The sequence below is a fragment of the Hypanus sabinus genome, chromosome 29, assembly GCF_030144855.1.
Source record: "Hypanus sabinus isolate sHypSab1 chromosome 29, sHypSab1.hap1, whole genome shotgun sequence".
NCBI lineage: Eukaryota > Metazoa > Chordata > Chondrichthyes > Myliobatiformes > Dasyatidae > Hypanus > Hypanus sabinus.
The window spans coordinates 30754974-30866830 of NC_082734.1; the positions used below are offsets into that span (position 1 = coordinate 30754974).

At 45.0% G+C, this 111857-nt stretch overlaps 7 protein-coding genes across 7 annotated transcripts; 4 read left to right on the forward strand and 3 right to left on the reverse strand.

Annotated features, from left to right (window-relative positions):
• The first annotated feature begins 7447 nt into the window (after positions 1-7447).
• On the forward strand, positions 7448-8830 carry LOC132383204 (histone H2B 7-like). The gene has a single exon (XM_059954093.1). It carries the CDS (start codon positions 7499-7501, stop codon positions 7859-7861), a length of 363 nt encoding a protein of 120 aa, XP_059810076.1. The 5' UTR covers positions 7448-7498; the 3' UTR covers positions 7862-8830.
• A 147-nt stretch (positions 8831-8977) lies between these two features.
• LOC132383199 (late histone H2A.2.2-like) lies at positions 8978-9962 on the reverse strand. Its single transcript, XM_059954087.1, has one exon. It carries the CDS (start codon positions 9953-9955, stop codon positions 9563-9565), a length of 393 nt encoding a protein of 130 aa, XP_059810070.1. The 5' UTR covers positions 9956-9962; the 3' UTR covers positions 8978-9562.
• Positions 9963-13847: 3885 nt separating this feature from the next.
• On the forward strand, positions 13848-15028 carry LOC132383203 (histone H2B 5-like). The gene has a single exon (XM_059954092.1). The coding sequence runs from the start codon at positions 13902-13904 to the stop codon at positions 14262-14264; it is 363 nt and encodes a 120-aa protein (XP_059810075.1). The 5' UTR covers positions 13848-13901; the 3' UTR covers positions 14265-15028.
• A 126-nt stretch (positions 15029-15154) lies between these two features.
• On the reverse strand, positions 15155-16321 carry LOC132383196 (late histone H2A.2.2-like). Its single transcript, XM_059954085.1, has one exon. The coding sequence runs from the start codon at positions 15908-15910 to the stop codon at positions 15518-15520; it is 393 nt and encodes a 130-aa protein (XP_059810068.1). The 5' UTR covers positions 15911-16321; the 3' UTR covers positions 15155-15517.
• A 20263-nt stretch (positions 16322-36584) lies between these two features.
• LOC132383191 (histone H1-like) lies at positions 36585-37900 on the forward strand. Its single transcript, XM_059954079.1, has one exon. It carries the CDS (start codon positions 36637-36639, stop codon positions 37258-37260), a length of 624 nt encoding a protein of 207 aa, XP_059810062.1. The 5' UTR covers positions 36585-36636; the 3' UTR covers positions 37261-37900.
• Positions 37901-38038: 138 nt separating this feature from the next.
• On the forward strand, positions 38039-41250 carry LOC132383193 (histone H3). The gene has a single exon (XM_059954081.1). It carries the CDS (start codon positions 38728-38730, stop codon positions 39136-39138), a length of 411 nt encoding a protein of 136 aa, XP_059810064.1. The 5' UTR covers positions 38039-38727; the 3' UTR covers positions 39139-41250.
• A 1251-nt stretch (positions 41251-42501) lies between these two features.
• Positions 42502-103951, reverse strand: LOC132383207 (zinc finger protein 420-like). Its single transcript, XM_059954097.1, has 5 exons — positions 103259-103951; positions 101482-102390; positions 101346-101398; positions 86946-86963; positions 42502-52815 (listed from the first exon to the last, which is right to left on the reverse strand). Exons 2-5 carry the CDS (start codon positions 101965-101967, stop codon positions 51663-51665), a joined length of 1710 nt encoding a protein of 569 aa, XP_059810080.1. The 5' UTR covers positions 101968-102390; positions 103259-103951; the 3' UTR covers positions 42502-51662.
• Positions 103952-111857: the final 7906 nt, after the last annotated feature.

Genomic DNA, 111857 nt, shown 5'->3' on the forward strand with positions numbered 1-111857 from the left:
TAAGGAGTGGTGTGTTGTATTGGTCTGTGTCCTCACTGGCCGGTCCTGTGTTATGGCAGCTCAGTGTACTTGGAATACAGTGCCAGTGTCTTAACAGCAGTGTGTCCTTACTTAACAAACTAAGATTGTCCATTCTGAACTCTAAACGTGGGTGGGATGTGATACGAGGGAATATATGGCCACAAGAGACCATTTGAATCACCCAGTAGGTGCTATCACTTTGTACAACACACTCATCAGTCCTGTGCCCCACTCACTCCTAACCACTCTGCAGGTCGTTTCCCCTGAAAGACCCCTGCAGACAGTGTCCCACATGAGAACCACACTCAGAGGAATTCAAGACAACAGGAGCAGGAGTACCCACCTGGCACCTCACCCCTTTCCCACTACCCAATGTGATCATGGATCTGTCCCAGGCCTCAGCTCCTCTTCTATACCAGTTGCACATACCCTCAAATCCCTGGTCTTTCCAAATTGTATCACCCTCCTCTTTAATTTCCTCCAGTGAACCATCCTCCAAGTTTTCCTCACCCTTTGCAAGACTTTCCTGCACTTCAACTTTAAATGACCACTCCCTCACCTGTGTCCCACCATTCCAGCTTCAGCCACTGCTAGAAACATCACAACATCTCCCTGTCAACACCTCTTAGGGACCTTGTGAGGTTCAAGAAAGTCACTCCTCATCTTTCTAAACCCTGAAGGTCTTGGATCTGATTTCTTTGGAATTTTGTAATAAAACAACTCTGTCATCCCTGGAATTGTCCTGTTGAATCCATTGAGTGATCTGTTCTTCAGTGAGGGGACCAGAACTGTCCCCAGCCCTCCAGTGTGACCTCAACAACTCCCTGTGAAACGAAAACATAATTCCCTATTTCTAATTTCCAACCCACCTTTAATAAAGACCAATGTACTATTTCCCTCTCACTAGACAAGATTAAATTCCATCTGCCATTCCTCTGCCTGGATATCCAGATGATGAAGACCATGTCATGTCTAAGACAATCCTCCTCACTATCTTCACATCAGCAGATTTTTTGTATCGTGCTGATCTCACCAACTACATTAACATCCAAGTTGTTGATGTCTACCAGAAACAGAAAGGATCCTAGCCCCAATCGACGTGACACACCACACCACTGGTCACCAACGTAGAGTGAGAACAACAACTCTCCACCACTACCCTGTGCCTCCCATAAGCCAAGCTGCTTTTAGACCTAGTTTGCACTTCACTTTGTATCTCGTGGGTTCTGATCGTTTGGATCAGACTCGCATGCCTGAAATGCAAAGGCCTCAGATAAGTCTATGTAAACAACGCTGCCCTCATCAGCATACTGTACTTACTTTCAACTTCTAAACATTTAGTGTGTGGGGGCCCAAAGGCAGTCGGCACCACAGCAGACTACCTACGTTGGATTAAACGGTTAGTCCATTGTTGTCAGTACTGGCCTGATGTGAAAACCCATCAAGATCAAGTAGGCGCAGAGTAAACTGCTAATTTTTCAGAGCAAAGTGAGATTTTTAACACTGGGGTAAAAGAGGGGCGAGACTGCGCAGGCGCATGACATCAGCCAGTAAAGCACGAAAGTTTTTAAATGAAGATCGCTGTATGCAGCGGACAACGGAGTGAGAGGCAGCAGAGTGGTAGGGCTTTGGCTCAATGGGCTTAGGCGGTAATGGGACAAGGCAAGGTAGGAAGCATGTGTGCGAGGCCAGTTTTCTGTGCGCGGTGTCAGATGTGGGGGATCCTGGAGTCTCCCAGCTTCCCGGACGGCCATGTCCGCACCAGGTGTGTTGAGCTGCAGCTCCTGAGGGAACCGAGTTGGGGAACTGGATATGCAGGTCGATGACCTTCGCCTGGTCAGGGAAGCAAGGAGGTGATAGAGAGGAGTTATAGGCCGGTGGTCACACCGGGGTCACAGGAGACAGACAAGTCGGTTACGTTCCGGAGGGGGAAGGTAAATATTCAGGTACTACAGATTATCCCTGTGTCTGAACCCCTTGACAAGAAGTACTCCTGTTTTACTGTAGGGGGGACAGCCTACCTAGGGGAATCGGCAGTGGCCATGCCTCTGGCACGGAGTCTGACCCTGTGGCTAAGAAGGGCAGGGAAGGGAAGAGGAAGGCAGTAGTGACAGGGGACTCTATAGTTAAGGGGTTTGACAGGCGATTCTGTGGATGCAGGAACGAAACTCGGGTGGCAGTTTGCCTCCCAGGTGCCAGGGTCCGGGATTTTCGGATCGCATCCAAAATATCCTGCCGTGGGAAGGTGAACAGCCAGAGGTCGTGGTACAAATTGGTACCGGTTACGTAGGTAGGAAAAGGGAAGAGGTCCTGAAGAAAGACTACAGGAAGGTTGGAAGGAAGTTGAAAAGCTGGACGGTAAATGTAGTCATCTCGGTATTACTGACTGTGCCACGCGGCAGTGAGAATAGGAATACAATGAGGTGGAGGATAACTGTGTGGCTGGTGGATTTGAGCAGGCGGCAGGGCTTCAGATTTCTGGATGATTGGGAGCTCTTTTGGAGCAGGTGTGACCTGTACAAAAAGGATGGGTTGTACTTTCGCAGGGAGACCAATATCCTGGCAGGGAGGTTTGCTAAGGCTAATTGGGACAGTTTAAACTAGAATTGTTGAGGGTTGGGAACAGAACTGAAGAGACTGAGGAAGAAGAGGTTAGCTCACAAATAGAGAAAGCTCATAGACAGTGCGAGAAGGAGGATAGGCAGGTGATAGAGATAGATAATCTCAGACTAGAGTCTTGAGATGTGTCTATTTTAATGCAAGGAGTGTTGTGAACAAAGCGAATGAGCTTAGAGCGTGGATCAGTACTTGGAGATATGATGTGGTGGCCATTTCAGAGACTTGGAGGCCTCAGGGACAGGATTGGTTACTTCAAGTGCCGGGTTTTGGATGTTTCATAAAGGACAGGGAGGGAAGCAAAAGATGTAGGGACGGGGCACTGCTGATCAGAGATAGTGTCATGGCTGCAGAAAATATGGACGCCATGGAAGGATTGTATACGGTCTCTGTGGGTGGAGCTTTGGAACAGGAAGGGGTCAATAACTTTACTGTGTGCTTTTTGTAGGCTGCCCAATAGCAACTGAGGTATTGAGGAGCAGATAAGGAAACAGTTCCTGGGAAGGTGTAATAACAACTGAGTTGTCATGATGGGAGATTTTAATTTCCCAAATATCAATTGGCATCTCCCTGAGCAATGGGTTTAAATGGGGTGGAGTTTGTTAGGTGTGTTCAGGAAGGTGTCTTGACACAGTATGTAGATATGCCTACAAGAGGAGAGGCGGTACTTGATTTGGTATTGGGAAATGAACCTGGTCAGATGTCAGATCTCTCGGTGGGAGAGCATTTTGGAGATAGTGCTCATAATTCCATCTCCTTTATAACAGCACTGGAGAGAGACAGTAACAGACAAGTTAGAAAAGCGTTTAATTTGAGTACGGGGAATTATGAGGCTATCAGGCTGGAAATTGGAGGCTTACATTGGAAACAGATGTTCTCAAAGAAAAGTACGTAAGAATTGTGGCAAATATTCAGAGGATATCTGTGTACAGTTCTGTATAGGTACTTTCCAATGAGACAGGGAAGTTATTGTAGGGTACAGGAACCGTGGTGTACAAAAGCTGTAATAGATATAATCAAGAAGAAATGAAAAGCTTACAAAAGGTTCAGGGAGCCAGTTAATGTTATTGATCTAGAAGATTATAAGGCTACTAGAACTGAGCTGCAAAAGGAAATTAGGCGAGCCAGAAGGGGCCATGAGTTGGCCTTGGCGGGCAGGATTAAGGAAAGCCCCAGTGCATTCTACAAGTATGTGAAGAGCAGGAGGATAAGACGTGAAAAAATAGGACCTATCAAGTGTGACAGTGCGAAAGTGTGTATGGAACCGACGGAAATAGAAGTGGTACTGAATGAATACTTTGCTTCAGTATTCACTATGGAAAAGGATCTTAGTGATGACTTGCAGCAGACTGAAAAGCTTGAGCATGTATATATTAAGAAAGAGGATGTGCTGGAGCATTTGGAAAGCATCAAGTTGGATAAGTTGCTGGGACCGGACGAAATGTACCCGAGACTACGGTGGGAGGCGAGGGAGGAGATTGCTGAGCCTCTGGTGATGATCTTTGCGTCATCAGTGGGGACAGTTGAGGTTCCAGAGGATTGGAGGGTGGTGAATGTCGTTCCTTTGTTCAAGTAATGGAATAGAGATAGCCCAGGAAATTATAGAACAGTGAGTCTTACCTCAGTGGTTGGTAACTGATGGAGAAGTTCCTGAGAGGCAGGATTTATGAACATCTGGAGAGGTCTAATTGTCATGGTCCAGTCCGTGAAGACCGCGTTCTGGTTCATGGTCCGGTCCATTAAGTCCAGACTCGGGGTCTTCTAGCTTTCCGTTGTTTCATTCGGGCTTAATCATAGGCACCTGATTCTCATATTGGGACCTGGAATATAAGTGGCCCTGGGTTCGAGTGCAGGTGTTGGTTTGTCTTGTAGGTATCCTGTCCTTGCCCCTGTGGGGTAAGTCAGGCTGGTCTTGCTGTCAACCTATGGTGGGATCTGTCCCTTCCTCTCCTTGCCTCCGGTGGGTAAGTCAGCTGTCCTTGCCGTTACCTTGAGGCTGGGCTGGGCACTTCCTTCCCTCTGAAGCCTTGCCGGTTACCTCACCTGCGTCCTTGCGTGTATTGCCGTCAAGTTCAGCAGCCGGAGTGAGACCGGAGCCTTGCCATGCCAACAGAAGGAACTATATATCGTTAAGCATGGAACTGTCTCTTTGTGTCCCTGTGTTTAGTGTCCATGTATGAGTGCCGGTCCTATGTCCTATCCCCAGGAGGGGATCTGACTCTGTATAAAGCCCCGGCCCTACGTCCTGTTCCCAAAAAAGGATCCTGGCTCTGTGTTCTGTGTTATTGTGCTCTAGTCCTAGTCTGAGTGTTCCTGTGCTCAAGTCCAAGGTTTTGAGGAGGTTTCATTCCATGTCCAAGGCTCCAAGGAGGTTCCAGTCCATGACCAAGTCCAAGTCGTAGCCCAGGCCCTGATTCCTGGTCCCGTCCGGGGCTAGTGTCCATGTCCAGCTATGCCTCTCCACACTTCTGCTTTGCTGTCCCTCGACCTAGGCTCTGTGTTCCTGCTCTCCGTCGATCAAGACCAAGTCTGAGCTTCATGTCCTCGTCCAGGTCTGAGCTTCATGTCTTTGTCCAGCCCTGGAGTCCCGCATCCTGCCCCACGTCCAGTCCTGTTGCCTTGCCACGTCCAGTCCTCACCTGGATCCGGTGTCTGAGCCCGAGTCAAGACCCAGGTTCCGGGTCCCTGTCCCATCTCTGGCTCGGAGTCCTTGCCCAGGTTCCCAGTTCCTAGTTCCTCGTCAAGGCCCCACTTTCCTGTCCATGTCAGGTCCTAGCCCATGCCCTGACTCCGAGTCTTGTCCATTGCCTGTGTCTTGTCCAGTGTCGTTTCTTCGCCACTTCCCTTGCTTTCTTTATACACCTAGTCCTCTCCCTAGTACTTCAGAGTCTGTGTCTTGCATTTGGGTCCATTCCCAACGCCCTCCTTATGACAATAATATGACTAGGAGTAGCAAACACGGATTGGTCAAGGGCAGGTTGTGCCTTACGAGCCTGATTGAATTTTTTCAGGATGTGACTAAACACATTGAAGAAGGAAGAGCAGTAGATGTAGTGTATATGGATTTCAGCAAGGCATTTGATAAGGTACCCCTCGCAAAGCTTATTAAGGAAGTAAGGAGGCATGGGATCCAAGTGGACATTGCTTTGTGGATCCAGAACTGGCTTGCCCACAGAAGGCAAAGAGTGTTTGTAGATGTGTCATATACTGCCTGGAGTTTGGTCACCAGTGGAGTGAATCAGGGATCTGTTCTGGGACCCTTACTCTTTGTGATCTTTATAAATGACCTGGACGAGGAAGTGGAGGGATGGGGTAGTAGGATTGCTGATGACACAAAGGTTGGAGGTGTTGTGGACAGTGTGGAGGGCTGTCAAAGGTATAGCGGGACATGAATAAGATGCAAAACTGGGCTGACAATTGGCAGATGGCGCGCAACCCAGATATGTTTGAAGTGGTTCATTTCGGTTGGTCAAATATGATGACAGAATATAGTATTAATGGTAAGGCTCTTGACAGTGTGGAGGATCGGATGTCTTGGGATCTGAGTCCATAGGACGCTCAAAGCAGTTGAGCAGATTGACTCTTTGGTTAAGAAGCCATACGGTTTATTGGCCTTCATCAATCGTGGGATTGAGTTTAGGAGCCGAGAGGTAATGCTGCATCTATATAGGACCCTGGTCAGACCCCACTTGGAGTACTGAGTTCAGTTCTGGTCGCCTCACTGCAGGAAGGAGGTGGAAGCCATAGCGAGGGTGCAGAGGAGATTTCCAAGGATGTTGCCTGGATTGGGGAGCATGCCTTGTGAGAACAGCTTGAGTGAACTTGGCCTTTTCTCCTTGGAGTGAAGGAGGATGAGAGGTGACCTGATAGAGGTGTACTGGATGATGAGAGGCATTGATCGTGTGGATAGTCAGAGGCTTTTTCCCAGGGCTGAAATGGTTGCTGCCACAAGAGGACACTGGTTTAAGGGGCTGGGGAGTAGGTACAGAGGAGACGTCGGGGCAAGTTTTTTACTCACAGTGGTGAGTGCGTGGAATGGGCTGCCGGTAACTGTGATGAGGCGGATACGTTAGGGTCTTTTAAGAGGCTTTTAGATAGGTAAATGGAGCTTCGTAAAATAGAGGTCTATATGTTAGCCTAGTAATTTCCGAGGTAGGGACATATTCGACACAACTTTGTAGGCCGAAGGGCCTGTATTGTGCTGTACGTTTTCTATGTTTCTAATACCCTTTAGGGGAGGAAATCTGCCGACCTTTCGACAGCCTCTGTGCAACTCCAGGCACAGTGGTGTGACAGACCACTGCCCTCTGAAATTGGTTAGAAAGTCACTCCAGAAGGACTGGGGATTGGGAGACATTGCTGGCAATACCCACACCTCTTGAAAGAATTAAACCAATCCCAAAAAAGTCTGGCAGAGATTAAGGCCTTTCAGCCCACACGAGATAACACAGGTTGTTCAGATAATCGACTAACACCCACGTAGGTTCAGACTTGCCGTGAGCGGATCAGAATTTTCACAATTTAGTTGTAATTAACTCTGTCTGAGATCTACAATTCCAAGATCCCCAGTTCCAAGTAGAAATTAAATGATTCTCAGCGGCAGCTTATTTCGCCTTCGCTTCCACCAGCGGTGCCGGAGTCTGGGCGGGTTGAGATTGGCATCAGCCAGCCACCGTAATTGCTCCCTTCATTCTTCTATTCAAAACATTAGATAAATATAATAATTTTCATACGTCCAAACAAACCAATGACAATCTTGTTATCCTGAATCCTTCATTAGCATAGGGTGGAGCCACATTGCCGATTTAATCCGCACTCCGAGTGAGTTCCGCATTTTCTGGGTCGGTAACTGACTGAAGAAATGCCTGAAACCAAAGCTCCGAAGAAAGGCGCCAAGAAAGCCGTGTCCAAGGCCAAGGGCACCAAGAGGCGCAGGAGGTCGAGGAGGGAGAGTTACTCCATCTACGTCTACAAGGTGATGAAGCAGGTTCACCCCGACACCGGCATCTCCTCCAAGGCCATGAGCGTCATGAACTCGTTCGTGAACGATATTTTCGAGCGCATCGCGCGCGAGGCTTCCCGCCTGGCCCATTACAACAAGCGGTCGACCATCTCCTCTCGGGAGATCCAGACCGCCGTGCGCCTGCTGCTGCCCGGGGAGCTGGCCAAGCACGCCGTGTCGGAAGGGACAAAGGCGGTCACCAAGTACACCAGCTCCAAGTGAAGCTCCATCAACTAAACAAACCGAAAACTTCGGCTCTTTTAAGAGCCACTCACTCCATCGCTGAAAGAGTTGCTCCAGTATTTCAGCAGTGATTAATAACTAACCTTTCCTTGCAGATTTTCAGTTTAGAAATAATTATTGTTTATTGCAATCCGTATGTCCGTTTTAACCCCGGACTCGCTCTCACTACCCTGTGTCCTGTCACGGAGCATTTTCCCCTTTTGTTATCGACTTGTTTCCGACTTCAGACATGCACACACACAACTATATACAAAGTGCATCGTTGTGAGGCAGATACTTGCTGTTACTGATTCGCTTTATCACCAACAGTTCCCTGTGCTGGAACTGTCCTGCGTCTTATTTGTACTTGTGATTCAGTATAGATTCACCGTTTTTTCACATTGCAGTCTCGGCCTCCATCGTGAACTGCGAACCGTCCATAGCCGGATGCGTTTCAAATTAAAACAAAATCCTGTCGTGTTCTGATTCCGTATTTGTACCGATCGATGATTAAAATGAAAATTTAATTCACAGTCACTCATATCGGAATACTAACTTTCGGTGACACTGCTGGTGAATGTAATTGTAATTAATGTGAATTAATTGCTTGTTTGTGGGTTCTTTTAGGGGGTTATTAACCCGATTTATCGTCTTTTGCGCATTGGTTGTGGTCAGTCTTTATTGGGTGGTTTATGAGCTTTTTTGTGGGTTCCTGAAAGAAGAATTTCAAGACTGTGTATAGTGTACAAAATTTGGTCATTTTACTTTGAAACATTACTGTGCTCTCAGGAAAGTGAAGTTCCGGCTTGAAAGTGGTGACACGGGTGTACTCTGATTATAAATTTTACTTTGAACTGTAAACTAAATTCACACAGTATAAGTGGATCAGGATCATGGTGTCTTTCTCACAGGCATATGTACATAAAAGTTTATGTTTGGACTGTTAAATAAAGTTATTTTTCTCCTGGCTGACTTCACAAATTTCAATTTTATTTGTTTTTGTAATTATTTGTGCCATTTTCCTCTTGCACATTGGTTGGTCGTCGGTCTTTGCTAAGCGTGTTTTATTCCTGGATTCAATTGTCTTTGTTTTGCGGGTTTCTGCAAAAAGAATTTCACGGCTGCACATTCTCTACACAGTTTGATAATTTTACTTTGAACATTAGACTTAATTCGCGCAGTTTATTAAAAACGGATCAGGATCATGTGGCCCCATTCACAAACATAATATAAATACACACACAAACTTTCGGACGGTTCTATAAAATTATCTTTCTCTTCGCGGACGTTACAGCTTTCACAATTTTAGTGGTCTGGCCGTTAGTTTTGGCGCTTCTCCTATTGCCTGTTCATTGGCGAATAAGGACGCTCTCCAATCGGGCATTTCCTCTCAGAACTGGGAAATCCCTAATGAGATTAGGCAATTTACCGCCAATCAAGCACCGCTCTGCAGTCATCCAAGAGGTAGAAAAACATTAATTCTCGGTAAAATACGGGACTAGAACGGAGGCCAGGTTCAGAGAGAGCGCTGTATGCAGAATAATACTATTTTCAGGGAAGGAAACGCGCTTCAGAGTTTAATACGCTACGAATGGAGCGCAGATCGAAAAAAGCTGGAGTCACCCCCATCACCCCTTTCCGCAGACAATATGGGTGGCTCTGAAAAGAGCCTTTGGGTCTTTTAACTGACGTTTCACTTGTTTATTTGCCCTTGGGGTTGGCGGGTCCGCCGGATTTCTTGGGCAAAAGCACGGCCTGGATATTGGGCAGTACCCCGCCCTGAGCGATGGTCACCCCTCCCAGCAGCTTGTTGAGCTCCTCGTCGTTGCGGACGGCCAGCTGCAGGTGTCTGGGGATGATGCGGGTCTTCTTGTTGTCTCGGGCCGCGTTGCCGGCCAACTCGAGGATTTCAGCCGTCAGGTACTCGAGTACAGCAGCCAGGTAGACTGGGGCTCCGGCACCCACCCGCTCAGCATAATTACCCTTTCTCAGGTGCCTGTGAACACGGCCCACCGGGAACTGCAGTCCGGCCCGAGACGAGCGAGACTTGGGCTTGCTCTTAGCCTTACCACCGGTTTTCCCTCGTCCACTCATTTTCACAGACTCCTAATCAGAGAATGAGAAAATTGTTCCGCATTCGCCTTTTTTATAGCTTTTGGTGGATTGCGGAAGGGCACTTATGATTGGTGCTGCAGCACTTACTCCATTTGGTGATTTGGAATTACCCAATCAGCGAGCTGTCTAATTCTCCAATGATCAGACGGCAGCAAGAGAAGCGCGAAAAATAACCGTCACTATCCAAAAGGACCTCAAATTTGAAAAGCCCGCCAAGGAAAAATATTGTCCAAAAAAATGCAATCGGCAACTTCTGTATGAGCATAGACTGCCCACATAGAACATAGAAAACCTACAGCACAGTACAGGCCCTTCGGCCCACAAAGCTGTGCCAAACATTTCCTTACCTTAGAACTACCTAGGATTACCCATAGCCCTCTATTTTCCTAAACTCCATGTACCTATCCAGGAGTCTTTTCAAAGACACAATCGATTCCACCTCCAACACCGTCGTCAGCTGCCCATTCCATACAGTCACCACTCCCTGCTTAAAAAAAAACACTTACCCCAGATATCTCCTCTGTACCTACTTCCAAGCACCTTAAAACCGTGCTATCTTGTGTTAGCCATTTCAGCCCTGGGGTGTTCCCTGATCTTGCTGTCCCAATGCATCTAGCAGGGTGAACTTTAACCATCAAATAATTGTTTCCAAATAATTCAGATCAGGCTTTATATGAAATACTTTATAACATGGCTTTATTTAGCTAAGGGCAGCTAATGGAACATAATCACTTCACAAAGGGAGAGGCAGAAGCTGAAAGGGGAAAATGGACAGAGGGGGAGCAGTTACTATAAGTTTGAGTCTACAGAGCAAAATGGACAGTTGTTATTTTGGATTGAGGGTCCCCTGACCAGCTGTGTTTCTCTAGTGCTTTTGTGAGTTGCTTCAAATTTCCAGCATCTGGGGTCTCTTGGCCAGTCATTTACTGTCTGCACGGAATGTGAATTAATTCTGTCATAACTATGTCTGGTCCCTCTTTGTGAAAACATCATGGAAGGGTCACTTCACAAACTGTGGTGGAAGCAGTATTGTGAGTTAATTTATTCTCATGCAGATTCAGGGCACTTCGGAAGCAGTACAGTGGAGTAATTGAGAGGCATTACTTCGTAACTTGAACTGGAACAAAAGCAAGCACACAGAAAATCCTACTCAACCATCCATTGTCAATGGAAGGTTCAGTGAAACAAGGGTTTGAAGATGATGACAAACTAATGGGGAATGAGAAGGGGAAGTTCCATGTTAGTGCGGTGTACAGGCACACTAAAATTTCAGCAGGCAGGGGGACAGCTAATTGTCATCAACATATCCTGATAAATATTATCTCCTAAAACAGAAAATTGAAGCAGTTGCGAAAAATATCGTTGAAATATTAGGACAAATCTTTCTTGAAAACTTGAAAACGAAGGGGAAAGACACTAAAATAACAAGGTGGGGGTAGGGGAAGGAGGACTAGTTAGAAGGTGATAAGATGGCATTTCAGTTTGTTTAGTCAGCATCCTGTAGAAATCCACTTGAAGCTGATGTACTTGGTCTCCAACTTTGTCCCTTCAAACGCAATGTGTCTGGCAAGTTCCCCGAGGAGCAGCATCAGGCATGTGGCAGTCTGGTTCTCCCAGGATATAACAATGAACCACTTCTTGTAATGGTCCAGTTTGGAAGCCTTACAACTGCTGTGCTCAAAAATCTCTTTCACAAATTAGTTCATGATGCTGATAACCCAGAGGACATGGCAGACTCTCCAAAGCCCAAACATCTTTCCTAAAATGGTGGGACCAGAACTGTATGCAGTACTCCAGATACAGTTTTATAAAGATGCAACATAACTTCCTGATATTTGAACTCATTGCCTCAGCTAATGAGGGCAAGCATGCCCTATGCCTTCTTAACCGCCCTATCAACCTGTTCAGCCACTTTCAGGGAACTGTGAACTTCAACTCCCAAGGTCCATCTATTTATGAATACCATTAAGGGTTTTGCTCTTAACAGTGCGCTGTCTGTTTACATTTGATCTACCAAGGTGAAACACCTCACATTTTGCTGGGTTAAACTCCATCTGCTATTTCTCTACCCTATCTGCAAATAATCTGTATCTCATTGTATTCCCTGCCAGTCTTCTATGCTATCCACAACACCACCAATCTTCACATCATCTGCAAACTCACTACCCCAACCATCTACATTTTCAGAGCAACACACACACATACACATAACTGGAGGAAGTCAAAACATCAGGCAGCATCTATGCAGGGGAAGGAACAGTCAGCATTTTGGGTTGAGAAACTTCTTCAAGACTGGAAAGGAAGGGTGAAGACACCAGAATAAAAAGGTGTGGGGTGGAGAGGAAGGAGGTACTAGCTAGAAGGTGAAGCCAGATGGGTGGGTGCAGAAGGAATCTGATAGGAGAGGAGAGTGGACCATGTGAGAAAGAAGGAAGGGCAGCTGCATGAGTTGATGTAGGTGGAGAGAAGAGAATAGAGGCCAGAGTAGGGAATAGAGAGAGAGGAAAGGGAGAAAGAAAACTTTTTTTTTTACTGGAAATTGATGTTCATGCCGAAACTATAGAAAGGGTACAGAGGAGATGTACAAGGATGTTGCTTGGATTGGGGAGCATGCCTTATCAGAATAGGTTAAGTGAACTCGGCCTTTCTTCCTTGGAGCAACTGAGGATGAGAGGTGACCTGATAGAGGTATGTACGATGGTGAGAGTCATTGATCATGTGGATAGTCAGAGGATTTTTCCCAGGGCTAAAATGGCTAACAAAATTTTAAGGTGCTTGGAAGTAGGTACTGAGGAGATGTCAGAGGTAAGGTTTTTTTCTTTACGCAGACAGTGGTGAGTGTGTGGAATGGGCTGCCCTCCACAGTGGTGAAGGCAGATGCTATAGGGTCTGTTAAGAGACTCCTGGAGCTCAGAAAAATAGTGGGCAATGGGTAATTTCTAAGGTAAGGCCATGTTTGGCACCGCTTAGTGGGCCGAAGGGCCTATATTGTGCTGTAGGTTTTCTATGTTTCTACCTTGGTTGGCAATCAGTGGTAAGTGGTGTGCCAAGGGGTTGGTGCTGGGTTCACAACTGTTCATGATGTACATCAACGACCTGGAAGAGGGGACTGAGTGCAGTGTATCTAAGATTGCTGATTACACTAAATTGAGTGGAAAAGCAAATTGTGCAGAAGATATGGAGAGTCTGCAGAGAGATATAGACAGGTTAAGTAAGTGGGCAAATGGAGTGTAATGTTGGTAAATGTGAGGTCATCCACTTTGGAAGAAAAAATGGAAGAGCAGATTTACCATTATTTAAATGATAGCAGCATGCTGCTGTTAAAGAACTTGCGACTCCAAGTCGCCGTGTGTAACGGACTCTTCTCAGCTAGAAAGTAAATCCAGAAGGACTGGGGATTGGGAAACATTGCTATACCTGCTGGCGATGCCCACACACAGGAAAAGATTAAAACCATTCCCGGCAATGTCTGGAACAGAGTAAGAATATTCAGCCCACACGGGACAACACCGGTTGTTCAAACCATCCCCTTCGTCGGCTCACAACCATGTATGTTCAGACTTCCGAGTGTGGATCGTAATATGATCGTTTTCACATTCCTATTGTAAATAACACTGTCAGATCTAACATCTGCAGCAAGAACAGAAGCAAAGATTCTCAGCGGCAGTTCCTTCTGCCGCAGCTTCCACCAGCGGTACCAGTCTCTGGGCGGGTTGTGATTGCCTACAACCAGGTACAAAGATTGGTCATTTAATACTTACATTCCAATAGTTAGAATGACGTAATAAATTCCATCCTTCCAAACTAACCAATGACAAACTTGTTATCCTGAATCCTTCATTAGCATAGGGTGGAGCCACATTGCCGATTTAATCCGCACTCCGAGTGAGTTCCGCATTTTCTGGGTCGGTAACTGACTGAAGAAATGCCTGAAACCAAAGCTCCGAAGAAAGGCGCCAAGAAAGCCGTGTCCAAGGCCAAGGGCACCAAGAGGCGCAGGAGGTCGAGGAGGGAGAGTTACTCCATCTACGTCTACAAGGTGATGAAGCAGGTTCACCCCGACACCGGCATCTCCTCCAAGGCCATGGGCGTCATGAACTCGTTCGTGAACGATATTTTCGAGCGCATCGCGCGCGAGGCTTCCCGCCTGGCCCATTACAACAAGCGGTCGACCATCACCTCTCGGGAGATCCAGACCGCCGTGCGCCTGTTGCTGCCCGGGGAGCTGGCCAAGCACGCCGTGTCGGAAGGGACAAAGGCGGTCACCAAGTACACCAGCTCCAAGTGAAGCTCTATCAACTAAACAAACCGAAAACAACGGCTCTTTTAAGAGCCACTCACACTTTCCATGGAAGAGTTGCTCCAGTATTTCAGCAGTGATTAATAACTAACCTTTCCTTACAGATTTTCAGTCTAGGAATAATTATTGTTTATTGCGATCCGTATGTCCGTTTTAATCCCGGACTCGCTCTTACTACCCTATGTACCGTCACGGAGCATTTTCCCCTTTTGTTATCGGCTTGTTTCCGTCTTCAGTCATGCACACACACAACTATATACAAAGTGCATCGTTGTGAGGCAGATACTTGCTGTTACTGATTCACTTTATCACCAACAGTTCCCTGTGCTGGAACTGTCCTGCGTCTTATTTGTACTTGTGATTTAGTATATGTTCACGGTTTTTTGACATTGCAGTGTCGGCCTCGATCGTAACTTATGAACTGCGAACCGTCCATAACCGGATGCGTTTCAAATTAAAACAAAATCCTGTCATGTTCTGATTCCGTATTTGTACCGATCGATGATTAAAATGAAAATTTAATTCACAGTCACTCCCATATCGGAATGTAACTAGTTTAAGGTGACTTTGCGGGTTGTGATCTATTAATTATTTGCGTCATTTGTCCTCTTGAATCGGTCTTTGTTAAGCGTGGTTTGTCGTGGATTCAATTGACTGTTTTGTGGGTTTCTGCAAGAAGAATTTCAAGGCTGTATATTTGTCTACAGTTTGATAATTTTACTTTGAACATTAAATTTAATTCACGCAGTCTATTATAAATGGATCAGGATATCTGACCCCATTCACAAACCGTATAATATAAATACACACACACTGTTTCGGAATGTTCTATAAAATTATCTTTCTCTTGACGGACTTTACAAATTTCACAGTTCTTGTGGTTTGGTCGTTAGTTTTGGCGCTTACCCTGTTGCCTGGTCGTTGGTGAATAAGGACGCTCTCTGATCGGGCATTTCCTCTGAGAATTATGAAACCCCTAATGAGATTAGGCAATTTACCGCCAATGAAGCTCCACTCTCCAGTCATCCAAAAGATAGCAGAAAATAAAATTACTGATTTTCGGTAAAATTGGGTACTGCGCAAATAAATGTAGTTATTTTCTGGGGGAGGAAAAGCACTTTAGCCTGAGACTTTAATACGGAAACACCCGGAGTCACCCCAGTCTGTATCAGCCCTTTTCTTAGACAATATGGGTGGCTCTGAAAAGAGCCTTTGGGTCTTTTAACTGACGTTTCACTTGTTTATTTGCCCTTGGGGTTGGTGGATCCGCCGGATTTCTTGGGCAAAAGCACGGCCTGGATATTGGGCAGTACCCCGCCCTGAGCGATGGTCACCCCTCCCAGCAGCTTGTTGAGCTCCTCGTCGTTGCGGACGGCCAGCTGCAGGTGTCTGGGGATGATGCGGGTCTTCTTGTTGTCTCGGGCCGCGTTGCCGGCCAACTCGAGGATTTCAGCCGTCAGGTACTCGAGTACAGCAGCCAGGTAGACTGGGGCTCCGGCACCCACCCGATCGGCGTAATTACCCTTTCTCAGGTGCCTGTGAACACGGCCCACCGGGAACTGCAGTCCGGCCCGAGACGAGCGAGACTTGGGCTTGCTCTTAGCCTTACCACCGGTTTTCCCTCGTCCACTCATTTCCACACACTCCTAAACAGAGAATGAGAAAACTGTTCCGCATTCGGCCTTTTAATAGCTTCCGGTGGATTGCGGAAGGGCACTTACGATTGGTGGTACAGCAAGCTCTCCAATTGGTGATTTGAAAAAACCCAATCAGCGAGCTGTCTAATTCTCCAATGATCAGACGGCAGGAAGAGAAGCGCGGAAAATAACCGTCACTATCCAAAAGGACCTGACATTTGAAAAGCCCGCCAAGGAAAACATAATATTAAACAACTACTACTTCTTTTTGCGCCCTTAACTCCTAGTGGAGTCGTCGGGGTGTCGTCATGACAAGCTTTGCACCTTGCTTTTAGTGTGCTCATCACGCGGCGTGTCTCATCCAAAACAAAAGCAATTAACAATATCTGTGTGAACACAGACTGCCCGATGGCCAGTCAGTTTCTGTTTATACCGAATGTGAATTAAATATTCTTGATAAAAACACATCACATCATGGAAGAGTCTCTTCACAAATTGTGATGAAAGTACATAAACAACAATGTGAGAGTTAATTTATTCTCGTATAGATGCAGGGCACTTAGGAAACAGTATAGTGGAGTAATTGAGAGGCATTTTCTTCATAACTCAAACATGTACAACAGCAAGCTCACAAAGATCCTGTTCAACTTCATCCATTGTCAGTAGAAGGATTAGTGGGAGATTTGTTTGAAGGTGCAGGAAAATTAACTGGGAAGTGGAAGGGGAAGTTCTGTGTTAGTGCAGTGTGCAGGAACATTAGAATTTCATCAGGCAGGGGAATGGCTAATTGTTATCAACATAATCCTTGTAAATAGGTCTTCTAAATATACTATAACAGATATCAACAAACTCAGCGGATCAAATTATAATAATGTTTATTACTTGCAAAGGAAGTCTACCTCCATATGTTAAGTCATAGGTAGGTAGTTTCAATCTTGCAACTCAAAACAGATTTTTATACCTTTACAGAATCCTGTAATTCATCAACTTCATGTGTTTGAGGTCATTCCATCCCTTATTTGCATTCCTGCCCTATCTCATCTCTGTTTGTCAGTCTGGGATCATACAGGTGCCATTTTGTCACATTTACATTACAAAATTATAATTTCATAAAGACTTCAGGGTAACAGATAAAATTCAACAACAGATCTTTACAGCAGTCAGCTCTGTACTGGAAGGGCACAGAATTTCACAACAGCCAGCACCATACTGTAATGAAACACAGATGGCACTCTATAGTAAGGACACAGACTTCTACGACAGCACCGTACTGCAAGGACACATACATATACAACCAGTTGTACAAAAAAGTGAAAATCTAAAATTAAATATGCAGACACTACAAGACAGGATGGTGGCGAATGTTGTATTCTTATCTAAGAGCTGCATCTACAAGGCTGGGAACTACAGGCCAGTGAATCTAACAACAGTGTTACAAAATATTCTTGCTGGAAGGAGAAAGAGGGTGGTAGTGGAAGCTTGTTATTCAGAATGGAACTAGTGGGTCATGGGGATCGGTGTCATCTGCATTATCAATTTGTCTGACAATGTTGCTATCATGGTTAGTGAGTTTGACAATGACAGCAACAGTGGTGAAGTGCTCAGTGAATATTATTTAAGTTTACAATGGGAGTGAGATGAACTAGGGGATTAGACCAAAGGATGGCAGATGGATGTTAACGTGGACAAGTATGAGGTGTTGCGTGATGACAAGTTCAAACAGGGGAGGACTATGGAGAGTGATGCAGAACAGAAAAACCAAGGTGCATTGTTAACTGAAAGTGATGGCCCTGGTTATCAGAATGGTAAAGGCAGAGTTCTGACCTGCTGCCTTCATTGGTGAAGGCATTGATTATGGTAGTTGGGACATCCTGTCGTAACTGTACAAGTTGAGGTGATACCGCAATATATTGTGCACAGCTCCAGTCACCCAGCTGCAGGAAGAATGTCATTAATTTGCAAAGGATGCAGAGAAGATACACAGAGATGTTATTGGCACTGGAGGGTTTGAATTATCAGCAGAAGCTTGGCCAGGCTGGGACACCTTTATTAACCCTAGAGAGTAGGAAGTATAGAGGTATATATGAGGTGAATAGATTACATGGATGGTCACAGACTTTTTCCCAGAGTAGGGAATCTAAAACAACTTTAAGGTGAAGGGAAAAGATTTATAAGCAATGTTTTCACACAGAGGCTAAAGATATATGCAACAAGGATGTTGTCAATAAGAGTACAATTATAACGTTTAAAAGATATTCGGCTTTCCTCAGGCACAACAAGTGATAGGAAAGAATGTAAAATAGTGGTGGGGGTGTGTTATACTGTTGTTTAAGGTGATAATTGTACTTTCATTGACAACATCCTTGTTGCACATATCTTTAGCTTCTGTGTTTAAGGAAACCATCACAGCAGTAATGAGGTGGGACTTTATGAGGTCATGTAGTAGGGCTTAGAAATCAAACAAGGGACAATGATTTTGTTGGGATTATACTGCAGGACTTCCAACATTTGGTGGGAGATTGAGGAGCATGTATGTTGGTAAATCACATAGAGGTATAATGGGAACAGAGTTGCATTGGTTACACATTTCAACTTCCACAATATTAACCAAATTGTTTCCAACTGTTGCAAAGGTCTGTGTCCTTACAGTTTGGTGCTGGCTGATTATTTATATTAATTTGGCAATACAGCTCAGTTACAGGCCCTTCCGGCCCAATGAGCCCACATCACCCAATTACACCTTTGTGGCCAAATAACCAATTAAAGGTTGCTGCTGCTGTATTAACCACTACGCTACTGTGCTGCCATTGTGGAGGGTATCATATGGTGTTTGAAAGGATCTGGCAATTGTTGGATGGATGAACTTCAAGGTGTATATAAAATCCTGAGGGTATAGGTAGGAGAACAATCAAGGTCTTTTGTTAGCCACAGAGCAGGTGTGTATAATACTATGGGGAATAGGGTTAAGGTGAGATGGGTAATATTTAAAGGGCATCTAGGGGACAATTCTTTTACTCAGAGTGACAGATATGTGGAACAGGCTGCAAGGAAGCTGTTGAGATGGGGACAAATAGAATAATATTAGAGGTGATGGTGATTGGTGCAGGGATAAGAAAATATCAGTCCAATATGGGTTACATGCAGGCAAATGGGACCAGCTCATGTCGGCAATGGTAGGCAATGTCGGCAATGGAGGTTAAATGACTTGTTTCTGTGCTGTAGAACTCTGACTGTAGGAAGAAGCATGTCAGACAAGAGGTAGAGGTTTTAGGAGAGGATTAAGAGGTTTAGAGGGGATGTGTTGAAGAATTTGTTCTTCACCCAGCGGTATGTTATAACCTGGAACTTATTTCCTGAAGGGGTAGTGTAGGCACCTGTTTAAGGACCATCTTCAGCCAAGGAACCAAGACATGATAGATGAAAGACCAAGTGCTGATCTAGTGAAGTCAGATACTCATTGGTTGCTATAGACATGGTGGGCCCAAGTCCCTACTACACAAACCTCTGTGAACGTGCAGTGGGTACCTGGTCAATCAGGGTTCAGGAAAGATTAACAAAGATTCTGCCTGGATTAGGGGACTTGAGTTAAAATGAGGAATTGGACAGGCTGGGTCTGTTTTCTCAAGATCAGGAGTGGAGAGGACTGAAAGGTGACATGGCAGAGCTGTATAAATTTATGAGAGGCAAAGAAAGGAATCCGTTTTCCATGGTGTGGGTGTGTAAAGCTACAGATTTCAGGGTTAAGGTGACAGATGGGGTGGTTAAGGGGGATCTAATGAGTAAATATTTCACCCAGAGAACAGTTGGTACCTGGACTGAGCTGCCAGAGGAGGTGGCGGAGGCAGGAACCAAGAAAGTCTGTGTTCAACATCACTCCACAGGACTCTGTCATTCACTGTTCTGGTCTAACTGACCAAAATGCAACATTTTGCATCCACCTAACTTAAACATCACCTCCCATTTCTTTGCCCACCTTCCTGGTTGATCAATATGGTATTTGTGACCTTCCCACCAAGTTTCATGTCATCTGTAAACTTGTCAATCATGCTTCCCATATCCTTATCCACATCATTAACGTAAATGACAAAATAAGAGGGGATCAGTGTCAATTCCTGTGGTCACCGCTGGTCACAGGCCTTCAGACAAACAAGTCAGGGTCATGAGAACACAAGCAGGACCACAAACAGAGGAGAGCAGAATTGATGGGGAGCCAGGGTAGGAGGAGGTTACAGAGAGAGCGAGGGGTGAGGACCAAGGAAAATGTGAGCTCAAGGATGAGAATTGGACACCTGAAGCAGGGAGGCATTGCAGTAACGCACTGACAGACACTGTTCCCAGAATGGCAGGCAGGAAGAGAAGAGACCAACGTCCACATTAGACCAGGCCTACCAGACTCCACCAGTCCGTTCCTACATCCAAAGGTCAATGGCAGAGAGCAAGGAGCAGCTCATCTGATCCAATCTGTGCCTTCTCCACCTCTCCACATCAACCTGCAAACCACAGGAGAAGCCCATTAATTCACCTCTCACTCTTCAAAACCACAGCAAGTATTGACCAACCCCACTTAAGTTCCTGCCTGACCTCCTTCCCTGGCCATACCACTCCCCACTCCGTGGTCCTTCCCTCTGCCCCATGCCCCCACTGTGCCCCCTTCTTCTGGTAATGTATAATGGCAGATGCATTAGCATCACTGAGCATCAGTCAAGCACCCCAAACTTTTCTTTCAGAAAATCTTCCACCACCATCCCATTCATATTTATACCACTACAACCCAGATAGTACTATCAGCATTGACATCTCCACACCATTTAACCTATTTAAGACCATAACATATATGAGCAGAATTAGGCTATTTGGCCCTTCGAGTCAACTCTGCTATTTCATCATGGCTGATCCATTTCCCTCTCAGCCCCAGTCTCCTGCCTTCTCCCCATATCCCTTCCTGCCCTGACTAATCAAGGATTTATCAACCTCTTCCTTAAATATAACCAAGGACTTGGCATCCGCAGACACCTCTGATTCACCATACTCTGGCTAAAGAAATTTCTCATCTCTGTTCTAAAAGGACATCTCTCTATTCCGAGGCTGTGACCTCTGGTCTTAGACTACCCCACCAAATCTACTCTATCGAGGCCTTTCAACATTCGATAGGTTCCAATGTGATTACCTCCCCTCATTCTTCTGAATTCCAGTGAGTAAAGGCCCAGGGCTATTAAACTCTCTTCATATGACTGGCCTTTCAATCCCAAAATAATTTTCGTGTACCTCCTTTGAAACTTCTCCAATGTCAGCACATCCATTCTTACATAAGGGGCCCGAACCCACTCACAATACTCCAGATGAGGCCTCACCAGCCCTTATAAAGCCTTAAGATTACATCCTTGGTTTTATATTCTAATCCTCTCAAAATTAATACCAACATTGCATTTACCTTCTTCATCACTGACTCAATCTGCAAATTAACCTTTAGGGAATCCTGCACAAGGACTCCCAAGCCTCAGATTTTTGAATTTTTTCTCCATTTAGGAAATAGTTTACTCTTGTATCTCTTCTACCAAAGTGTATGATCATACATTTCACTACACTGTATTCCATCCCCCACTCTTTGCACATTCTCCTTATCTTTTTCAGTCCTTCTGTGGTCTCTCTGCTTTCTCAATACTACCTACCCCTCCACCTACCTTCGTATCCTCTACAAACTTGACTACAAAGCTATCAATTCCTTCACCCAAATCATTAGCATATAATGTAAACAAGACGTGGTCCAAACACAGACACCCGTGGAACACCACTACTCACCAGCAGCCAATCAGAAAAGAATCCCTTTGTTCAATTTCTCTACTGCCAATCATCCAATGCTCTATCCATGCTAGTATCTTTCTTGTAATACCAGGGATTCTTAACCTGTTAAGCAGCCTCATATGTGGCACTGTGTCAAAGGCCATTTGAAAATGCAAGTAAACAATATCAACCAATTCTGCCTCAACTATCCTTGTTATTTTTTTCCAACAAATTCCAACAGATTTGCCCTTAAGGAAACCATGCTGACTATGGCATATTTTATCATCTGCCTCCACGTACCCCAAAACCACATGCTTACCAATCAACTCCAACATCTTCACAACCACTGAGGTCAGAACAACTGATTTCCTTTCTTCTGCCCTCTCCCTTCTTGAAGACTGGAGTGACATTTCCAATTTTCCACCTATCATCTCCCAGTTTCTAGCTCCATCCACCCACCTGGTCTCACTTCTATCTTGTAATCATTCCCCTCCTTTTTAATCTTTCCCCCTCCTTTCCAGACCTAATGAAGCTTCTCAACCTGGAACATTGGCTGTTTATTCATTTCTACAGATGCTGCCTGACCTGCCGAGTTCCTCCAGCTCTTTGTGTATGTTGCTCTGGATGCCCAGCATCTACAGAATCCCTTATGTTTTTAATCTCTTCCCCCTCGTTTATTTATATCCAGTCGACTGCCTTCAACGCTTCCTTCTTTTTTTACAGTTTATCGTTATTTGTCACATGTACATTGAAACATACAGAGAAATGTCTCATTTATTTTTGTTGTTTAAAACCTGTCTACTTAATTTCATCACTGGATGATAAACTACTACAATGCTCAATCGCCCGCTGACTTATTATTTCCATTTACCACAAACCTGCCATTCGCCTTCCTCCAGATAACTCTTATCACCATACACCACTTCCATCTTGGCCATTTGCTGCCAACGACTCTGCTTCCGGTATCAAGATTCGTCGCCTCTCCGCGCGTTGCCGGGGAAACGGCGTGAGGTCGCTCTGTGACGTCAACACACAAGTGGTTGGGCAAATCGCCGCCGCCCGGGAGGAGGGGCAGAGTGAGCTGTCAATCAGAGGAGCCGCTGGGAAACCACCTAAAATTGTAAATAAATTACTGAAGATTTCTTGCATAATAGGCCCTCCACACGGAGATGTTTCCATGCAAAATCCTTAAATGTGAAACGAAATCGAAATTTTAACTGAGCGTGAAGATGATTTCGATTTTATTTCTAATTGTGTTTTCTTGTACAGTATATGTTATATTATTTACGTTTACTACATTCTGCTGCGAAGTATTTTTTAATGCGCCTGCATGTACTTGTGCGCATGACAATACGCTCGACTTTGACTTTATAAAACAAGAGATAAGAAGGAGACCGAAAATTAGAATGGAAGATGCAGCTGGTCAGAAAGTTGAAAAATAAAGAGGAAGAGTTTCCAGTGAGAATTCCTTAGGGTGGGGGGGCGGGAATAAAATAAACTCTGCAAGTGAGTTTGAAGGGTTAATGATGGGGAAAAAAGCATTGCGTGAGACATGACTGGAGCTTTGGTCGCCACACAGTAGGGAAGGCGTGAACACATGGGAGAAAATGCAGAGGAAACTGACTTGGATTTTTTAATGAGATGGAAAGTTTCAGGTATCCAGCGAGACAGGCCATTAGGCCGTTTGCCTTAGGGTGGGTGGGGGAGAGGAAATGGAGGACAAGATTGAGAGAAGCATCAGTATTGAGAAACATTACCCCATGAAGGACGGGTATACCTGGGATACGAATGGACAATAAACTAGACTGGTCAAAGAACACTGAGGCTGTCTACAAGAAGGGTCAGAGCTGTCTCTACTTCCTGACGAGACTGAGGTCCTTTAACATCTGCTGGACAATGCTGAGGATGTTCTTCGAGGCTGTGGTGGCCAGTGCTATCATGTTTGCTGTTATGTGCTGGGGCAGCAGGTTGAGACAGGGAGAAGACACCAACAGAATCAACAAACTTATTCGTAAGTGATGTTGTGGGAGTGGAACTGGACTCTCTGACTGTGGTGTCTGAAAAGAGGATGCTGTCCAAGTTGCATGCCATCTTGGACAATGACTCCCATCCACTCCATAATGTACTGGTTAGTGTCGCGATTTCTTGAAATAACCAGGAGATGCAGAAGGTTCTTCGAGAAGTTTAAGCCTTTATTTGCAAACAAAAGCTGACACAATTAATAAGCGTGTCACTAATTGTCTAGTTCACAGTATTCTTTATAGTAATTTCTTATCTTAGTTTCATTAGCATATACTTGTTCTAGTGCCTTGACTGGTCCCCATACCATCACACCACTCCATAGCCCATACTTGCTCTAGTCTACTCCCTGGAACACGTGTTCCCCTTCCCGGCCTTGACTGGTTTTCATACCATCACTCCATTCCATAGCCCATCTACCACCGTTATCTCTACATGCTTACTTTCACTGTTAGCTACATTCTTAAGGCACTGATGTGTTAAGTAGTACGGAGACAATACAGACATTACATTCTGGCCAATAAATTGGATACATAGCAAATAGCAAACACAAGGCTGGTCACATAGTTCTGGCCACACAGCAGACGTTGCAACTTTATTCTCCAATATTTGGCACAGGAGTACATTCAGCCAGAGACTCATTCCACCGAGATGCAACACTGAGCGTCATAAGAAGTCATTCCTGCCTGTGGCCATCAAACTTTATGACTCCTCCCTTGGAGTTTAAGATACCCTGTGCCAATAGGCTGATCCTGGACTTATTTCCACTTGGCATGATTAACTAATTATTTATGGTTTTATATTGATATATTTCTTCACTATTCTTGGTTGGTGCGGCTGTAACAAAACCCAGTTTCCCTCGGGATCAATAAAGTATGTCTGTCTGTCTATAAAAGTGAATGTCAGAGTTTTCAGGTGATGAGTCAGAGAGTTAGAAGAGAAATGATTACAATCTGTAATGGTTACATTCCGTGTGTGGTGGAGCCAAGTATTCTCACACTTTTCAGAAATATCACAATCTGAGACTTGAAGAACATCCAAACTAACAGAACAAGAGCTGAGGAACTGCATTCAGAATGCAAGATGCAAGATTTGAGATTGTTTATTGTCAGTCTTCAGTATGTAAGTATAAAGGAGAACAAAATGATTGTTACTCCTAGTCCGAGGCAGCATAAAAAACACAACAAGCCTAAAGGCTTGTTTTTGCAAGAGATTGTCTGCCTGGCATCAGTAGTTGCATAACCAGGACATATGATTTGCACCATCTGCTTCTATGGCTTCACATGACCATGATTGGGTTTGGGGGGCTAAGCAGATGCTATTCCTTGCCCAAGGGTGATCTGCTGGCTGGCAGAGGGATGGAGTGCCTTACACCTTCTTTGGCAGTAGTGTTGGGCAGGCTAATGGGTGGAGGAGTTGATCAACCTGGCATAGAGGGAAGAAACTGCTTTTGAGTCAGGTGGTCCTGGTGTGGATACTGCATAGCCTCTTCCCTGATTGGAGTGAACAATCAGTCCATAAACAGGATGGGTGGGATACTTCACAATATTGCTGGCCTTTTTCAGGCACCTTTCTGCATGTACGTCTTTGACGGTGGGTAGGCTGGTGCCAGTGATGCATTGAACAGTTTTAGATAACCATTGTACCGTCCTCTTGTCTGATGCAGTGCGGCTTCTGTACCGCACGGTAATGCAGCTTGTTAGGATGCTCTCAGCTGCATCTGTAGAAAGCTACGAGTATTGATATGCATTGACCAGCTCTCTTCAGCCTCCTCACAAAGCAGGGGCATTGATAAGCTTTCTTGATTGTGGAGGCTCTGTTCTGCATTTGAAGCTGCGTACTGTCTCCACTGATGGGCCGCCAGTGCGAAAAGGGCTGTGAGAGATGCAAGTTCTTCTGAAGTCGATAACCATCTCCTTTGTCTTGCTGACATTGAGGAAAAGGTTGTTTCGATCTTTTCCACCTCCTCTCTCTATGCTGTATCATCATTGTTGGTGACGAGCCCCACGACTGTCCTGTCATCGACAATCCTGACACTGTGATTACTGTACTCAGGTGTTTGAGAATGCAGTTGTATGTGTAGTGATAGTTAATAGTTTTAATCCTATGCCTCTTCCACATGGGAGGAGTTCACAAGCAGGGTTATCAATAAAGTTCAGTTGGGTATCTTGCAGGTTGGTGTCCTGGTTGGCTCTGCATGTGACGTTTTCCCTGACTAGTAACGCCACCCCTCCTCCTCTAATCCCTCCTGCTCTGTCACGTCTAAAACAACCAGAACCCTGGAATATTCAACTGCCAGTCCTGTCACCTCTTGCAACCAAATCTCACTAATGGCTACAATATCATAATTCAAGGTGTTGATCCATGCCCTGAGCTCATCTGCCTTTCCTACAATCCTTCTTGGACTGAAATATATGCAGCTGAGGACATTGCTTGCACTGTGCTCAATCTTTTGATTCCCGATTTTGTCTGTGGACTTACCAAGACCTGTCTCCACTATTTGTTCTGGTGCTCTGGTTCCAATCCACTTGCAGCTCTAGTTTAAACCCTACTGTTGCAGCACTGGAAAACCTTCCTGCTATGATATTATTCTCCCTCCAGTTCAGGTGCAAACATTTTCTTCTGTACATTCCCTGTAAGAGAAAGCAAAGATCCAAAAATCTGATGCCCTCTCTCTTACACCAACTCTTTAGCCGTGTCTTTTCATGCTTCAGATCTCCAGTTGGCCATGCTCTTATTCATTGGGATCTCTTCTGGGGAAGGTATGACCTGTACAAAAAGCATGGGTTACACTTGAACCTGAAGGGGATCTTACAGGCAAGTTTGCTAGAGTAGTTGGGGAGGGTGTAAACTAATTTGTCAAGAGGATGAGAGCCTGAGTGTTAGGATGAGGATGGGGCAGTTGTTATACAGGTAGATGTGAGGAAGAACAGGCAGATGATCAGGCAAAATTTCAGTCAATGGGATGAGTTGAAGTGTAATATGGAGGAAAATTGAAAGTAGTGATGAATACAGGATTAAAGGTGTTATATTTGAATGCACGCAGTATCCAGAATAAGATAGATAGTTTGTGGCGCAGTTAGAGATTGTCAGTTATGATGTTGTGGGTACTGCTGAGTCGTGGCTGAAAGAAGATCATAGTTGGGTGCTTAAAATCCAAGGATACACATTGTATAAAAAGGATGGGCAGTTAAGCAGAGGGGTTGGGGTGGCTCTATTGGTAATAAATGAAATTAAATCCTTAGAAAGAGTGACCTATAGAATTGGAAGTTGTAGAGTCCTTGTGGGCAGAATTAAGAAACTACATGGGTAAAAATACCTTGATGGGAGTTTTATACAGACCTCTGAATGTTAGTCAGGATGTGGGATACAAATTACATTGGGAGATAGAAAAGGCATGTAATAAGGGCAATGTTACAATAGTCATGTGGAATTCCAATATGCAGAGAGATTGGGAAAATTAGGTTGGTGCTCGATCCCAAAAGATGAGAGAGGATATTGTCAATGGGAAAAAGACACAGGAGAGGTAGTAATGCATGACAAAGTAATGGTAGATGAACTTAATAAATATTTCCACAGATACACCTGTGCTGTGCCTCCAGCAAAAGAGTTTTCTGTCACTGTTGCTCACCCAAAGCACAGAACAGTACAGCACAAGAACAGGCCCTTCTTCCCACAATGTCTGTGCTGAACACAATGCCACAAGAAACTGAATCTCTTCTATCTGCCTGTGATTCATATTTTTCCATTTCCTGTCTAAAAGCCTCTGCAATGTCATAATCACATCTGCTCTCACCACTCCCCGTATCGGGCTGTACCACCATGTAAATAAAACTAAACTATTCCTTATCCTGCACACCTCCTTTAACTTCTTGCCCTGTGATCTTAAAGCAATGTCTTCTCATGTTTGATATTTCCACCCTGGGAAAATAATTCTGACTGTCTGCCTTATCAAGACCTCTCATAGTTTTATATACTTCCATCAGATTTCTCTTCAGCCTCTTTCACTCTAGAGAAAATTGTCCCAGTCCTTCCAATCTTTCCTTGTAACTCTAGCCCTCCAGCACAGGCAACATTTCTGTGAACCTTTTCTGCATCTTTCCAGTTTAATCACATCCTTCCTATAGTGTGGTGTTGGAACTTCACTATTACAAGGACACAGCAGTGGAACAAACCCAAGGGCTAAACAGGGGCACGAAGGCTGAGTAGGGCGGCGTTACAGTCGTAGCAAGTGCAGAATTGGTGCCAAGGGAGTCTTTACCCAGAGTCTTGGTTTTAGTAGAGAATTCAGGAATGGTGCTAGACTAGAACTGATAATCCTAAGAACTATGGTACAAGGTTACTCATACACAAGTCAACCAACAAACTGGCAACTCCTAGTTGTGGTCACAGGATTTTTATACTGCTTTTGCTTATGGAAAGCAGGTGTTTGTAGTTAGTGAAACCTGGGAATGATTGGGAACTAAACGAGGTGGTTGAGGCCCAATTCCTGAGGAAAATTGCCGGGTGGGCGATTGCCAGAAGGGACCGTGACATGCACAGGGAACTCTGGGTGTGGCCTAAAGTATGATTTGTACAATATGACGTCCCAACTCCTCTCACTGCCTTTGCCAATGAAGGTAAACGCTTGTCATTACCTTGTCTACCGATGCTGCTACTTTCAGTGAACCAGGTACAATATCAGTATCCGAAGATCTCGCTGTTCATTCACACTCCACAGGACCCTGACATTCGCTGTGTATTCCCTGGCCTGTTTTAACTTTCCAAAATCCATCGCTTCATTTGTCTGACACTGTAACAACAGTTCTCTGTTTCCGTGCACCAACAACCCAAGAATAAACATCAATGCAAAATTCACAACTGGCCACTCGCTGTACCTGTCTGCTGTTTGTGTGTAACTCAATACCCGGATCCCTCTGTACTTCACCCATGTGCAGTTTCTCTCCACATAAATCTTTGTCTCTCTTTTGATTCCTCCTACACGGTGCATTACCTCACATTTTCCCACATTAAACTCAATTTACCAAGTGTCCTCCCACTCACCCACCTCTGTTGTGGAGACACAACGCTGCAGTGGTCCTTTCTCTGGCACTGAGGTTGGACCTTTGACTAGGAAGAGGAGGAGGGAAGAGAAGAGAGCGGTATTGATAGGGGATTCTATAGTCGGGGGGTGGATAGGAGATTTTGTGGGGAAGATCGGGAGTCTCAGATGGTATGTTGCTTCCCTGGTGCCGGGGTCCAAGACATCTCAGATCGGGTGCAGGTTATTCTCGAGAGGGAGGGCAAGAATCCAGATGTTGTGGTCCATGTAGGGACCAATGACGTGGGTAGAATGAGTGAGGGGGTCCTGCGTAGGGAGTTCAGGGAGTTAGGTGCGAAGCTGAAGAGCAGGACCTTGAGGGTAACAATCTCAGGATTGCTACCTGTGCCACGTGCAAGTGAGGCAAGGAACAGAAGTATTATAAAGATTAATACGTGGCTGAGAGGATGGTGCAGGAGGGAGGGCTTCAGGTTTGTAGATAATTGGGCTTTGTTCCAGGGAAGGTGGGACTTGTTCCAAAGGGACAGTTTATACCTGAACTGGAGCAGTACTAACATTCTTGCAGGAAAGTTTGCTAGTGCTTCTCGGGGGAGAGTAAACTAAATTTGCAGGGGGCGGGGATCCAGAATGTGAGGGAGGATAGCGAGCGGAAGAATGAAGAACAGGTGGGGACTACACAGTTCCAGAATATTAAATGTGTAGTAGAGGAAGGTGGGGCGGAACAATTGATAAGGAGGACTCATGTACAGAGGGATGGTCTGACGGAACATGGAGTTAAATGTGTTGAAAGAATAAGTAAATTTAGGAAGGACAACAAAATTCTAGGGGTGTATAGCCCGATGGGAGTTCGGGGAGCTGGGTTAAGCACAATAGGCAGCGATTCAAACAAAGAGAGGAGAAATGGGTTAAAAATTCTATATCTGAATGCACGAAGAGTCAGAAATAAGGTGGATGAGCTTGAAGCTCAGGTGCGAATGGGTAACTATGATGTTGTTGGGATAATGGAGACATGGCTGCAGGGAGATCAGACCTGGGAAATGAATGTACAAGGGTATACGTGCTATCGTAGGGAAATAAATGTGGGCAGAGGGGGTGGGGTGGCCCTGTTGGTGAGGAATGAGGTTCAGTCCTTTGCAAGGGGGGGACATAGGGTCAGGAGAAGTAGAGTCTGTGTGGATAGAACTGAGGAACAGTAAGGGCAAAAGGACCCAAATGGGTGTAGTCTACAGGCCACCGAACAGTAGTATGGATATTGGGTGCAAGTTGAATAGGGAGTTAACATTGGCATGTGGCAAAGTTGGCGCAGTAGTTATGGGGGATGTCAACATGCAGGTGAACTGGGAGAATCAGGTTGGTGCTGGACCACAGGATAGGGAGTTTGTAGAGTGCCTACGGGATGCATTCTTGGAACAGCTTGTAGGAGAACCGACCAGGGACAAGACTATTCTGGATTTAGTGTTATGTAATGAACAGGATTTGATAAGCGATCTCGCAGTAAAGGAGCCATTAGGAGGTAGTGATCACAATATGATAAGCTTTTATCTGCAATTTGAGAAGGATAAGGGCAGCTAGGAGGTGTCAGTGTTGCAGATGAACAGGGGAAACTATGGAGTCATGAGAGAGGAGCTGGCCAGAGTTTACGGGACGAATAGCCTAGCAGAAAAGACAGTGGAACAGCAATGGCAGGTACTCTTGGGAATAATGCACAAGGTGCAAAATCAGTTCATCCCCCAGAGAAGGAAGGATTCAAAGGGGGGAAAGGGGCCACAGTGGTTGACAAAGGAAGTCAGAGATTGCATAGCATTAAAAAAAAAGGAAATATGATAGAGCTAAGGTGAGTGGGAGGACAGATGATTGGGAAGTTTTTAAGGAACAACAGAACTTAACTAAAAAGACGATACAGGGAGAAAAAATCAGGTACGAACGCAAGCTAGCCGGGAATATAAAGGAAGATAGCAAAAGCTTTTTTAGGTATGTGAAGAGAAAGAAGATAGTTAAGAACAATGTTGGGCCCTTGATGAATGAATTGGGTGAAATTATTATGGGAAACAGAGAAACGGCAGAAGAATTTAATGAGTACTTTAGAGCTATTTTCATTAAGGAAGACACAAGCAATCTCCCAGATGTATGAATGGGCCAAGGACATAGGGTAACAGAGGAAATGAAACAGATTGACATTTGGAAGGAAACGGTGATGTGTAGACTGATGGGACTGAAGGCTGACAAATCCCCAGGTCCAAATGGTCTGTACCCTAGAGTACTAAAGGAGGTGGCCCTGGAAATTGCGGATGCATTGGTAATCATTTTCCAATGTTCCTTAGATTCAGGATCAGTTCCTGAGGATTGGAGAATAGCTAATGTTATCCCACTTTTTAAAAAAGGAGGGAAGGAGAAAACAGAGAACTCTCGACCTGTCAGCCTGACATCAGTGGTGGGAAAGATGCTAGAGTCCATTATTAAGGATGAAATAGTGGCATATTTAGATAGCAGTGATAGGATTGGGCCAAGCAAGCATGGATTTACCAAGGGGAAATCATGCTTGACTGATCTGTTGGAGTTTTTCAAAGATATAACCAGGAAGTTAGATGGGGGAGATCCAGTGGATGTAGTGTACCTCGATTTTCAGAAGGCATTTGATAAAGTCCCACATAGAAGATTGGTGGGTAAAATCAAAGCTCAGGGCATCAGGGAGAAGGCATTGACATGGATAGAAAACTGGTTGGCAGATAGAAAGCAAAGGGTAGCAGTGAATGGGTGTTCCTCGGAATGGCAGGTGGTGACTAGTGGGGTGCCACAGGACTCGGTATTGGGACCACAGCTGTTTAGCATTTACGTTAACGATTTGGATGAAGGCATAAAAAATAACATCAGCAAGTTTGCTGATGATACTAAGCTGGGTGGCAGTGTGACATGTGATGAGGATGTTAGGAGAATTCAGGGTGACTTGGTTAGGCTGGGTGAGTGGGCAGATACTTGGCAGATGGCATTTAATGTGAATAAATGTGAGGTTATTCACTTTGGGAGTAAGAACAGGAAGGCAGATTATTATCTGAACGGTGTCGAGTTGGGTAAGGGAGAAATACAAAGAGATCTCGGAGTCCTTGTTCATCAGTCACTGAAGGTGAATGAGCAAGTGCAGCAGGCAGTGAAGAAGGCTAATGGAATGTTGGCCTTTATTACAAAGGGAATTAAGTACAAGAGCAAGGAAATCCTCTTGCATTTGTACAGAGCCCTGGTGAGACCACACCTGGAGTATTGTGTAAAGTTTTGGTCTCCAGGGTTAAGGAAGGACATCCTGGCTGCAGAGGAAGTGCAGCGTAGATTCACGAGGTTAATTCCAGGGATGTCAGGACTGTCTTACGCAGAGAGGTTAGAGAGACTGGGCTTGTACACGCTGGAATTAAGGAGATTGAGAGGGGATCTGATTGAAACATATAAGATTATTAAGAGATTGGACAAGATAGAGGCAGGAAATATGTTCCAGATGCTGGGAGAGTCCAGTACCAGAGGGCATGGTTTGAGAATAAGGGATAGGTCATTTAGGATAGAGTTAAGGAAAAACTTCTTCTCCCAGAGAGTTGTGGGGGTCTGGAATGCACTGCCTCGGAAGGTGGTGGAGGCCAATTCTCTGAATGCTTTCAAGAAGGAGCTAGATAGGTATCTTATGGATAGGGGAATCAAGGGATATGGGGACAAGGCAGGGACCGGGTATTGATAGTAATTGATCAGCCATGATCTCAAAATGATGGTGCAGGCTCGAGGGGCCGAATGGTCTACTTCTGCACCTATTGTCTGTTGTCTGTTGTCTATTGTCTATCATTAACCACTGGTGAAGCTGCTGAAGCTAGGATGTGCTATTGTCATTCAATTGTTTAAAAAGTGCAGCGAGGATAAGCCAGGGAACTACAGGCCACTCAGCCTGACATCAGGAGTGGGAAATTTACTGAAGGCAATTGTGAAGGACAGAATCTACCAGTCCTTGGACAGATGGAGTCTGACTGGTTGGAGCTGGCATGGCTTTGTGTGTGTGAAGAATCCAGGCTGGGAACGCCTGATGTGCCACGGGTGTCAGTGTTGGCACCCTTGTTGGCCTTTTTTAATGTAAACACTGTATTACAAACAAACAAGGTTTTACCAATAAGTTTGTGGAGGACACAAAATAAGAAGGTATTTTTGATAGTGAAGACGATTACAGGGAGATCTTGCTGGGTTACTAAAGTGTAACTGAGGATTGACACATGGATTACAATTCAGATGAAGTATTTTGGAAAGTCAATCCAAGGTAGGGCTTATACAGGGAATGGTGGGGAACTCGGGAGTGTCGCGGGAGACAGGGATTGAGGAGGACAAGAGCAATGTTCATTGAAAGTGGCATCACTGGCAGACCGGGCAGTGAAAGACGTGTTTAGCATCAGTCAGTCAGGGCATTTAATCTGGGTGTTGCAACGTTATGTTGACACTGTGTCTGTATTTTGTTGTTCTATGACTCTACCACCTAGCTCAGTGTCATCTTCAAACTTATTATCCATGTCTTGGACACTGTCATCCAAATTCTTTATATGAATGATGAAAAGCACCGATCCCTGTACGATGTCACTGCTCACTGCTCTCTAGTCCCGTAAACAACCTTCGACCTGTCTCTGAACATGAAGCCGATTATATATCTTTTACCTCTCCCTGGATTCCCATGTCATCTAGCCTTCCAGACTGCAGTTCCACAAGAACTTTGTCTAATTTATGTTTCATTGTTGCTTTTCTTGTGAATTATATAATATGATGTGTCTATGATGACCTCATCAAATCTCTGGGTTACCTCTTCAAGGAACTCGAACAGATTTCTGAGATTAATTGAGAAATTGAACAGAAAAGTAGAGCAGTTTGGTGTCAATTCGATCAAATACACTATTGTTATAGAGGACAGGAAAATTTTTAATTGGGGAAGGGCAAATTATGAGGCTATAAGGCTGGAACTTACGGGTGTGAATTGGGATTATGTTTTCGCAGGAAAATGTACTATGGACATGTAGTCGATGTTTAAGGATCTTCTGCAGGATGTTAGAGATAAATTTGTCCCGGTGAGGAAGATAAAGAATGATAGGATGAAGGAACCATGGTTGACAAGTGAAGTGGCAAATCTAGTCAGGTGGAAGAAGGCAGCATACATAAGGTTTAGGAAGCAAGGATCAGATGGGTCTCTTGAGGAATATAAGGTAGCAAGAAAGGAGCTTAAGAAGGGGCTGAGAAGAGCAAGAAGGGGGCATGAGAAGGTCTTGGCAAGTAGTATAAAGGAAAACCCCAAGGCATTCTTCAATTATGTGAAGAACAAAAGGATGACAGGTAGAACCGATTAGAGATAAAAGTGGGAAGATGTGCCTGGAGGCTGTGGAAATGAGCGAGGTCCTCAATGAATACTTCTCTTTGGTATTCATCAATGAGAGGGAACTTGATGATGGTGAGGACAATATGAGTGAGGTTGATGTTCTGGAGCATGTAAGGGAGAGGAGGTGTTGGAGTTGTTAAAATACATTAGGACGGATAAGTCCCCGGGGCCTGACGGAATATTCCCCAGGGTGCTCCACGAGGTGATGGAAGAGATTGCTGAGCCTCTGGCTAGGATCTTTATGCCCTCGTTGTCCACAGGAATGGTACCGGAGGATTGGAGGGAGGCGAATGTTGTCTCCTTGTTCAAAAAAGGTATTAGGGATAGTCTGGGTAATTATAGACCAATGAGCCTTACGTCTGTGGTGGGAAAGCTGTTGGAAAAGATTCTTAGAGATAGGATCTATGTGCATTTAGAGAATCATGGTCTGATCAGGGACAGTCAGCATGGCTTTGTGAAGGGCAGATTGTGCCTAACAAGTCTGATAGAGTTCTTTGAGGAGGTGACCAGGCATAAAGATGAGGGTAGTGCAGTGGATGTGATCTACATGGATTTTAGTAAGGCATTTGACAAGGTTCCACATGGTAGACTTATTCAGAAAGTCAGAAGGCATGGGATCCAGCGAAGTTTGGCCAGGTGGATTCAGAATTGGCTTGCCTGCAGAAGGCAGAGGGTTGTGGTGGAGGGAGTACATTCAGATTGGAGGGTTGTGACTAGTGGTGTCCCACAAGGATCTGTTCTGGGACCTCTACTTCTCGTGATTTTTATTAACGACCTGGATGTGGGGGTAGAAGGATGGGTTGGCAAGTTTGCAGATGGCACAAAGGTTGGTCGTGTTGTAGATAGTGTAGAGGATTGTCGAAGATTGCAGAGAGACATTGATAGGATGCAGAAGTGGGCTGAGAAGTGGCAGATGGAGTTCAACCCGGAGAAGTGTGAGGTGGTACACTTTAGAAGGACAAACTCCAAGGCAGAGTACAAAGTAAATGGCAGGATACTTGTTAGTGTGGAGGAGCAGAGGGATCTGGGGGTACATGTCCACAGATCCGTGAAAGTTTCCTCACAGGTAGATAGGGTAGTTAAGAAAGCTTACGGAGTGTTAGCTTTCATAAGTCGACGGATAGAGTTTAAGAGACATGATGTAATGATGCAGCTCTATAAAACTCTAGTTAGGCCACACTTGGAGTACTGTGTCCAGTTCTGGTCGCCTCGCTATAGGAAGGATGTGGAAGCATTGGAAAGGGTACAGAGGAGATTTACCAGGATGCTGCCTGGTTTAGAGAGTATGGACTATGATCAGAGATTGAGGAAGCTAGGACTTTACTCTTTGGAGAGAAGGAGGATGAGAGGAGACATGATAGCGGTGTACAAGATATTGAGAGGAATAGACAGAGTGGACAGCCAGCACCTCTTCGCCAGGGCACCACTGCTCAGTACAAGAGGACATGGCTTTAAGTTAAGGGGAGGGAAGTTCAAGGGGGATATTAGAGGAAGGTTTTTCACTCAGAGAGTGGTTGGTGTGTGGAATGCAGTGCCTGAGAGTGGTGGAGGCAGACACACTAGTGAAGTTTAAGAGACTATTAGACAGGTATATGGAGGAATTTAAGGTGGGGGGTTATATGTGAGGCAGGGTTTGAGGGTCAGCACAACATTGTGGACCGAAGGGCCTGTAATGTGCTGTACTATTCTATGTTCTATTGTTGATCAAACAGCAGGATCCTGCAAACGGTCTCCATCTCCTATTTAAACTGAACGTGCAGCACACGTAAAGAGGAGAGGAATCTAATCCTAACCGGGGATCAGGGCAGTGAGGAGCGCCGGCCTCGGGGTGTTACTCAGCTGGGAATCTACGAATAACACGCGATAATCCGGAGAGCAGGTCGAGCGGAGAGGAAAACCTGTGCTGGGAACTGTGCTCCGGACCAACAGTTGGTGCTGTGGATGTACAGATCTGAACGGCGAGTCAGGGAGAGTGTGCTAAGAGGCCTGACGGCTTAGACTGGTATCACTGTGTTTGTGAGTCCGGTCACATCGCTGGATTTTTCATCCCCACCTAGAGAAAATAAAACAATTTGCCTGCTACGGGATGGCACAGCTTCCCAGCTCAGCCCTGAAGTGGGAATTAACCGCGAGTTTTTAGCTGATTTCAAGATTTCAGTCGAAAAACAGAGAAAATGTCGCGATCGCGAGGAAGAATGAGATCAGTGCAGCAGTGAATGGGGTTGATATAGAAACTGCTGCGTTTGATTTGGACCAGACTTCCATTACAGCAGAGAATCCGACCTCGGGCACAGACAGAGAGCGGTCTGGGTCTTGGGGATGTTCCAGTTTGATTGGAATCGGAGAGTTTTTGAGCAGAGAGAAACACAGGGAGACGGAACGGCCAGGAGAGGACTGCAGGATGTCTCCGCCCCGTCCGCTCGCTGCCTTTAAATTGCTCTGTACCGCCGCCTCTCGCTTCATTTCTCACTCACTTCGACAGAGTTTGTGCAGTGTCCGACCATGACCGAGACCGCAGAAGTGGCTCCACCGGCGGCACCCGCCGCCACACCCAAGGCTGCCAAGAAGAAGAAGACGGCCGTCCGGAAAAAGTCAACCGGTCCCAAACTGGGCGACCAGATCGACAAGATTGTGGCCGATTGCCACAGCCAGCGAGGGATGTCCGTAGCCGCGATAAAGAAGAGTTTGGCGGCCAGCGGCGTCAATGTTGATAAGCTGAGAAGTCAGATCAGGTTGACCATTAAAAGGAAAGTGGATCGCGGCTCCCTGGTTCACACTAAGGGCAAAGGTGCCTCCGGCTCCTTGAAGGTCCCTAAAAAAGAAGGCGCCGGGAAAGTCGTGAAAAAAGTGAAGAAACCAGCGACCAAGACATCTAAGACCAGGAAGGCGGTGACCAAGAAACCTGCGGCCAAGAAAACAGGTGCCAAGAAATCTCCCGCCAAACGCAAAGTGGTTAAGAAAACTGCGGTTAAAAAAGCGGCAGCTAAGAAAACAGCGACCAAGAAGACTACGCAGAAGTCCAAGAGCCCGAAGAAGGCCGCAGCCCCCAAGGTGGCCAAGAAACCGGCAAAACCCAAGCCGAAGGCAAAATCTGTGAAATCCAAGAAGACAGCGGCCAAAAAGTAAATACATGAAAAACCCGAAACCAAAGGCTCTTTTAAGAGCCACCCACATCTCCCAGAAAAGAGCTGATCCTGAATCGCGTGAGTCCAGATCCTGGTCGGTTTAGATGCCAGTACGAACTATTTCCAGAAAACCCGCCATCCCCGGTTCCCCGCTGACATTCGGCGTTGCCGTCCCTGTTCCTTCCCTAGTAACTGAAATAAAACAGTATGGGATATCCGGACCGAGGCTCAATCGGACATGGATATGTTCCGCTTCAGTCTCCGTTCAAAGGGCCGTTTCTTTCTCACTTGATGCCGGGAGATGGTGGCACTGCCGGAGAATCCCTGTCTCACAGCTCAAAGCCCAACATGGAAGTTTCCCAATTCATGGTTAATATGACTAAACTGCTGAACTATCGGTGAGGAGAGATTTAGGGAGAGGGATCCAGTTCTGAGAATGGACTGGAGGGGGATGAAACACAGAAATTACCCGGTAACATGCTATGACTGTTTTTACACTATTTGTACTTTAACTATATAATATGCACAAATATACTTACTGTAATTGATTACTTATTTACTTTTTCCTGTATTATCGTGTATTGCATTGTACTGTTGCCGCTAAGTTAATAAATTTCACGATATATGCCGGTGATATGAAACCTGATTCTGATTCAGTGAAGGATTGGCGCTTCTGGAGGATTGCGCGGAGCGCTGTATTTCCATTCCGTATTCGGATTAAGTGTTGGAAATTAGCGGTTGGGACGAAGCTGGAAGATGAGAGCCCACTTTCTGCTCTATAACTCCGACACTGTCTCTCTGCTCCGTCTCTCTCTGGCAGGTCAGGTCGCATGTTTGCAGAGAGTTGGTGCGGGACGGGATAAAGAATGTTTGCATTTATCTATATGTTACTTCAATGTGGGTTCATGCAATCCTTTTGCGGCTTTGTTTTCTCCGAAAACTATTTAGTAAATGCAGTAAATAATATTGATCTCAATCCTCTGCGTGTCTTCCCGTTTCCGGCAGAACCGAATGCACTCACCTCGAGAAGCAATTCACTGAATATGCAAACATTCATTTAAGCTAATGGAGAGAAGTAAAAACGATTCTTTCAATGAAAGTTAAATTTGCTATTTCACGATTTCTATTAATTGTAAGAAACTAGCTCCGGCTGCTTTAGAAATTGGCGGGCGATTTGAAATTGACCGGGGATCCAATCTGCAGTCAGATTGGTTGAATTCTGACCCTCAGTCACCAGTTCCCATTTTTGGTCACAAATGATAATCCCCACCCCCACCGCCGGGCAGCGTCAAACTGATTAAGGAAAGGCAGCCAATCACACCGCTGGGACCCTATAATGGACATCTTCATTCCAACCAACCAGAGGGAGCAGGGCGGCCCTTCATCAACGCTTTAAAAGCCAGACCCAGCGTCTGCTCCGACACTGCAATCCTGATATTTCAGGCTGCAATCGGACTGCTGAAGGAGAATGGCCCGCACCAAGCAAACAGCGCGAAAATCGACCGGTGGGAAAGCTCCCCGCAAACAACTGGCGACCAAAGCGGCGCGCAAGAGCGCCCCAGCCACGGGCGGAGTGAAGAAGCCCCATCGCTACCGGCCCGGCACCGTGGCTCTGAGGGAGATCCGGCGCTACCAGAAATCCACCGAGCTGCTCATCCGCAAACTGCCCTTCCAGCGCCTGGTCCGGGAGATCGCTCAGGACTTCAAAACCGATCTGCGCTTCCAGAGCTCGGCCGTCATGGCCCTGCAGGAGGCCAGCGAAGCTTACCTGGTGGGGCTCTTTGAGGACACCAACCTGTGCGCCATCCACGCCAAGCGAGTCACCATCATGCCCAAAGACATCCAGCTGGCCCGGCGTATCCGCGGGGAGCGCGCCTAAACCCGACCTCGGCACCAAGCACAACAAAAGGCTCTTTTCAGAGCCACCAATCCGGCAGGAAAAGGGCTGTCGATTGCTGTTCACTAACCTTTTGTTAATCACGCCATTCCTTTCCGTTCTTTCCCTGTGGGAATTTTGTTCAATAAGACATTACAGTTTCTCACAAACGCCCCCCCGCAACACGGCCGACTGCCTCAACACAGAATCAGCAGTTGTGTGCCGCTGGGTTAACGGGAGTCTTAGCTGTTAGAGTGTCCCTGTCCCACAACCTAACCGTGTACAGTTAGGTTATTGTGATAAAGTTTTCCAGGTGTTTGCGGCTGGAAAATGGGTTTTAATCCATTGGGTAACCAGTCCCATTTCTGGTCGAGTCCCTGATAGGTTCACGGGGACGCAAGTCTGCAGAGGCTGGAATTCTGTTTTTTTTTCACAGAACGAAAAAAGTCGTTGGAAGCTCGCCTTAGACCACAGTTTGAGAAGAGACCGACCGCGAATATAAACTGTGGATCGACTTTTCGAAGCTCAATAACTAGAAATTTGTAAGTTAAATAACGCCCGGGTTGATATTGCGAAATAAATCTTCACCGAATTAGTGATTCGATGCATACTTTTTGCAGGCTACAGATCAATAAATAACTTTCGGCGGGATTTTCAAATTTCCGGGAAACTGGCAGTTACTTTCGGCGCTTTTCTTTCATTGGTGAATAAGGCAGCTCTCTGATTGGCTTACTGGGCTCATCAGAAATGCATCCGAATTTCTTCTGCAGACGCTTCACGTATTCGTTCTCATGGCCCAAAAGCCCCCAGCCATTCATGAGCTTCAACCTACCCCGAAACCACATCCTTAACAATCGACCCTCAACTACTGAGGTCAAACTAACTGGCCTGTAATTTCCTTTCTTCCTCTCTCCCTTCTTGAAGGGAGACATTTGCAATTTTCCAGTCCTCCAGAACCATGGCAGAATCTTGATTCCTAACAGATCATTACTAATGCCAGCTGGTCCTATCTATCCCCATTCCCGATGAAGGGTCTCGGCCCGAAACGTTGGCTACTCTTTTCTCACAGATGCTGCCAGACCTGCTGAGTTCTTTCAACGTCGTGTACGTATTCTTCGATCCACAGCATCTGCAGTTGTATTTTTGTGTTTTGGTCCTATCTGCCTCCTCCTCTTTCAGCTCCCAAGTATCTCTTCTGTAGTAACAGCAATTGCACGCACAGTACTTCTGCTCCTTGACACTCTCGAATTTAAGGCATACTGCTCATGTCTTTCACATGCAGAAAATTGAAGAGAAGCCACTTCACCCACAGAATGGTGTCTGGACGCCACCACGGAGAGCAAGAAGGGAGCAGCAGGGATGGATTTTAAAGGACTGTCGTGGAACAGAAACGGTGACAAGGACTAGCTGGGCTGATTTTTTAAAATATATATATATATATATCTCCTGAGTGCAGACAAGGTGTGTTGTAAATTCTCTTGGAACCTGAGACAGAGTTTGAAATAGAACTGATTTATTTGTCAGAGATCCAGAACATTAAACTCCAGTCCCATTAAAAGTGAATATTAGAAGGTGCACCTCCCAGTCCCAGTGACCAGGGTGCAGAACTGGGTGTGGTGACCAGCAGCAGTAATTGCAGACTGTGACGAGATTGTGAGGTTTATTCGATATGGATTGTTCCTTTAAAAAGAGAGAGAGTGTGTGCTAATTGAGAGCGCAACGAACAGCCCGTGGATTGCCATGGTTACAGCAGGGCGGAGCCGTATGATGGATAGCTGGCATTGAGCAGCTGTGGAAAATACAAGGTCAACTGGCTTTGTAGTCAGACGCACAGTAGATAGAAATAGACACTGGGTGAGCTTTGTGTGCCCACCAAAGGGTGGGTTTTGCTCGCAGTGTAGAAACGAGGTGACCGGTGGGAAGCTATCGGTGTGTTTAACCCTTGCTCCATCTTGTGAAAACGGTCCCGTTTCTGGGGTCACAGTCGGTGACTTCAACGGGACTTTGAAGGACGATGTGGAAGATTCGATGGCATCGGCTTACTGGGAAAACAAATCATCTCTCTCTCGATCTGTACACTGATTGTTCTCAGTCTCTCCCTCCCTCCCCCTCCCCAATATCACAAACTGAACTGACTTCATACCTATACCATTGTAAGACTGTATCATTTACCACCTGAGCTTTGAAGAAGTTTGGGGTTTTCTATTTAAACACTTATATATGCATAAACTCCGCATAAAGCTGTTTGCTTTATCTTGTTTCATATTACTTTATTGCATAGTTACTAATAAAATAGTGTTTGTTAACAGAAAACTCAGACTCCAGGTGTGTTCCATTTCTGCTGGTCCTTTTAACCCATTACGGGGCACGTAACAAGAGTTCGACACCAACACCAACTGTGATGCAGCATGCAGCTTATTTAAACATCTTCCCCAGTGTGAGCTTGCTGGTGCGTCACAAGGTTGGATGACAGAGTGGATCGGTTCCCGCAGTCTGGCCTCTCCTCGGTGTGAACTGACTGGTGTCTACTTTCCCACAGTCTGAGCATGTGATTGTTCTCTCCTCAGTGTATTGGTAAGTGGGATCAGTACCCCTTCCCCCACAGTCTGAGCTGCTAAATAGGGGCCCTCTCATTTCAAATGGAGATGTGTGGAATCTCTGGGATTCTCTGCCCCTGAGGGTGAGGAGGCCACATGACTGGGTATATTTCAAGTAGAGATAGGTAACTATTTAAGGAATCGAGGAACTGAGGGTTATAGGAACAGGTGCAGGAGCTGGGATCAGTGACAATTGTGTGAATAACCATAAGACCATCAGGTAACGGAGCAGAATTAGGCCATTCAGCCCATTGACCCTGTTCGGCCAATCCATCATGGCTGATTTGGTATCCTTCCTGACACCATTCTCCTCTCTTCTCCCCATAACCTTTGACACTCTTCCTGATCAAGAACCTATCAACCTCCACTTTAAATATACCCAATGACATGGCCTCCACAGCCACCTATAGCAAAGGGTATCACAGATTCACCACTCACTGGCTAAAGAAATTCCACATCTCCGTTCCAAAGGCTGTGCCCTCTGGTCCTGGGCTCTCACCTGTATGGAAACATCCATTTCTATCGAGGTTTTTCAATATTCAAGATCCTGCTCATTCTTCTGAGCTCCAGTGGCTACAGGCCCATGGCTATCAAGCATTCCTTGTATATTGACCTTCTCAGTCCCAGAATTATTCTCATTATGTTCCCCTGGACCCATCACCACCACAAATCTGGAATAATCCATCAACCCCACCCCAAGTCTGCTATGCCATCCCCCCCCACCCCCCGAAACCGCAATAATGGACTCTAACTGAGCTATATTTTCCTTTCTTTTGCCTTCTTAAAAAGTGGAGTAAAATTTACAGTTTTCCAGTCCTCCAGAATCATACCAGAATGCAGTGATTTTAAAGAGATTATTACTAATGCCTCCACAATCTCTTAAGCTTGTTTCAGTACCCTGCATGGTAGTCCATCTGGTCCAGGTGGCTTGTTTACTTCTGCCCCCAACACTCTTGAGCTTCTGGCATACTTCCACAGTGAACACTGACACAAAATACTTAAGTTCACCCACCATTTCCTTGTCCCATTGCTACCTCTGCAGCGTCACTTTCAGCGGTCTGATATAAACTCTTGCTTCTTATTTACTCTTAATATTTCTTGGGGGGAGGGGCTTTTGGTGAGCTTTCTTCAAATTATTGGCTACTTTATCATCATATTCCATCTTTAGTTGCCTTCTGTTGCTTTTTAATAGCTTCTCAGTCCTTTTCTTTCCTACAATATTGCTCCATTACATGCCCTCTCTTTTGCTTTTATCATCCTTGACTTCCCTTGCCAGCCAAGGTTGCCTCATCCTCCTTTTAGGATATTATTTCTTCAGATGAAGCTATTCTGCACTTTCTGAATTTTTCAGAGAAATTCCAGCTATTGCTGCTCTGCCGTAATCCTGTTGGTTGGAATGGGAAAGCAACTTCAGCCAGCTCCTCTCTCATGCCCCTGTCATTCCCTTTACTCCACTGTAATACTGATTTTAGCTTCTGAAACTGCAGGGTGAACTCTGTCATATTTTGATCACTGGCTCCTGAGAGATCCTTGTGTTAAGTTCCCTTATCAAATCTGCCTCATTGGACAAAACCCAATCCAGAATAGCTGATCCCCAAGAAAATTCAAACACAAGCTGCTCTAAAAGGCCATCTCACAGGCATTCTAGAAATTCCCATCTTGTGATCCAGCACCAACCTGATTTTCCCAGTCTGCATGCATATTGAAATCGTCCATGACCTTTTCATGTCTTCTCTGTATCATATCTTAATTTGTAATCCACATCCAGGCTTCTGTTTAGCAGCCTATATGTAACTCCCACCAGGGTCTTCTATTATCCTTCTTGTTTCTTAGCTCTACCCACAATGATTCTACATCTTCCAATCCTATGTCACCTCTTTCTAAGAATTTGATATCATCTTTTTACCATACAGCCATGCCACCCTCTCTGTCCAACTGACTCTCCTTTCGATACAATGTGTATCCTTGGATGTGAAACTCCCCACTATGATCCTCTTTCAGCCACAACTCAGTAACGCCTATAATGTCATACTTGCCAATCTCCAACTGCTCTACAAGATTATCTATCTTATTCTGTATGCTGTGTACATTCAAACTTCAGTCCTGTATTCATCACCATTTTTGATTCTGCCCCCATATTACATTTCAACTCATCCCACTGACTTCCAGTTTACCCCATCATTAACTCACTACACGCTGCGTCTAGTTTAATACCAACCTCCCCATCCATCAGCCATATCATTCCAGTTTCCAACCCCTGCTAAATTAGTTTAAACCCTACCCAAGAGCTTTAGCAGTCTGCTTGCAAGGATATTGGTCTCACTTAGGTTGAAGTGTGACCTGTCCTTATTTTGGCTCAGGTCATACTTTCCCCAGAAGAGATCGCAATGATCCAGAAACCTGGAACCTTGCCCCCTCAACAAAAACTTGCGATATTTATGCTACAAATAATTTTTTTTAATTGGTTTATGAAATATCAAAGTGTATATATGCTTCAAAGTAGCCATAGGATTATGCCATAGTTAGGCAAATTAGTAGGCACACCTGAGTTTGAACTATTCTGTTAATAATAAAGATGTAAATTATGGAAAGATATATTACTGTAAATAATACAACTTGTAATATTGAGTGACCCCAGTATCCAAGACTTAAAAATGAATACAAACAAAGAAATCCCATCCATCACTTCAAAATTCAAAGTTAACTTATTGTCCATATACATTTTTGTCACCATATACAACTCCGATTCATTTTTTTCAGGCATACTAACTAAGTCCAATAACCAGAATAGAATCAAGGAAGGGCAACACCAGCAAGGCAGACAACCTGTGTGCAAAAGAAAACAAACTGTGCAAACGGAAGTATTTTCATCTGATTCTGTACGAACATGTTCAGCAAATTATTTACGATATGTCTTCAGACTCGTCAGGTATAGTACTGTGCAAAAGTCTTAAGCACATACATAAACAAGAGAAAATCTGAAGATGCTGTAAATCTGAGCAACACAACAAAATTCTGGAGGAACTCAGCATCCATGGAAAAGAGTACAGTTGACGTTTTGGGCCGAAATGCTTTATATAGCTAGGGTGCCTAAGACGATTGCACAGTACTGATATGCCAACGTGGAGCAGGAGCTAGGGATGTCGGGAATGGGGAGGGTAGAGTGCTGCAGGAGGGGCGTGGGACAGGTGGCAGAGAAGGAGTGCTAGGGACGAAGCATGGCATTGGATGCAAACTCACTAGGTTCCTGAGACTCCAGGTAAGATAATTTCATTCCAATAGAGACCTATATCAGAACCAATTTTATCATCACTAGTATATGCCATGAAATGTTTTTTTGCAGCAGCAGCAATGCAGTGCAATATATAATATAACTACAGTACTGGGCGAAAGTCTTAGGCCTCCATGCTCTACAGATATATATATATATTTAAGACTTTTGCACAATCCTGTATGTAACTACAACACTTCTTCCCTATAACTGTTCATGTTCCTCCTTGACTGCTAAGAGAAGGTCTAATCCCATACAATTTTGGGGAACCCTCTTACGCCTGCTGAACATTTCTGTTGTTACCTTTCCCAAGGCTTCAGCAGTGTCATTGCTTTCTCTTCCTAAGGCTGCAGCAACATCTTTAATTTTGTGTATACTCCTTGTGGACACCATAAAATAGGAATAAAATTGATGCTAAACAAATTCCTTCTGAAATGTGTCATTCTAGACTTGGGAGGTAAAGCTGAGGTCCCTCTCCCCCTTCTCTTTCTCTCTCCCTCTCCCTAAATAACAACATCCTAACCAATTATGTGGAAGAGAGGTGAAGGCTCCATTCCCTCACAAAGTAGGTATTGTTCCATGAACTTAGACCATTTCATATTACTTGACAGGAGCTTTCTGGATTGTAATATTTTACTGATATTCCATAAAAATTCCAGAATTACTACCCCATTCAGGACATTGTGGAGTGTAAATGCACAAACTATTCCCTACTGGAATGGTAGCTTCTGAACTCAAGCTAAATGTCGCTTAAATAGTAAACAAATGAAAAAATTTAACATGAGGAAATCTGCAGATGCTGGAAATTCAAACAACTCACACAAAATACTGGTGGAACACAGCAGGCCAGGCAGCATCTATAGGGAGAAGCGCTGTTGACATTTCGGGCCGAGACCCTTCGTCAGGACTAACCGAAAGGAAAGATAGTAAGAGATTTGAAAGTAGTGGGGGGAGGAGGAAATGCGAAATGATAGGAGAAGACCAGAGGGGGTGGGATGAAGCTAAGAGCTGGAAAGGTGATTGGCGAAAGTGATACAGAGCTGGAGAAGGGAAAGGATCATGGGACGGGAGGCCTCAGGAAAAAGAAAGGAGGAGCGGGGGAGCACCAGACGGAGATGGAGAACAGGCAAACAACTAAATATGTCAGGGATGGGGTAAAAAGGGGAGGAGGGGCATTAATGGTAGTCAGAGAAGTCAATGTTCATGCCATCAGGTTGGAGGCTACCCAGCCGGTATGTAAGCTGTATTTCCTCCAAACTGAGTTTGGATTCATTTTGACAATAGAGGAGGCCATGGATAGACATATCAGAATGCGAATGGGACGTGGAATTAAAATGTGTGGCCACTGGGAGATCCTGCTTTTTCTGGCAGACCGAGCGTAGGTGTTCAGTGAAATGGTCTCCCAGTCTGCGTCGGGTCTCACCAATATATAAAAGGCCACACCGGGAGCACCGGACGCAGTATACCACACCAGCCGACTCACAGGTGAAGTGTCACCTCACCTGGAAGGACTGTCTGGGGCCCTGAATGGTGGTGAGGAAGGAAGTGCAAGGGCAGGTGTAGCACTTGTTCTGCTTACAAGGATAAGTGCCAGGAGGGAGATCGGAGGGAAGGGATGGGGGGGACGAGTGGACAAGGGAGTCATGTAGGGAGCGATCCCTGCGAAAAGCAGAAAGTGGGGGGAGGGAAAAATGTGTTTGGTAGTGGGATCCTGTTGGAGGTGGCGGAAGTTACGGAGAATTATACGTTGGACCTGGAGGCTGGTGGGGTGGTGGGTAAGGACAAGGGGAACCCTATCCCGAGTGGGGTGGTGGGTGGATGGGGTGAGGGCAGATGTGCGGGAAATGGGAGAGATGCGTTTGAGAGCAGAGTTGATGGTGGACAAAGGGAAGCCCCTTTGTTTAAAAAAGGAAGACATCTCCTTCATCCTGGAATGAAAAGCCCCATCCTGAGAGCAGATGCAGCGGAGACAGAGGAATTGTGAGAAGGGGATAGCCTTTTTGGAAGACACAGGGTGAGAAGAGGAATAGTCCAGGTAGCTGTGAGAGTCTGTAGGCTTATAGTAGATATCAGTAGATAGGCCGTCTCCAGAGATGGAGACAGAAAGGTCAAGAAAAGGGAGGGAGGAGTTGGAAATGGACCAGGTAAATTTGAGGGCAGGGTGAAAGCTGGAGGCAAAGTTACTGAAGTCAATGAGCTCAGCATGCGTGCAAGAGGCAGCGCCAATGCAGTCGTCGATGTAGCGAAGGAAAAGGGGAGGATGGATACCGGTATAGACTTGGAACATGGACTGTTCCACAAAGCCAACAAAAAGGCAGGCATAACTGGGACCCATACGGGTCTATACCCTTGGTTTGGAGGAAGTGGGAGGAGCCAAAGGAGAAATTATTGAGAGGAAGAACTAATTCTGCTAGACGGAGGAGAGTGGTGGTAGAGGGGAATTGGTTAGGTCTGGAATCCAAAAAAAAATGAAGAGCTTCGAGACCATCTCGGTGGGGGATGCAGGTATATAGGGACTGGACGTCCATGGTGAAAATACGACGGTGGGGGCCAGGGAACTTAAAATCATTGAAAAAAATTCAAAGCATGAGGAGTGTCATGAACATAGGTGGGAAGAGATTGAACAAGGAGGGATAAGACAGTGTCAAGGTATGCAGAAATGAGTTCAGTGGGGCAGGAGCAAGCTGAGACAATAGGTCTACCTGGACAGGCAGGTTTGTGGATCTTGTGTAAGAGATAGAAACGGGAAGTGTGGGGTGTGGAAACTGTGAGGTTGGTGGCAGTGGATGGGAGATCCCCAGAGCTGATAAGGTTGGTGATGGTATAGGAGACAATGGCCTGGTGCTCCTTAGTGGGGTCATGATCAAGGGGTAAATAAGAGGAGGTATCAGAGAGTTGTCGCTGTGCCTCAGCCAGGTACAGGTCAGTACGCCAGACAACAACAGCTCCCCCCGTATCAGCAGGTTTTATAGTGAGGTTGGGATTGGTGCGGAAGGAGCGGAGAGCAGAGCGTTCGGAAGGAGTGAGGTTGGAATTGGAACAGGGTGTGGAGAAGTCAAGACAGTTGATGTCCCGTCAGCAATTAGCAATAAAGAGATCCAGAGCAGGCAGAAGACCAGAGCGGGGTGTCCATGAAGAGGAGGAGGGTTGAAGACGGGAGAAGGGGTCATCGGTAGGGGTAGGAGAGTCCTTGTCAAAGAAAAGATATGAAAAGATTTAACAACTTTGTCATGAACATTAGATGTGGCAGATCACAGGGTAAGGCATGAATAGGGTCAGATATGATATTCCCTTAATCACGTGATTATATTTACATAAATGATCCTGTTTAATACGATATGGGGGGGCGTGATCATTGTATACTTACAAACAGAAGAAATTCTGCAGTTGCTGAAAATCCAAAGCAACACACTGGCGATCAGACAGCATCTATGGAAATTAATAAACAGTGAATCATATGTATAATGTTTACATTACCATTGCTGGAATGCCTAATATAGGGGGCGCATGTTTGTTCTGGATCGTCAGGAAGACCACACATTAAAGGCCCAACATGAATGAATACCGGTACTGATGTGTGCGGTATATTATTTCATCATTGTCGTCCTCACTTGAGACACGAGAGGTCGCTGCAGAGTCTATGCACGGACCCGCTGCAATTCTCCGGAGTTGAGGTGTCTGTCTCGGACAGTCCAATTAGGCTGTAATTCTTTGGAACAATACCCAATTCAATATGTCAGTCCATGGCCTCCTCTATCGCCACGAATGGGCCGCACTCAGGTTGGACGAGTAACACCTCATATTCCGTATAGGCAGCCTATAAACTGATGGCATGAACATGGTTTTCTCGAACTTCCTGTTATTACTACCCCCCCTCCCTTCACCATTCCCCATTCCTGGTTCCCTCTCCCATCTTATCTCCTTACCTGCCCACATCACCCTCTGATGCTCCATCCCCTTCCCTTTTTTCCATGGTCTTCAGTCCTCTCCTATCAGATTCCCGGCTCTTTACTTCTCCCCCTCTCCTGGTTTCACCTATCACCTGCTACCTTGTACTTCGTCCTCCCCTCTCCCGGGTGGGGGGGGGGGGCAACCTTCTTACTCTGACCTCTCTTCCTTTCCTGTCCTCATGATGGGTCTCAGCCCAAAACATCTACTCTTTTCCGTATATTCTGCCTGACCTGCTGAGTTCATCCAGCATTTTGTATGTTTTGTATTAGATATCTAGCATTTTCAGATTTTCTTTTGTTAACAGTTCTTTGGAGTTAGCAAAGAAAATCCTTTTCTCATGTTAGCAATTCTTTGGATGGTGTTGCTGTTTCAGTCTAAGACAAAGGTCACTTAATCACCTAAAACAGAGGTAAACAGAGAACAGAGCATAATTAGTTCTGACACCCAACATTTACATGTTAGCAGGACAGATTGAGCCTTTAATATCTCAATACAAAAGAACAATCAGATCGAGGGATATTCCAGCTGCTCAAATAGAGCAGAATTTAATAATTTAGATAAGAGACGTTACTGAGATTAGGCAAGGAATATAAAGAATTTCCTGCCTTATCTCCACCTTTTGTCGAAACCAAAAAGGTGTGGAAAGTCAGGAGATATCCTGGGTCTGTGTGAGCTCTTATCTCATTCAAAAGAAGCAGCTGCTCAGACCAGAATACACAGGCAGTCGGTATTCCACCATAACCCATTATTTACAAAAACCTGAGAATCCCCCGATTCCCTTAAAGCTTTATCAGCAAGACCCTACACCACACGCTGCACCCGTAAAGCTAACAGCATTACGAAGGACCCCACGCAGCCCTCACACAAACTCTTCTCCCTCCTGCCATCTGGCAAAAGGTACCAAAGTATTTGGGGGCTCTCACGACCAGACTGTGCAAGTTTCTTTCCCTAAGCCAACAGACTCCTCAATACCCAGTCTAGACTGACATCTACATCTTTTATTATTATACTGAAATTTGTCCTTTTATGTGCCTATTGTCTTGTTTATTATTTATTTATTAATTATTATAGTGCCCTGCACTGTTTTGTGCACTTTATGTAGTCCTGTGTAGGTCTGTAGGCTAGTGTAGTTTTTGTGTTGTTTTACGTAGTCTAGTGTAGCCTTGAGTTGTCTCACATAGTCTAATGTAGTTTTGTGTGGTTTCATTTAGCACCATGGTCCTGGAGGAACGTTGTTTCATTTTTACTATGTACTGTACCAGCAGTTTATGGTTAAAATGACAATAAGAAGCGACTTGACCTGACGACTTGAACTGGTTGTATGAAGTTATGTTTTGACAGTCTACTGACCTGCACATTTAACTAGCGCTCTACTGATTTGTATGTAGCTCTACAAATCTGATTTTAAAAACAGCAAGGGAAACAGTAATCAATCCTGATTTCCATCCAATGATGAAAAACTCTGAACTGCTTTTTGTTCCTCAGACAATTTGGAACATAAAATTAAGTTCATACAACTTTTGTTGCATGCTGAATATTCTCTCTCTGTCTTGGATTGTTCTAAGCTCTAAATCCTGCCAACTACACCAAATGACAGATTTTGGTGTTTAAATACAAAGTCATTTTAGAAGTCAGGAACGAGGCATAAGTCTTGTTGGTTCACGATGGTTTTATTCAAAGTTGATAGAACAAAGACAGGGGTCTGTTACTTGAAGAAGAAAGAGAAACTAAATATGGCGCCTAGCATAAAACAGCTACTTTTTATTCAAATCTATAGATAATAATAAACCTGTTAGAAATCACTTGCAGTTAAAATTAACCAATTAGAAAACCTCACTTAATGAAGTACAAGCTTCAGAATTATACTTTGTACAGCCACAAGAGGAATATTAAACTCTTATGAATGTAAAGACTACTTAAAATACAAGCAGATAATGAATTGTTAAACTGCAAAGAAAATGACCATAAAAACTGAACAATCGGATCCAACAGACTCTCAGGCCCTGTGCACTCAATCCACAGTGATAATGCATTCTGAAGCTCAGAGATTTCTGGGTAAGAACAGTGCCATTGAAAGTGTTTACAAGCATTGCCTCCCCAGTCAATATATTTTATGAAAACTCAGTTGCCAGTTTAACACAGCAAGCTCCCACAAGCAATATCCTCAATATAAACAGGCATTGTGTGTGTGTGTGAGTGTGTGTGTGTGTGTGTGTGTGTGTGTGTGTGTGGACAGTCAAAGTCAACCTAATTGTTTTTTCTGTCATTCAGCTTCCAAATACTGCTACTCTGTCATTCACTGCCATCTACCCCATCCCATGCTCCAATTTTCTGTTCCTCATTACATGATCCTACCCCAACTTCTGTCCAGAGCCCCAAACTCTGCTCTGTGTTGACTCATCACTGGTTTCTGACCCTGCTCCACAGAACATCCAACTACTGGTTCTCCTTTCAGACTTCAGAGGACAGTGGTGTGTTCTAACAACCCAGCTCATTAGAAGCAGTGACAACAACCCATAACATTGATATTTGCAGAGAATAAGGAGATGAACTACCAAAGTCAATTCTTTTTCAGCACAGAGATGCAACGGATGAAGAACGTATCAGTCAGCTGGGCTTCTTCAGTCAGCAGGAAATCCAACCAACAGCCACTTTTGAACTTTCCTCTAGATTCGGCAACTGTGATGTTTAAATATCCAGCAGATTATTTAAACATTTTTTCCAGTGTGAACTCGGTAGTGGACCACAAGGGTGGATGACCGAGTGAATCCCTTCCCACATTCAGAGCAGGTAAATGGCCTCTCCCCAGTATGAATTCTCTGATGTAGCTTCAGTTGAGATGACCGACTGAATCCCTTCCCACATTCCGAGCAGGTGAACGGCCTCTCCCCGGTGTGAATTGACTGGTGGGCATGTAGGGTGCATAACTGAGTGAATCCCTTCCTACACACAGAGCAAGTGAACGGCCTCTCCCCAGTGTGAACTCGCTGGTGTGTCTGCAGATTGGATAACACAGTAAATCCTTTCCCACATTCCGAGCAGGTGAATGGCCTCTCCCCTGTGTGAACTCGCTGATGATCCTTCAGTTGAGATGATTGTGTGAATCCCTTCCCACATTCTGAGCAGGTGAACGGCTTCTCCCCTGTGTGAACTGACTGGTGTGTCCGTAGGTGAGATGACCAAGTGAATCTCTTCCCACAGTCTGAGCAGGTGAATGGCCTCTCCCCAGTGTGAACTCGCTGATGTACCTTCAGTTGGGATGACTGAGTGAATCCCTTCCCACAGTCTGAGCAGACGTACGGCCTCTCTCCTGTGTGAAATCGCTGATGTGTCTGTAGATGGGATGACAGAGTGAATCCCTTCCCACAGTCTGAGCAGACATACGGCCTCTCCCCAGTGTGAACTCGCTGATGTACCTTCAGGTGTGAGGACTGAGTGAATCCCTTCCCACAGTCTGAGCAGGTGAATGGCATGTCCCCAGTGTGAACTCGCTGATGTACCTTCAGATTAGATGACCGAGTGAATCCCTTCCCACAGTCTGAGCAGGTGAACGGCCGCTCCCCAGTGTGAACTCGCTGGTGTGCCAATAGGTGGGATGACAAAGTGAATCCCTTCCCACATTCAGAGCAGGTGAATGGCCGCTCTCCAGTGTGAAGTCGCTGATGTACCTTCAGCTGGGATGACCAAGTGAATCCCTTCCCACAGTCTGAGCAGGTGAACGGCTTCTCCCCGGTGTGAACTCGCTGATGTGTCAGCAGGTGGGTCGACTGAGTAAATCCCTTCCCACATTCAGAACAGGTGTACGGCCTCTCCCCTGTGTGAACTCGCTGGTGTTTCAGCAAATCAGATGACCGAGTGAACCTCTTCCCACACGTAGAACAGTTGAAGTGTCTCTCTCCCATGTGAACTCACTGGTGAGTCTGCAGGAGGACTGACGGAGTGAATCTCTTCCCACAGTCTGAGATGTACAGCCTCTCCCCAGTGTGAACTTCCTGTGTGTCAACAATCAGTTGACCAAATTAATCTCTTCCCACACATGGAATAGATGAAAGTATATCCGTAGGTGAGATGATCAGTGATTTTTTTCTCCCCACACACACAACTCATGAACGGTCTCTCTCCCTTGTGAACTCACTGGTGTGTCTGCCAGTAGGCTGACTGAGTGTATCTCTTCCCAGACACACAACAGGTAAGTGGCCTCTCTCCCCACAGCGAACTCACTGCTGGGTCTGTGGGTCGGCTGAGTGAGTAAATCGCTTATTGTTGTGCTTGAAACTCCTGTACATAATTTTTCTGTTGTTTCTAACCTGTAAAAAGAATTACAAAAGACATCAATGGGTGAAGGCAGAATTTTAGATGAGATCATTCTATGATGAGCTCTGACATCACACTGTTGAAGGAACAAATCGACCTTCTAACTGGGCCTGGATCAGGAATTTGGACTAACCATCAAATTCTCTGTTTTGTCTGTATCAAAATGGGGCATTTCTACTCACCTTCAATCTGTGATGTGGCTCAGTTTGTCTCCCTCCATTAATATTATTTCAAGATCTAGTCATGTCCCACAGCGCTACAAAGCGCACATGGTTGATCCTGGTGATTTTCTCATTGTTCTGACCCCCTGCCCTCTCAGGTGATTGATGGTGGTGATGTCATTGATGGCAATGCCAATGAATATGAAAGGGAGGGAAGTAGTCTTTCTCATTGGAGTGTCACACTTTTGTGATGTGAAAGCTACAGGTCACTTGTTACCCAGGACAAAGGTGTCTGATAGCATTATGTACCCAGAAAGAATGGGACAGAACATGTTCTCATAGGTAGAAAGGTCCAGAACAAGAGAAGGTAGAACAAAGGTCATTTTCTCAAGAACTGAAACTGTTGGGAAGATGTTATTTTTCCCATCCAGCACTAATTGGCATTTTCATTGACTGGAAGGTGGACTCTTCCTCCAAAATTAACTCGGAACTACATTTTTGTTTCGAATTCCATAATTCTCGGATTTAGATTGCTTGTGCTTTGTAGTGTCTGAGAGATCCATCTGCCGGCGCTTCCAATCATGCCCGACAGACTAGCCGGGAAGGCCATGGCTGCCTCTATACCCAGAAACCCCCAGAACGAGATACACGTCTATCCGTCAATGTACCGGCGATGCGCGTGCGCTGTAGCCTATCAGCAGAAAATGTCCCCTCGGCCCGTGGCGCTGACAGAGAGCGAAAAGACCGGGACTGTCGAGGATTTGCGGTGCCACTCGGTGTCCAGAGCTCACAGTAATTGACCCCCAAAGTCGGTGCGGACACCGGCTCCAATGAAACCGCCGCCCGGAGCCCCGCTCCTACCTGCTGCCGATGCGCCAAAGCCCGCTGTCCACTCTGCGCATGCGTGAGATTCGGGCTCGTCCGTGACCTGCACGCTTGCGCATTTGAGCGAAGGGTCACTGACGGTCAATTCCAAACGCGGAGGCAAGGTGCCCGTAATTGTGTCTACAGGTTCTGTGCCACATGCTTCAAAGACAGTCAAAACTGTTACTTTAATGCAGTAATCTCCCACAATAAATACAGTCAACATCAGCAGGCATTTCGTGTGTCACAGGCACAAGAAAATCTGCAGATGCTAGAAATCCAAAGCAACACATACAGAATGCTGGAGAAAATCAGCAGGCCCGACAGAATCTGTGGACAAGAGTAAAAGCAGCCGACGGTTCGCGCTGAGACCCTTTATCGGGACTGGAAAGGAGATAGGTGAAACCAACCAGGGTGTAGAGAAGAGCTGGGAAGTTGATTGGTGGAAGAGATAAAGGACTGGAAAAGATGGTATCTGGTAGAAGGCGGACGATCGTGGAGGAAAAGGAAAGGGAGAGGAGTACCAGAGGGCAGAGCCGGATTAACCTAGTAGCAAAAGTAGCATAGACTACGGGCCCCGCCCGCACTAAATGCTTGCAAACTGCAGTCTGGTGAAATCGTCATTCTCACCGTATTCTCACGACTGATAGAGTGAGTTTTGGGCAGACGATTCATTTACACTTAAATAATTTCAATAGACAATAGGTGCAGAAGTAGACCATTCGGCCCCTCGAGCCTGCACCGCCATTTTGAGATCATGGCTGATCATCTACTATCCATACCCGGTTCCTGCCTTTCCCCATATCCCTTGATTCCCCTATCCATAAGATACCTATCTAGCTCCTTTTTGAAAGCATCCAGAGAATTGGCCTCCACTGCCTTCCGAGGCAGTGCGTTCCAGACCCCCACAATTCTCTGGGAGAAGACGTTTTTCCTTAACTCTGTCCTAAATGACCTACCCCTTATTCTCAAACCATGCCCTCTGGTACTGGACACTCCCAGCATCTGGAATATATTTCCTGCCTCTATTTTGTACAATCCCTTAATAATCTTATATGTTGCAATCAGATCCCTTCTCAATCTCCTTAATTCCAGTGTGTACAAGCCCAGTCTCTCTAACCTCTCTGCGTAAGACAGTCCAGACATCCCAGGAATTAACCTCGTGAATCTACGCTGCACTTCCTCTACAGCCAGGATGTCCTTCCTTAACCCTGGAGACCAAAACTGTACACAACACTCCAGGTGTGGTCTCACCAGGGCCCTGTACAAATGCAAGAGGATTTCCTTGCTCTTGTACTCAATTCCCTTTGTAATAAAGGCCAACATTCCATTAGCCTTCTTCACTGCCTGCTGCACTTGCTCATTCACCTTCAGTGACTGATGAACAAGGACTCCGAGATCTCTTTGTATTTCTCCCTTACCCAACCCTGCACCGTTCAGATAATAATCTGCCTTCCTGTTCTTACTCCCAAAGTGGATAACCTCACACTTATTCACATTAAACGTCATCTGCCAAGTATCTGCCCACTCACCCACCCTATCCAAGTCACCCTGAATTCTCCTAACATCCTCATCACATGTCACACTGCCACCCAGCTTAGTATCATCAGCAAACTTGCTGATGTTATTCTCAATGTCTTCATCTAAATCGTTGACATAAATCGTAAACAGCTGTGGTCCCAGTACCGTGGCACCCCACTAGTCACCACCTGCCATTCCGAGAAACACCCATTCACCGCTACCCTTTGCTTTCTTCTGCCAACCAGTTTTCTATCCATGTCAATGTCTTCCACCGAAAGCCATGAGATTTGATTTTACCCACCAATCTCCTATGTAGGACCTTATCAAATGCCTTCTGAAAATCGAGGTACACTACATCCACTGGATCTCCCCCGTCTAACTTCCTGGTTACATCCTATAAAAACTCCAATAGATTAGTCAAGCATGATTTACCCTTGGTAAATCCATGCTGGCTCAGCCCAATCCTGTCACTGCTATCTAGATATGCCACTATTTCATCTTTAGTAATGGACTCTAGCATCTTCCCCACTACTGATGTTAGGCTTACAGGTCGATAGTTCTCTGTTTTCTCCCTCCTTTCTTAAAAAGTGGGATAACATTAGCCATTCTCCAATCCTCAGGAACTGATCCTGAATCTAAGGAACATTGGAAAATGATTACCAATGCATCCGCAATTTCCAGGGCCACCTCCTTTAGTGCCCTAGGATGCAGGCCATCTGGACCTGGGGATTTGTCAGCCTTCAGTCCCATCAGTCTACTCATCACCGTTTTCTTCCTAATGTCAATCTGTTTCATTTCCTCTGTTACCCTATGTCCTTGGCCCATCCATACATCTGGGAGATTGCTTGTGTCTTCCTTAGTGAAGACAGATCTAAAGTACTTATTAAATTGTTCTGCCATTTCTCTGTTTCCCATAACAATTTCACCCAATTCATTCTTCAAGGGCCCAACGTTGTTCTTAACTATCTTCAGCCATCAGTCTTCTGTTCTTTGACAAAGCACTGTGGATTCAGTTCATAACAATGCATTTCCTAAAAGCTGTGAACGCAGTTTCATTCTGATGATACAATTTACTTTGCACATTTGAGTTTGCTTCGGAAAACAAACTGAGACTGACAGCTCCAGCTCCCGGTCACAGTCCGTCCTTAGACACACTCACAGCCAATCAGCGGTTACCGCTGGGAGAATCATGCTCTAATTGGCTGAGGAGTGTCAGTGGGCACTGAGGTGAGGTGTGCGCTCGGAGCAATCTTTGGAGAGGCCGGAGATTGGAAGCTGCACTTCGGGTAAAGGCTGCAGCACCGGCCGGGGTCTAGTTGCGCATCTATTTGTCACTTAAGGTTACCAAATGCAGTGGAGAACGCTCATTTTCAATACTGAAAAGAATTTAAAATGAACTATGGAGCACCATGGGTCAAAACAGATTGAACAATCTTACTCAGATTGAAGATGAACTGCGTGAAATAGCCTTTTCCAGTATCATCAACAAATTTGCTCATGCTAAATCTAGAAAATCTGACTTTTAAATTGTAGTTTTGTTACTTTTGACATTTGAAATTGATACCTACATGTTAAGTAATACTATTACTGAAGTGTCGGACATTTGTATAATCTGGCTGTATAGCAAATGAAAAACTTCAATTACTTTACTATGCAAGTAATTAATTTGTTTTAAAACTTACGTGCATGTTTTTAAATTTAGGGCCCCTTTATAAGATATGCTACAGGCCCCGCAGATCCGACCCTGCCAGAAGGAGATGATGGGCCAGTCAGGATATAAGATGAAAGAGGGAAACAGGAATGGGGAAGTGAAAGAGAAGGAGGAGGGGACAGATACCCAAAGTTCAAGAATTCGATGCTCTTGCCACCAGGTTGGAGGCTAACCAGACAGGATATAAGGTGTTTCTCCTCCAACCTGATGGCATGGACATCTCATAACTTAGAGGAGTGGTTTAGAACAAACCAGCAGTGTGAAGTGCAACCCTTTGAAATCAGTGAAAACAACCCAAAACATCAAAAAGAGCAGGGAAGAAGTTGTTTACCCAGAATATTGTCCCTTCGCCCAGAGCCCTGAGGAAAGAGGAATATTTGAGACAAAACCCCAGTGAAATGGTCTTCTGCTCTCTGCAGAAAGTCGTAGAGGAAACTTTAGGGAATCTAACAGAGTGGAGACCAGTTGTAACCTGTCATCACAGGGAGAGTGGGAGGTGAACAGCAGGGGTGGGTTTAAAAATAATGGAACAGAAACACAGTCAGTGACTAGTTGGACTGGGTGGCCCCTCTACTGCACAATGGGTGCGTGACAGAGACAGACAGCAGAACAAACCCCTCCAATGCTCAGTGACCAGGGTTCAGTCCTGGACCTGATAAGCAGCCTACAGAATCTGACATTAACAATCGGTCAGGAACTTACAAGTGGATTCAGTCACTAAGATAACATGAATCTTATTTGAACTTACTTCCTGGTGTGAAGTTGCTGGTGGGATGGTTGAGTAAATCTTTTTGCTCACTCACAGAGGTGTTGCTTCTACTTAATGTGAACTCACTGAAACCTCACTAAGTGGGATAATGGAATGAATCCTTTCCCATACATGGAGCATGTGTACAGTTCCTCTCCTGAGGGCACACTGGCTGGTGTTTCAGGTGACTGAATGTATCCCATGCCACACTTGGAATAATTGAATGGTCTCTCCCCAGTGTAAACTCTCTAGTGTTTCTGCAGATCGCAAGCCTGGATGAAAGCAGGTGCATGTTCTCAGCTGGGATGAGATTTGACTTCCTGTTCCAAGGACCGATAACTGTAGGAGCCGTGGACCTTAACTTCTGTCTGTATTGTATTTTGTGCTTATGGGCATTTGTCACGTGAGTTGGGGTGTGATAGAAGCAAATGAGTACAGTTACATATTCTCGCTTTCTCTCAGTCGGTTTAGTCTAGTTGAGAGTTAGAGACAACCGGGGGATGATCCCACCACTGCCCGTATGGAGTTTGTACATTCTCCCTGTGGTTGCGTGGTTTTCTCTGGTGCTCCAATTTCCTCCCACAATCAAAGCCATACCAGTTGGTAGGTTAATTGCTCATTGTAAATTGTCCTGAGATTAGGTTGGGATTAAATTGTGGGATTGCAGGACATGGCAGTTCAAAGGGCCCGAGGGGCCTAATCCACACTGCATCTCAATAAAGAAGAGTTTATTTTTTGTTCTCTGCTAAATATGCTTATTTATCACTTTCACTTAATTATACTAATTGGGACACATACCATTAATTTCAGTTTTGTTAGCTTTTGTCGTTGTAAATTGCTCATCTTGGCTGCTTTGATAATAAAGGATCGATCGTACATTTTTTGACTTGGAACTCAGTTAACTGGAAGCAGGTCACACAGTGTCAACTCCCATTCTCAGCCTCAGCAGTTCTGCAAATACGAGGAAATCTGCAGATGCTGGAAATTCAAGAAACACACACAAAATGCTGGTGGAACACAGCAGGCCAGGCAGCATCTCTACAATCTGTACTTTTTCCTATGTATGCTGCGTTCCACCAGCATTTTGTGTGTGTTGCTCAGCAGTTTTGGTTTGTTTTCAAGTAACTGCAATATTTTGTCAACAAAAAAGTAGTTACTCCGAATGAATACCTGTCTACGGCAAACGATAGCCCTGGACCTGTTGGCGAAATTGGAATCACAACACTTGAGAAGACCGGGCACATCAGCAACTGGAGCAGATTGTGGTCAGATGATCCTCAAACTTTTGTTGATTCATGCTGTGTTTTTGGTCAGCGCTGCCTGTCCATTGGGGGCCATCACTCAATTGCACGGTGTTTGCCTGAGGGTTCGTTGCTTTGCTCTATTGAAGTTTCGAAACATGGTCCTGGTTGCCGATATTTGAACTAAACACTGTTTGTTTGGCCTGGTTTAAACTCTGTGGATGAGCGGTCAGTTTGTTTCCTAGGTTTATTGAGCAGGATATCGCCAGTGTGTTTTGCATATGTGCTGCGGGGGAACAAAGAGTTAATTGCAAGAGGCTCGATAAGGAGAAAGTAACCTGAGTGAATAGAAGCATGACACTGTCGTCAATTACCTTGAAATTGGGGTTTACAAAAGAGAAATTAAACTTAATTCGAAAGCTTTAGCAAATAGAATCAAAAGTCTTCAAAAAGTGTATATATGTAAAACAAATGTGAACAAAATTAAAGGATGAAAACAACTAATTAAAGATTTTATAGGAAATAAGGAAAACAATTTACAAGTGCTATCTTGACTTGGGGACTCGACCAATCACTGTGAAGCTGTTGCTAAGCAACATTACGTGCTAATCCCATTATTTCCCAAGGGCAAACGGGGGAAAGCAAAATTGTTGTTTTTTAAACATTTTAGCCTTAGTACTGCTTTCATAGAGCATATGAAACAATGGTTGACTCAGATGTGTTCTAATGAAAGTCATGTTTCTTCAGATTTTAAACAGTATAAGTTGAATGTAGATATCAGAACACTGGAATGTGATTCTGGAGAGGTAGTAATGAATGAGGAAGTGGTGGATGAGCTGAATACTGAGAATTTTGCATCAGTCTTCTCGGTAGAAGACACTAGCAGTATGCCTGAAGTTCGAAAGTGTTAAGGCAGAAGTGAGCAAAGTTACCTTTACTAGGGAGAAGTTGCTTGGGAATGGTCTGCACCCTAGGGTTCCAAAAGAGGTGGCTGAAGAGATTGTCAAAGCACCAGTAAATGAACTTTTGAGAATCAAAGGATTCTGGCATGGTCCAGATCATAGGGAAATTGCAAAAGTCTCTTCAAAAAGGAAATTATGGGCCAATTGGCCTGAAGTCAGTGGTTGGGAAGTCATTGGAGTCAATTGTTAAGGATGATGTTTCAGGGTACTTGGAGGGAGATGATTACATGGGCCAAAATCACATGGTTTTCTTCAAGGAAAATCTTGTCTGACACATCTTTGAAGAAATAACAAGGAGGACAGACAAACAATAACAGTTGTAAGTTGTGTACTTGGATTTTAATAAGTCCTTTGACAAGGTGCCGCATATGAGGCTGCTGAATAAGTTAAGGGCCCATGGTATTTCAGGAAAGGTCCTAGCATGGATAGAGCATTGGCTGATTGACAGGAGGCAAAGAGTGTGAATAATAGGAGGCTTCTCTAGTTGGCTACTGGTGACTTGTAGACTTTTACAGGGCTCCATGTTGTGACCACTCTGTTATATGTCAATGATTTGGATAACAGAATTGATGGCTTTGTGGCCGAGTTTGGGCATGGTGAAGGAGAAGAGGGTTTATATTCCATCTTGATAACCTCCAACCTGATGGCATGAACATCAATTTCTCAAAATTACTCCCCTCCTTTCCTTCACCATTTCCCATTCTTTTTTCCCTCTCACACCTTCTCTTCTTACCTGCCCAACACTGGAGTGGGCAGTGTTAGAGTGATTTTATTTTTTGAAGCTTTACCTCTTCAAGGCTTCAGCCCTTGCTTGAGGCTTGAGTGAGAGAAAGTGAAAAGCTACAGGTAGACTTTCTCCCCACAGCTTATTTCTTGTTATTTTTCCCCATTTTTATGTATGCACAGTTAGAACAGTAGGGATGCCAGGTAGGATAGCAGTATGTGGGAAGACAGGGAGACCTCCAGTGTCCCTGACAACTACACCTGTGAGGAGTATATTTAACTGCAGCACGCTGTTAGGGAATTGAAGCTGAAACTGGATGAACTCCAGATCATTTGCAAGGCTGATGGGTTATAGATTGGACATTTAAAGAGGTAGTTACACCCAAGATGCAGGACACAGGACACTGGGTGATACGAGGGGAAAGGGGTTAAACAGCCAGTGCAAAGTCACACAATGGTCACCCTCCTTAATAACAGGTGTACCAATCCGGATACTTGTGGGGGCAGAAATGACCTATCAGAGGAAAGTCACAGCAGTCATGTCTGTGGCACCAAATATTATTCTGTGACTCAGTGTGAAGGGAGCGGGGAGAAGAGGTGAGCTGTGGTGATAGGGTACAAATTAGTTAGCAGATCAGAAAGGAGGTTTTCTAGATGAGAACAAGATTACTGAATGGTATGTTGTTACTCATGTGGAAGGTCCAAGACATCACCAGTTGAGTCCTCAGCATTCTTAGGTGGGAGGATTAACAGCCAGAGGTTGCTCTCCATGCAGGTACCAATGACATTGATAGAAAGAATGACAAAGTTCTGTAAAATGAGTTCAGAGAGGGTGCAAATTGGGGTGGATAAATCCCCAGGGCCTGACCAGGTGTTCCCTCAGACCCTAAGGGAGGCAAGTGCAAAAATTTCAAGATCCCTAGCAGAGATATTTAAATCCTTTGCATCAGATGAAGTACCGGAGGACTGAAGGATAGCTGATACTGTTCCACTGTTTAACAAAGGCTCTGAAATAAACCAGGAAATAATAGGCTGGTGATCCTGACATCAGCACTGGGAAAGTTATTGGAAGGTATTATAATGAACCAGAAGCATGAGCATGTGGATAGACATGGACTGATTAGGGATAATCAGCACGGTTTTGCCATGTCTAGCCAATTTTATAGTGTTCTTTGAGGAAGTTGCCAGGAAAATTGGTGAAGGTGATGCAGTGGATGTTGGTCTACATGCACTTTAGCAAGGCATTTGACAAGGTTGCGCATGGAAGATTGATCAAGAAGGTTCAGTTGACTGGCATTCGAGTTGAAGTAGGCATTGGCTTTGTGGGTGAAGCCAGAGAGGAAATAGTTGCTTCTCTGATTGGAGCCCGTGACTAGTGGAGTGCCCAAGCAATCAGTGACACCTCTGTTTCTGCTTCTCATTTATATACATTATCTGGATGGCAATGTAGTAAACTGGATCAGCAAATTTGCAGATGACACCAGGAATGGAGCATAGTAGACAGTGAGAAGGACAAACAAAGCCTGCAGCGAGATTTGGACCAGCAGGGGAAAAAACAGCAGATGAAATTTAATGCAGGCGTGCACTTCAGCAGGACCAACCAGAGCAGGACTTTCGCAGTGAAAGTTTGAGCACTGTGGAGTGCTACAGAACAAAGGGACCTGGGAATACAGGTCCATAATTTGTTGAAAGTGGTATCACGTGTAGATAGGGCTGTAAAGAAAGCTTTTGGCACATTGGCCTTCATAAATCAATGTATTGAGGATAAGAGATGAGATGTTATGTTGAAGATGGATAAGACGGTGAGACCTAATTTAATGTATTGTATGCAATTTTGCTCACCTATCTACAGGAAAGATGTAAATAAGGTTGCAAGAGTACAGAAAAAATTTGCAAGGATGTTGTCAGGAAATGGAGATCCTGAGATATAAGGAAAGATTGAATAGGTTAGAACTTTATTTCACGGAAAATGGAAGATTGAGAGGAAATTTGATGGAGACAGACAGAATTATGAGGGGGTTAGTTAGAGTAAATGCAAGCAGTTTTTTTTCCCACTTAGGTTGGGTGAGAAACAACTAGAGATCATAGGTTGAGGAAGAAAGGTGAAAAGTTTAAGAGGAACATGAGGGGAAACTTCTTCACTCAAAGGGCCGTGAGAGTGTGAAAGGAGCTACCAGTGCAGGAGGAGATACAGGAGCCTGAAGAAACATATTTCAGGAACCGTTTCATCTCCTCCACCATCAGATTTCTGATTGGACAATGAAACCATGTACTCCAGCTTATTATTCTTTTGCTCTCTTTTTGCACTAATTAATATATATACACATACATTCTTGTAATTTATAGATTTTTAAATTATTATGAACTGCTGCTGCGAAAACAACAAAGTTCTTGACATTTGCCAGTCATATGATACCTGATTCTGTTCTTGCTATACATTAAGAACTTGAGGTACTGCAGGCCTACCACGTCAGCGAGTTGGTCACTGATAGAGAAAATGAAGGAGCAGCGCATTGCACTGTTGCCTGAGTTGGAGGAGGCTTACAGTCTAATGGCGAGTGACCATCTTGGTCACTTTTCTTGGGATCGCAAGACGCTTTTGGACATTGTTAATGTGGTATGCCACAAGTTCCATTCACTGAGTTATTGGCGGCGATCGGGGCGGAAGTTGGGAGCCGCGTGGCTTCGATTGTAGCGAGGATGAAGCCTCAGACCACATTGCCACCTGTTTACAGCCACTGGGAGTTGGGTGTCAGCGCTGGTGTGCTCCACCATGGGCGATGTGGCGTGACGTCCAGGCTGGTGCTGTCCCCTGGCTTTCGCTTGGCAGAAGACAAGCTCTGCCGTGGTCGACTGCAGATTTCTGCAGAGTTGGATGGCTCGAGTTTGGTCTTTGTTTATTGTGTGGCTGTATCACTATAGGAAGGATGTGAAAGCATTGGAAAGGGTACAGAGATTTACCAGGATGCTGCCTGGTTTAGATTATGATGCATTATGATCAGAGGTTAAGGGAGCTAGGGCTTTATTCACTGAAGAGAAGGAGGAGGAGAGGAGACATGATAGAGGTATACAAGATATTAAGAGGAATAGATGGAGTGGACAGCCAGCGCCTCTTCCCCAGGGCACCACTGCTCAATACAAGAGGACATGGCTTTAAGGTAAGTTCAAGAAAATTCAAGAGGGATATTAGAGGAAGGATTTTTACTCAGAGAATGGTTGGTGCGTGGAATGCGCTGCCTGAGTCCGTGGTGGAGGCAGATACACTAGTGAAATTTAAGAGACTACTAGACAGGTATATGAAGGAATTTAAGGTGGAGGGTTATATGGGAGGAAGGGTTTAAGGTCAGCACAACATTGTGGGCCGAAGGGCCTGTACTGTGCCGTATTGTTCTATGTTCTATCTTTCTATCTTATACGTGCTCAGTGTACTTTGTGCTGTGTGTGGCTGCTAGCCACTGTGTTTTGGACCTTGGCCCCAAAGTAACACTGTTTTGTTTGGCTCTATTCATAAATGGTTGAATGACAATTAAACTTGAATTGAATTATTGCTCTGGAAATTGAATATGAAAGTAGGGAAGTTATACATCAGTTACAGTATACACTCAGTGGCCATTTAATTAAGTACCTCTTCTGTAAGTTTGACGTGCATTCAGCGATGCTCTTCTGTAACACGGGGTTATGAGAGTTCCTGTCTGGCCATTCTCCTTAACAAGGTGTTTTCTGCTACTCACTGCATGGTTTTTTTTTGCTTCTCGCACCATTCTCTATAAACTCTAGTGATTGTCGTGCATGAAAATCCCAGGAGAGTCGTAGTTTCAAAGCACTCCATCTGGCACCAACGGTCCTTCCATGGTCACAGTCACTTAGATCACAGTTCTTCCCCGTTCTGTTGATTTGTCTGTACAACAACTGAACCTCTTGACCATATCTGCATGCTTTGAGGCACTGAATTGCTGCCATATGACTAGCTGATTGGATAATTAATGAGCAGGGGTACCTAATAAAGTGGCCACTAAATGTCTGTCCTCTAATTAATCCAGGCAATCTCCTGGTGCACCTTTTCTGCACCCTCTCCATGGCCTCCATATCCTTCCTGTAATATGGTGACCAGAAAAGCACACAACACTCCAAATACAGCCTAACTAGAATTTATAGATCTGCAATATGACTTCCTATTTTTTACACTCCATGTCCTGGCTGACAAAGACAAGCTCACCATATGCTTTCTTTTCCTTTTCATCCAATCCATTTGCCTGTAAATTCCTAGTTTGTCTCTGTTACCCTTCTTCAACAGTGGTTACTCTCCAGACCCCTGAGACCTCAGCGTTACTTAGAGAGGTACAAAGATTTCTGTCAAGACCCCAGCATTCTCATTTTCCTGGGACAGATCCCATCAGGATTCTGGGTCTTGCGTTAATGTTCCTCAGGAGACCCAACACCTGCTCCTTCTTATCAATACATCCTAGAATATCAGCACACGTCTTCAATGACCTCACATTTCCATGTCCTTCTTGGTGAACTCCAGAACTGATCATCTGTAATTTGTGAAGTGGGGTGCCGTGCGCAATCATAATCGATTGAAAACAGACGTGGAAGCACAGAGAAACAGCGTGAAATTCCAGGAAGACCTTCTTCGTTGCTGCCGCTGCTTTGAGGTCCGGAACTCTGCTGGGAAGAACAGGCCCCCAGTCCTCGGGGTCGCGTTGCCAATGGTCGTTGGCGGGGCCGCCTTAATACACTCAGCAGAGGATGGTGCTCGGAGAAGCTGTGCCGGAGGGGATGGTCGTCGGCTCGGAGGTTCGATGGACTCAGGTCGCTTTCGGTGTGTGCTGCGTCTGCGAGGCTGGTTTCAACGGAGCTTCCATTGTGTGCTGCGTCTGCGAGGCTGGTTTCAACGGAGTTTCCATTGTGTGCTGCGTCTGCGAGGCTGGTTTCGACAGAGTTTCCATTGTGTGCTACGTCTGCAAGGCTGAGTCGGGCAGCACCTTGGAAGTCCAAAGCGGGGGTATTCCCTTCTTCTGCCGGCATGGGATGGCGAGTCTGTCAGGACACTGGGGACTTGTGGAAACTGTGGTGATTTCTTTTGAACTTACAGTCTTTTAACATCTTGTACTGTTTTTACTGTGCCCACAGTCTGTTTTTTTTTATCAATTATCCTATTGTTTGCACTGTTGTAACTATATGTTGTAATTATGTGGTTTTGTGCAGGTCTTGTAGCTTTAGTTTTTGGTCTTGTTTTGTCTGGTGACTTTGGAGCTCCTTTCTGGGGAACACGCTAAGATGGTAGCGCGATATTAATACGTAGCAGCCTCTCCAGACTCTGGATTGGGGATTGCCAAACGTTACATGGATTTTCTGGTGTAGTCTGTTTTGTCATATGCTTTTGTGATATCATTCTGGAGGAACGTTGTCTCATTTTTTAACTGCATTGCATTTGTGGTTTCTAAATGACAATAAACTGAATCTGAATCTGAATACTGATCCAAAGTAGCAATTTGAAACCTCAGCCATTACCTCTGACTCCATGGACAATTTCCCTCCCTTCTCCTTCAGTGGATCTAGTCATCTCCTGCATCAATATAAATACAAAATACCATTGGAATATCTTTAATCCTATTTTCCAAGGACACCATGACCCCTTTTGGCTTTCCTAATTCATTGTTTCTTTCCTCCTTCCTTTATATTCCTCAAGAGCCTTGTCTTAAACCTTACATATGTTTCTTTTCCTTCTGACAAAACTCAAATTATCTCTTCCCAAACCTTAGATCCACTTCTTTCATCCTCACAAGAACATGTTGGTTCTGAACTCCAACCAGCTGGGCTTTAAAAGATATCTAATGTGAATTTACCCCCATACATCCACTTAGTCTACTCTCACTAGTTCCTGCCAAATATCCTCTTCTTCTGAACACCAGTCTGTTCCTTACCCATAACGACCTTAAAACCTACAGAATTATGATCACCATTGAAACAGACTAGGCTTATTTCCCAGTTCAAAATCTAGTGGGCTTCTATCCAAATTGGACTATCTACATACTGTTAAAGAAAGGCTTCTGGATATACCTGGTAAATTCTTCCCCATCTTAGCCCTTGGCACAAAGGGAGTCCTAATTAACATTGAGGAAGCTGAAATCAAACCCTTGTAACTACTCATTTGTTGATAGCTTGCCATAATCTGCCTGGACATTTGTCCGTGCAGCTCTGTCGAACAGCCGATGTAGCATCCCATCACAGTGAGAGCACCTTTCTTATTCCTGGATTCCACCCATATGGGCATGCTGAATGGAACATCTCTCTAGGTACTGTCTTCTCTGATCTATAATGCACCTCCCCAGCTCTTTTATATTCCTCTGTATCATGACTAAGAGATTTAAATCCTCAATAATTGAGAAAGATTAGTCTATACTCAATGGAAGCTGAAAAAATGAGAGCCAAATTTAGACTATATGAGATTACGAGGAGTTATCTGAAATTGATCCCGAGAGGCTCTCAGAATGGAAAATTGAGAATTAGGCCACGTACCTGATACTCTATCTGCCTGATGTTTATCCACAATCTATCCACTAACAACATAGTACACTGCAGCACAGTACAGGGCCTTTGGCCCGGGATGTTGTGCTGACCTTTTAACCTGCTTTAAGACCAATCTAGCCCTTCTCTCCTCCAGTTTTCTGCCATCCCTGTGTCTATCTAACAGTTTCTAAAATACCCCTAATATATATGCCTCTACCAGCACCCCTGGAAAAGCGTTCCACACACTCAACACACTGTGTAAAATAGACTTCTGACACCCCCCTATACTTTCCCCCAAACACCTTAAAATTATGCCCACATATTCTCCCCCTGGGAAAAAGCCTCTGGCTATCCGCTTGATCTATGCCTCTTATCGGGTTCACCACTATCAAGTCACCTCTCATCCTCCTTCAATCCAAAGAGAAAAGCCCTCATTTGCATAACTATCCTCGTAAAACAACTATCCTCTAGTCCAGGTAGCAGCCTGGTAAATCTGCTCTGCACCCTATCTAAGGTCTTCACATCCCTCCCATAATGAGGTGACCAGAACTGCACACAATACTTTAACCAGGGTTTAGAAGGCTGCCGCGTTACCATGCGGCCTCAAAAATCCATTTGTGGCAATGCTTTCTCACATATCCAACTCACCTACACCTGATAGAGAGAATCGAGTAGAATATTCTTTACCCAGATGGAGGAACCTGCTAATTTAAGAGGTACCTGAAATAATGTAAAAGCCAAGTAGATTGTGGAAGAAGGAATTGATCAGAATTGATGGGATTATGCAAAATGCATAACGATTGATTGGGCTGATTGGCCTGTCTCTGTGCCATGGATTTTAATGTAAAGTTGCAATTTTATGTTACGGAACTATTCATGAGTGACACAGTTGGAGTAAATACCTATCTGTCAGTTCAAGGCAGGTTCCTTAAGCAGTTCCAGAGATCAATAGTAAGTCCCAGAAAACTGGCAAGTGCAAGATTACTTTCCAGCCGTAACCTAGCAATTAGGTCAAAGCTAAGATTAAATCTCATTGAATTCTGGAGTAAGTTGAGACACTCTTTCTATTTCATCTATTCTAAAAGTAGAGCGGCACTGTGGCACAACTAGTAGAATTCCTCCCTCACAGTTCCAGCAACCTGCACTTAATGCTGACCTCTGTTGCATTTGGTGAAGTGTTTGCACATTGATTTGAGTTCATAAGACCATAAGATATAGGAGCAGAAGTAGGCCATTCAGCCCATCGAGTCTGTTCCACTATTTAATCATGGGCTGATCCAATTCTTCCAGTCCTCACAACTCCCCTGCCTTCTCCCCATACCCTTTGATGCCCTGGCTAATCAAGAACATATCTATCTCTGCCTTAAATGCGCCCAATGACTTGGCCTCCACAGCCGCCCATGGCAGCAAATTCCACAGATTTACCGCCCTCTGACTAAAGTAATTTCTCCGCGTCTCTGTTCTAAATGGACATCCTTGAATCCTGAAGCAGTGCCCTCTTGTCCTAGACTCTTAGCCACTACTAATTGCCCCAGCCAGTGGTGAAGTAGTCCTAAGTTCGAATCTGGCCGGGTCCCTGCCTGGGCAGCAGCAGTAACCACGCGGAAGAAAAGCCCGACACTCTACCGCCGTATCTCGCCACGAAAGCCCTACGGACAACTACACTATCCATACAGGCGCAATAAGTCGACAACGACTCGACAGCACTCAACAACAACAGTTGCTTCTAGTGAGTGAACAGAGGGAATGGAAGAGAACGTGGGGAGAATGATCTCGTGAGTTACTGTAAAACTGGGTGCTTCGTGGCCTGGACAGATTTGGTCAGCCAGAGAGCTTGTATCTCTCCATGCCTATGAAAATATTCAGACTCAGAGTCAGGTTTAACATCACGAAATTTGTTGTTAGGCAGCAGCAGTACATTGCAATACATAACGAAAACTGTAAATTACAGGTCCATATATATATATATTTTTTAAAGTTAAATTAAGTAGAGCAAAAAGAAGGGAAAAAAGTACTGAGGCTGTGTTCACAGGTTCGATGTCCATTCAGAACTCCGATGGCAGAGGGGAAGAAGCTGTTCCTGAATTATTGAGTGCGTGTCTTTGGGCTCCTGTACCTCCTCCCTGATGGTAACAATGAGAAGAGGGCATGTCCTGGGTGATGGAGGTCCTTAATGATGATTACCTACTTTTTGAGGCATTACTCCTTGATGCTGGGGGGGCTAGTATTGTGTTGCAAGTTTATTATGTAGCTATGGCAACTAGTCACATTACTGGGGGCATGGGAAAAGTGAATGGAATAAGTTACATATTCTTGCTTATTTCGTGGAAGTTTGTAGCTTGGGACTGGTGGAGGTCAAAATCTGTGCTGACCACTGAAATAATGCTCAATAATGCTTAATTGTATGTTTGCTGATTGCTAAAAAGGATTGAAATAGGGAATTCAACTCTTTGAAGCAATCATTGGAGCTGTGTGCATGTCACACAAGTATAACAACTCCATCTGGGGTTAAAGCTGGTGGAAACTGTTGATTTTGGACCAATGTTTGCCACTACAGTTTGTTAGCAGGGGTTTCGACAGTTTTACCAAGTGAACGTCAGCACATGGATGTGTCTGAGAAATTGTAAGCACCAGCCTGAAGCAGATTGTGGCAAAAAATGACTTTTTTTTGTCATTTGATGCTGTGTGTTTGGATTTGAAACACAATATGGGTTGGACTGAAAAGCTAGATGGTGGTGCTGGCCTGAAATGTTTAACCCTGGCTTCTGTTAAAAATCTGAAGTATTAAGTTTCTATTATTGAAAAGCTGCTATTGTTTTGTCTATTTATACACTTGAAAGACAAGTGAGTCAGGCGGGAGGTAGTGACCTTGAAGGGAGAACGAAGGGAAAAATTTAATTTACTGGTAAATCTTTGGCGAACAGAGATGTTTGTCCTTGAAAGGGCTATAATAAAGCTGTTAAGAAGATTTAAGATTTAATATCGTCAATTGCTGCAACACCGTTCAAACAGCTGATATATCTCACTCCTGTATGCCTTCTCGGCCCCATCTGAAATTCTGCCATCTATAGTTGTGTCGTCAGCAAAACACATAGATGGCATTTGAACTGTGCCTAGCCACACAATCACAGCTGTAGACAGAGTAGAGTAGTGGGTTATCCTTGAGGTGCACCAGTGCTGATCATCAGTGCAGTAGAGATGCTATTTCTGATCCACACAGACTGGTGTAGAAATCAAGGATCCAGTTGCAGAAGGATGTATAGACTCCCAGGTTTTGGAGCTTTTCAATCAGAACTGTAGGAATAATTGTGTTAAACACTAAGCTGTAACCAATAAACAACAGTTGGGTGTATTAGTATTGTCTAGGTGATCCGAGATCACATGAAAACCCAACGAGACCACACCAGCTGTATACCTTGTGAGGTGTAGGCAAACTGCAGTGGGTCCAGGTCCTTGCTTAGGCCAGAGTTGATTCTAGCTATAACCAAGTTCTCCAAGCACTTCATCACTGTAGATGTGAGTGCTACTGGACGGCAGTCATTACAGACAGACAGACATACTTTATTGATTCCGAGGGAAATTGGGTTTCGTTACAGTCGCACCAACCAAGAATAGTATAGAAATATAGCAATATAAAACCATAAATAATTAAATAATAATAATAAGTAAATTATGCCAAGTGGAAATAAGTCCAGGACCAGCCTATTGTCTCAGGGTGTCTGACACTCCGAGGGAGGAGTTGTAAAGTTTGATGGCCACAGGCAGGAATGACTTCCTATGACGCTCAGTGTTGCATCTCGGTGGAATGAGTCTCCGGCTGAATGTACTCCTGTGCCAAACCAGTACATTATGGAGTGGATGGGAGACATTGTCCAAGATGGCATGCAACTTGGACAGCATCCTCTTTTCAGACACCACCTTCAGAGAGTCCAATTCCACCCCCACAACCGTCAGAGTTCACTGGCCTTACGAATGAGTTTGTTGATTCAGTTGGTGTCTGCTACCCTCAGCCAGCTGCCCCAGCACACAACAGCAAACATGATAGCACTGGCCACCACAGACTCGTAGAACGTCCTCAGCATCGTCCAGCAGATGTTAAAGGACCTCAGTCTCATCAGGAAATAGAGACGGCTCTGACCCTTCTTGTAGACAGCCTCAGTGTTCTTTGACCAGTCCAGTTTATTGTCCATTCGTATCCTCAGGTATTTGTAATCCTCCGCCATGTCCACACTGACCCCTTGGATGGAAACAGGGGTCACCAGTGCCTTAAGGTAGCTCATGCTGCTCTTCGTGGGCACTGATATGATTGCTGCCTTTTGAAGCAGGTGAGGACTCCTGACTGTAGCAATGAGAGACTGAAAATGACTTTGAATACACCCACCAGATGGCTGGCACAGGTTTTCAGAGTTCTACCGGGTACCCTATCAGGGCCTCTCATCTCGTGAGGGTTCACCTTCTTGATGGACGATCTGACTTCACCCTCTGAGACAAAGATCACGAGGTCACCAGATGCTGTAGGGATCCTCATTGCTGAAGTTTTGTTCCCTCTTTCAGAGTACGCATTAAAGGTGTTGAGCTCCCCTGGGAGTGAAGCATCACTACCATTCATGCTGTTAGATTTTGCTTTGTAGGAAATAATGGCCTGCAAACCCTGCCAGAGTTGACATGCCGCCTCTAACCTCAGTCAGGTCTGTTCTTTGGCTCCTGACATAGTCCTCCATAAATCAAATCCGGCCTTCTGGCATAGTCCTGGGTCACGAGACTCGGTGAATGCCACAGATCTAGCCCTCAGCAGGCCACGAATCTTCTGGTTCAGCCATGGCTTTTGACTCGGGTATGTACAAAATGTCCTCAAGTTTAAATGAAGTCAGTGAGAACTGTAGCATATTCCTTCAGAGTCGAAGATAAATCAAGTCAAGTCAAGTTGCTTTTTATTGTCATTTCGACTATAATTGCTGGTACAGTACACAGTAAAAATGAGACAATGTTTTTCAGGACCATGATGCTACATGAACAATACACTGAGCTACATAAACCAACACAAAAACTACACTAGACTACAGACCTACCCAGGACTGCATAAAGTACACAGAACAGTGCAGGCATTACAATAAATAATAAACAAGACAATAGGCACAGCAGAGGGCAGTAGGTGGGTAGTCCGATGACTTGGGGGAAAGTCTGTTACATAAACAAACAGCTGAATGGCGGCGTCCAGGATTCCGTCCGTTTCTGTACTCTCGCCAAGTGTTTCGTTACCACAGATGCGGTCCATTTGAGAGCAGGATGAACGGGAGAGCCGGCTGGCTAGGGCTTGCCTTTTTTCCTGGCATGGACTCCTGCCGACTTCCTCGCACGCCACTTACGTTGTCCCCACCTCCGGCCGCCAGCACGAGGCCGAAGACTGCAGGCCTGATTCCCTCAGCAAGCGGACATTGGAGAGCAGGATGAACGGGAGAGCCGGCTGGCTAGGGCTTACTTTTTTCCCGCCACGGACTCCTGCCCGCTCGCCTCGCTTCTGCCGTCGTGCACACCGCCTACGACATCCCCAACTCCAGCTACCGGCATCAAGCGACTCCGAGGACTGCAGGCCCGATTCCCTCGGCAAGCTGAGATCGCGCAATCTACCCAGCAGATTTTCATGAAGGTTTGTTTTTGGGCGAACTCTGTATTGGAGCAGTAGCTGGCGATGGTAGATAGCCGCTCTGAACCCTAAATGTGCCTTAAAATTTGTGGTGAACTATGTGCCTGTCGGGACACGCCCCTGCTGACTGCTCCTGTGGCTCCTCCCACAGGCCCCTGTATAAAGGAGACCTGCGGCCTGAAGATCGGCCTCAGTCTCCAGGACCTTGTATGATAGACACTCACTCCTGGTTCCTTCTTCCAGTCAATAAAAGCCGATATCTCGCCTACGTCTCAGTGTGAGTTATTGATGGTGCATCAATTTTATTGACTGGAAGTTTTAAAACATGGAACCCGTTTTGCGTCCGGACCGGTTGGATTTGGACCCTCAAGACCCTGACGCAGCTCTCGCTTTTGAACACTGGCTTGCATGCTTCCAATCGTACTTGGCGGAGCTTCGTGCGACTGAACCCGCCGTTATGCACAGAATCCTACTCTCGAGGGTCTCCTCCAAAGTTTACTCCTTTATCCGGGACCTGCCGACCTACGAAGGGGCACTGGACGCCCTCAAACGACAGTACCTGCGGCCGGTGAACACCGTCTACGCAAGACATCGCTTAGCTACCCGGCAACAGCGGCCTGGCGAATCGTGCGCTGAGTTTCTCCGAGCACTACAGACACTCGTCCGACCTTGTGACTGCAAGACGCTCACGGCAGAACAGCATGCGGAGCTGCTGGTGCGAGACGCCTTTGTGACGGGACTGAGGTCAGTGTACATGCGCCAGCGGCTGCTGGAGAACTCGGATCTTACCTTAAGCTCGGCGATAGAGATGGCCAACGCTCTAGAAGCTGCGCGGCACTACGCCGACGCTGTCCAGTCGCGCGATTCCCCGCCGGTTCCGTGGACGCCTCAGACCCCACCACCGCCGGCTCCCGGGAGCGAATTCGCCAACGCCGCCGCCAGTCGCGATTCCACGAGCTCCCCGACCCAGACCACGGCTGTGGCCCGTAAGAAACTCGTGCTTTGTTATTTCTGTGGCCAAAAGAAACATCCTCGACAACGCTGTCCAGCGCGAGAAGCGACCTGCTCCAGCTGCGGAAAGCGGGGCCACTTCGCCAAGGTCTGTAAGTCTCAACCTCGAGCGGAGTGCAGCGCTGCGGGTGAAACGTGGGGGCCGCCATCTTGCATGCCGGGATGTGGGCGGCCATCTTTGTCGACGTCAGCACGCCCCGCCCCCGATCCTCGGATGCTGACCGGGTACCCCGGATGTGAGCGGCCATCTTTGTCGGCGTCAGCATGCCCCGCCCCCGACCCTCCGATGCTGACCGGGTACCCCGACGGCGATCCAACTCTGGCCACTGTGACTCTCGACCAAAGCGCCCCACACCAGCTTGCAAGGTCCATGATGGACATCCAGGTGGAGGGGCATTGGACTGGATGCCTGTTTGACACGGGCAGCACTGGGAGTTTTATTCACCCGGACACAGTGCAACGCTGCGGACTTGCAACGCTGCGGACTTGCAACGCGGCCGGTCAGTCGGAGGTTCCATTTGGCCTCTGGGTCGCAGTCCGCAGACATCCGGGCGGGTTGTGTAGCGACTTTGGTGGTGCAAGGCACAGTATATCGGGACTTTGAACTGCTGGTCATGCCTAATCTGTGTGCACCTGTGCTATTGGGGCTGGACTTCCAGAGCCATCTCGAAAGTGTGACTATGGTATACGACGGGCCCCTCCCACCACTCACTGTCAAGAATCCTCAGTTTTGTGGGACTTCTTCACATACCCCGCTACTGACCACACACACACACGGACACACACATCCCATCCAGAACCAGGCCAACAGCTGCGCTACCGACACTTGCAGCCTCTCCACTCTCAAGATCCCTCCCCCACCGCTGTTCGCCAACCTGACCCCCGACTGTAAACCTGTGGCAACCAAAAGCAGGAGGTACAGCGCGGGGGACCGGGCCTTCATTCAGTCGGAGGTGCAGCGCCTGCTCAGGGAGGGGATCATTGAGCCGAGCACAAGCCCTTGGAGGGCCCAGGTGGTTGTTGTTCGGACTGGGCAGAAAAATAGGATGGTGGTGGACTATAGTCAAACCATCAATAGGTTTACGCAGCTTGACGCATACCCCCTACCCCGCATCGCGGATATGGTCAACCAGATTGCTCAGTATAAGGTGTACTCGACAATAGATCTGAAATCCGCTTATCACCAGCTCCCCATCTGCCCAGAGGACCGCCCCTACACCGCCTTCGAGGCGGGCGGCCGGCTCTATCACTTCCTGCGCGTCCCTTTCGGTGTCACGAATGGTGTCTCTGTCTTCCAGAGGGAAATGGACCGGATGGTGGACCAGTACCAACTGCAGGCCACATTTCCCTATCTGGATAACATCACCATCTGTGGTCATGACAGGCCAGATCACGACGCCAACCTCCAACGGTTTCTCCAAGTGGCCGCAGCTCTGAACCTTACTTATAACAGGGACAAGTGTGTTTTTGGTACCACCCGCCTTGCTATACTTGGGTATGTCGTGGAAAACGGGGTTATTGGGCCTGATCCCGAACGTATGCGCCCCCTGTTAGAGCTCCCTCTTCCCACCACTCTCAAGGCCCTCAGACGGTGCCTGGGGTTTTTTTCCTATTACGCCCAATGGGTCCCCCATTACGCAGACAAGGCTCGCCCCCTGGTCAAGTCTACCTCGTTTCCCCTCTCTGCTGAGGCCTGCGCGGCCTTCAACTGCATTAAAGCGGACATTGCCAAAGCTACGATGCATGCAGTGGACGAGACCGCTCCCTTCCAAGTGGAGTGTGATGCCTCCGATTTCGCTCTGGCTGCTACCCTTAATCAGGAAGGCAGACCAGTAGCATTCTTTTCTCGCACCCTCCAAGGCTCTGAAATTCGGCACTCCGCGGTGGAGAAAGAAGCCCAGGCCATAGTGGAGGCTGTTAGGCACTGGAGGCACTATCTTGCTGGCAAAAGATTCACTGTGCTGACCGACCAGCGCTCGGTTGCGTTCCTGTTCAGCAACCAACAGCGGGGCAAGATCAAAAATGATAAGATTTTGCGGTGGAGGATAGAACTCTCCACCTACACCTATGATATCCTGTACCGGCCTGGCAGACTCAATGAGCCCCCTGATGCCCTATCCCGGGGAACATGTGCTAGCACACAGCTCGACCAGCTGTACGCCCTTCATGCACAACTTTGCCATCCGGGGGTCACCCGATTTTACCATTTTGTGAAAGCTCGGAACCTGCCGTACTCCCTGGAGGACATCAGGACGATGACCAGGGACTGCCAAATTTGTGCCGAGTGCAAACCGCACTTCTACTGTCCTGACACGGCACAACTTGTCAAGGCCACCCGCCCTTTTGAACGCCTGAGTGTTGACTTTAAGGGCCCCCTTCCCTCCACTGACCGCAATGTCTATTTTCTCAGTGTTATTGACGAGTTCTCACGGTTCCCCTTTGCCATCCCCTGCCCCGACACCACTGCCACGTCCGTCATAAAAGCCCTGCGCCAGCTCTTCACTCTGTTCGGGTATCCCTGCTATATCCACAGTGATAGAGGGTCCTCCTTTATGAGTGAGGAGCTGCGCCAGTACTTGCTAGCTAGGGGCATTGCTACCAGTCGGACCACGAGTTATAATCCCCGGGGTAATGGCCAGGTAGAGCGGGAGAATGCCACAGTGTGGAAGGCCACACTTTTAGCCCTTAAGTCCAAAGGGTTGCCGGTCTCTCGATGGCAGGAGGTCCTCCCTGAGGCACTGCACTCTATCCGCTCTCTGTTATGTACGTCCACCAATGCCACCCCTCACGAACGCCTATTCTCTTTTCCCAGGAAGTCTGTCACTGGGACCACCCTACCAGTTTGGCTGACGTCCCCGGGGCCAGTGCTGCTCCGGAAACATGTGAGGAGCAATAAATACTCCCCGCTGGTGGAGAGGGTTCACCTTCTCCATGCGAACCCCCAGTATGCTTACGTGGTCTTACCTGATGGGCGGGAGGACACGGTCTCCATCCGCGACCTGGCACCCGCAGGTGCAGCAGACCACTACCCTGAAGGCTCTCCGGTAACTGTGAACCCTGCACCAGAGGTGACACCGTACTCACCAGGCCCTACACAGACTCCTCACGACACTTGTATACCGGGCGTTTCGTACGCATTTATACCAGGCGCCTCGCACATGCATGAGGGATCACCAGCGCCTAGTGGGCAAGAACACGCGCAACCCCCGTCCCCTGTGCAATCGCCAATGTTGCCGGCACCTATGCGGTCACAGCCGGTGCTACGTAGATCGCAGCGACAGATTCGACCGCCTGATCGGCTTGACTTGTAAGAACCTTCGCTACATGAGGACTTTTTCAAACGAAGGGGGGGTGAATGTGGTGAACTATGTGCCTGTCGGGACACGCCCCTGCTGACTGCTCCTGTGGCTCCTCCCACAGGCCCCTGTATAAAGGAGACCTGCGGCCTGAAGATCGGCCTCAGTCTCCAGGACCTTGTATGATAGACACTCACTCCTGGTTCCTTCTTCCAGTCAATAAAAGCCGATATCTCGCCTACGTCTCAGTGTGAGTTATTGATGGTGCATCAAAATTAAATTTTAATTTAAGATTAAATTTAAAAAACTAAATTAAAGTAGCACCAGATCCGAAAGGCCACTGCTGCGCCACCTACTGGAAGAAGGTCACTTGAGCAGGACTGTGACAGCACCCACCATGTTTGTGCACCATGAGGACTTAATCATAAAACATTCCTCCACCTCCTCTGCTTTTGAAAGATTCAGCATGGGCATGGGCCTACTGAATATTATACAGTCTACCAACTCAAAGCAGCCCTGTAAGTATTTCTCCACCTCCCTTGTCTATGCTTTCTTGGTCCTCACTACTGGTGCTGTAGTCTTCAGTCTCTGCCTATACTCAGGGAGTAGAAGTCCAGCCAGGTGATTAGACTTTCCAAAGTGTGGGAGTGGGAAAGCAGAGTAAAAGCTCTTCATGGCAGTGTAACAGTGATTTAGTACGTTGGCTCCTCTGGTTCCACAAGTGATCTGTTGGTGACAGTTATTTAACCAAGCTGGCCTGCTTAAAATCCCCCCCAAAAGATGGGGAAGGAATCAAGATATGCTGTTTCATGCCTGTGGTTTACATCAGTTCATCTAGAGCAGGGGTTCCCAGCCTAGGGTCCACAAACCCCTCGGTTTGTGGTAGAGTTCCATGGCATGAAAAAGGTTAGGAACCCCTGGTTTAGAGCCTGTCTGACATGGGCCTGATGTGCAATGTATACTGCTAGCAAGATGATGGCTGAAAACTCCCATGGCAGATAATATTTGATCACTAGATGTTCCAGGTCACTTGAGCAGGACTGGGACAGCACCACCATGTTTGTGCACCATGAAGATTTAATCATAAAGCATTCCTCCACCTCCTCTGCATTTCTATCCTGGTGATGAATTGTGAAGTCATCAAGCAGTATCTCTGTCCCTGGAATGACAGGGGGATAGCCAAGTCTCCATGAAACAAAAAACACAACAGGCTCTGATGTACCTCTGGGTACAGCAATCTTCATCACAAGGTCTTCCGTTTTATTTCTCACAGATTGTACGTTTACCAGCGGAGTAGAAAGCAGTGGAAGTCGGAACCCCCTTCTCAAACAAACTTTTAATCCAACGCTGTTTTTGCATTTTTTCCCAATGAAGATCACTTGTCAATCACTTCAGGGATCTATTATCCTTTCAGTTGGGTTCAGTGAGATCCGGGAGTAAATCAGTTTCAATGCCAGCTGATTTCCCAAAACTCTCCAAATGGGGGTCTTTTCCTTTCTGCCATCTGATTTTTCTATGATTGAAGGTACTTTGTTTACAATGAAGTGCATAAAAATGCTAAGTCACAATATTTGAACATAGAATTTTCCTTTTTGTTCACTGACTAATATTTAGAGGGAATGTCAAATGAATTAGGAACAATAGTCAAGTAACTGTTTAAGATGGAGAGAACCTAAACTCCTACTCTGATGTCACGGCAGTCTATCCAGCAACGTGTTCTACTTCAGTTCAAGTATCTAAGGAAAGAGTTAAATGTGATTCCTCCTCGGTGTATGCTAAAATACACTGGAAGTCTGGAAGTGGGATTGTTTTGACAAAGTTAAAGGAGAACAACCACTGTGAGAGTAGATAGTGAGGATTACATGGAAGGTGAGCTCATTGTGCAGGTGCAGGTAACAAATGGTGCCTTATCATGAGAGAGTGCTGGGGTAAGAGGGTAGGTTAGACTTCTAAAGGGATCGAAGGGCATAAAAAGGGGCACTTCTTTTGTGCAGAGGAGGTCATCTTCTCGTAAGCTAGGTCACAACCAGTGCTGTTGCCAAGATGGAGGAACTAGGGAGAAGTACGGTGAAAGGACGAGAGGCACAGACAGACAGACAGAGAGGGAGATAGAGTATAACAAAGATACAGAGAGAGAAAGACAGAGGGTGAGAGACAGTGACGGGGGGGGGGGGGGGGGAGAGAGAGAGAGAGAGAGAGAGAGAGAGAGAGAGAGAGAGAGAGACCATCATATAGAAGGGGAGGGGAACAGGTTCTCTCTGGCACTGGCATTCTGCAGATCAGCTCATTTAGTGAATGATTAATATTAGTTTATTCTCTGTATAACCTCTTCATTAACCTTTTGTTTTTCTTTCTGTTTTCCATAAAGTGATTTCTTGAGGTTTAACACATGTACAGCAATGCCTTTGTGAGTACGTAAGTGAATATCCCTTGCTGAATTCACAGAATGAGTTTTAAAATATTTTTACTACAGTAACTGATTAAATGGCAGCTATAATGTCAAAGACACTTCCCTGGGACTGGAAAGAAAGAGGGCAGAAACCGGAATTTAAAAAGTACAGGGATGGGGAGGAGCACAGTTTGGCAGAAGAAAGGGAAATCCAGGAGAGAGGGGGTAGGTCAGTAGATGTGGAACGGGGAGCGAAAGAGTGTGATGTGAGAAACTAGGAAGGGATAGGTGGAGGAGGCAATGGGCTGAAGAAGAATAGGAGAATCCGGTCATTGAGCACCTTCACTCCGTTTGTCGCAGGGTCTCCCCGTGGACCCTTCCCATTTCCACACCAACTAAGGCTAGATGCAGGTTGGAGGAGCAGTACCTCACATTTCAAGCTGATAGCATCAACCTCTCTAAGTTTTCTCTAACTTCCAGTAACCACTCTCCTTTGTTTTCCTGTTTCTCCCCCTCTCACCCCCTTTCTTTTTCCTCATTGTGGAACCTTCTCATCCTTTGCCCCACCGTCATGGTCTGCCCATCACCTTCCTTTTATTCCATGGTCCACTATCCACTCCGATCAGACTGCTTCTCCCTCAGTCCTTTGCCTCCAAGGTTATCTGAGATATTGCCTTAGTCCAAGGAGGAACAATCACATTGTGCTTTGCTCTGGAACACTTCCCAATAACCTTGTTAAATCTGTAGGTGTAGATTTTGAGGAAAACTGCATCTCCCTTCATGATGATTGTTGTACACTTAATACCCTGCTATCAAATACTTTCAGAGATGAAAATTTGATTGAAGCATTGGGCTAGTGATATCTGTTGCCACAGTCACTTCTCAGACTTCAACATAACTTCTTGAGTTAATCCCTCAACTGGTGTTTGCCCTCTTTGGTTTAAAAGTAAGTCTGAATTTATCGAGGTGTTCATTCATTTTGAGAATCGATCATTGAACAACACGGTGGCTGATATGACCAAATGAATTTGATTACTAGGAGGATAGGTGAATCTAGGTGAGAGGGGGGAAGGACTTGCATGGTGAATGGCAGGAAACAGAGTATTGTGGGACAGAGGGATGAAGCACAGTTCACTGATAGGAGCTGCACAATAGACAATATGGTGAAGAAGCCGTTTACCACTGTGGCCTTCATCAGTCAGGGCACTGAGTTTACGAGTAGATACAAGATAAGGGGGTAATGATTTGAAAGAGACCTGAGGATTAATTTCTTTACACAGAGAGTACCTGTGAGTACCTGAATACCTGAAATGAGCTGCCATTGGAAGAGGTTGAGGCAGGAGAATTGCGATGTTTAAGAGGAAATTGGATTGGTATATGAAGGGAAGTAGCGTGTAGGGTTATGGGTCAAACAGGGGCAATGGAGACTAACAGGGAGGGTGATGTGGTCAGCATGAAGCACTTGGACCAAAAGGCCTGTTTCTGTGATGTCTTGCTTCGTGACTATCTCACAGTGATATGTGGGGAGAAACACAGGAGCTGAACCAACTGGATTGCTCCTTGGAACAGTTGGCAAAATGAGCCAAAATTCCTCCTTTGCATCTGCATCATTTTATGATTCTTATCAATTAAACAATCATTTCAATAAATAATTATTTAAGAATAAAATGTGAGATATGCCCAGAAGAGTGCACATTTTGGTGAGAGTAATTTAACCAAGATAAAAAAACAAACCTTTCAAAGAGTTCCCTGGTAACCTTTGTTGTCTTTTCACTATGATTGCATTGACTTTAGGCTTGTCAGTTGCCCATTATTCAAACAGAAACATTAATGAATACGGTAGGTCTTTTCAGAAAATCATATAACTTTGCAGCCATTGAGGGGTTAGTATTAATGTCAGATAACACAGGACACCAAAGCTCATTAATTGATGGATGAGGGGCAAATACTGTTGCAAACATCTGGATAAACTCTGCTTGAATATAGAAACAGCATGCTGGAGGAACTCAGTGGGTCACATAGCATCCACAGAGGGAAATAGACAGTCGATACTTTAGGCATACAATCTTCATCTGCATTGAAAGATAGTGGAAAGACGTACAGAGAAGATGTACAGATGTACCCTCAGTACAGAGAGTATTGAGTACAGGAGACGGGATGTTATGTTAAAGTTGTATAAGATATTGGTGAGGCCTAATTTGGAGTATTACGTGCTGCTTTGGTCACCTACAGGAAAGATGTAAGTAAAGTTGAAAGAGTACAGAGAAAGTTTACACGGACATTGCCAGGACTGGACATGAGTTATAAGGAAAGATTAAATAGGTAGGGATTTTATTTTTTGGAACAAAGAAGATTGAGAGGAGATTTAATTGGGGTATCTAAAATTATGAGGGGTATAGATGGGTAACTGCAAGTAAGCTTTTCCCACTGAGGTTGAGTGGGACTACAGCTAGTGGTCATAGGTCAAGGGTGAAAAGTTTAAGGGGAACTTGAGGGGGAACTTCTTCACTCAGATGGTCATGCGAGTGTAGAATGAGCTGCCAATGCAAGTGGTGCACGCGAGCTTGATTTAACAGAAGTGTGGATAGGTACATGGATAGGGGCTACGGTCCTAGTGCAGGTCAATAGGAGTAGGCAGTTTAAATCTTTCAGCATGGACTAGATGGACCAAAAGGACTGTTTCTGTGCTGTACTGGCTCTCTGACTCGAAATAAGTTACATCTTCTCTGCATTGATGAAATGGAGATGGACATTTGGGATAGTTGTCAGAATGCTGTCACTTGCTACTTGTGTAGCCAGCAAAGGACAAACTAAAGGAGACACAGTAAGGCTACGTCCACACTATGCCGGATAAATCCGTAAACAAAGCTTTTCCTCTTCATTTTTACCCTCCATCCACACTAAAACGATGTTTTCATCTTTTCAGAAACGCTTTCCAGGATGGGTATTTTTGAAAACGCTGCTCGGGCAGATCAATGCTGACAGAGTAACCAGAGACTTTTGAAAATGCTGGCAGACGGCAGCACGCCATTTCATTGTTTTCTTGAACGCAACCTAACAATTTCAGAACAGACCGCAACAAGACTGAAGCCAGAAGAGTTAGAAATGTATTCACCAAATACTTCAACCCATAACTTATTGAACAAATAAGTATACTGTACTCACTTTGCCCTGTTTTCTGTCCTTGCTTGTATGAAGGTGGTTTACCTATTTATGCAAGTACTTCTCTGACAATAGATGTGTAACAGCCTAATGTAACATTGTATGGAAATACAAGATAACACTGATGCAGACATGCTTTATACATTTAACAAGGAGCTTTATTAATGCAACAGAGTTAGTCAGTTTTTCAATGTTTGTCGTCAGCCGAGTCAATCTGTCCATGAACTCTCTGTCAGTTGCCTCCGTACGCTCCAGTATTTGTTTTTTTTAGTTTTAAGTTCTCCTGTGCGAGAGCCAACAGCTGTCCATCGTTTTTTCTAGTCTGTAACTACACAAACACGCACTTTTACGGCAAGATTCGACACCAAACATGTCGCTTGTTTTCGGTAGATGTGTCCTGCGCAAGCGCAGGAGGATGAGATTCGCCGAAATCTCCGTTTCAGTGTGGATAGAGATATTTTCAAAAACACATAGTGTGGACGCCTCTTGTTTTTACGCGAAACCGGTGTTTTCAAAATTATCCGGTCTAGTGTGGATGTAGCCTAAAATTCCTCTTTTCTCAAAAGGTTCACATTTGAATCATTTTATAATCACCACTCAATAGTTTAGTAGCACTAGAGGTTTAGTCACCATTTGGTTAAATAAACCACTAGATCTCAGGGTCTCCTGACACCAATACAGCAATTAGTCATAAGTGACATTCCCATACCACACTGACAAAGCCCCTCCCTGAATGTTGTCCATCACAAAGGAAGATGACAGTTAATATTAAAGAAATAATTATGAGCTTATCAGCAGTTTAGCAATCATATGAACAGTCTGATTCCAGCCACAGTAACACTAATTCAATCATTAGAAAGCCTCAGTGCACAGACAGAGATGTCTTCATTGGGAACTGGTGTGCGATCACTATCCAAGTGAAGGGAAACAAGTAGAAACATTCCATGCTTTACAAGAAGATAAAATAATAAATGTTAGAAATTACAGACACACAGAAGTATTTCTGCTGACACAAACAGGCACACAAAAGTATTTGTGCTTACACAAATTTCCAGCGATAATTTTGTTTAAACTTGCCTTGAAGGTCAAATATCTCCACATGACCAATCGGTGGACATTCTGGTGCAGAGTCAGTTTGAATGAGCTTCGCCTCCAAATCAAACAGCAACTGAGCAGAGTGTCCGTGTGTCAAAGTCAAAGTAAATTTATTATTGGCGTACGTACTGTGTATGTTCCATATACTACCTTGAGATTCTCTTTTTCTTCCAGGCAAATAATGTAACACAATAGAATTTATGAAAATCTATACATAAACAAAGACTGACAAATAACCAATGTGTAAAAAAACAAACTGTGCAAAGAACTAAAAAGTAAACAAATGGTACTGACAACATGAATCGCGAGTCCATTGGTTGTGCAGTCAGTTCAGCCGGTGAGCTGAGTAAAGATACTCATGCTGGTTCAGGAGCCTAATGGTTGCAAGGTAATAGTATAACTGTTTCTGATCAAAGGCTCCTATGCCTCCTGGCTGATGGTAGTATCAAAAGATACTATCTGTAAGGAAGTATTCCTATAAGGAGTTTGTATGTTCTCCCCGTGACCACACGTGTTTCCTCCAGGTGATCCAGTTTCCTCCTACAGTTCAGTGATGTACTGGTTGGTAAGTTAATTACTCATTATAAATTGTCCCATAATTAAGCTAGCATTAAATCGGGGGATTGTTGGGCAGCATGGCTTGAAAAGCCATAAGGGCCTGTTCCACACTGATTCTCAATAATAAAATACAGTAAGTAAAATGGTTTGGATTCTCCTCCTGAAGAATTTCAGCATGAAACATTGAATGTACTCCTTTCCCAGTTGCTGCCTAGCCCGCTGAGTTCCTCCAGCAGTTTGTGAATGGTTTGGTTGTGTGAGTTAGTCAGGTGGATTTAAAAATGCCTCAGAGGTAGGAAAAGTCGAAGACAGTCGCTCACGGTTACACTGCACGCTGCTTTCGCTCATCAACTCCGAGTAGCAGGCAGCAACGCAGTCTGCATCCCAGTTAGCTCCTCCTTCTCCGACCTGCAGACTGGCTTCTCCAAACAAAGAGCAGCTCTGTGCTACACCAGGAAACAGGAGAAAATGTCATAGAAGAGCGAGCGAGAAAATGGCCGACCCTTGCCCCGTTTAAATCGTCCAAACACCGCGTCGTGCACCACACTAGGACAGCAATACGCTCTGGGCCTGTACTCTGCTGCCCAGCCCCGGCCGTTCTCGACCTTTCCAAATCGGCTCAGCGCTTAGATCAACCCAACCTCGCCCCTGAGTTCTGTGGACGGGCTCCCAAACCCCTCTGCACCGACTCCTCTCCGATTCGCTCCTCCACCTACACCTCCATTTCCATCTCGACCTCGCTTCTCCTCGAACATGCCATGCTCCGACTTTGCATCGCACCGGCACGGCTCAGCCCGCAAGCCGGCCTCACCCTCGCTCACCTCAATAGTTTACCACAAAGGAAAACCTTCAGCACCCTGTGGGTCTCCTTGGGTCCCATCGGTAATACTCCCGCCTGGAATTCAGAAGAACGCGAGGAGATCTTACAGAGACATATAAAATTATGAAAGGAATGGATAATGTAGAGGCAAGAAACTTGTTTCCACTGGTAGGTGAGACTAGAACTAGGAGAAATAGCCTCAAGATTCGGGGGAGTAGATTTAGGACAGAGATGAGGAGGAACTGCTTTTCCCAGAGAGTGGGGAATCTGTGGAATTCTCTGCCCAATGAAGCAGTGGAGGCTGCCTCAGTTAATATATTGAAGACAAGGTTGGGTAGATTTTTGCATGGTAGGGAAATTAAGGGTTACGGGGAAAAGGCAGGTAGGTGGAGATGAGTCCATAGCCAGATCAGCCATGATCTTATTGAATGATGGAACAGATGGCCTACTCCTGCTCCAATTTCTTATGTTAGCCCAGCACCTCCACAACAGATCAATTTTTGATCTAAGTGAACTCCATGACTGAACCTCCGCCCTCAGCAGAAGGAGAGAATTCAGATTTACCAGCCTTTTAATTGAGAAAACTCTCCCCTTCTCAGTCCTGAATGTCCCACGTCCTGTTTCGAGAACCCTGCCCCAGCCGATCATAGACATGCTCCACCCCAGTACCTCATCAGCTGGGCCTTTTCAATCATTGTTTATAATTAATTGGTTTATTATCACATGCACCTTATTGCATGTGATAATAAACCAATGGTAACAATAAACACAGTGGTGAGTACAACTTAACTGAATGGTACAGAGATGGCAGCACAACCAGGAACAGTTCAACAAGAGAAGGAGCAGTTCACAGCCCAAGAACAAGGCATCGCCACCAAAAAAGCACTGAGAGAAGTGACTGCCTCAGAAATCTGCCAGCGGTGATGAAGAAACAACTCTCTAACATTTGAGGTGTCCGCTTTTCTCTAAGAACGGGGTCTCCCTTGCACCACCATCGATGCTGTCCTCACCTTACCTGCATCTATTTCCTGCACATTTACCCTCGCCTCGTCATCCCACAATAGGATTCACCTTGTGCTTACCTACTAGCCCACATCTCCCGGAGAACATCGCTCTCTGTAACTTGCGTCATTTCCAATGGGAGCCTACCACAATCACGTCTTACCGTTCCCCCCCCCACCCTTCACTTTCTATAGGGATCGCTCCTTACGTGACTCCCTTGTCCACTCGCCCCTCTCCACTCATCTCCTCCTGGCACTTATCCGTGCTACACTTGCTCCTCTGACTTGTGCTCTATCTCCTCACCTCTGTCCTCTTCCATTTGATTTACAGAACATAAAAGCACAGCTCAGGCCATTCAGCCCATCACACTGTATTGACCTTTCACCTATTCTAATATCAATCCAACTATTCCCTCTCCCATCACCCTCCATGTTTCTATCATCTATGGGCCTACTTAAGAGCTTCTTGAATTTCCCTAATGTATCAACCCCCCTGGCAGGGCGTGCCACATATCCACCACTCTGGACACACCCCCCCCAAAAAAAAACTTCTTCTAATCCCCTTAAAATGATGGCCCATTATATTAGCGATTTCCACCCCGGGAAAAACTCTCTGGCTATCCATTGATTCAATGTCCTTTAAAATCTTGTATACCTCTATCACATCATCTCCCATTTTCCTCTGCAGAGAGAAAAGCCCAAGCTTGCTCAACCTACACTCCTGAAACATGCCCTCTAATCCAGGCAGCATGCTGGGAAATCTCCTCTGCATTTTCTCTAAAGCTTCCACATCCTTCCTATAATGAGGTGACCAGAACTGAACATCATTTTCTAACCAGGGATTTATAGAGTTGTAACATTACCTCGTGGCTCTTGATCTCAACTTTTATTCAGCCCCTTTTATTCTCAACCCCTTTCACTTATCCCCTCTTATTTCATCACCCTCTTACCCAATTACCTACCTTCCCCCTCACCTGCCGGCTTGTACTTCTTCCCCTTCCACAATCCCTTCCCCTCCTGATGAAGGGTCTCAACCTAAATGATTGTTCATTCCCCTGTGCAGATTCTGACTGATTTGCTGAAGTCTTCCAACATATTGTGTGCATTGCTGAAGATTTTCAGCATCTGCAGAATCTCCTGTTTAGGGCCCTGGAAAGGCCTCAGCACTATGGAGGTGACTGTCGAGAACAAGTGAAATCAGCTCTCACCCCGACCGGCACCCTGTCTGTTAAGTCTATTTGGGCCGGCATTTAAATTGATGGAACTGTGAAAGGCTCAGCGCCCTGGAGACAGGAGTGAAGATCACGGAGAGCAAGTGAAATTGGCTCTCAGCTTCAATCTGTTTAAATTGTCTTAACAGCGAATTATACCTCGTACTACGACCCAGCTGGAGTGAAAGACCAGCCGTCCAGCGACTCACTCCGAGCGTTCTTCACATTCCCACTACTTTTGATCTTTTGTATGCTCACCCTTTGCTCTTATTCTTTCATTGCTGTCCTTTGTCAGCCATGGTTCCTTCGCCCTCCCTTTAGAATAATACTTCTTTGGAATGTATCTATCCTGCACCTCACAAATCATTCAGAGAAACTCCAGCCTTTGTTGTTCTGCCATCATCCCCTGCTAGTGTTCCACTGCAATCTAATTTGACAAGCTCCTCTCTCAAAGCCTCAGTAATTCCCTTTATTCCAATCTAATACTGACACATCTGATTTCAGCTTCTCCCTCGGAAACTGCAGGGTGAATTCCTTCGTATTATGATCACTGGCTCCTGAGGATTCCCTTACCTTAAGCTCCCTTATCAAATCTGGTTCATTGCATAATGCCCAATGTAGAATTGGCTTTCCTCCTAGTGGACTCAACCAGAAGTTGCTCTTCAAAGGCATCTTGTAGGCATTCTGGAAATTGCCTACCTTGGGATCCAGCACCACACCTGGTTTTCCCCATCTACCCACATATTGAAATCCCCCATGATGATCTTACTTGTCATTTCTATGTCAAATTGTAATTTGTATCCCATACCCTGGCTACTGTTTCGAAGCCTGTATATACTGTAATTCCCATTAGGGTCTTTTTTATCCTTGCAATTTCTTAGCTCTGTCCACAATGATTCTACATCTTCAAATCCTATGACACCTCTTTCTGATGATTTGATTTCATTTATTACCAACAGAACCATGCCACCCCCTTTGCCTACCTGCCTGTCATTTCGATACAATGTGTATCCTTGGACATCAAGCTCCTAGCTGTGATCTTCTTTCAGCCACGACTCAGTGATGCCCAAAATGTCATACTTACCAATCTCTAACTGCACTACAAGATCGTCCACCTTATTCTGTATACTGTGGGCATTCAAATATAACAGCTTCAGTCTTGTATTCATCGCCCTTTTAGATTTTGCCCCCTTGTTACACTCCAACATCCAACTGACTGCTAATTTACCCCATCATCTGTGTTTTTCTTCAGTCTCACTACACGCTGTATCTAATTGTATACCAGCCTCCCCATCCTCAGTCCCATCACTCCAGTTCCCAGCCCCTGCCATATTAGTTTCAACCCTGCCCAGCAGCTTTAGCAATCTGCCTGCAAGGATATTGGTCTCATTCAGGTTCCGATGTGACCTGTCCTTTTTTTGGCTCAGGTCATACCTTTCCCAGAAGAGACCATAATGATCCAGAAATCTGAAACTTTGCCCCCTGCACAAAAACTTGTGATATCTACACTACGAATAAAATAATCAAACACAAAGGAGCATCAAATGTCAGGAATGGGTTTAGGCTCCTGTATCCAGAGATACCGGCCACATGATAAACACACTGCCACCTGGCGGGTCGGAGGACACACAACAGCTCCCTTTATATGTTTGTGCGCCCAAGATTTTTGCACGGTATTGTGTGTAAGTACAACACTTCTTCCCTGTAACTCACGTTACCCCTTAACTGCTCAGAGAAGATCTAATGTATTACCATTTTGAAGAACCAACATGGTGACCATTTCAGTTGTTACTTTGTCCAAGGTTTCACCAGTGTCATTATTTTCTCTAAGGTTGCAGCAACATTTTTAGTCTCCTTTAAAATCCTTGTGACACCACAGAATGGGAACAAAATTGATGCAATATTTTTTCCTTCGGAAATGTCTTGTTTACTTCTAGACTCGGGAGGTAAAGGTAGGGTGAGTGTATGTCTCAAGGCAGGAAAAATATACCCTAAGTAACAAGATCCTAACCGATAACGTGGAAGAGAGGCGAAGGCTCCATTCCCACACAGGAAGTACTTATTGTTCCATGAACTTAGACCATTCATATTCCAAATGAGAAAATCTGCAGATGCTGGAAACCCAAGCAACATGCACAAAACGCTGCAGGAACTCAGCAGGCTTGGCAGCATCTAGGAAAAGAGTACAGTCGACATTTCAGGCTGAAACCCTTCAGCAGGACTGGACAGAAAAGCTGAGGGGTAGATTTAAAAAATGGGTGGGGGGGAGAGCAAATCACCAGGTGATAGGTGAAACCTGAAGGGGAGAGAATTAAGTAAAGAGCTGTGAAATAAATTGGGAAGAGAAGCAGAAAGGCCATGAAAGAATGAAAAGGATGAAGGACAAAGGGAGGTGATGGGCAGACGAGTTAAGGTGAAAGAGGAAAAAGGGGTTAGGAGATGGTGAAGGATGGGGGAGGGGGGCAGGGGCATTATCGGAAGTTTGAGAAATCGATGTTCATGCCATCAGGTTGGAGACTACCCAAACGGAATATAAGGTGTTGTTCCTCCAACCAAAGTGTGGCCTCATCACGACAGTGGAGGAGGTCATGGATACACATATCGGAATAGGAATGGAAAGTGGAATTAAAATGGGTGGCCATTGGGAGATCCCACTTTTTCAGGGGGACAGAGTGTAGCGGATATTTCATATTTCATGTACATTTCATATTACATGACAGGAGTTTTGTTGAATTGTAATATTTTACTGATTTTCAACAAATATTATTCAAGTTTTATTTTGGACATCGTGAAGTATAATTGCATAAACTATTCCCTACTGGAGTGGTACTTTCTGAACCCAAGCAAAAGATCACTTATTTCATAAACATGAGAAGATTAAACAGCTTTGTCATGGACATTAGATGAGAATAAGATACCTATAATACATGATGGGATATGAATAGGGTCAGATATGATATTCCTTCAATCACACTGATTCTATTTACATAAATGATCCTGTTTAATATGATATGAGGGGGTGTGACCATTGTATATTTATAAATACAAGAAATTCTTCAGGTGCTGGAAATCCAAAGCAGCACGTTGGCGATAAGACAGTATCTATGCATAGAAACATAGAAAATAGGTGCAGGAGTAGGCCATTCGGCCCTTCGAGCCTGCACCGCCATTCAGTATGAACATGACTGATCATCCAACTCAGAACCCTGCACCTGCTTTCTCTTCATACCCCACTGATCCCTTTAGCCACAAGGGCCATATCTAACTTCCTCTTAAATATAGCCAATGAACCGGTCTCAACTGTTTCCTGTGGCAGAGAATTCCACAGATTCACCACTCTCTGTGTGAAGAAGTTTCTCCTCATCTCGGTCCTAAAAGGCTTCCCCTTTATCCTTAAACTGTGACCCCTCGTTCTGGCCTTCCCCAACATCGGAAACAATCTTCCTGCATCTAGCCTGTCCAATCCCTTTAGAATTTTATATGTTTCAATATGCAAATTAATAAACTGTGAATCATAGGCATAAGGTAAAAATATCGCTCATGCTGGAATGTTTAATAAAAAGGGCGTCTATTTGTTCTGGATCTGTGGGATGACTAAACATTGGTAAATATTTTGAAGTGTGCTGTATTATTACATCACTGTCATCCTCACATAAGACACTAGAGGCCACTGCAGAATCCCTATTATGTCCATCCTGTAATTCTCCGGGTTGGAGACGCTGTCCCGGACAGTCCAACGTAGGTTGTAACTCTTTGGAGTTCCGATAGCATTGCTACCTCAGAGTACTGTCCAATGTAGGTTCTAATTATCTGGAGTTCAGATGGTGTCACTATCCAATGTAACACACCCAAAATGCTGGAGGAATTCAGCAGGCCAGACAGCATCTATGGAAAGGAGTACAATCGACATTTCGGGCCGAAACCCTTGCCTGTAATTTTTTCCCCCCACAGATGCTGCCTGGCCCGCTGAGTTCCTGAAGCATTGTGTGTGCGTTGCTCGGATTTCCAGCACCTGCAGATTTTCTGTTTGTAACTGTCCAATGTAGGTTGTAATTATTTGGATCACAAACCAGAGAATCTGCATGAAACATTGCCAAAGAAAAGCAACATCCATCATCAAAGATCCTCACCACCCAGGCCATGCTCTTTTCTCACTGCTACCATCAGGTAAGAGATAGAGGTGCCTCAGGACTCGCAGCAGTTACTATCCCTCAACCATCAGGCTGTTGAACAAAAGGGGATAGCTACACTCATTTAAGAATTTTTTAAATCTTATTTCATGCTCGTTATTTATTGCTTTTTTATATCCGCACTTGCAGTTTGTTTACAGTTCCTGATGTTTACAGTTTACAGATCCTGCTTTCTGTTCTGTAGATTTGCTAAGTATGCTCGCAGAAAAAGAATCTCAGGGTTGCACTGGTGACATGTATGTACTCTGATAGTAAACTTTACTTTGAACTTTGAAGGCGCAGCTACGCTGACATTATAAACACGAGAAAATCTGCAGATGTTTGAAATCCCGAGCAAAACGCATAAACTTCAAGTTCCTCCAGCATTTCCTGTGGGTGACTTTGATCGAATCACTTTCTTGCTCTCTCGCTCGTTCGGTTAATGCGAAGATTTGCTCTTAGACTTTCTACTATCTCTATCATGCAAGTTGTATAATGTGTCTTTAGTAAAAGACTTTACTCATTCCATTAACTCTCACTCGATCAAACCGACCATGTGGTATTATTTCTAAATCAGCAGCAGCCATTTTCCATTTCCTAATATGCATTCTTATTTTTAATAAACTTAACATTTTTGGGATCTTTTGACAGACTTTGTCAAACTTAAATGTTTGTTTATTTCAACCAGTAGTAAATCAAGGCAACTCGACCTGCTGTGTCATCTAAAGGCTTCTTCAGTTCCGATCCATGGTGGGTAGTTTTCCGCATATAAACTCTGAGTTGGATAAAAGTTTATCCAGGTAAGAGTTCTGAATAGGTTTCATCAAGACTTTAAGCATTTCCTTGATTCCATCCTAATTGGTACCTACTTTTTATTACTTTGACTGCAATCTCAAAATTTTAACAGTTTGAAGCTGAAATATTAACAACCAAAATTGTTTTATTCCCCCTTTCTCTGCTGGCATGTAGTTTTCCATGAACTCCACTGGCTGACACAAATTTATTATAATTTTATCTGCGTTCTACTGCTTGAATGAATTTAATTTTTGGTGCTTTACTGATTCACAGATTTTATTAGCGCTTCACTGGTGTGTACACAGCTTGTGTTTCTTTTATACTGTTATGCCCGCAGCCCCCTCCTTTGTGAGAATCGCAAGAGCACTAGTTGGGGGGGGGGGCGGGGTCAGTAGACCCAGGAAATGGGAGAGAGACGTGCCGGATGCCTCGTTCCCCAGTGATGCAAATTAACGCGACATTGACCATTGTCTCCTGGAGACCACGTTTGTGGATTGGTAACTATGCTACGTGCAAGCCCTCGGGCAAAGTGGGCTGGTTGAGAGAGAGAGATTGCATCATCCCAACCTGATTGACATCTGAGACCCCATGAGGAAGTATAAAAGAGGGTCTGGGGGAACAACCCCTTCAGACGCACCAGAAGAAACGCTAACGATCCCGTAGTAGCGGGAAGCCATTGGAAGGAAGCCACGTGCGTTCGGTTCCCCTTTTGCTTGGGAGCCAGTGGCGGGTACCACAGAACTGATGTTCTTGAACTAACAACGGGGAGCCAACTTTCCCGATTCAACGGATTTGCTTCATAAAGACCCAGGCAAGTTTCTTTTCTCACAAATCTCTCTCTCTCCAACAAGTGAAAACCCAGCGGTCCCCAAAAGGCTGAAGCCTGCAGGAACTGAGTGACTTTTATATTTCCATCGGACAATATATTATCCCCTAGAGTAGACAAACGATCGAGCTGTTTCTTATTGATGGTTATTATTATACCCGTGCTTTTAGATTGAGTAGTGACGACGTATATTATCTGAATGTTTGTATTAATCTTATTAAATAAAGACTTTTAAAAATAGTACCATCAGACTTCAACAGACCTCTCTATCTTTGCTGGTAAGTGACCTAGTTACGGGGCACGTAACAATACAAATCTATTTTTTAAAAATAGCAACACACCAGCACTCAATCATGATTTCCATCTGAGAATTAAAAAAGCCAGAACTGTGTCTTTCTGAGACAATTCAAAACATAAAATTAAGTTCTTACACCTTTTGTTGCACACTGAATATTCCCTCGGTCTTACATTGTTCAATCTCTAAATCCTGCTGATTAAGCCAACTGACAGATTCTGGTGTTTAAATCAGAAGTTCTTTTAGAAGTCAGGAATGAGGCATAAAACTTGTTGCTCCATTATGGTTTTATTCAAAGTTGATAGAACAGGAACAGAGCAGTGACAGGGGTCTAATACTTAGAACATAGAATAGTACAACATAGTACAGGCCTTTCAGCCCACAATGTTGTGTCGACCCTCAAACCCTGCCTCCCATATAACCCCCCACCTTAAATTCCTCCATATACCTGTCTAGTAGTCTTTTAAACTTCACTAGTGTATCTGCCTCCACCACAGACTCAGGCAGTGCATTTCATGCACCAATCACTCTCTGAGTAAAAAACCTTCCTCTAATATCCCCCTTGAACTTCCCACCCCTTACTTTAAAGCCATGTCCTCTTGTATTGAGCAGTGGTGCCCTGGGGAAGAAGTGCTGGCTGTTCACTCTATCTATTCCTCTTAATATCTTGTATACCTCTATCATGTCTCCTCTCATCCTCCTTCTCTCTAAAGAGCAAAGCCCTAGCACCCTTAATCTCTGATCATAATACGTACTCTCTAAACCAGGCAGCATCCTGGTAAATCTCCTCTGTACCTTTTCCAATGGTTCCACATCCTTCCTATAGTGAGGCAACCAGAACTGGACACAGTACTCCAAGTGTGTCCTAACTAGAGTTGAAGACTTGAAGAGAGAAAACAAATATGGTACCTAGTATAAAACAGCTACTTTTATACCCAGAGATAAGAAAAATTTCATTCAAATCTATAGATAATAATGAACCAATGAGAAAGCACTTAGTCAATACTGCAGTAAAAATAAACAATAAGAACGCTTTTACTCACTTAATAAAGTACAAAAAAGTTTCAGAATTATACAACTTGTAGCCACGAGAGGCATATTAAACTGTTACGCATATAAAGACTACTTTAAATGCAAGGTGATAATTAAATTGCAAAGAAAATGACAATTAAGATTAAACAGTCTCAGGCTACACACTTACTTAACAGAGATAGTACATTCTGAAGCTCACAGATTTCTGGGTAAGAACTGTGTCATTGAAAGTGTTTACAAACATTCCTTTCTCTCTGCCAAAGGCACCAACCCAATCAATATTTTCATGAAAACCCCAAAGGCAGTTTAACACAGCAAGCTCTGAAAAGTAATATACTCAATGTAAACAGGCATTGTGTGTGTTCCAAGTCAAAGTCAAGCTAATATTTTCCCTCTGTTAATCAGCTTCCAAATGTTGCTACTTTGTCATTCGCTGTGGTGCCCTGACCCCCTGCTCCTCATCACTCCCTCCCTTCCACTGTCGAGAGCACCAACTCCTCCCTGTGCTGACCTGCCTCTGCTTTTGGACCCTGCTCCACTGAACATCAAACTAGTGGTTTGCCATTGCTTTAAGACTTTAGATGACAGCCAAGTATGCCAACAACCCAAAGAAGTTTCAGAATTATACTCCGTGTAGCCGCGAGAGGCATATGGAACTGTAATGCCTATAAAGACATAGCTCTTTAGAAGCAGTGACAACAGCCCAAGAGCAGAGCATGAGGAGGTTAACTAACAGTGCAGACTTTCGGACACGTCAGACAGAATTGCAGTCAGCAGGAATTCAAGGGAAATCTCTTCACCTACAGAGTGGTGACTGCCTGGAACCCATCTCCACAGGGAGAGCGAGAGGTGATGAAGGGTCTTGGCTCAAGACGTCGACAGTATTCTTTTCCATAGATGCTGCCTGACCAGCTGAGTTCCTCCAGCATTTTGTGTGTGTTGCTCAGGTTTCCAGCTTCTGCAGATTTTCTCATGTTTGTGGTGAACAGCAGGGATGAATTTAAGAGGAGTGTCGTGGAACAGACACACTGGCAGGAACCAGCTGGGATAAGTTGACTCCCTACTTTACACTGGGTGTGCTGTAGATTCATTCGATGCCCGAGACAAGAGTTTGAAATAGAACTGATTTATTTGTCACAGATCTAAAGTATTAAACACCAGTGCTATTGAAGTGGAACATCAGCAGAAACTCCTCCTATGCCCAGTGACCAGGGAGTGATGACAGAGTTCAAAACCAACGGTCACTTGTGAACTTGCCTCTGGATTCAGCAACTGTGATGGTTAAAAGTGCAGCATGCAGCTTATTTAAACCTTTCCCCCAGTGTGAACCCGGTAGTGTGCCAGGAAGGTGGATGATCGAGTGAATCCCCTCCCACATTCCGAGCAGGTGAACGGCCTCTCTCCAGTGTGAACAGACTGATGTGCATGTAGGGTGCATTACTGAGTGAATCCCTTCTCACACACAGAGCAAGTGAATGGCCTCTCCCCAGTGTGAACTCGCTGGTGTGTCCGTAGGTTGGACAACACAGAAGATCCCTTTCCACATTCTGAGCAGGTGAACGACCTCTCCCCAGTGTAAACTCGCTGGTGTACCTTCAGTTGTGATGAGTGAGTGAATCTCTGCCCACATTCAGAGCAGGATGTACAGCCTGACTCTGGTGTGAAATCGCTGGTGTCTCTGTAGGTTGGACAACAAAGTGACTCCCTCGTCACGTACACACAATTCTGTAAAAATATCATCAGCAATAGAACATAGCTGGAGTCTGGGTTTGCTGTTAAAACACTATTTTATTAGTAACTATATCATATAGTAACTTAAAACCAAACAAATCAAGAGTTAACAGTGTTATGCACAAAAATAGGTGTAAAAACAAAGTTCTCAAACTTATTCAAGCTCAGGTGGCAAGAGTTACAGTCTTACGATGGTATGTAAGAAAAGTTCAGTTCAAATGCACAGGTTAATTAATTCAAGATGTTTGTAATCCAAAGATGAATGTTATGAGAAGGAAATTACGTCAATATTCCACAGGTTCCACGACAGCAATACAAAATAACGATAGCAGTAGGTTTTATCTCCGAAGTTGTTCCACTCCACACATTAAGTATCACCATCACTGACCTTCAACGAATATCCTTTCAACACAATGATACCACACCCGAATTCAGCTACGGGACACCCCAAAGTTGTGGCCACAGGATACTCAAACAGAATCCATGAATGGATTATCACCAACAGTAGCTTATCACAAAGGGGACCCTCTTCAAAGGAAACACCACCCAAGCAAAGGTCAACACACTGGTAGATTCCACAAGGTTACCCCAGTCACACACAATGTGATAGCCACATCCAGTTCCACGACATACGAAATAACTCCAACAGTGATTTGCCACAGGGGTGCCTTTCTTCAGTGAACTACCACACCCAGACAAAGGGTAAACACACTTGTGGTATTCACAAAGGTTTCCCCCCACCAGAGAACCCACTCCTGTGGATTAACTAAGTGACAATCACACTTCCATAGTCGAGTGGAAACAAACTCACCCTCATGGGCTACTTGGAAAAGATCTTGGAGTCTACATTCAATAAAGATATTGGTCTATAGGATGCACAGTCAGTAGGGTCTTTATCTTTCTTCAGTATTAAAGAAATGGAAGCTCTATAAAAAGATTGTGGCAAATTCCCCAATCTAATTGCTTCTTCAAAAACCCTGCATAACCGAGGAGAAAGAGTAGCGGAAAAACATTTTAAAAATTCTACTGTGTACCCATCTGGGCCTGGTGCTTTCCCAGAATTCATTGAGGAAATAACCCCTTTAATTTCTGCATCCGTAATAGGAGTATCTAATATTGAAAGATCATCTGATAATAATTTTGGAAAATTCAATTTCCCAAGAAAATCACACATGGTATTACGATCCTGAGGGAATTCATAATGATACAGGGAGGTATAAAAATCTTGAAATGACTTATTTATCTCATCATGGTTAACTGTCAAATCCCCATTCTGTTGACGAATCTTAGTGATTTGACGTTTAACCAAAGCATTCTTCAACTGACTAGCTAACAGTTTACCTGATTTATCACTATGTATATAAAAATCAGATCTGGTTTTCATTAATTGATTTTCAATCGGAGGATATAAGTAATAAACTATGTTCCGTTTGAAGTTCAACCCTTTGTTTGTAAAGCTCCTTACTAGGCGTGATCGAATATTTCTTGTCAATCTCTTTAATTTTATCAACCAATAAAAGAGTTTCCTTCTTAATACGTTTTCTCAGACCAACAGAGTAAGAGATAATCTGTCCACGTATATATGCTTTAAAAGTGTCCCAAAGTGTTCCGCAAGAAATATCATCCGTGGAATTAGTTGAAAAGAAGAAATCGATCTGTTCCTTCATAAATTTAATAAAATCCGGATCTTACAGTAAGGTAGAATCAAATCGCCATTGTCTAACATTAGAAGCTGTATCCATGAATTTAATAGAAAGTTTTAATGGAGCATGGGCAGAGATGGCTATAATATCATAATTACAACCAATTACCGATGGAATAAAATAAGAGTCAATAAAAAAATAATCAATTCTCGAATAAGAGTGATAAACATGTGAGAAAAAAGAAAACTCTTTTGTCGTTAGAATGCTGAAATCTCCAAATATCAAAAACTCCATTATCAGTCAAAAAGGAGTTAATACAAGTGGCCGCTTTATTGGGTAAAGTCTGAATAGATATAGCTTTGTCCATCAAAGGATTTAAACAACAATTAAAGTCACCACCCATTATTAACTTATATTCATTTAAATTAGGTAAAGAAGTAAATAAGGACTTAAAAAAATCAGGACAATCCACATTTGGAGCATAAACATTAACCAAAGCAACCTTTTTATTACAAAGTAAACCCGTAATTAACAAAAATCTACCATTCGGATCCGAAAAGATATCGTGTTGGACAAATGCAATAGAGGAGTCAATAAAAATTGAAACTCCCTTTACTTTGGCATTCGAATTCGAATGATACTGTTGACCCCGCCAAGACCTAAAAAAGCGATATTTGTCCTCCCTCCTCACATGAGTTTCTTGTACAAAAATGATATGAGCATTAAGTCTTTGGAATACTTTGAAAATCTTCTTTCGTTTAATCGGATGGTTTAAACCATTAGTATTCCAAGACACGAAATTAATGGTCTGAGCCATATTTCTAAAATCAACCCTTTGGAATAAAAAGGGTTAACCAAATTATAAACTCATGCACCCGGAAGAAGAACAAAAATAGAGAGCGGACCCGGAAGTGACGACATCGTAGACATATCTGAAGTTCAAAAACAGCCCAAATGAGAAAACTAAAACAAACTGTTAAAAGAAAAATAAAATTACAATACAGACCATCCCCCACCCCCCAAGAAAAAGAAAAAAAGCCAAAATATGGCTAGAAAAAGGAAAAAAATGAGACTAACTCTATCCCCATATCAGCGGAAGACCACTCCATATATAAAGGATATATATTTTTAAAAAATCACCCAGACTTTAAAAATTATAATCACTATACTAAAACCACACTTCTTAATATACTTGGTTGTAAAAAAATGCAAAAAGAATATAATCACTAAAAGCTTATAAATTGGGTTATAACCCAAACAAATCAAGAAATATTTAAACTGTGATAAGCGATGCATTGTAGGAAGAAGACGAGAGAAAAAAAACGCCATCTTAAACAAAACCAAGAATATTTTTCCAAAAAACCACCATCTTAATAAAAAAGAATTCACCTTCGAAGGGTTAAAAATACACCTTCGAAGGAACAAAAATAATAGTCAAGAATATAGTATAATAGTTAAAGTGTATAAAACAGAGCGATTAATATGACGAAAACACACTTTAACTTAAATATAAAGTATAGGATAAACCTACACCAATAGCCAGAAACTAAATCTGGTTTGAGGAATCGAAAACCATCTTACACGATCAGAATCACTCATTCATTAGAGATTAGTGTCTGTAGCAGTAGGGAAGTTCTCCTCCAGATAACTTCTCGCTTCAGATGTAGAAAGGAAGTCTGGCGTGGAGCATTCGGCGGAGAGATTCTAAGCTTCGCAGGGTATAAGAGCGCAGGTTTTAGATTTTTCTCATAATATTCAGACATCAGAGGTTTAAAAAGAAGCCTTTTCTTCATAACTTCAGGACTAAAATCTTCAACCAAACTGAAATAGTAATCTTGAAATTTAACCATTCCAACACGCCGAGCCACACGAATAAGTTGTTCTTTGTCGTGTACATAATGAAACCGGACAATTACAACCGAAGGTTTAACTGGAGCACTCGATGATCGACGCCTAATTCTATGTGCGCGATCCAGTAACAGAGGGTTATCTGGGAAAACCGACGGGAACGCATCTTTCAAAAGTTGAGCAAAATATTTCAAAGGGTCGTCTTTTTCTATGCCGTCTGGGAGACCAAGTATACGTAGGTTCTGTCTTCTGGACCGATTCTCAAAGCCGACACTCTTGGCTTTAAGTGCTTCCACCAGTTTAGTAGTCAAAATTAAATCTTGTTGCAATTTTTCAATTATCAAATCCCATTTCCAAGCGTCTTCTTGCAGAGATGTGATAAGAGCTTGTTGCTGGTTAATTACTGAATCCATCTTAACCATATAATCTTGAAAAGCCTTTATATCTTGCTGAAAAATTTTTTGTTGTTCAAAAAACTTTTTATCCATAACTTCCAGAAACAATTCATAAGTTAATTCAGTGCATTGCGGATTAGCTTGCTTCTTTCCGTTACCGTTCGGGTTCCGCCCAGGTTGCCGTTCTTTAGATCTAAGAGACATTTCTGAGTGCATATCCTCAAAAATTCACAATAAACTCTTAACAATAAATCCAAAAAAATAGTAAGAGTCTTTTGGTGTAGGTAAAAATAAGTTGAATAAGGGTGATCAAAGGTTAAAATAAGTAAAGGTTATGGAGCAAATCCGAAACAGTACTCACTCCATGAGCGTCACCCGCTGACCTCCTCATGGGCTACTTGGAGAGAGTAACTCATCAATACTCAGGATCGATCTCAACTCACCCCTTTTGGGCTACTGAAAGTTTAAACCAGCGTCCAACTCACCAGTGTCTTCCATTGACCAAATCCATCTCGACTCTAACTATGTGTGTCCTTGTATATTCAAAACAAGCTGCAGAGAAACCATAACATTCCATTGTCCATCAAATAACTCCACCCCTCTCTCTCTCTGGAGCAGCTCAAACAGTGTCCAAAGGTCAGTCTCATTCTGTCGGTGTTTTAAAACGACAGTCCTCAGAAAATATGAACCCTAGGGGTATTTAACACCCTACCCACAGTCTGAGCAGGTGAAAGGCTTCTCCCCAGAGTAAACTCGTTGATGTGCCTTCAGTTGGGATGACTGAGTGAATCTCTTCCCACAATCTGAGCAGATATACGGCTCTCCCTAATGTGAACCCATTGATGTACATTCAGATGGGAGGACTGAGTGAATCCCTTCCCACAGTCCGAGCAGATGAATGGCCTCTCCCCAGTGTGAACTCGCTGATGTACATTCAGACTAGATGACTGAGTGAATCCCTTCCCACAGTCTGAGCAGGTGAATGGCCTCTCCCCTGTGTGAACTTGCTGGTGTGCCAGTAGGTGAGATGACAGAGTGAATCCCTTCCCACAGACTGAGCAGATGAATGGTCGCTCCCCAGTGTGAAGTCGCTGATGTAACTTCAGGTCAGATGACTGAGTGAATCCCTTCCCACAGTCTGAGCAGGTGAACGGCCTCTCCCCAGTGTGAACTCGCTGATGTTTCATTAGGTGGGCCGACTGAGTAAATCCCTTCCCACATTCAGAACAGGTGTACGGCCTCTCCCCTGTGTAAACTCGCTGGTGTTTCAGCAAATCAGATGACCGAGTGAACCTCTTCCCACACGTAGAACAGTTGAAGTGTCTCTCTCCCATGTGAACTCACTGGTGAGTCTGCAGGAGGACTGACGGAGTGAATCTCTTCCCACAGTCTGAGATGTACAGCCTCTCCCCAGTGTGAACTTCCTGTGTGTCAACAGATCAGATGACCAAATTGATCTCTTCCCACACACATGAATGGTCTCTCTCCCTGTGAATTCACTGGTGTTTCTGCAGGCCGGCTGACTGAGTGAATCTCTTACCAGACACACAACAGGCGAATAGCTTCTCTCCCCACGGTGAACTCACTGCTGAGTCTGCAGGTCAGCTGAGTGAGTGAATTCCTTCCCAGACACACTTTGAGTGAATGGCCTCTCTCTCCACGTGAACTCACTGGTGTTGCCAGCAGGGCGGCTGAGTAAATGAATCCCTTGCTGTTGTACTTGAAATTCCATATATAAACTCTTTGTCGTTTCTAACCTGTAAAAAGACATTGATGGGTGAAGGACAGCATTGCAGATGAGATAACTTTAGTCTCGATGGTGAGCTCTGACATCACACTCTTACAGTGAGGTTCAACCCAAGTTGGAGGGTCATCTGGGCCTGGATCAGGCATCGGGACTGACATTCAAATTCTCTATTTTCCTATCTATATCACATTGGGACATTTCTACCCACCTTCAATCTGTGATGTGGCTTAGTTTGACTCTCTCCATCAGTATTATTTCAAGATCTAGTCATGTCCCACAACGATACAAAGAGCACTTGACTGATCCTGGAGACTTTCTCATTACTGTGACCCCCTGCCCCCTCAGGTGGTGGTGAACTCACTGATGGCAATGCCGATGAATATGATGGGGAGGGAGGTAGTTTTTCTCATTGGAGTGTGGCACCATTGTGATGTGAAAGCTACAGGTCACTTGTTACCCAGGACAAAGGTGTTTGTTATCATTATGTACCCAGAGAGAAAGGGACAACACATGTTGTCACGGGTAGAAAGGTCGAGAACAAGAGGAAAAAGAACAAAGGTGATGTTCTCAAGAACTAAAGCTGACGGAAGGATTTTGTTACTTCGTTCCATTCAGCACTAATTGACTTTTTCATTAACTGGTAGGTAGATTCTTACCCAGAAATCTCCGAGCTTCAGAATGCATGGGTAATTTCCTCCCACCAGTCCATAGGGCATGATTGGACGCGCAACGGATGAAATGGGAGCGGATGCACCTCCCAGACACTGCCGACTCGAGCTCTCTAAATCCAAGGATTAGGAACTCGGAACAAAAATCTTACGAAGAATCTACCCATGGCCACCTCTGTACCCAGAAAACCCCGCGAACGAGATACTCACCTATTTATCGCAGTCTCACCGCTGCAGAAATGACGCCAGTGCCTTCGCTCATCAACAGAAAGCTCCCCGGGGCCCGCGTATGGGTTAGGACCGGGAACCTCCCGGTATGTGGTGCCTCGGTGTGTCCGAAGCTAGCAACAATTGTCCTAAGTCGCGGAGCAGACACCGGTGCCGATAAAAGAAAATCTCCGTCCGGAGCCCCGCTCCTTCCTGCAGCCGATGTACCAGCGCCAGTTCTCCAGTGAGCGCATGCGCGATTTTCAGGACCCGCGACGCTTCCGCATGCGCATTTGATCCCTGGGTCAGCGAAGGCGAATTCTCATGCGGAGGCTTCTGGGTAAGAAAGATGCCATTAATAGAGTCTACAAGCGGTGGTTCCGCGACGCATATTTCAAAAACAGTCATTTGGCAGCTACTTTAACGCAGCAAGCTCCCAAAAACGATACACTCTACATCCGTGTGTCAACTGTCAAATCTTGTGTCCCAGGTAGGTCACACTCTGTGGTGAACTACATATACCTGTCTGGACATGCCCCTCTGCTGACTGTTCTTGTGGCTCCTCCCACAGACCCCTGTATAAAGGCGATTGGAGGCACTGCTCCCCACTCAGTCTCCAGGATGTTGTGTGGTAGTCTCTAGCAGCTAATAAAAGCCTATCGTTGTCCTCCCGTCTCTGGGATTATTGATGGTGCATCACACTCGGAGCCAGGAACACACATTTTCCGCGTTTCAATCGCAGCCCTGCGTCTGAGAGCCTCTTCAGCGCCTGTTCTAAGTTAGCCAGATGCTCCCCCTCCGTGGCTCCCGTGATCAAAATGTCATCAAGATACACTGCTACGTGCGGAATCCCCAGCAGCAAAGAGTCCTTTGGAAAATGGCGAGGCTAGATGCCACTCCAAACACCAGGCGATTGTATTTGAATAATCCCTTGTGTGTATTGATTGTGACATACTCCTTTGAATCCCTCTGGTGCTCCCCCCTCCCCCTTTCTTTCTCCCTAGGCCTCCCATCCCACGAGATGAAGAGTCCTTGAAACTGAGTCCATAGGTTCTGAGAACATTTCCCTTCTCCAGCTCTGTATCACTTTCGTCAATCACCTTTGCAGCTCTTAGCTTCATCCCAACCCCTCCAGTCTTCTATCATTTTGCATTTCCCCCTCCCCCCCCCCCACCCCACCCCACCCCACCCCACCATTTTCAAATCTCTTAGTAGCTCTCCTTTCAGTTAGTCCTGACGAAGGGTCTCGGCCCGAAACGTCGACAGTGCTTCTCCCTATATATGCTGCCTGGCCTGCTGTGTTCCACCAGCATTTTGTGTGTGTTGTTTGAATTTCCGGCATCTGCAGATTTCCTCGTGTTCGCTCATTTGAATCCTCATCGAGCAGCAGCTGTTGGTAGGCGTGGCTTATGTCCAGTTTTGTGAACAGCTTACCTCCTGACAGGGTCGCAAACAGGTCATCCACCCGTGGCAATCGGTACTCCTCCAGCTTAGAGACCTGATTCACCGTAAGCTTGTAGTCCCTGCATCTCCTCACCATTTTATCTGCCTTCAAAACTGAAACAACGGGAGCCGCCCACCCTGAAAACTGGACGGGCTCAATGATGCCCAGCCCTTGTAAACATTCCAGCTCCGCCTCGACTTTGCCTTTCATGGCATAGGGCACTTACCTGGGCTTAAAAAAATATGCTTTGGCCTCAGGGTGGACATGGAGTTTCACTGTCACGCCCTTCAGTGCGCCCCGCTCTACCGCTGCAGAATGTCCTCTGTTGTGTGTGCATACTTAATTTTATGCCAGTTGAGCCCGATTTTGCAAAGCCAATCGCAGCCCAAAAGACTGGGCCCACTGTCCTTAGCTATCACCAGTCTGGCTTCAGCCTTCTGACTCCTGGCTGAAATATCCACATATTACATCCCTAAATGAGGTATGGGCTGCCACGTATAGGTCCTGAGTTTGAGCTTAGGCGGTCTGATGGGAGGCGGGTTGGACCCCCATGTCCTCCTGTAGGTTTCCTCACTGATGACCGATGCAGTAGCCCCTGAATCTTAATGTCCTTTCCCCTGACAGTAACTGTGGCATAATATGGTTCAGGTGGTTTCTCATCCGTTTCCACTCCAAACATGTAGGCAAACACTGCCTCCTCGTCTGCTTCACCCTAATGCGGTGTGTGACTGCCTGAGCCTGTTGAGCTTTCCCCTGCCCAGGCTTAACCTTACCCTTTAAACTCCTGCACTTTTTAGCTAAATGTCCCTTTTTGCTACAAGCATGGCAGACAGTATCTTTGAATTTGCAATCATTTGCATAGTGCGTCTCTCCACACCAAAAACAGTCCACCCGCTTTGCCTGTTTACCAGATTCCCTCCTGACTTGGAGCACTGCCGCCGACTGCAACCTCCCATGTCCTCTGTGGATATCCTTCACATTATTAGCAGCCAGCTCTATGCCTCGGGCAATCTCTCGGGCTTTCTTGAAGGTCAACGGTGGGGTTTCCCCCAACAAGCGGCATTGTGAGGCGTTGCATACTAATCTATCACGGAGCATGTCATCTAACCCTGCTCTGAAATCACAATGCTCCGACAGCTGCCAAAGCTCGGCCACAGAATTGGTCACAGACTGACCTGATTTCCTGAAATAGCTGTGAAACTTACACCGTTGGACTATCACGGAAGGTTTCGGATTGTGGTGGTTCCCCACGAGCTTGACCAGTTCATCATACGGAATTTCTCCCGGTTTCCGCAGTGTGGCTAAGTTCCGTATCAGCTTGTACGTCCTTGCCCCCCCACACACACACACACGCTCAGGAGTATAGAGTGCTTCTTAGCCTCCTCAGTAATTCCATTAGCACAGAAAAAGTGTCCCAGCCTTTCCTCATACTCCAGCCAGTCCTCGGTTCCCTCCACAACTTCACCGCTAGTCCCAAGCGCAGCCATCCGAACGCGAGGCCCCTCGTCCTCTCACAGCTCCCGTTCGAAATGGGCCAACACATCCGCAAAACCAGTTCACCTTGTCGCCAGAAATATGTGGCAACTTCTACTTTAAAAAAGGACCGCTCGACAATTTCATGACCAAAAGAACATCTTTATGTGGGACGGGAAATGATATTTGCGATACTGAGGCTGTCAGGACGTGGGTGGAAGGACTATATACAATGCACACCGGGAGTAAAAAGAGCGGAAGTAAACCCCACAACTCCACAATCAGCTTCTTGTTACCAACGACTTCCTGATTAGTATTAACTTACTTTTAATAATACTCACATTACAACACAACCCAATGCAGGTATAAAGCAGAAGAAATTTTGCAGATTCTCAAAACATAGAGAAACGTACTCAAAATGCAAGAGGTATTCAGCAGGTCTGCAGCATTGATGCCGAGGAATAAGCAGCTGCGGCTTTAGGCCGAACCTCTTCACCAGCCACCATCATGGTAAAGAGTTTCAGCTCAAAACATCGACAGTTTATTCCTCTCCATAGGTGCTGCATGACCGGCTGAGTTCCTCCAATGTTTTTTTTTCAGCCAGTTTCCAGATGTTGCTGTTCCAACTGAAAGGCAAACCATAAGATATAAATTTAGACCATTTGGCCTATTGAGTCTACTCCACCATTGCATCGTGGCTGATCCAAATTTCCTCTCAGCCCTGATCTCCTGCCTTCTACCTGTATGCCCTGACCAATCAATAATCTATCAAACTCTGCCCTAAATATACATAAAGACTTGGCCTCCACAGCTGTGTGTTGCAAAGAATTCCACAGACTCACCACTCTCTGGCTAAGGAACTTCCTCCTCATCTCCATTCTAAAATGATGCCCCTCTATTCTGAGGCTATGTCCTGTGGTCTTAAAATCTCCCGCCATAGGAAACATCCTCTCCACATCCACTCTATCAAGGCTTTTCATCATTCGATTGGTTTCAATGAGGTCACCCCTCATTTTTCTGACTTTGAATGAATACAGGCCCAGAGCCATCAAGCGCTCTTCATATGACAAGCCATTCAGCGTTTGTGTTAGAAATTGGAATCACAACATGCGAGGCCTGCATGACAGCAACTTGAGCAACTTGCTGTCGGATTATCTGTGACCTTTTATTAAGTCCACCCGTAGTTTGTGGTTTGAACATAGGTTTGAATGTTTAGCACTGCCTGTCCATTGGAGATTGTTGCTTAATTGCGTGGTGTTTGCCTGAGGGTTCATTGCTTTGTTTCACTGAAGTACGCAAACATCGTCCCAGTTGACAACATTTGCTTATTTGACCTGGTTTAAACTCTATGGATGTGCGGGCAGTTTGTTCGTTCCCTATGTTTATTGAATGGAATATCACCGGCGTGTGTTCCAAATGGGCTGTGGGTGAACAAAGAGTTAATTGAGAGTGGTGCAATAAGGAGAAAGTAACATGAGTGAATTGGAGCATGGAACTATCATCAGTAATCTTGAAGTTGGGGCTTGCAAAAGAGAAATGAAACTTACTTCAAAAGCTTTAGTGAGTAGAATCAAAAGACTTCAAAAGGAGTGTAAAACAAATCTGAACAAATTTAAAGGTTAAACACTATTAATTAAGGATTTTAAGGGAAATAAGGAAAAGGCTTTATAAGTGCCATCTCGTCTTGAGGACTTGACCAATCACTGTGAAGCTGTTGTTAAATAACATTACAAGCAAATTGTATTTATTTGCAAGGACACACAGTGGGACAAAAACAGAATAGATATTCTTTCAAACATTTTTAGTCTTGATAGTTTATTCATAGAGCACATGAAACAGTGTTTGACCCAAAGATACACTATTGAAGGTCATGTTTCTTCAGATATTAAAAAGTAAAAGAGCGGCGAGTGCAGATATTGGACCGCTGGAGATCTAGTAATGGGGGATAAGGAAATCACAATGAATTGAAGAAGTATTTTACACCAGTCTTCACTGTAGAAGACACTAGTAGTATGCCAGAAGTTCCAAAGTGTCAGGAGGCAGAATACAAATACAAATACTTTATTGTCAGCAAACAATTGATACTAGAGCATACAATCATCACAGTGATATTTGTTTCTCTGCTTCGTGCTCCCTGAAGTACAGATCAAAGTAAATAAAATAAAAATTTAAATTATAAATCGTAATTAGAAAATAGAAAAGGGAAAGTACGGTAGTGCAAGTCAGGTCCAGATATTTGGAAGGTACGGCCCAGATCCGGGTCTGGATCTGTTCAGCAGTCTTATCACAGTTGGAAAGAAGTTGTTCCCAAATCTGGCCGTACATATCTTCATACTCCTGAACATTCTCCTGGAGGGAAGTGGGACAAAAAGTGTGTTGGCTGGCTGGGTAAGAAGTGAGTGAAGTTGCCATTAGTAGGGAGAAGGTGCTTGGGAAACTGAAAGATATGAAGGCAGATAAGTCACTTGGACCAGATGGTCTACACCCCAGGGTTCTGGAAGAGGTGTCTGAAGAGATTGTGGAGGCATTAGTAATGATCGTTAAAGAATAAATGGATTCCGCCATGGTTCCAGAGGACCTGAAGATTGCAAATTTCATTGCACTCTTCAAGAAGGTAGAGAGACGAAAGAAAGTTTATTATAGTCCAGTGAATCTGACCTCAGTGGTTGGGAAGATGTTGGAGTTGATTGTTAAGGATGTCATTTTGGTAGATGCTAAAATAAGCTGTAATCATCATGGTTTCCTTAAGGGAAAATTTTGCACAGCATACTAATCACCCTAGAGAACGAGTCAGAAGTTGTTAGCTCAACCCTGAGAAAGGGTACGTAATGGCTAAGGCTTTACTATAGGGACATTTTGGTAATGAACAGAAAGTTGCATCCACCTTTCAAATCTCAAGACGTGAAAGATCTACAAGGCTGCAGTTGTTTTCTTAGAGTCTGTTGCAATGCCATGGAAGAAGTGCAGTACTTGCATGACTTGGATACGTGGAGAACGGTTGTCTGTGAACTGCAAAAAAGCCACTTTCACTCACGTTGTTGATTTTATTGAAAAGCAAGTAAAGATTGCTATAGACCTGTTATTTGGAAATATACCGGATGCTACATCACCTGCAGTAAGCAAAGGTGTAAATAAAACTAAGCCAAAATTTCATTCTAAGGCTAAAGGAAGCAGCTTTTCCGCTGCTCTGCCCACTGTGAGAAGCAAAGTTAAAACTGAACCTGGAACTAATGAAAGTGAAATGGTCCTGTCAGTCTGTTGTGCGAAGGTGAACATACACTGGATTTGTTCCCCTATATTCCACAAAAACTGATGTCCAAATAAGTATAACTCTAACAAGTGGATGCTGCAACTATTTGGTTTCGCTCGAACAAATGGACCCAGACTCGGTAATTCCTCAGAGACTCACTTTATTGTTAATACAGAGAAGAAAAATAGAGAGCTGCAAGAAATGCTTTATATTGTACACTACCTACACCACTAACAGGTTGGGTTAACTTAAGCAACCCCTAGTAGTCTACACTGATGAATATACTTAGCAACGTCTGCGTGGTCCCTGAAGCAGGCGATCAACTGTGGACCGGCTAGGGTGGAGGTCCTCGGCACCGGTTCAGCTGCTCGGCCCGAAGGTGGGGGACCCAGGCGAGTGGTCTGCCCAAGAAGGGACTTGCCCATCTTTATAGCACCATTGCCACCTCCCGGTCCAGCTGGTCGGGGCGAGGCATCCAATCCGACATTTACACGACCCTAACCTCTTGGGTTGATGACCTTCAGCAATTGGCCTCTGCCTCCTCAGGGACAATGCATTCTGTTAATCTTACAACCAAACAAAGTAAAAAAAAATTCTTTAGAGACAGGGTGATTAATTACTTATACACAACTCAGCACTTTCGGTTTGCTTTCAGGCCATTTCATCAGGTAGACCAGAGTCACGTTGTTTCTCCCCTTATTTAGTATCAAGGGTCAATTTGCCCAACATGCAGGTAGACCTTCAAACCAGGAATGACCCACAAATTCTTAACTGTTAACCATTTCCTTGCCGTAACCATTTTTCATACCCACACATCTCACCCGTACACTTACCAATACACCTCATCTGGTGCAAAGGGTTCATACACAGAAGACTTAAAAGGAAATGGTGTCTGCTTTGGCTGTTTGTTGTCAGCGAGGATGGTAGAAAGAGCCTTTCATGCAAAGTATGGGGTGGCAAACATCCCAGGACACCTCATTTTCACTCTGACAAAAAGGGTGCAAAATTGAGACAAGCTGTGAAAGAATCAGACACAGCAGTGAATAGTGCCCTGGTATCTAATAGCCTTCCAGGGGCTGGCAATTATGATTGTGAATTCCCCATGATTCCAGTTACCATAAGTCTACGAAGGGCAGCAAGGCAGTGGTTACTCGTGCTTTCCTAGATCAAGGAAGTGGAGCACTGTTCTGCACAAGTGGGCTTCATGAACAAGCTCAACCTCACAGGAAAAAGAACACGTGTGTCCTCTTTCGCACCGGGGTCAAGGGAAGGTCGGGAGTTTGTTGCGGGATTGGAAGGGGCGGAAGGCTATTGTGAGCTACCTAATATCTGTACACAGGAAAGTATGCCTATCCATGGAACAAACATTCCACATCAGAGGGATCTCCAGGGATGGCTTCAACGAAACATGACCATTTGCCGGAGATGGATTTGGAAATTGAGATGTTGATAGGGACAAATGTGCCCAAAGTATTGGAGCCATTGCATGTGATTTGCAGTGTTAATGATGGACCCTATGCAATTAGAACAATATTGGGTTGGACTGTGAATAGACCACTAAAAGGAGACAGTGGTGATGGAAGAGGCTGCGCTCAGCCAGAGCTGACTGTTAGTAGGATCTCAGTTTTGAACATCTTTGAGCTTTGGTGGTGGCAATTCAAGACAGACTTCCCCAAATGCAGTCAAAATGAACATCTTGGTTTGTCAAGTAGAGACCACAAGTTCATGGAGCTGGTTATGAATTCCGCAAAAACTGGTGGGCGGCCACTACCAGACTAGATTACCTTTGAGAAAGAAGGAGGTTAACATGCCAAATATTGGGAAGATTGCTGAACAGCTTTGAGCGGGCTATGCACAAGAGGGGCCAAAGTCACCTCTACTTTCTGAGGAGACTGTAATCCTTTGGAGTATGCAGGCCTCTCCTTCACATGTTCCACCAGCCTGTTGTCGCCAGTACAATCTTCTATGCGGTGGTGTGCTGGGGCAATGTCATCAACACAGATTATGCCAACAGGCTCAATAAGCTGATTAGAAAAGCTGACTCTATTACAGGAGTCAAACTGGACACACTGGAGGCTGTGGTAGAACAAAGGACCCTACGGAAAATCCTGGCAATTCTGGACAATGTTTCTTACCCTCTGCATGACACCTTGGCTGAACAGAGGAGTACTTTTAGTAATAGATTAAGACAACTGCATTGCTCCAAAGAGCACCTAATGAGGTCATTCTTACCCTTGGCCATTAGGCTCTATAATGAGTCAACCTATGACCCCCTCATGTTAGACTGTCTGAGGTAACTTAATTTTTATTCCTTCTTACTTTTCTTCTAATATTTGTATATCTGTGCACTTGTAATGCTACTGTGACACTGTAATTTCCTTTGGGATCAATAAAGTATCTATTTATTTATCGAAATCTAAGGAAGAGGTTTCAGA

Coding starts and splice junctions, on each gene's coding strand:
- LOC132383204 (XM_059954093.1), top strand. CDS start 7,499: ATGCCTGAAACCAAAGCTCCGAAGAAAGGCGCCAAGAAAGCCGTGTCC.
- LOC132383199 (XM_059954087.1), bottom strand. CDS start 9,955: ATGAGTGGACGAGGGAAAACCGGTGGTAAGGCTAAGAGCAAGCCCAAG.
- LOC132383203 (XM_059954092.1), top strand. CDS start 13,902: ATGCCTGAAACCAAAGCTCCGAAGAAAGGCGCCAAGAAAGCCGTGTCC.
- LOC132383196 (XM_059954085.1), bottom strand. CDS start 15,910: ATGAGTGGACGAGGGAAAACCGGTGGTAAGGCTAAGAGCAAGCCCAAG.
- LOC132383191 (XM_059954079.1), top strand. CDS start 36,637: ATGACCGAGACCGCAGAAGTGGCTCCACCGGCGGCACCCGCCGCCACA.
- LOC132383193 (XM_059954081.1), top strand. CDS start 38,728: ATGGCCCGCACCAAGCAAACAGCGCGAAAATCGACCGGTGGGAAAGCT.
- LOC132383207 (XM_059954097.1), bottom strand. CDS start 101,967: ATGGGAGAGAGACACTTCAACTGTTCTACGTGTGGGAAGAGGTTCACT. Junction 101,399..101,481: donor CTCAGTCCTCCCATCTGAAT/GTACATCAATGG, acceptor TCCCAACTGAAG/GCACATCAACGAGTTTACTC.